The following is a 144,179-nucleotide window of genomic DNA, read 5'->3' on the forward strand; positions in this document are numbered from 1 at the left end:
ATACAGTGCAGAAGGAGGCCATTTGGCCCATCGAGTTTGCACTGACCACAGTCCCACAGGCCCTATCCCCGTAACCCCAAATATTTACCCTGCTAATCCCCTGACACTAGGGTCAATTTAGCATGGCCAATCCACCTAACACGTACATCCTTGGAGTGTCGGAGGAAATCGGGGCACCCGGAGGAAACTCACGCAGACACGGGGAGAATGTGCAAACTCCACACAGACAGTGACCTGAAGCCAGAATTGAACCTGGGTCCCTGTCGCTGTGAGGCAGCAGTGCTAACCATTGTGCTACCGTGCTGCCCTGTAGTTGACTTACTCCTGCTGCTATTTCTTGTATTCTTATGAAATTGTAAATTTTTCATTTGCAGCCACATTTATTCCTTTGTGTCAAAGTGAATATCGAATGGTTTCGGGTGATGTTTTGCATTACTCTGCACTGAATTTATTTTGGAATATCTTAGCCATTAATGACATTAAAAACATCCAGCCTGAGTTGGTAACCTGAGGTTAATATACCCCAGCGTCCACTTCATGGGATACTAAAATTCATCAAAAGAAAATTTTCAGCCTTATAGTAAGTTTATAAATTCAATGATTGAGAAAGTTTCCAACAGTTTCCCCCTCTCTCCTTTAGGGCTCCTCATTTATATAAACAGGACAGTATGTAGATTTGTTGCTTTGAATTCTAGGAGTTTCCTTCTTCACGAGATATTTGTCCATCTCCTGTTAAAATGAAGGTTTCTTATTTGCCCCTTTGGCTACCTTCGTCTGTGTTACTTCCTGTTGGTGTTTGTGTATTGCTAGTCAGTTTTTGCCCAGTACTATTCCCAGGGCGGCCTGCTTCACAGCTGCTGCTTCACTTGCAAAAGGAAGTTGTTCAGTGTGGGAATTCCTTTAGGCATTGATGGAAGAGAATGAAGAAGAAATAATAGAGGGCAACCTGTAGTCAATCATTGATCGACAAGACTGAGGCCTAAGTCTATCGTTTTCATCCATCGCAAGCTCTCCTATGCATATAGCACAATACAATGGAGCTATAAACACCATGTCCCCCATTACAATCTACTGTTCCACTAGACGAGACTTATCCATTACCTGCTATTTTAATGTGAGCCCTTTCAAATGGGAGTTTGGGACTAGACTGAGGTCCAATCATTTTCTGTTTTGTGCTATTTCTTTGTTTCCCGAGTGGTTCTCGTTAACGACAATATGCAATGTGTGCCTTTTGCTCCCCAGTGTTATGCTTTTTCTGGGTATAGTTGCAAAGCTTGCAGATTATGCACGAGTCTTCCATAATGGGTGATTGCTGTCCCAGTGTCGCTTGCAATCCAGGTGATCCTAGTACACGTGGTTTGCAGCTGCACAATACTCTGATTGCTATGGCTTATAGTCAGTCAGCATTCCCTGTTTACTCCTGGCTGCACTTACAGTAATGTTACACTGGTGATGAATGCTCTGCTGTAGAGTCCAGTGTGCAAGAGAAAAGAGGTTGCATCCATAGATTAGTTAAATGAATAAACATTCAATGCACTTGACATCAATTGAATATTGTACAAAGGCAAAGCAGGATCTTTATTAACAGACAACATAAAAACTCAAAATTCGTGAAAATTTAACAAGAAAATAACATTAATGGAGAAATGTAATTTTGTTTGTGAGTTGAGTTATAGTTAAGGAGGTGTAAGTTTCTGGGTCAGGATTTAAACTCAAAACCATGACTGAGCCAAATGACATAAGGAGGGATTGATTATTGTTAAACATGTGGGGAACTCCTGCAGCAATTTTCCGGGACAGAGAAGAATGGTTTCCAACAGTTACAACCCAGCTTCCTCTGGACCAGATACTGGGTGTTGCTTTGTTTGAGTCATGCTCCTTGGTGCCAAGGGCAGTCACTTTGACACCATCTATGGGAGAGGAATTGTTTTGTTTGAATATATGTTAAAAACAGTCCCTGCTTTACTTCAATGTTAATTTTTACCAGTAATACTTGATGTTTTTCCTTCTTTTAATGATCCTGAAAGATGTCTGTGTTTTGCTAATATTTTGGTTCAGGCAAATATGCATGGATCTGAAATATACTGCGGGAGTGACTACATGTCATTCGTCCCAAGATGGCACCAGAGCGAGGCGACTTCTTGCAAGCTGTGCCCAGCACACCTTCTAATTCTATCTTTTACTCTTGTTCTGTGCTTCTAAAACTTCATGTTAACTCTTAATAAACTCTCTAACAATGCTCTACACCCTAGCTATGACTGTAACATTACATTCTGCACTCTCTCCTTCCCTTCTCTATGAATGGTATGCTTTGTCTGTATAGCGCGCAAGAAACAATACTTTTCACTGTATACTAATAAATGTGACAATAATAAATCAAATCAAATCAAATCAAACATGTCTCTATCTATTGGCACTTTATGACCAGATAAGACCATGTTTATGTTGCTAACTTCAAAACCTATGAGCAATAAAAATCAGCAATACAAATCAGATATCTAGCAGAAATCGCAGTTCACTGTTACATGAAAATACTTCATCCAAAAGTCTGGACTGCTATTTGTCTTAAAACAAATGCGAAAGTACAAGTGACTAAAATAGTTGAAGAATGGAACACATATGCAAATTTGCGTTTTACTCTTTTGAACTCAAGGCGTATTTGGAGATTGAAAGGATGTGCAGTGAGCCAAAGATACGCTCCGAAGCTTTCAGATGTTCGTTATTTACTTGTTGAACAAGATTAGGTAAAATATGATTAGCAGACCTGCCGAATATCATAAAGGATGATTTTAGGATCGTGCGTGTTCAGTGGGGAAGACATGCCCAATGGGAAAGTGATAAAGGCCTAGATTTTCCACTCATAGATATGATTTTGATTTTTGATTTTGATTTATTATTGTCACATGTATTAATATACAGTGAAAAGTATTGTTTCTTGTGCGCTATACAGACAAAGCATACTGTTCATAGAGAAGGAAAGAAGAGGGTGCAGAATGTAGTGTTACAGTCATAGCTAGGGTGTAGAGAACATTATTAAAGTTAATTTACTAGTGTCACAAATAGGCTTACATTAGCACTGCAGTTAAGTTACTGTGAAAATCCCCTAGTCGCCACACTCCGGCGCCTGTCCGGGAACATTGAGGGAGAATTTAGCACGGCCAATGCACCTAACTAGCATGTCTTTCAGACTGTGGGAGGAAACTGGAGCATCTGGAGGAAACCCACGCAGACACGGGGAGAACGTGCAGACTCCATACGGACAGTGACTTAAACTGAGAATCGAACCCGGGTCCCTGACGCTTTGAGGCAGCAGTGCTAACCACTGTGCCACCGTGCTGTCCTGGTGAGTTTTAAATGGAGTTTAAAAGAGTTTGAGTAGAGTTTTAAAAGCATAGAATCAGAGTTAAGGATAGAATTAGAGGGTATGCTGGGCACAGCTCACAAGAATCCGTCACACTCCGGCGCCATTTTGTTTTTTTTAGACAAAATCCTGTGAAAGTATAGCAAAGAACATTTATGTCTAATCAGATATTGTTAATCGCCATTGCAGCTTCCAGCCTAATTTAATCAATGATGCTACTCTCCTGTCATATGGGCACCTATGATTAGGACTTTATTATTGGGAACTGGATTGCTGATGCTGGAATTAAAAGTCTGCAATAATGTGGCAATGCCAGTAAAAGTGCTTTTGCAAGTATATTGGAAATTTATTTAACTCTACTGAGGTATTTCAGTTCTGTGGTCAGGTCATAGAATCATAGGATTCCTACAGTACAGAAGGAGGCCGTTCGGCCCATTGAGTCTCTACTGACCACAGCCCACCCAGGCCCTATTCCTGTAGCCCCACACATTTACCCTGCTAATCTCCCTGACACTAAGGGGCAATTTAGCATGGTCAATCCACCTAACCCGCACATCTTTGGACTCTGGGAGGAGACTGGAGCACCCAGAGGAAACCCACGTAGATACGGGGAGAAAGTGCAAACACCACACAGACAGTGACCCGGGGCCGGAATTGAATGTGGACCCCTGGTGCTGTGAGGCAAAATGCTAACCACTGTGCCACCATGCCACCCTGGAGACCCGTAGGTTGATAGGTTCATTGATAGGTATGTTGAAATCCTTTTTCACCAGGCGTGGCAGAAGACGAGGTGTTCCGGTTTCCTCCCACAGTCCAAAGATGTGTGGGTTAGGTTGATTGGCCATGCTAAAAATTGCCTCTTAGTGTCCTGAGATGCGTAGGTTAGAGGGATTAGTGGGTAAAATATGTACGGATATGGGGGTAGGGCCTGGCTGGGATTGTGGTCGGTGTAGACCCGATGGGCCGAATGACCTCTTTCTGTGCTGTAGGGTTTCTATGATTCTATGATTACCTGGCAAAGAATGTGATACAGTAAGAGTTTTAACAACACCAGGTTAAAGTCCAACAGGTTTATTTGGTAGCAAATGCCATTAGCTATCGGAACGCTGCTCCAAAAGCTAATGGCATTTGCTACCAAATAAACCTGCTGGACTTTAACCTGGTGTTGTGAGACTTCTTACTGTGTTTACCCCAGTCCAACGCCGGCAACTCCACATCAAAGAATGTGATCAGCAGTATAGCAGGAGGTGGCGAGGGCACTCATTGCTAATTTGATTATCTCATGCATGGCAACTCAGCGTAACTGACCAGTACCACTGCAAACCAGGTAAAAGAAGTCAGCCATATCTTCAGAGGCTGCACTGTATTACATTGAATTTTACTACAAAGAAACAGGTCTATGCTGAATCGTTTATGTTCTACATGAGCCTCTTCCCATTTTACTTCATCTCACTCCATCAATGTATCTTCTTAATCCTTTCTCCTTCAAGTACTTATCTAGTTTCCTGTTATTAAGCAAGCCTTCCTATGACACTGTATTAATTGCTTATCATCAACACCCAGGGAGGTGCACAGTGCATCATTCACCCTGCCCTTAATCAGGAGTATTCCTTCACTTACAACCCTGCGTACATTTATCTCATCCACTCACATGGTATGTATTTGCTTGCAGTTTATAACAGTCATCAGATCCATATGATCTGCATGCTGTTTCAGGAGCTTTATTGCATCTCTTTGGTGTCTTTATCGCTTCTGCTAAAAAAAAACCAACCCTTGATCCCTCTGTCCCTGCAAACTACTGTCCCATCTCTAACCTCCCTCTCCTTGAATGTGTTACCACCTCCCAAACCCATTCTTGTCTTTCCCACAACTCCTGAATTTAACAGGGAAGTTGCCCACAACCCTGAAGGCTTCCCCGCAGCAGTTTGCCGCTGGGATCAGGCTAACCTGCTTTAAGGCAAGACTTCTGCCCATATCTTGGGAGGGTGTAGAGAGCTGCCGGCCAATTCGATTGGCCTGTTGTCCCAGCAGCATAATCAGGAATGGTCCCAGGACACGAGGAGCCCAGGTAAGTCTGAGTTGGGGGCCTCACAGTGGAGAGGATGGGGGGCAGTATTCAAGAGGCTAGTGGGGAGGGTCAAAGGCAAAGGATGTCCCTTGGGGGGGGCTCTAGTGGGCCCAGAAGGGTCCTAAAGGATGTCAACTGCACCTTGCCTGAGACCAGCCTGTACAACTAAAGCTGCCAAGCTTCCAGTATGGTGTGGACCACCTGCCATTCCTAGCAGCAGCAGGATGAGGCCCTTAAGTGCCCATTAACTTGTCACTTAAGGGCCTCAATAAGCCCAACGGCTGCCCACCAGCTCCCCTGTAATTGGAAATAGTAGAAGCGGGTAGGCACTGGGAAAGCAGTCTGGTGGATTTTACATGCTCCTCCCACCTTGAAACCTGCTGGTGGGAGAGCATAAGATCCAGCCCTCTGGTTGAATCCCTCCAATCAGATTTCCACGCCTGGCAAAGTCCCTAAGCTGCTCTTGTCAAAGTCACAACTGACATTTGATGTAACTATAATAAATGTGGATTGTCCCTCCTGGTCCTTCTCGACCAGTTAGCAGCCATTGACACAGTTGACCCCCCCATCCTTCCCGAATGTCTCTCCACGGTAGCACAGTGGTTAGCACTGCTGCTTCACAGCTCCAGGGTCCCGGGTTCGTTTCCCGGCTCAGGTCACTGTCTGTGTGGAGTTTGCACATTCTCCTCGTGTTTGCGTGGGTTTCCTCCGGGTGCTCCGGTTTCCTCCCACAGTCCAAAGATGTGCGGGTTAGGTTGATTGGCCAGGTTAAAATTGCCCCTGAGATGCGTAGGTTAGAGGGATTAGCGGGTAAATATGTGGGGGTAGGGCCTGGGTGGGATTGTGGTCGGTGCAGACTCGATGGGCCGAATGGCCTCCTTCTGCACTGTAGGGTTTCTATGACTGTGCAGCTGGGTGGCACTTCTCTCATCTGGTTCCTATCTATCTAACATCTATCTAGCTATCCAATCATAGCCAGAGAATCACACGCAGTGGCTTCTCTTCCGATTCCTCTGGTGTCCCCAAAGCTCCATCCTTGACCCCCTTCTATGACTTTGTGATGTGCTGCCTATCGACCATAGCATCCGAAGGCATGCAGTTAGTTTTCATGTGTACTAATGACACTCATCTTTACCTCTCCATTTCTCTCTCTTACTTTCCTCCATTGAAATACTTCTTTAAACCTACCTCTTTTACTGAGCATTTATTCATCTGATTTAACATCTGCTTTGCGTTTGGGTGACATAGCAAATTGGGCAGGGGGAGGGCGTCTGACCCATCAGTTGGAGAACGAGTGGAAACACTGGCCGCGATTCTCCCAAAAGCACTGAATTGGCGGGAAAACTGTTCTAGATCCCGACTGCTTTCTCAGTTCAGCTTCTCAGCCGAATCTCCGCACGCTGTGCACTGCAGAGGTCCCTGTCATGAATATCATTAAAATCCCAGGGGGGCGGGGTCTATTCACGCCTGACAGTTGAACTCTGCACATGCACAGTGGCCCCGATCTGTCGGACTCCCCGTTTGCTGGCCAGTCCGGGACCCCCTCAGTGCTGTCCCTCCAGTCTTCCCCACAGCCCGATCGGGATCGCCACAGCAATTCCCGGGCCAGCCCTGATCCCCCACCTCCCGTCCCAGAGCGCCCCGATGCACAGCCCACCCCCCAGCAATGGCGACCCCCCCCACCCCCCTCAACCTGACAGACCCCCTCCCCCCCACTGACCCCCCTCCACCCCCCCCCCCCCCCCATCCGCCCCCCCCAGCCCGCCTCAATCATTGCCCTCCCTCTATCCCAGACCGATCCTTTCTGCAGAGTGGCAGCGGGACCCCTCCCACTCCCACCGATCACCTCTAGGCCCCACCCACAGTAAGCCCCGTCCCCTCGTCACTGCCCGCCTGATGGGCAGTGCCAAGATGCCCTCTGTGCATGAGTACTTTGCCCCTTGGGCACTGCCAGAGGGCACAGGCTGGCACTGCTGGGGGCACAGGCTGGCACTGCCAGAGTGCCCATGCCAAGGGGGCACCCCCCACCGCCCGACCCCCTGCAGGGCCCCGATTGCACCCCCTTCATTCCGGCAGGGTCTCCTGCTAGTTCCCTGAACGTGGGGAGCTAGTGTAAACCCTGCCGGAATGAAGTACTCCTGGCGGGGTGGGAGATTCAATCAGGACCCGAAAGTTCCCAGTAATCACATTTAAAACATATTTAAAATACATTTTAAAAAGATTTAAATTACTTTCCTGCCTTCCCGCGGGTTTCCAGCGTGGTCTGACCGGCGACTGTTTGCCGGCTCTGGGAGATGTGCACACGTTCCCGGAACAAGGCCGGTGACGCACATCTCCCACCTCAACCCACCAGAAATGCTGCGGGTGGCGATGGGAGAATCGCGGCCACGGTGTCACCCTCGGCAACCAGACACTTACTTGGACTGTGTCGGATCTCCCATGCAAATTCATTTCGGCAGGCAGAATGTGGAGCGTATAAAATAAAGGGAAAATCTCTAAAGGAGATGTAGGAACAATGGGACCTCGATGTATATGTACATCTGGCACAAGAGTAAGGAGGTCATGTTGAACTTGTATAAGACATTAGTTAGGACTCATCTAGAGTACTGTGCCAGTTCTGGGCACCAAACTTAAGGAACGATGTGAAGGCATTGAAGAGAATACAGAGGAGATTCACAGATTGATTCCAGGAATGAAGAACTGTAGTTGTGAGGATAGATTGGAGAGGTTGGGACTGTTTTCCTTGGAGAAAAGAAGGCTGAAAGGAGACTTGACAGTGGTATTCAAGATTCTGTTCAAGAATGAACAGCGTAAATCGTGAGAAAATTTTCCCCCTCAAGAGTACATCAAGAACTAGAGGACACAGATTCAAAATAATGGGTAAAAGGAGTAAAAGGGTGGTCGGAGGCTGGAACGAACTTTCCAAGGGGGTGGTGGCAGCATGGTTCCATTGAGGTATTCAAAAGGGAATTAATTGGATTGCTATCTGAAAGAAAGATGTGCAAGGTTATCGGGATAAGGCAGGTGAGTGGAATTAGGTAGAATGGTCTTTCAGCGAGCCAGTGCAGACTCAATGAGCTGAATGGCCACTTTCTCCATTGTAATAACTCTGTGAATCTGTGAGTTCATTACGTTAAAGGTGCTATATAAATACAAATTGAGGTTTTCTGTACGTAGGATCAATAACCATGTGGAGGCCGTGTTAAGATGGGCATGCTCAATAGCAATCATTGACAGGCCACAGGTATGGCTACGCCACTATTTTAGCAGCCTGCAAGAACTTTTAATGCAAACATCTTGCACACAATAAAGGTATTCTACTCATATTTTTGGGCTTGATAAATATCTGCCACCGTCCAGCTGAAATTCTTTCTCTTTCACCAGAGTTTGAAATTCAGCCATGAATTTATCCAGTTGGGCTTTCTGGGGTTTTTGCCTGGCAGTTATAAATGGTAACTTGTTTCATCTCAATGGATCCTGCCTCCATTACCATGACGTGGGAGCTGTTCATTATTGGTTGGGCTCGTATTCTTCTGCTATTCCAATTGGTCAAACTGACCATGGTGACAGCTCTGTGTAAATGCTGCAGTTGCCATGGTTCTGCCAGTCCGGCACTTCCACCTGTGGTCTGCACCGTTTCAGCAAATAATTAGTAACCAAGCAGGAACCAAGCGAGCAAGGCACACACAATGATTAAAGAAACAGACTGGCAAACGCTGCTTTTCACCCTGCCACCTCGCCAACAAACACTCAAAAAAGTCAAAGTACACATTTTTAAAAGTTTATTTATTAGTGTCAGTAAGTAGGCTTACATTAACACTGCAATGAAGTTACTGTGAAAATCCCTCTAGTCGCCACACTCTGGCGCCTGCTCGGGTACACTGAGGGAGAATTTAGCACGGCCAATGCATCTAACCAGCACATCTTTCATACTGTGGGAGGAAACCGGAGCACCCGGAGGAAAACCACCCAGACTCCACACAGACAGTGACCCAAGCCGGGTCCCTGGCGCTGTGAGGCAACAGTGCTAACCACTGTGCCACTGTGCCACCCCCATGGATTTAGTGGCTGCATATCAGGCAGCTGCACTGCCACCAATGCCCCCCCTCCCCCCACCCCCCTATAGTTTCGGTTGCATTTGGTGAGCATCGATAGAGACTGCAAGAGGTAAGGCTGCTGGTAACCTTCATATTCTTTTTCAGCATTCTTCCAACATGCAGGGCTAGGCTTAGAATGAGGCTCCACACAGAACCATATGAACATACAAATTAGGGGCAGGAGTAGGTCACTTGGCTCCTCGAACCTGCTCCACCATTCAATGAGATTAAGGTTCACCTGACTGTGGCCTCAATTCCAAATTCCCACCTACCTTTGACTCCGTTGTTAATCAAGGATCTATCCGCCTCTGTCTTAAATGTATTTATTGACCCTACCTCCACCACTCTCTCAGGAAGAGAGTTCCAAAGACTCAAAATGCTCTGAGAGAAAAGGTTTCTCCTTATCTCCATCCTAAGTGGGATACTCCTTATTTTTAAACTGTGTCCCCTCGTTAGTCTCTTCTACAGGGGGAAATATCCTTACACCAATCAATCCTGTCAAATCCTTTCAGGGGCTTATGTTTCAGTAAGACCAGCTCCCATTCTTCGAAACTCCAATGGATATAGGCCTTGTCTATGAGGTATATAGCTGAGCGAGCCTTTTCTGAACTCCTTTGAATGCATTTATATCCTTTTTTAAATAAGGAGACCAAAACTGTACACTGTTCTGGAAGTGGTCTTGTACAATCCTTGTACAACCATAGTAAAACATCCCTACTTTTATATTCCACTCCCTTTGCAATAAGCGTCCGCCTTCCCTCAGTAGACTCTGTGGTCGTGTGACCTAACATCATGAATAATGAGGAGTGTCTATTTACATATTTTAACATTAACTCTTTGAATACAGTCCTTGCCGCTCGTTAGGAAGTTCCAGTGTGGCATCCTTTGATATGAAGAATAAAACTATTCATTATCTGCATACTTATCATTGCGTCCTTGGTGCATTGGGAGATGGGACCTGGAAGAGGCCATTCAGCCCCTTGGGGCCATTACACCATTCAAGGTAGATCATGGCTGGTCCATCAACCCATCTTGCTCCTTAATCCTTCATAACTTTACTTAACAAGAATCGCCGTCCTGAAAATTTCAAATGGCTTGCCATCAACAGCCTTTTAAGGGAAGATATTTCCAAATTTCTACGACGCTTGGTGTCAGAAATCCTTCCTAATTTCACTCCGAAATGACCTAGCTCTGCTGTTAAGATTTTACAACATTTTATTTGTTCATCAGATCAGAGCCGAACCAACCAGTAAGGGTTGTGTTTGTCTTCAATGGCATTGGAATAGCATCTTTGCCATTCCTGTGGTAATCATACCAAGCCCTTTCACTGGAATGTACTCAGGCAAATGGGCTGTAACTTCCTATGGAGTGGCAATTGAGTCGGATTGCCAGTCAGCTCGGAAATTCTTCCCCAGAAATCCAGACGATCCTATCGTGCCTAACCTTACGACTCAGGGTCGTGAATCAGCTGGGTTTGAAGGCCCAGCCAGGTTTAAAGGTCCTTAAGGGAGGACGTAAGTAACTAAGGTAAGTAGGTAGGATTAGGGTGGGCAGAGGCGGATGTTGGACTAGGTTGGACCCTGTGGGACCCTGTGTATTTCAAGTTGGGTTCTAATGGGATGGGGTGGTTAAGGGCTGGGTTAAGACTTGTGGGGGGTGTGGGGGGGGGGGCAGTGTCCTTTTGGGGCAGTGGGGATGGGTGTTAAACCTTGGGGGGGGATGTGTGGGGTTGGGTCTTGGGGAGGGATGTCGGGTCAGATCGGGCCTTGGGGGATGATGGGGGGTGAGGGTGAGAGTCTCGCCTGGCAGCAACGGTGATGGTTGGCAGTCAAACTTGGCATGGTGGTTGGTGGTCCCCATGGCAGAGGGGAGGTGGGGGGGGGCGGGTAGTATCCCCTTGGGCGGGGGTTGGTGTCGGACTGTATGATGGTTACCCTGAAGTTAGAATTGGTTTTAATTCTTCTAACATTTTCTGGGTAACTATTCCTGATGTAACACAGTCCAGTCGGAACCATCCAAAGTTGCGATTTAAATCAAATTTTTGAAATGGGCAATTGCTCCTCGTAGATTTGTAATTCTCAGCCAATTGCCATGCAATTGTTACCTGGGAACCGCGGGGGCGAAAGGAGTTCCCGAGTGCCTCTATGGGGTATCCCAATAAATACAATGTCCTGAAGCTTGGCAGATTGAAAAATAAACACATCTATACACAGTAGGTGGAATTTTACTGGCACGTCCGTCCAAAGTTCGTACGATCCTGCCTGAGACTAATGGAGAATGCCGTTCCCCGAGCCTTGCCCGCCCCTGGCATCAGAGCGGGCGGGCGTGCCGGTAAAATTCCGGCCAGTGTCTGTATTGTGGTTTGCCAAAGTTCTTAATTGTCACCATCCCTAAAGCTCTGTGATTCTGTGGTTCTGGATTTGTTTACTATAATTGGTTGTCAGAGAGGCTGTTTCTTCTGGCTGGAGAGTCTAGAACTAGAGGCCATGCAGTCTCAGGGCAAGGGGATCGGCCAATTAGGACTGAGAGGAGGAGAAATATCTTCACTCAGGTGGTTGTGAATCTTTGGAACTCGGTGCTCCAGAGGGCTGTGGCGCTGGGTCATTGAGTACATTCAAGATGGTGAATGGACAATTTGTGGATATTAAGAGAGGGAAGGGATAGAGCATCAGGAAAGGAAGCTGAAGTTGAAGCCAAAGACCAACCATGCTCTTATGAAATGGTGGGTTCAGGCTCGGGGGTGGGGGGTCAAATGGCCTGTACTTCAGCTCCTAATTCTTATCTACTTACCACTTGTACACTGAAAACCAAGTACAATTTTGAATAAGCTATAAAAGCACGAATGCGGCGAGCAAATCCAAAACTGAACTGGTTAAATATGAAACGGTTGCTCAGCCTATAATTTCATGACCATGTGGGTAATACTTAAACTGCTTTTGTTTTCCATTTCTTTATTTGGTTTCGTTTTTCTGTCACACAGCACTGCCATACATTCGGATCCCGCAATTATACAACTTCTTTGCATTTATTTATTGACTTATCAGATTTTGCGATAAGGTGCTTCACTTAGGTACAGTATAGAGCTTCCTGTGGTTGAGTGCAGGAAACGTACACACTGAGACTGTGCAGGCAAGAAGCCTGTCGACTCACATTGAAACATTTTCGCTTATCGAATGATTAACCATACGGTGCAGCAGCTGCCGCTAGGATTCTGGATGACCAAAGAGCTCCAGTTGTACAGTGGGCGCGCCGGTAGCCCTTGTTTGGCGCGATTTTGTGCTCACAACATGCAAAGGGGACTTCCCCTAGGTTTTCTGCCCACATTTCATTTAAATGCAGCTGGTGCGCTTTGAACACATATTGTGTGAGCACCGGGAGTTCGATTTCCTGTGCAGTAACAGAGCCGTGCTCGGGTGGCACCTGCACGTACTATTCAATCATCATAGATCGAAACTGAACATTTTCTGCCTTGTTTTCTGTTGCGATGAGGCAGCTGGCTGCAGATGCGCCAGGGCAGAGGCGTGGAGGAGGGCATTGGGTAGGCAGGGCAACCCATGCCAAAGTCCAGCGGCAAAGTTTAAATCAGACAAAAGGGAAAACTCAAACATCCAAAAGAGAAAATGCTGGAAAATCTCAGCAGGTCTGGCAGCATCTGTAAGGAGAGAAAAGAGCTGACGTTTCGAGTCCAGACGACCCTTTGTCAAAACTGGGCTTTTTTTGCTCTGGCTCAGTGCCAAGGGTGGAAATTGTTAAGCAGCAAGGTCAAATGCCACAGTTCATTGTGTTAGGAAAAAAATACAAACCTCCTGGCTTTCCATCAAAGCCACTTCAGGAAATCTCAGGCGGGATTCTCCGGCCACGCTCGCCTCAAAACCGGAGAATCCCGCCCGAGGTCAATGGAGCTTTGCATGGTCTACCTCCCGCCTGCTACAATTCCCGAGGCGGGCGGGACGGGAGAATTCCGGCTCTAGGGAGCAAGTGTGAATCTGATGCACTGCTTCAGATTATAGTTAACATCTTCTGCTCTGTTCCACAATGGTTGCACATTGATGCTGGAGACAATATTCACATCCCGATATAAGTGAGGGACCTTGAAGTTGACTCCTAAATTTGGGTCACTGAGTTATGGTGAAGAGGTTAGAAAAACATGGCGGTGGATTCCCCTGAGATTAAATGGAAAGAGATTGCAGAATAGAGGGATCTGGGTGGCCTGGTGCATGAGTTACAAGAAGTTAAAATGCAGGTGCAGCAATGGACTAGGAAGGCAAATGGAATGGTAGCTTTTGTTGCAAGGGAAATGGGATATAAAAGTAGCGATATTTTACTGCAGCTGCACAGGGCCTTGGTGAGACCACATCTGGGGCATTGTGCTCAGTTTTGGTCTCCTTATTTGAAAGAGGATCTAACTGATGTTGGAAGCAGTTCAGAGAAGGTTCACCTGACTCATTCTTGGGATGAAGGATTTATCCTGTGAAAGCAAAAGCAGCGCAGCGGGCCGGGAGACTCAAGCGGAGGCCATTTAGCGGGCTCCCCACTGGGCACCACGGCCTCCGCGAGTCTCCGGCAGCCATATTCTGGTGGCGTCAGCTCCATGCTGATTTCTGACGCAGAGCTGTATAAATTATGTAAATTCTCATTTTAATATGTTTAACATATAATTAGTGGGCCCGGGACTGAAATCTCTCCACCCCTGCCTGGAGGGGGTGGGGGGTGGCAACATATTCCTCGCATCCCCCAACTTCAAAAAGTCCGTCAGTGCCTCGCCAACTTTAAAATGGTCTGTTGAGGGCGGCCTTAATGAGGTGAGAGTGGAACTTCCACCCCGAGACATAAGAGGTCCTAGCCCTGTGAGCATCTGGCTAATCTGATTGGCTGGCAATTGAGTAGTCCCAGCAGTGCCAGACCACAGTAATGGTCGATGATAGGTCAATGGATCCGAAGAAGAAGGAAGATGGATACTTGGACTTCCACATAAGTCGGGGATTTTGGTCGGGGACTGTAGGGTGTAGGGTTGGGGGATGGGTTTTAGAGGCTGGCGGGAGACACCAAGGGATGGTGCCATCACGGGGGGTGTCCCCAATGGGCACAGAGGAGCCACAAAGGAGGTACACCCCCCCCATCCATTCCTTCCTTTTAGCCCGAGTTCCTAAAGCAAAGGGCTGGCAACTATCCTTCCAGCTTCCCCTGCCCAACCTTTTATGGTGGCAGAGTGAGAATGAGGTCCTCAGTTGGCCTTTAATCGGCAACTTAAGGGCCTCAATAGATCTAAGGCGGGCGGGTTGCCTAATGCCTGTAATGTGATGGACAGCTTGGGGGTGGGCAGGAAGGTGGTGGGCGGGCCACCTACTTTATTTTACATACCCCCCACCCTCAAATACACCAGAGGGGGACTGTAAAAATCCCCCATTTGAAAGTTTAGGGCCTCCCAGTATACAAAACACAATAACTTTGCGATAAAAGTTTGTGCCAAATGGCATAAAACCTTAAACAGAATTACATCAAGATGTTCTTCGTTTTATAGGTGCTTCATATCTTCAGCAGTCTGAAAGTGCACATTGGAATCTCAAGCGCTGCAGTTTTACAAAGATTAGAATATTAATGAATGTTTTAACTTAAAGTGCAAAACTTGGTAAAATTAAAAAATGGAACCATCACAGCAAAAGAAAAGAGGTGAGAATTTTAAAAATATTACTGTGGTTCTTGTACAGTGAAAATATGGTTCCTGGTCAAACAGCACAGTGGGGGTACCTACATCACATGGACCTGCAACCATTCAGGAAGGTGGCTCACCACTACCTTCTCAAGGGCAGTTAGGGGTGGGTAATAAATGCTGACCTTGCCAGTGAAACCCGCAGCCCATGAAAGAATTTTAAAAGGGCTCTATGGAGAGATATATTAGTCAGAAACATGCCTATCTTGTGGTTTGAAATGTTGAAACATACTTTCACGAGTAGGTCTGGCATGCCAAAAATACTTAAATAGTATTTGGTATGCATTGCAAGTATAGTAACAAATGTTAGAGCGGGCATGTCCAACCTGTTCCCTCAAGGGGCTGATGAACAAATTTCAGAAGTATAAAGTTCAGGACAACATTAAACATTAATTTTTTTTTAAACTAAAGCAGGAAAATAAGCGGCTTGCGAAGGAAAAACGACAGAGTAATAACTGAAGTGGAGTATTGGAGTGTAACAGAGTGAGAGCCTTTCCAGCTCACTCCCAGGCTCAGGATGCTGGTGGATGATGGTGTGTGTGGGTGAGGGTGAGTGAGAACTCTGATACTGGGAGTGGGCCAGATGTATGGACACATTCTGCCCCTGTGTACGCACTCCCCTCATGCGCACTCCCCTCATGCGCACTCCCCTCACGTGCACTGCATTCATGTGCAATCCCCTCACGCGCACTCCCCTCATGCGCACTCCCCTCATGCGCACTCCCCTCACGCGCACTCCCCTCATGCACACTCCCCTCACGTGCACTCTATTCATGTGCAATCCCCTCACGCGCACTCCTCTCGCGCGCACTCCCCTCATGCGCGCTCCCCTCATGCGCGCTCCCCTCATGCGCACTCCCCTCATGCGCACTCCCCTCACGCGTGCTCCCCTCACATGCACTTCCCTCATGCACACTCCCCTCACGTGCGCTCCCCTCATGCGCACTCCCCTCGTGCACACATTCTTCCATTCAAACTTACCTGCTTGACTGGCACTTTGAAAACTGGCTCTGGGGCTGCATAGAGGGGTTTTGAGGGCCTCATCTGGCCCTTGGGCTGCACATTGGATAAGCCTGTTTTAAGAGGCCTAAGCCTGCCTGCACTGCACTATTAGAGCGTCCAAGGTATTTTTCATCTGTTAGCAAGAGTGAACAAAGAACAAAGAACAGTACAGCACAGGAAACAGGCCCTTCGGCCCTCCAAGCCTGTGCCGCTCCTTGGTCCAACTAGACCAATCGTTTGTATCCCTCCATTCCCAGGCTGCTCATGTGATTCTCCAGGTAAGTCTTAAATGATGTCAGCGTGTCTGCCTCCACCACCCTACTTGGCAGCACATTCCAGGCCCCACCACCCTCTGTGTAAAAAACATCCCTCTAATATCTGAGTTATACTTCGCCCCTCTCACCTTGAGCCCGTGACCCCTCGTGATCGTCACTTCTGATCTGGGAACAAGCTTCCCACCGTTCGCCCTATCTATCCCCTTCATAATCTTGTACACCTCTATTAGATCTCCCCTCATTCTCCGTCTTTCCAGGGAGAACAACCCCAGTTTACCCAATCTCTCCTCATAGCTAAGACCCTCCATACCAGGCAACATCCTGGTAAACCTTCTCTGCACTCTCTCTAACGCCTCCACGTCCTTCTGGTAGTGCGGCGACCAGAATTGGACGCAGTACTCCAAATGTGGCCTAACCAGCGTTCTATACAGCTGCATCATCAGACTCCAGCTTTTATACTCTATACCCCATCCTATAAAGGCAAGCATACCATATGCCTTCTTCACCACCTTCTCCACCTGTGTTGCCACCTTCAAGGATTTATGGACTTGCACACCTAGGTCCCTCTGTGTTTCTATACTCCTGATGACTCTGCCATTTATTGTATAACTCCTCCCTACATTATTTCTTCCAAAATGCATCACTTCGCATTTATCCGGATTAAACTCCATCTGCCACCTCTCCGCCCAATTTTCCAGCCTATCTATATCCTGCTGTATTGCCCGACAATGCTCTTCGCTAGTGACCTAGTATTCAGTAGCGCAGCATGACGGCAGTATGGCAGCAGGTGTTTTAGTCACGAAAAGGTATTAGGCATGAGCCTGTAAAGCAAAGAATGCAGGTACCTTTTCTTCTTTGGCAGTCCCTCAGGACTGAGGGTGATTTGTTTTCACTCTAGGGGTGAGGGGTGGGGGGTGCGGGCTGGTTCTGTGGTGGCTGAATAGTCTAAGCCTGGAGCTGCAGACTCTGCCACAGATGGGACAATCACAGGTGGTTGATGAGTTGGGTGGGTGGGACCCTCTGGATTCTGCACGCTCTTTCCACTGTTTGTGCCGGGCTCCACTTGGTGATGCTCGAGGTGATTGGCGCCTTCGTGATTGCTCCTCCTCCAGTTTGTGGGGTCAAGGGCAAGCGATTCCCACCTGTCAGTGGGCACCTACTTAAGGAAGCTTTCAGAGTGTCCTTGGAGCATTTCCTCTGCCCTCCCAGTGATCATTTGCCATTGCAGAGCTTGGAGTAGAGCACTTGTTTCGGGAGTCTTGTGTCAGACATGCGGACAAAGTGGCCCATCCATCTCAGCTGGTCGAGGGTGACTAGTGCCTCAGTATGGGGGATATTGGCCTGGGAGAGGGCACTCACATTGATACATCTATCCTGCCAGTGGATTTGCAGGATTTTGCAGCAGCAATATTGGTGATATTTCTCCAGGTATTTGAGGTATCTGCTGTACATTGTCCATGTTTCTGATGCCTACAGGAGGGAGGGGACCACGGCTGCTCTGTAGACCATGAGTATGGTGTTGGATTTGAGGTCTTGGTCTTTGAACACTCTGTTCCTCAGGGTTCTGAAGACTGCACTGACGCATTGGAGTCGATGCTGGATTTTGTCATCAATGTCTGCTCGCGCCAAGCGGACTGCTGGGATACTGCTGCTAACATAGACAAAGCACACAGCAAAAAACTAGTCCAGACTAGCCCACAGTAGGTGTGAACCCAGTGATTAGAAAAAGCTATATAGTCGAGTGACCCATGACCTCCTGACGAAGGAGCAGCGCTCCGAAAGCTAATGGTATTTGCTACCAAATAAACCTGTTGGACTTTAACCTGGTGTTGTGAGACTTCTTACTCCAGGATTGTTACAGAAGTATTGATATTTTTCGTGAGCATGGATTAAAACTCGAATTGTGGAAGTCAAGTTTAAACCAGGGTGGCACGGTGGCACAGTGGTTAGCACTGCTGCCTCACAGCGCCAGGGACCTGGGTTCGATTCCCAGCTTGGGTCTCTGCCTGTGTGGAGTTTGCATGTTCTCCCCGTGTCTGCGTGGGTTTCCTCCGAGTGCTCCGGTTTCCTCCCACAGTCTGAAAGACGTGCTGGTTAGGTGCATTGACCCGAACAAGTGCCGGAGAGTGGCGACTAGGGAAATTTCACAGTAACTTCATTGTAGTGTTAATGTAAGCCTTACTTGTGACTAATAAATAAACTTTTAAAAAAGCCTAGCTGGACTCTGCAATTTGCAAACTGCAGAGCCGGTACAGACAGTATTCATGTAGCCAGGCCTTGGTCAATCAAATTCCCGTTGAAACCAGACAGGCCTGGAACTGCCTGGCCAGGTGCTAACGACCACATTGTTTCAGAACGAACCCTTATTTACACTTGCAGTGAACCTACTTTGTTAGAAGGATGCTATGCAGACTTGTTGGCACCCGGCTCAGTAGGAGGCCAGAGGCATGGTGTAACAAGGGTAGCACTTGAGAGTTGAAGGTTCCAAATATGGAAAGCAGTCACCTCATTGGATCTTCCTGCCCCGTCCGATGCTAGTGTTGGAAAATGATTGAAAACTGTACCTGAGTCTCCGAGGTGTTTGATTTCACCGCAACAAAAGCAAACTGCTCCAAATATCAAGAGGCTGGCGAGGAATTAAATATGTATAACTATATAGGAAATATACAGCAATATTACACTGGAGTAACACAATGGAAAATACCACTACAAAAGACAATGGCCTTTCATGGTACGGTATAGTAGAACATTTTACCCATACTACATTTGCAGGGCTACACATGCACAATTAGTTTCATTGTGAGGTGGCAAATAATCATACATTTTCCCATACATTGTTATCATGCCCAAGTACTCTTTTACCTTTTTACACAGGCCTTTATGTTACCGAACAGTACTGAATAAAAACTGCTTTGGATTTACAGGACAGTAAGTAAATAATGATGCTATTTTATTGATTGCAGTGCAGGTCAGCATGTCAATCATGGGGCTTATTTTAACTTGGGTAGATTGGGTGTGCGTGCCCCGGCTAATCATGACCACAACCTGCATCCAACCCTTCCACTCCTGGGATTAATGGTGGTGAGTTTGGCTGTAGGCAAGTAACCTTGTGGCCAAAGGTGCATCTTTCTTTCTTCTCCACTCAGTTGTGAGCTGTGAGCATTGCTGGCGAGGCCGGTATTTCTTGTCCATCCCTAACAACCTGTTGGAAGATGGTGGTGAGCCGCTTCTTTGAACTGCCACAGGCCATGCAGTGTAGGTAAACTCCAATAGTGCTGTTGGAGAGGGAGTTCCAGGATTTTGATCCAGCGATAATGAAGGAAAGATGATGACTGAACTTTAGACATTGGCAGGACCGGAAGATCCTGCTGCCAGCAAATGGAGGACGGCATCCGCTGCTGGAAAATACGTCACGGCTGGCCTGGAAAATCCCGCTCGATATATTTTCAAGTCGGGATGGTGTGTTAACTGGGGGAGAACTTGCCGGTGGTGGGGTTCCCATGCGTGTGCTCCCCTTGTTCTTTTATGTGGTAGAGGTCATGGGTTTGGATGGTGCTGTCAAAGGAGGCTTGGCAATTTGCAGTGCTGATGGAAGGAATGAATGCTTAAGCTGGTGAATGAGGTGCCAATCGAGCTGGTCAATCAATAGGACATTACAATGACGAGATTTCCAAATGATTTCAACAAGAATTTTGATTTTGATTTGATTTGATTTGATTTTGATTTGATTTATTATTGTCACATGTATTAGTATACAGTGAAAAGTATTGTTTCTTGTACGCTATACAGACAAAGCATACCGTTCATAGAGAAAGAAACGAGAGAGTGCAGAATGTAGTGTTACAGTCATAGCTAGGGTGTAGAGAAAGATTAACTTAATGCAAGGTAGGTGCATTCAAAAGTCTGACAGCAGCAGGGAAGAAGCTGATCTTGAGTCGGTTGGCATGTGACCACAGACTTCTGTATCTTTTTCCCGACGGAAGAAGGTGGAAGAGAGAATGTCCGGAGTGCGTGGGGTCTTTAATTATGCTGGCTGCTTTGCCGAGGCAGCGGGAAGTGTAGACAGAGTCAATGGATGGGAGGCTGGTTTGCGTGATGGATTGGGCTACATTCACAACCCTTTGTAGTTTCTTGCGGTCTTGGGCAGAGCAGGAGCCATACCAAGCTGTGATACAACCAGAAAGAATGCTTTCTATGGAGCATCTGTAAAAGTTGATGAGAGTAGTCGCTGACATGCCAAATGTCCCTTGTCTTCTGAAAAAGTAGAGGATTTTAAGGACAAGGGTGCATCTTGGTACAGGATGATCCCATTTCTTACTTATTCTTAAAAACTGCTTAGAAAATCTACCAGAAACCTTGTTTTATTAAAATCAAACAATGAATTTATAATGGATTGTAGAAGCTTAGTCATTGAATAGGTTCAAGGCAGAAATTGATAAGATTTTAAGATAATAATGACATCAAGAGGCTTGGGGATAGTGTTAGGAAATAGCATTGAAGTAAAAGATCAACCATGATTTGTTCTTGTTGAATGACAGAGCAGGTTTGAGGGGCTGAATGGCCTACTGCTGCCCTACTTCTGAAGTTTAAGCCTCCAACGCATGTGTTCAGGTAATGCATCAGTAAAATGGTGACGATCTTCATTCAGCAGCACTTTGTGAAGGGGTCATTAAAGTTCAGATTGCCTGGTTTCATTATAGACTCAGTTTTTACAAATGATATGTCAATTTTTTCAGACAAATGTTTTACAGAGACGTCTTCTGGGTTTTTCAGCAGTTTGGGGTCTTTCAAATGGACAACATTAACTTTGTGGGCGACGCTATAGATATTCTCAATAGGACTTTATACAAGGAAGGCAATGCGCTGTCGTGGGAACTCAAGGTTCACAACAGAGAATTGCATGATAGATGTAAGCAAGAAGGGTGCACATGAGAGGGGGGTGCTCTGGAGAGGAGGGCTCTAGAGAGGAGGGCACTAGAGGGGGGTACTAGATGGGGGCATTAGAGGGGGTGCACTAGAGAGAGGGGCACTAGAGAGGAGGGCTCTAGAGAGGAGGGCTCTAGAGAGGAGGGCACGAGAGGGGGGTACTAGAGAGGGGCACTAGAGTGGGGGGGAATAGAGAGGGGGGGAATAGACAGGGGGGCACTAGACAGGGGGGCACTAGAGGGGGGCACGCACTAGAGGGAGGCACTAGAGAGGGGTGCACTAGAGGGGGGTGCACTCGAGGGGGTGCACTAGATAGGGGTGCACTAGATGGGGGTGCACTAAATGGGGGTGCACTAGATGGGGGTGCACTAGAGAGGGGGGCACTAGAGAGTGGGGCACTAGACAGGGGGGCACTACACAGGGGGGCACTAGACAGGGGGCACTAGACAGGGGGGCACTAGAGGGGGGCGCGCACTAGAGGGGGGCACACTAGAGGGAGGTGCACTGGAGGGGGACGCACTAGAGGGGGGCACACTAGAGGGGGGTGCACTACAGGGGGGTGCACTAGAGGGGGCACACTAGAGGGGGGTGCACAAGACGGGTGCACAAGACAGGGGTGCACAAGAGTGAAGTGCACAAGAGAGACATATCAGATACTTTACCAACTACAAGGGATTTCATTCCATTAATGTGCTGCTGGTGGGATTTGAATCCGTGTCCCCAGGAAATTAACCTGGGCCTCTGGATCGCTAGTCCAATGACAATACCACTACACCCCCTCATGCAACCTCTCCTGCTCCCATCCTCTTGCTGATCCTTGTTCTTGTCGATCCTTTTGCTCCCTGACTCTCTTGCTGGCTCCTTCCCTCTCCTGAAGAGGAATGGTGAGAGGTGGGGGAGCAGCTTCAACATGCAGGAGGTAAATTGGGAACTGGGTTAGGGAGTGGGGGAGGCCTCTTCAAAATGGCTCCGATTAGGTCACATGGTCCTATGTCAGACCAGTGTGAAAATGCGTAATATGAAACACCCAACACCAAAATGAGAATACAGGCCCCGTTAACTGACTGACATTACAGCAAAACAATATTAAACCAGGCAACATTAAATGGGGACTTAATATACATTAATACCAGGGCCCTTACATTTGATGCTTTAAGACAAGGCAAATAATAACAATAAAATTGCATGTTATCTGCGGAAAACTGCTGAAACTTAAAAGAAATAATTTTGATGTGCATCTGTTAAAAATTAATTTTGCATTCTCCTCACAAGTTTTTTCTCTGGTTTATAAGCCGAGCTTGGATTCATGCCCAAAAGGGATTAATCCAAAATTGTGCAACCCTTACAAGTTGTATTTTCACAAATTCCAATCCTAACATGTTCATCTTGATTCACGGAGCTTTAGCCAATGGTGGGAGAAAGACAAATAGGACAAAGAAAAGCTTAGAACAGTTCTGACCTGTGGTCAGTCAGCACATGAGTTTCTGAGAGTTATTAAGGGCTGGCCTAACAGCCTAAGTTTCACTGTTCCCCTATAACTCAAAGCCAACATGATTTCCACCACAATATGTTCCAATTAGTAGCTTGAGCAAAATGCTGTAGAAACTTACATCTAGAAGGGATTAGGATTTAAATGGCATTCAAGAATAAGATTTGAATTGGGGCAGTCTGTGTACAAAATAAGTACTGTATTAGCACTGAAAGGAAATAGAGTCAGGAGTGTGATGGAATACTTCCCACTTGCCTGGATGGATGCAGTTCCAACAACACTCAAGAAGCTTGATACCAATCAGGAAAAGCAGTCCACTTGATTGGCACCACATCTACAAACATCCACTCCCGCCACCACCGACGCTCAGTAGCAGCAGTGTGTACTATCTACAAGATGCACTGCAGCAATTCACCAATGATCCTTAGACAGCACCTTCCAAACCCACAACCACTTCCATCTAGAATGATAAGGGCAGCAGATAAATGGGAAGACCACCACCTGCAATTTCCCCTCCAAGCCACTCACCATCCTGACTTGGAAATATATCGTCGTTCCTTCGCAGTCACTGGATCAAAGTCCTGGAATTCCCTCCCTAACGGCATTGTGGGTCAACCCACAGCACGTGGACTGCAGCGATTCAAAAAGGCAGCTCACCACCACCTTCTCAAGGGCAACTAGGGATGGGCAATAAATGCTGGCCAGCCAGCGATGCCCATGCCCCACGAATGAATAAAAAAAGATGCTTACTCCTGTTTACATTTGCTATTTTGCTCTAAACCTTTTCACTCCATCATTCAGCGGATAGAAAAGGCAGGGTAAAAATGTGAATTAAAATCTGACTCATAAACTCTACCCCTTTAAGCTGGTTCTTCCATTGTGCATTTGGTCACCAATATCTATTATGTGGCTTGGTGTCAAACATGGTTTGATGATACTCCAATGTCCACATTGGGACATTTCACCATGTTAAAGATACTATATAAATACAAAAGTGGTTGTTTTCTCAATTTCTGCCTTATCTGTTTTCCCGTAAAGGTGCCAACCATATCACAAACGCTGCTTGGTGGGAAGGTTAAACTCCAAACAAGAAGTCATAAAGATTTTAGCAATTGCCTGAATTCAAGGAAGGGTAAATAAGGGCAATCTTCAGACTTTCAGTTCCTTTGATATCTGTAGTGTCAAAAAATCAAGCCACTGAGTTGAAGGTTAATGATTATAAGTGTGATGCAGTTATACTGTGTCTATTGTGTGATATCAGAAGTAGCTTTTAGAATAATGAAATCGAGCAGTTCAAGCTATACCCTTAGTGTTCTTTGCTCAAGGCCAAAGGTTAGGTGCATTGGAAATACTAAATTGCTCCTTAGTGTCCCAGGATGTGTAGGTTAGAGGGATTAGTGAGGTAAATATGTGGGGTTATGGGCATAGGGCCTGGGTGGGATTGTTGTTGGTGCAGACCTGATGGGCCGAATGGCCTCTTTCTGCACTGTAGGGATTCTATGATTCAAAACATTTTTATTTTAAAAACTGAAATGATCTTTATTCACTCCCTCATCTTTTGTTCTACATTCATTCTCATGTAAGAATATAAGAACAGAGGAACTAACGGCAATTACAATTACAATTATCTCCTTCTCAAATTTGTTTAGTGTTCCGGCATCCACTGCACCCTGTGATAGAGAATTCCACAGATTCGTGCTATAGGTGTCACTGGCAAGACTCATCCCTATTTTTCTGGGAGTCTTTTCTTTAAGCTGCTGCACTCGGTGTGTTGAAACTATTTCCACATTGCTGTTAGTTAGGGAGCCCCGGGGTCTGGAGTCAGAGTCAGGAGATGAGCTAGTCACTGCAGCATATCCTGCCTTTGACCTGCCCTTTTCACAGTTCTCGCTTCAACCCTCCTTTCAAAGAACAAAGAACAAAGAACAAAGAAAATTACAGCACAGGAACAGGCCCTTCGGCCCTCCAAGCCTGCCCCGACCATGCTGCCTGACTTAACTAAAACCCCCTACCCTTCCAGGGACCATATCCCTCCATTCCCATCCTAATTATGTACTTGTCAAGATGCCCCTTAAAAGTCACTACATTTATATATATAGTATCTGCTTCCACTACCTCCCATGGTAACGGGTTCCAGGCACCCACTACTCTCTGTGTAGAAAATCTGCCTCGTCCATCTCCTTTAAACCTTGCCCCTCGCACCTTAAACCTATGCCCCCTAGTAATTGACTCTTCCACCCTGGGAAAAAGCTTTTGACTATCCACTCTGTCCATGCCTCTCATAATCTTGTAGACTTCTATCAGATCGCCCCTCAACCTCCGTCGCTCCAGTGAGAACAAGCCAAGTTTCTCCAACCTCTTCTCATAGCTAATGCCCTCCATACCAGGAAACATCCTGGTAAATGTTTTCTGTACTCTTTCCAAAGCCTCCACATCCTTCTGGTAGTGTGGTGACCAGAATTGAACACTATATTCCAAGTGCGGCCTAACTAAGTTGCAACATGACTTGCCAATTTTTAAACTCAATACTACGGCCGATGAAGGCAAGCATGCCGTATGCCTTCTTGACTACCTTCTCCACCTGCATTGCCGCTTTCAGTGACCTGTGTACCTGTACACCCAGATCCCTTTGCCTATCAATACTCTTAAGGGTTCTGCCATTTACTGTATATTTCCTATCTGTATTAGACCTTCCAAAATACATTACCTCACATTTGTCTGGATTAAACTCCATCTGCCATCTCTCCGCCCAAGTCTCCAACTGATCTATATCCTGCTGTATCTTCTGATGCTCCTCATCGCTATCCGTAAATCCACCAACCTTTGTGTCGTCCGCAAACTTACTAATCAATCCAGTTACATTTTCCTCCAAATCATTTATATATATTACAAACAGCAAAGGTCCCAGTACTGATCCCTGAGGAACACCACTTGTCACAGCCCTCCATTCAGAAACGCACCCTTCCACAGCTACCCTCTGTCTTCTTTGACTGAGTAAGAAGTCTCACAACACCAGGTTAAAGTCCAACAGGTTTATTTGGTAGCAAATACCATAAGCTTTCGGAGCGCTGCTCCTCCGTCAGATGGAGTGAAAAGGAGCAGCGCTCCGAAAGCTTATGGTATTTGCTACCAAATAAACCTGTTGGACTTTAACCTGGTGTTGTGAGGCTTCTTACTGTGTTCACCCCAGTCCAACGCCGGCATCTCCACATCATTACTTCTTTGACCGAGACAGTTTTGTATCCACCTTGCCAGCTCACCTCTGATCCCATGCGCTTTCACCTTCTGCACCAGTCTGCCATGAGGGACCTTGCCAAAGGCCTTACTGAAGTCCATGTAGACAACATCCACTGCCCTACCCTCATCAATCATCTTGGTCACTTCCTCGAAAAACTCGATCAGGTTCGTGAGACACGACCTCCCCTTCACAAAACCATGTTGCCTCTCACTAATACGTCCACTTATTTCCAAGTGGGAATAAATCATTCCTCCTTCTCTTCCCCCTCACATCTACTCTTCCATTCTATCTTCCCTCTCTTCCTAATTTTCTCACTCCACTCTACCCCTACTCCTTACCTCCTCCTTTCCTTTGTGAACTCCCCTTCTCTTTCCCATACCTTCATTTCCATCTGCTCCTGTCTTTTTATCTTCTCCCTTCTCTCTAATGCTCTTCTAGTTTATGGTCACACCTTTTATAGTTCATACACTTTCTGGGTGGCATGGTGGCACAGTGGTTGCACTGCTGCCTCACAGCGCCAGGGACCTGTGTTCGATTCCCAGCTTGGGTCCCTGTCTGTGCGGAGTCTGCATGTTCTTCCTGTGAATACGTGGGTTTCCTCCCAGTGCTCCGGTTTCTTTAAGCTTTAAGTTATTTATTCATGTCATAAGAAGGCTTACATTAACACTGTGATGACGTTACTGTGAAAATCCCCTGGTCGCCACACTTCGCCTGTTCGGGTACACTGAAGGAGAATTTAGCATGGCCAACCAGCAGCTAACCAGTCTTTCGGACTGTGGGAGGAAACTGGAGCACCCGGAGGAAACTCACGCAGCCACGGGGAGAACATGCAAACTCCACACAGACAGTGACCCCCAATCCGGGAATTGAACCTGGGTCCCTGGCACTGTGAGGCAGCAGTGTTAACCACTGTGCCAACGTTCCTCCCATACTCCAAAGATGTGCAGGTTAGATGGAGTGGCCATGCTAAATTGCTCCTTTGGGTGTAAAGATGTGTGGGTTAGGGGAATTAGCGAGGTAATTCCCCTAACCCACTGTACACTGGCTCTGTACTGGGACCTCTGCTATTTGTGATATATATAAATGATTTGGAAGAAGGTGTAACCAGTGTTATCAGCAAGTTTGCGGATGACACGAAGATGGCTGGACTTGCGGATAGCGATGAGCATTGTTGGGCAATACAGCAGGATATAGATAGGCTGGAAAATTGGGCGGAGAGGTGGCAGATGGAATTTAATCTGGAGAAATGTGAAGTGATGCATTTTGGAAGAAATAATGTCGGGAGGAGTTATACAATAAATGGCAGAGTCATCAAGAGTATAGAAACACAGAAGGACCTAGGTGTGCAAGTCCACAAATCCTTGAAGGTGGCAACACAGGTGGAGAAGGTGGTGAAGAAGGCATATCCTTTATAGGATGGGGTATAGAGTATAAAAGCTGGAGTCTGATGATGCAGCTGTATAGAACGCTGGTTAGGCCACATTTGGAGTACTGCGTCCAGTTCTGGTCGCCGCACTACCAGAAGGACGTGGAGGCGTTAGAGAGAGTGCAGAGAAGGTTTACCAGGATGTTGCCTGGTATGGAGGGTCTTAGCTATGAGGAGAGATTGGGTAAACTGGGGTTGTTCTCCCTGGAAAGACGGAGAATGAGGGGAGATCTAATAGAGGTGTACAAGATTATGAAGGGGATAGATAGGGCGAACGGTGGGAAGCTTGTTCCCAGATCAGAAGTGACGATCACGAGGGGTCACGGGCTCAAGGTGAGAGGGGCGAAGTATAACTCAGATATTAGAGGGATGTTTTTTACACAGAGGGTGGTGGGGCCTGGAATGTGCTGCCAAGTAGGGTGGTGGAGGCAGACACGCTGACATCATTTAAGACTTACCTGGAGAATCACATGAGCAGCCTGGGAATGGAGGGATACAAACGATTGGTCTAGTTGGACCAAGGAGCGGCACAAGCTTGGAGGGCCGAAGGGCCTGTTCCTTGTGCTGTACTGTTCTTCGTTCTATGGTTCTATGGTTCTTTGTTCTTTGTAAATATGTGGGGTTATAGGGATGGGTCAGGGGGTGGGCATGGTTAAGATACTCTGTAGGAGAGTCGCTGCAGACTTGATGGACCGAATGGGCTCCTTCTGCACTCTGTAGTGATCCAGTGATCCTTCTTCTCTCCTATTTCACATTCCCTTGCTATCATCCTCTAATTTTTAGCTCACATTCTCTGATCCTCTCATTCTGGTTCCCTCTCGTCTCCATTATTGATTCACCTTCTTTCCCCTGAGCTTGTGCAACCTCTGCATTTTCTCGTTCATATTCCATTTCTTCTCTCTCTTTTTTTCATCTTTTCTTTCTTAACCTCTCTCCAGCTCCTGCTGGCATTCCTGGAACAATATGACCAGGGACCTCTGGAATACTCTACTGCATGGGGGAAACTGTGGAAAAATAGAACATGCAAATTTAGGGAATCCTGAAAAAAATGGGCCAAGAAGTGTGGCAGGATTCCTGTAAAACGTGGACTGGAGAATAACAGGGGTGTAATCCTTGGAAAATTGGAGAGTTGGTCAGTGGGTCAGGATTTTGTCAGATGTAGAGGTTAAACAACTAGGATATCCAGATTTTAAAAAATATTCATTTGCTCGAAGTGGGCATCATTGGTAATTTTTTGCCACCCCTAATTGCCCTTGACATGGGGAATTTAAATACAGTTAATTAAATTAATCTGGAATTTTAAAAATATATTATCAGTAATGGTGGCCACATAACTAGCAGATTATTGTGAAAACGCACTTGGTTCACTAATAGCCTTTAGGAATGGGAATCTGCAGAAAAGAGACTCACCATTGGTGGTGACTCTCTTTTCTGAATATAATTAAGAGGCTTACTGGCATTTCAGAGGGCAGTTAAGGACTAATCAAATGGCCATGTGTCTGGGGTCACATTAGGCCAGCAGATTCTCATTCCTGAAGGCTATTAGTGAACCTGGTGCGTTTCACAATAATCTGCTAGTTACATGGCCACCATTACTGATAATATATTTTAAAATTCGAGATTCATTCAATTAACTGAATTTAAATTCCCCAGCTCATGTCACTGTATCATTAGTCCAGTAACATCACCATTATGTTGTCATTCCCTGTAAAGAAACACTGTTCAGAGCAGAGTGCACGCAAACAGTAAAGGTTGACTCTCCAAGTCCTGGCTGGAAATCTAAAGTATTTCACTCACAGAAATTACACCTCAGAATCAAGACATTCAACCCAAACAAGTTGTTGTACAAGGAATGGTTGAATAGTTTGGGCTTTTACTCGCTGGAATTCAGAAGAATGAGGGAGGGTCTGATTGAGGTATGTAAAATGCTAAAGGGGATTGATAAGAGACATAGAAGATAGGAGAGGTGGGAGGCCATTTGGTCCTTCGAGCCTGCTCCGCCATTCATCACGACCATGGCTGATCATCCAACTCAATAACCTAATCCTGCTGTCTCCCCATAACCCTTTGATCTCATTCACCCCAAGTGCTATATCCAGCCGCCTCTTGAATACGTTCAATGTTTTGGCATCAACTACTTCCTGTGGTAATGAATTCCAGAGGCTCACCACCCTTCGGGTAAAGAAATGTTTCCTCATCTCCGTCCTAAATGGTCAACCCTGAATCCTCAAACTGTGACCCCTGGTTCTGGACGTTTGTGTCCCCTTGTGGGACAGTCTAGAACAAGAGGTCATAGATATAGAGTGAAAGGTGGTAGGTTCAAAACTGAGATGAGAAGAAACTACTTCTCTCAAAGGTTTGCAAATCTGTGGAACTCACTGCCCCAGAGTGCAGTGGAGGCAGAATCAATTAACAGATTCAAGAAAGAAATAGGTATATTACTGATGAAAAGCAGGATCAAGGGCTATGGGGAGCAGACAGGAAAGTGCAGTAGAACCAGGATAAGATCCAGGATCTCTGGGCGACACGGTAGCAGACCGGTTAGCACTGTTGCCTTACAGATCCAGAGCCCTTAGAGCACCTTGGCACTGCGGACCGGGCATCAAGCAGTGCCAAGGGGGCAGGGCCAGAGGGGGTGGGGGGAGATCGGTGGGGGTAGGAGGTTCCGCTGCATAGAGATCAGTGGCAGAAGGAGGGAAGGGGCTGATCGGTTGGGGGGCGGGGGGAAGAACATCGGGAGAAGTCTGGGAAGCCAGTGATCAGGGGGTGGGGATCACACGGCCAGCGATGTGGTGGAGGGGAGGCGGGGCGGGGTGGGGGGGGGGGTGGTAGTTGCGAGGCTAGCCAGTAATTGGGAGGTCGGCAATGCGCATACACCGATCTTGGCACTGACAGATCAGGGCATGTGCAGTGGCCTGCTCAACGCTACACTGCCGGCCTCTCCCGCGGGAATAGGCCTCACCTCCGAATTTTCAATGTGAATCTCGCTAGTGCACTCTGCAGTGCTCAGAGTGTGGGAGATTCATTTTGAAAATCCCCCTAAAGATACCAACGAGATTTACTCCAGTTTTGTTTGGGAGAATCCCGGCCAATACTTTTCACTGTGTACGAAAATATGTGACAATAATAAATCAAATCAGGTGGCCCAGCCATGAGCCTAGGTCGCCCACCACTGTTTTAGATCCCTCGGTTACTGGAAACAGCTTGCTCCTGTGGTAGCCTGGCCCATTCAAGGGGGCATTCCCTGAGGACCATGTGATTGGGTCTGACCCTGTGGAGTGTCGAGGCGGGAGGCTGAGCCAATCGGGTGGAAGGTGCATATCCCGGGTCGGGGAGGATCTGCAGTTAGAGCCAGGGAGGAGTTGTGTCCAGTCACACAGTTTATTCTGTCTGACCCTTCAATGTAAATAATTATTTATTGTTGACAATAAATCCTTAGTTACTCTGAGCCGCATCGAGTCACCTCCGATTTATTACAGCTTCTGACCATTATTTCAAAGTTCCAATCACTTCCTTCGTATCGCCATTGCTCTGTCAAAAAGCCCAATATTTTTTACGTTATTTCTCATGTTTTAGTTTTTCCACACGAAGTGGCATCCTAGTAAATCTGCATTGTACACTCTCTATGGCCTCAATATTCTTCTTTGGAGACATTGAATCCAATTCTGAAGTCTTAGAAGACATTATAGCAACTCACCATTATTTCTTAGTTTATCTATTCTGTACCTCTCCTGCTAAACTTTAGAATTCCATTCAATTTGTAACAGCCTTTGACATTATGGTAATTAAAAATGCTTAGTATCTTTCACTCAGAGACAATCTGCGGAAAGCTGGGATGGGGTAAATAGTGGGCACTGTACACTGTGCTTGGAAAATTACCCTTTTAATCCTGGTAGGTAAAGTGTATTACAAACAAAAAATCAGAGAAGGCAAAAAATAATTTGCATGTTACTAAAAAGTTTTGATGTGATCTGCTTCATTTGATTCAGTTGTTCAATCTAAGTAGCTCATGAATAAGGAGATGTTACCTTTTTTGGTGCCAGTCACTTTGAAAAGCCACATGAAGGTTCTGTAAGATCTCAAGTTAATGAGGCATGAATACCTTGACATGCTTTGTTCCACTTCTCCTCCCCGACCTTCTCAGTTCTTTTCCTTAACAAAGGGTCTTGTCCCAGACCAGATAAGGCACGACACATTTATGTCCCATTAATGAGTTAGCCCTGAGCACCGTACACATTGCTGACCTCCTTATCACTGGTAAGGAATGTTCTTTTTAAATAAACCTGCTTGTTTTAGTTTGTTTAGACTTTGCAGCATTCCGTTTAACTGCTGACTCCATTTTCCTGGCTACCTTTGAGCTGAAACTCCAATTTGAGAATGTAATTTCAGGCAATTTAAAGGGCTCTTTCCACACTGCAATCTTTTTACCTGCATCCCAGCATTTGGGAGGCAATAAATCATCCAGGTCTGCCAGCCTGCACTCAAGAAATGCACCAGCTTTTCTAACTATTGAACCCACTGTCACTGCTGAATGTCTAGCTGTGTTGAGAGCTCCTCCATCCACCCCTTTTAAGCCACTTTTTGATTTCGGACATCACTGATATTTGTTGTTCTGGCCCAGAATGTATCTCACAGGAAGCGAGAACTTTAAGTCTGTTGGAGAGAAAATTGTTCCTCTGCCTGTCTCTGTTCGAAATGTTAATTTCTGCCTCTCCTTACCCTTTGGCTATAGCCAACGCATTTATCCTCCCCCACTGCTTGTTCCCTATTTTTACACCACTGAATGATCCTCTTAAACTCTGTCTGCCAAAACTGCTTTCCCCACCTGACATGTCAAATTGAATCATACAATCCCTACAGTGCAGAAAGAGGCCATTCGGCCTATTGAGTCTGCACCAACAATAATCCCACCTAGGCCCTATCCCTGTAACCCCATATATTTACCCTGCTAATCCCCATGACACTAAGGGGAAATTTACAATGGCCAATCAACCTAACCGGCACATCGGACTGTGGGAGGAAACCCATGCAAACACTGGGAGAATGTGCAAACTCCACACAGACAGTCCCCCAAGGCCGGAATCGAACCCGGGTCACTGGCACTGTGAGGCAGCTGTGCTAACCATCACTTTCTCTGTTTCTGAGGCTGAGATTGAGCAATGTGATTTGGTAAAGCTTCCCACATGCATATCCTCACAATTTCCACCTTTTACAGGATGACATATCACTATCCCTTCCTTTGCTGCCACTTTTAGATTTAGTTTGTTTAAGCTTTAAGATTCCTTTATTTTCATATAACATCAGATAGGCTATTTTGCACTTTCATTTCTGTACCTTTTCCCACTCTCAGCAAATTCCCATTTTAGAACTTTTCCTTACTCTCACTCTGTTATCATTAATTTGAATGTGAATTATCATTCACTCTGTTTACACAGGCAGTCTGTACCCACTCACTCCATTTACACTCACTTTATTTACACTCACTCTATAATGTTTGAGCCTCTCAGTTGCAGTCCAGTAAAGGAAACACAAGTCCTGCTTCTTCATAAATTCCCTTTATTTTCTGATTCAACGCCACATACACATCACCAACACCCAGTGCCACCTGTAAGCTTATATATATTTCAGTGACTTCTATTAAATGACTAACATCCAATTTAATACTTAAGTGGAAGGTAACTATTAACCCATTCCTAACATATAACATTAACTCTATAACACTCACTCTATAACACTCACTCTACTGCACTCACTCTATTACACTCACTCTGTACCAGCCCTGACGCTTGTGTACCTTTAAGATGTATTTTTTTAATCATGTTCTCTGCAGTTGTAAGCAGGCCTTTTGGTTTGATTATTGCTGAGCTGTCTGTTAGAAGTTGCTGCTTCAATTGGGTTTATTTTTATTCTGGGCCTCAGATACTTTCTTGGATTTTTTTTTTATGACCCTGCATTGTGAGGGGAAAGATTGATTGACAAGTCAAAGTCAGGTGGTTTCAGAAGCTGACAGAAGCTGTCCTGGTTGTTAAGTGGCAGGCAGGTTTTCTCTCTCTCTCTCCCTGGTCTTGTACATTCTGCTGGCTAGCTGGAAGCAGGTCTCCTGGTCTTGTTGGAGTGAAAATGCTGCTGTTGGTGGTTTGCTAGCTGGTAACTAGTATCTCTCTCTCTCCCTGGTGTTTTGGGAAGCTGTTCTGTCTTTGAGCTTGTCTGTGGGTGTATCAAGAGAACTGTAGCATCCAACCAAAAGACTAAGTTCCAGCATCATATGAGCATTCGTATTTTCTGTGCTAAACCTGTGGCAAAGGTTGTGTTGTTTCTGAGAGCGGTTTGGTTGAACGGTGTTTAGCTGCTAAGGTTTGTACAATATCATTGTTGTTTTTTTTCTTGTTTGTAATTAGTAAAGATTATTGCTAATTTTCTTTCTATACATGTTAACTGTATTCTTAAATAAACTTTGTTTGATAAAAGCTCCCTAGTGGATCATTTGAATCATACCTGAAGTGAAACATCTCATGCTTACCCTAGCCAAATTCAAATTGCAAAACTTATGATCCAGGTGGACTTCATAAAACACTTTGGAGTTTCTTACCTGAATTATAACACAGCTCACTCTATTATACTCACTCTGTACCAGCTCACTCTATTACACTCACTCTGTACAAGCTCACTCTATACCAACTCACTGTTATCATAGAATCATAGAAACCCTCCAGTGCAGAAAGAGGCCATTTGGCCCATCAAGTCTGCACCGACCACAATCCCACCCAGGCCCTACCCCGCTATCCCTACATATTTACCCACTAATCCCTCTAATCTACGCATCTCAGGATACTAAGGGGCAATTTTAGTATGGCCAATCAACCTAACCCACATATCTTTGGCCTGTGGAAGGAAACCAGAGCAGCCGGAGAAAACCCACGCAGACATGAGGAAAATGTGCAAACTCCACACAGAGACCCAAGCCGGGAATCGAACCCAGGTCCCTGGAGCTGTGAAGCAGCAGTGCTAACCACTGTGCTACCGTGCCACCCACACACTGTGCTCACTTTGAAACTATTATCAGTTGTTGTAAAAATCCAGCTAGTTCACTAATGTCCTTTAGGGTAGGAAATCTGCCATCCTTACCCAATCTGACCTACAATAGCAATTTGTGAAATTGAAATCAGTTTGTTAAATAAGCCTAGAATAAAAAATTAGCATCAGTAATGGGGATCATAATGCTTGTGGATTATCATAAAAACCACTGATGTCTTTTGGGAAAAGGAATCCATTATTCTTACCCACTCTGGTCACAGGTTATAGTCCAATAGGTTTATTTGAAATCACAAGCTTTTGGAGCACTGCTCCTTTGTCAGGTGAAGTGCGCAGGCATAGAATATATAGGCGGAGTGACAATAGCCCGACACAGCTAATCAATTTTCATTAATTCACCATCTTCTTAAGGGAAACTAGGGAGGGGCAATAAACATTGGCCTCGCCAGTGATGCACACATCCTATTGATGAACAAAAGAAAATATCCAGTCAGTAATGCCATTTGGATCATAGTAACATCAGTTTTAATCAAAGGTTAAATGTGGGGAGGCAGTGGCGTAATGGTATTGTCATTGGATTAGTAATCCAAAGAACCAGGGTTACGTTCTGGGAACCCCAGTTCAGATCCATTCATGGCAGATAGCGAAATTTGAATTCAATAAAATCTGGAATTAAAAGTCTAATAATGAAACCATTGTTCTAACAACCAATCTGGTTCACTAATCTCCTTGAGAAAAGGAAATCTGCCATCCTTATCTGGTTGCTGTTTGAAAGGGATAGGCAATAAATGCTGGGCAGCCAGTGACGTCCCCATTTCATGAATTCGTCAGAAAAAAATCAGATTTTGTTCCTTACAGCACTTCAAAGATAAAATGATGTGGGACATCTTGAGTTTGTGAATAACTAATCTTTTTTCTTTATCCAATACCCACCACTGAAATCTGATAGAAGTCCATTCTCACAGCCTCATTATCATCTCACATAGAATCATAGATCAGAAGGAGGCCATTCAGCCCATCGAGCCTGCACAGATGACAATCCCACCCAGGTCCTATCCTGAAATCCCATGTATTTACCCTGTTAATGCCCTGATGCCAAAGGTCAATTTAGCATAGCCAATCAACCTAACATCTTTGGACTGTGGGAGGAAGCCGGAGAACCTGGAGGAAACCTATGAAAAGAAACCTTCATGAAAATAACTTCAGGCGCCCCACATTCCTAAGTGGTTAACCACATTGTGTTAGTTTTAAACATGCTCAAATCTACAACGGCAGACTTTGCACTGGCCTTGTTCAGTACTGTAAAGATTAAATGCTCATAAAACACTGGTTAGGCTTCAGTTGGCATATTGTATTATCATCTTGGGCATTAATTCTTTTTTAAAATTCATTTATGGGACATGGACGTCGCTGGCTGGCCAGCATTTATTGCCCATCCCTAGTTGCCCACGGGCAGTTGAGAGTCAACCACATTGCTGTGGCTCTGGAGTCACATGTAGGCCAGACCAGCTAAGAACAGCAGATTTCCTTCCCTAAAGGACAATAGTGAACCAGATGTTTTTTTCCAACAATCAACAATGGTTTCATGGTCATTGGTAGATTATAATTCCAGATTTTTTTATTGAATTCAAATTCCACCATCTGCCATGGCGGGATTCGAACCCGGGTCCCCAGAACATTAGCTGAATTTCTGGATTAATAGGAGGGAATTCAGTTACATGGAGATTGGAGAAGCTCCCAGAGCAGAGGAGGTTAGCAGGCAGTATGGTAGAGCTGTGAAGGGTTTTGAAAGAGTATGGAAAGAGAATTTGTTTCCAGCATTTCTAATTGGAGGATATAGCTTTAAGGTGATTGACAAAAGAACTAGAGGCCAAATGAGGAAGTGTTCTTTTTAAACAGCAAGCTGATGTGGCCTTTTGGCTAAGATCAAGTGTAGTTATGCGGATGCTGCGCTTGGTTGAGGTCATTAGGTTGCATTGAAGCTTCATATGTTTCATATGAAGCAATTTTTAAAAGTGTTATCTCGGCCTTTTGGCTAAGATGCAAATGAGATCAAGTCTTGGAGGAGGAATTGCTTTCCCTCCTCCAATCAGCTTGGCTCATGTAGATCAGGCCCAGGACAGGGTAAATGGTCGCTTGCCCTGTCTTGCCAGCCTGGATCGGAAATGTCTCAACTTGTTGAGACTCTGAATTGGACTTGATTTGATTGAATTGGAAAAGTATAAAAAAAAGCTGATGTGATTTGAACTGCACTGATGGACAGGAGGTAGAAACCTTCAAAAGGCAATTTGATAAATAATGGGGGTGGGAGGGGAGAACCTGGGTTTAACAGTAAGCACAGTAAGAAGTCTCACAACACCAGGTTAAAGTCCAACAGGTTTATTTGGTAGCAAATAAATGACTACCATTTAACAGTAAGAGCAAGTAAGTGTTATTAATTCCACCAAAGAGCTGGCACAGAATGATGGGCTGAATGGCCTCCTTTGCTGAGTCATTCTGATTCTGTAGATTGTACATTTACCCATTAAGCACTTGGAGGAGTTTCTGAAAGTATGGCAGTAAAATCTTAACCATAAATATTTATGTGTGAACATCAATCTACAATGCCTGCTAGGTGACAGCTTTATCAGTGGGAAGGAGGGACACAAGGAACAGGAGAAACAGGAAAGACATGAAATAACCTAGAGGCTACTGCTCCTCCAGGCAGGTACGATGGGCATGTTTGTGTAGCACAGCAGCAATACAATTCTCCAACTCCTTAGTGTTCCTAAGAGGGATTTCTAAACACAGGGGTGATGCCTTGCCGGAGAGAAACTATGAGGAGGAAGGAGGTGGGGATAAGATCATCAGCAGATCAGAGGTGATTGTAACGTGTAGTAGGCCTTCGGTTAAGATATTCTCACGGTTGGTGCTGAAAGCAGTCTTGGGGGAAATGACAACTGGTGAGAGCTGAGGCTATTTAAAAAAAAATCCTGCTTCTGTAAGTAAAAATCGGTGAGGTAGAAAGTAGGTCAGCATACTTTTTTAACAAGCCGCGGTTAAACTTTCTGCTCCAAACTGGGCTATAAAACCCGTAACAGAGACACGAATAAATGAAGACAAAATAGGCTCTGGTTGTACATTCTCCCAGTGAGTAACGTGGTAAACATCTCATTTATTTGCAACAGTTTCACATCAATATTAAATTTCCATCTTATTCCCATTAATTTTAAACAAGCTTAACACACGTTTCCTTGAGGAGTTAACGCAAAAGTACTTTGCTGAGATGTAAAATAAAAAGGTAGAGATGACATTTTAATGAACTGATTAAAAAGTCACCCCACACACAACCTTTTTGCACGACCCTTTATTTCCAGTAGGCTTTCTTAACAAAATAATTTTAGTAGCAAAACATTAGTCAATATAGTAGCCACGGAACGATACATTCATTTGCAACATTGTGGGTTAACTCCTGAGGTGAATGTTTCACAGTGTGGTGTGGATGGAGCTGCTCGGTCGGAAGGCTGAGGGGAAGCTTTCCAGCACCCCCCGCCGCCTCCGCCTCCTCTCCCGCCCAGGGAAGCCCGATCCCAAACAAGTGACAAGCAGGGAGACTCACTCCCATCCGCTGATCTGACGAACCGGGGAAGTGAAAACTGAAAATGAATTTCCGAGTAAAGGATGGAGAGGGAGGGAGAGAAAGGGAGGCCCGTCAGGCCAATGAAAGTTTGCGCAAGACTTCCGCAGTTGGGCACCCAGTCCCGCCCAGGCGATGTTGTAAATTCTGAGAGACAAACACGAAAACAAATCGCAAAGAAAGAGAGAGGGGGAAATTTCCAGCCTTCCGACGGCTTCTTTTACTTTCGATCTAAATTGTGCAACTGGCAGGACTGGGGTTGCCTTTTGGATTTGTGTGTGTGTCCCCCCCCCCCTCTCTCTCTCATCACCCCCTCACCCTCTGGACGTGACTATCCCACTGTCAAGGCACTGTGGAGAAAAAAAGCGCCCACCAAGGGATCATTTATCTCTGGAAAGTGGGGATTTGGAGGTAAATGAACGGGTTTTGTCAAAAGATTCCGAGTGCATTGAGCTGGAAGCTGTTGATGTATTGCAACATGTTAGCTGCAGGAGAGATATGTCAAGGCGTTTTGTTATTTTGTGTGTGTCTGTGGAGAGAGACTCCTCTCAGAAACAAGCCGCTGGCTGCAAAAGGAAAACGAAAAGTGTTTCCAACTTTTGCGCGGAGGAGCTTTCCTTTTTTTCTCTCCTCTCTGTAGTTTTAGTTTCGTTTTTACCATAAACACCGCCGTCAAACATCGAATGTTAATTTAATTAACGCCGGACTTGGATCTTGGCCGACTGAACGCAATTTATTTCTCTTTCTTTTACTCGCTCTTTGCAGTGTGTGTGTTTATTTTAGAAAAAAAAAGGTTAGAAAGAAAGTGCAATCCGGCTCCTTTCCTGTCAGCAAGTGCACTTTGTTTTTTTTAAAAAAGGAAATCAGGCTTCCTTCTTGCTGATTTTTTGTTTGGTCGGGACAATTTGCAGAATTTGGATTGAAATATGGAGGAACTATCTGCAGTTTCGGTTTGTCCCTTTTTGGACTTGTGGAGACACTTCAACCGAGGTAGAGCCAGGCCGCCCAATAAATAGGGGGGACGTTGTAACTGGAAATGTGTTAAAATGATTTTAGTGTGACAGTTCAGTTTGGAATATTTCAGATAGCTCTCCAGTGGCGTCAAGGCATATTTATAGGACAACACTGTCTTCAACCTGTTTAAAATGTACAAATAATGTTGGCTCTTGCATTGGAGGTGTACCCAGTTGTCACGTCTTCAAGCAAAAACAGAAATTAGAAATGTGGCTCTGCGGTAATGCTGGGCTATTTTATGTTTTTTTTGTAAGCTGCACTTTTATTTTAATGTTTTTTTTTAAGTAAACTCACTTCCGCCTTTCTGCTCAGAGCTGGGGCGCGCCAAAGGCGGGGTCGCGGTTTGATTGACACTTCCCCAAGGCCAACAGGGGGGCAGCATTGTGATTGACAAGCGGGAGAGGCCAATGAGATGCTGCAGAGTAGCCGATTGATGGAGCTGGTGGCCAATGTCCTCTTTGTTCAGTGCAGTCACTCTGAGGTGAATCTTACATAATGCCAGGATTAGAGAGAGAAAAAAAGCACGAGTTGGCCAATGAGAGAGGAAGAAAGGCGTTTTTTTAAAGTGTTTCAGAGACCAGAATTCATAAGCAGTGAAAATTAAATGAGTTAGGCTGGATTTTGAGGGTGCTTGCGCACAAACCTGGTCTCCACATCATAAAACAGAGGCACCATGGAAAAGGTCCATCGAAAGTTTACCAGGGCTGTGAGGGGACACTTCGGGGCGGGCGGGGGTACATCTGAGCAGCCCAGGATACTTCTACTTTTAGGAATGAGGAGACTGAGATGTGGCCCGAGGTTTAACATTATGAAAGCTTTAGAAAAAAATGTAAACGCGGGGATGTTTCCCCTCTCGTGAAGGAGTTCAAACCTAGTACAGGCCTTAAATGTAAGGTGGTCACCTAATAAATCCAGGCAGGAACTCGAGAGAAAACGTCTCTACTCAGAGAATGATTAGACTGTGGAAAAACACCACCATGTGGAATGGCTGAGGAGAATAGCATAGACATGTTTTAAGGTGAAGGTAATTAACAATGCGAGGGTGAATTGTATAGAGAGGTTGGCTGATAGGGTGAAATTAAGTAAGTAGAGTAGGCTTGTGTGAAGCAGAAACATGGGCATGGATCGGGCAAAATGGCCTATTCCTATGTAATTTTAAGTGCATAGTTTAATCTGGTCACAAAATAATGAAAGGGAAAGAGATTTAAGAAAAAAATCTTACAAGAGTTCTTAAAGGGGGATTGGATCCCAGGAGTAGGATCAGATAGTCAGATTCAGCTCAGGAAAATGGAGGTAGAACACTAACTAGTGTTGTATGAAATGTAACCATAGACTTGGAATTACAGGAGAAGCAAAGTTTAAAAAGAGTCCAACAAGGGAAACTGATGGGGTTAAACTGTTTATGCTTGAATGCAAGGAGTATTACAAACAAGGTGGATGAGTTAAGGGCACATGTAGGCACATTACAGCAGGATGTCATTGCTATAATAGAAACCTGGCTAAAGGAGAGGCAAAATTGGCAGCTCAATATCCTTGATTATAAAGTCTTCAGACATGAGAGAATGGGAAATAAAAAAGGAGGGGGGAGTAGCATTAATGGTTAAAGAATCAATTCCAGTTGTGCTATGTTAATGTACCTTTAAGAGTTTTTAAATCATGTCCTCTGTAGCTCTCAGCTCTCATTGGCACTGGGTTGTCTACTAGGAGCCCGTCCATTGTTCCTTAAGTGGTTTTAAATGGGTGGTGTTTATTTTTACGTTGGGAATTAGTTTTATGACCCTGCACTGTCAGGAGGAAGAATGTTTGCAGGTCAGATGACAGGAGCTCTTTTCATTTTCAGTTCTGAGTTGCAGGTTTTGTTTTTTTTAGAAGGGACACCAAGCTGGAAAGAAGTGTCTCTCTTTCTCTCCTTGGTTTGGGGAAATTCTGCTGTTTAGCTGAAAGCCTTCCTGGATATAAATTGGTGGCTTGACCAGTGAGTCTCCCTGGTGTATCAACAGAACTGCAGTATTCATCCAAAGAACTCAGTTCCAATCTTGCGTGAGCATTAGTCTTTGCTGTGTTAAAGCTGTGAAAAGGGTTTCGTCTAAAGGAAGTTTTGGTTTTGATTGAAACATCTTAGATATATTTGTTAAGGGTTATACATTATTGTAGTTGTTTTGTTTTTGTTTGTAATTGATAAAAGTTATTGCTAATTTTCTTTCCATATGTGTTAACTATATTCCTTAAATTCTTTGTTTGATTAAAAACTCCCTAATGGGAGTTCATTTGAATCATACCTGAGGTGAAACATATGCTTATAATCCTAGCCAAATTCAAGGTGAAAAACTTATGATCCAGGTGGGCTTCGTAAAACATTGTGGAGTTTCTGACTTCAACCATAACAGTTGTGAGAAGGAATGATATTTTTAAAGTTTATTTATTGTCACAAGCAGATTTACATTAATACTGCAATGAAGTTACTGTGAAAATCGCCAAGTTGCCACACTCCGGCGCCTGGTCGGGTACACTGAAGGAGAATTTAGCATGGACAATGCACCTAAACAGCACATCTTTCAGACTGTGGAAGGAAAGTTGAGCACCCATGCAGACATGGGAGAACTTGCAGACATTGCACAGATAGTGACCCAAGTCAGGAAACATAGGAACTGAAAGAGTAGGCCTTTCGATCCTTCATTTTGATCATGGCTGTTCATCGAATTCAATATCCTGATCCCGCCCCCCCCCTCCTCCCATATCCCTTTAGCCCCTAGAGCTATATCTAATTTCTTCTTGAAATCAGACAATGTTTTGGCCTCAAGTACATTCTGTCCTAGTGAATTCCTACACATTCACCACCCTCTGGGAAAAGAAATTTCTCCTCCCCTCAGCTTTAAAATGTTTACCCCTTATCCTCAATTAATGACCCCCTAGTTCTGGACTCCCCCACCATTGGGAACATTCTTTCTGAATGCACCTTGTTAGAACTTTATAAGTTTCTATGAGATCCCCTCTCACTCTTCTAAACTCCAGTGAATATAATCCTAACCCACTTAATCTCTGTTCATATGTCAGACTTGCCATCCCAGGAATCAGTCTGGTAAACCTTCGCTATACTCCCTCTAATGCAAGGGCATGCTTCCTTGGATAAGGACACCAAAACTGCACACAATACTCCAGGTGTGGCCTCACCAACGCCCTATACAATTGCAACAAAATATCCCTATGCATATACTCAAATCCTCTTGCTGTGAATTGAACCTGGGTCCTTGGTGCTATGAGGCAGCAATGCAACTGGCAACCATGCTGCCTGGCAACGTGCCACCCTAGATATATTAAACACGTCATCAAACGAGGCTTTATGGGTTGAGATTAGAAATAAAAAATGGCAGTCACGTTACTGGGAGTATACTACAGGCCCCTAAATAGTGAGAGGGAGAAAGAAGCATAAATATGTAGGCAGATTTCTGCCTGTAATAACAAGAGGGCAATAATAGTTGGAGACTTTATCCCAATATCAACTGGGATTAAAACAATATAAGGGGCACTGAGGGAGAAAAATTAATGCAGTGTGTCCAGGAAATTGTTTTCAACCAATTAGTGACAAACCCAATAAGAGTAGATGCAATTCTGGACCTTGTCTTGGTGAACAGAGAAGGACAAGTGGGTGAAGTGACAGTTGACGATCATATCAGGGATAGTTATCACAATTCGGTTAGATTCAGCATTACCATGAAAAGAGGACATAGATAAAGCAGGAGTAAAAGTGTTGAACTGGGGGAAGGCAAATTCTGCGGAAGGTGAGAAGCGACTTGGCTGAGGTGGATTGGACAGCACTGAAGGGATAAATCAATAGAAAACCAGTGGAAAGCACTTAAAAGTGAGACGCTACATGTACAAAGTACACATGTCCCCTCCAAAAATAAGAATGGTACTGTCAAATCTAGACCCCCACCCCCTGGTTGTCTGGATGATTACAAGGGCAGGTCAAACATAAAAAGAAAGTGTACGATGGGCACAAAGAATTATGCGTTGCAAATAGCCCAGATGAATATAGAAAGTGCAGGGTGAAGTAAATAAGGAAATGAAAGGGCATGAAAAAAGATTAGCAAGTAAAAGAAAATCTCAAAGATATTTTACCAGTATATTCATGGTAAAAGGTTAGGGAAAAAGTGGGACATATCAGAGATAAAGAAGGAAACTTATGTGTAAATGCAGAGGCTGTGGGAAAGGTTTTAAATGAATGTTTTGTCTCCATGTTTACTAAGGGAAGGGATGATGCAGATATAGTAGTCCAAGAGGAACACTGAGATATTAGACAGGGTATTCATAAAGAGAGGGGACGTACTCAATGGGTTGGAATCCTTGAAAGTTGATAAGTTGCCAGGGCCAGATGGATTGTTTCCCAGGCTGCTGAAGGAGGTTGGGGGGAGATAGCAGATGCTCTGAGGATGCTTTTCCAATCCACACTAGATACAGGGGAGGTACCAGAGGTTTGGAGAAACGCAAACTTAATTCCATTGTTTAAAAAGGGTTCAAAGGAAATGCTGACCAATTATAGGCCAGTTAGTTTTACATTTGTGGTGGGGCAAATTAGTCAATCAATCATTCAATCCTGAGAGATAGGATTAACTGTTGTGTAGAAAGACATGGACAAAGAAAGTCAGGGATGGTCAGCATGGATTTGTTAAAGGAAGATCTTGCCTCACAAACTTGATTGAATTCTTTGAAGACGTGAAAAGAAGGGTTGATGAAGGTAGAGCACTGGATGTTGTGTACATGGATTTTAGCAAGGCTTTTGACAAGATCCCACATGGCAGATTGCAAAAAAGTAAAAGCCCATGGGATACAGGGTAATGTGGCAAACTGGATCAAAAGTTGGCTTAGTAACAGGAAACAAAGGGTATTGGTCGATGGATGGCCTTGCAAATGGACAGTTGTTTCAAGCAGTGTTGGGCCCCTTGCTGTTTGTGTTACATATTAATGATTTAGATGTGAATGTGGAGGGCACAATTGGGAAATTTGCAGATGACACAAAGATTGGCCAAGTAATGGATAGTGTAGAGGATAGCTATAATCTCCAAAATGATTTAGATGGGTTGGTGGAGTGGGTGGTAAAATGTCAGGTGGATTTTAACATAGAGAAGTGTGAGGTAATGCATTTAGGGAGATCAAACAGTTACAGGGAATACACAATAAATGGGAATATACTAAGGGGTAGATGAAGTGAGAGATCTTGGCTTACAAGCACACAGGTCCCTAAAAGCAGCAGTTCAAGTAGACAAGATTGTAAAGAAGGCATATGGAATGCTTCTCTTCATTGGCAGAGGTATAAAATATAAAAGTAAGGATATAATGTTGGAATTGTATAAAATACTGGTGAGGCCACAACTGGAGTATTGTGTGCAGTTCTGGTCACCAGAGGATGTAATTGCTCTGGAGAGAGTGCAGAGGACGTTTATAAGAATGTTGCCAGGGCTGGAAAAGTTTAATACGAGGAGAGATTGGATAGGTTGGGGTTATTTTCCTTGGAACAAAGAAGGTTGAGAGGTGACTTGATAGAGGTGTACAAAATTATGAGGGGAAGAGATAGAGTGGACAGGATAAAAATGTTTCCTTTGGCGGAGAATTCTGGAACTAGGGAATATAGATTCAAGATAAGTGGCGGAAGGTTTAGAGGGACATGAAGAAGAACTTTTTTCCGCAGAGGGTAGTGGCTGTCTGGAATTTGCTGCCTGAGTTGGTGGTGGAGGCAGAGACCCTAAACTACCTCGATCTGCATCTGAAGTGCTGCAAGTGACCAGAGCTATGGGTTGGGTGCAGGAAGGTGGGATTAGAAAGGGCACCTGGGTGTCTTCAGACTGGTATAGACAAAGATGGGCCAAACGGCCTCCTCCTGTGCTGTAACTTAGCTGTGGTTCTATGATCTTGTACAGGATAGAAACTACTTTGTCAAAAACAGTTATAGAACCCAAGTCCATCAATGTTTTAAAGTGTTTAAAAGGGGAGGAGGAAATAATTGTAGAAAATTACAGGTGCCAAGTGTGATCAGGAGATTAGGCTCATGTGGATAAAAACATGATTGCAAGACTGTCACGGAAAACCCCCGACCTCATCCGCAGCTGGGATTCTCCATTGCTGCTGCAATAAATGGAGTTTTCATTGAGCACCAAATTCTCCGTTCCCACTGGCAGCGGTGGCGGGAATGGACAAGATCGGAGAATCCCACTCTTGGTGTGTGAAATAGCCTGTCTCTGTGGTGTACCATCGGGGTGAATTTAATTCAGGAGTTGGCATCTCACGTGCCAGCTTGAGAGCTCACGAGAACCTCACATGTCACCACCTTTGGGGAAAGCCTGCTATGTTAAATCATTTCCCCCTCCCCCGTAAACTCAGCACGAATGCTTTTTGAGTTTCTGCCTGGTGATTTCCCCGTATGCCACCGACTGAATATCAGAATGCTTCAATTGGCGTTGGGGCGGGAAGGCTGTCCATGAGCCTACCTGCCCAGAGTTAATCGGGATAGGCAGGAAGGTGGCAGATTCCCCACCTGGCACTCTCCCACCCAATTAAGTGCCCACCCTGCCTCCAAATTCACCTCAGGAGAGGGCATTAAGTTCCACCCATTATGTGAGACTTGGGTAAGATTTCTATACGGCAGTGGGTACATCTGTCAATCTCCCAGTAGAATTTTCAGTGGAAGATCTGTACAAAAACAATGAACCTATTTATGTAGTGGCTTTAATGTGTTGAAATGTCCCAAGGCGCTTAAACAAGGAATGACACCAAGCCCCATAGGGGGATGTTAGGACCAATCAACAAAAATTTGATCATAGAGATAGGCTTTAAAGGAGTGCCTTAAAGAATGAAAGTGAGGCAGAGAGATGTATGGAGGGAAGTCCAGAGCTTGGGACCTAGTCAACTGAATGCACAGTCACCAATAATGGAACAATTCTATTGGGAATGCACAAGAGCCCAGAATTAGAGGAGTGCAGGTATCTTGGAGGGTTGTGGGTTTGGAGGACATTATGGAGATAAGGAGGGGCATGGCTATGGAAGAATTTGAAAACCAGGATGAGAAGCCTTGGAGAAATGGTGGAAGCAGCCAGTTAAAAGAGGGCATTTTGTTCTGTGCGCTTAATTGAAAAGGTACCCTCAAAATATGACACGTTTGTGTGCCTATTCTGCCCATGACAATTTACACTCCAATTTCCTGACACTTTCATTGCTGTAATATTACATAAACAAGTGGAAAGCAACATAGTGTCCTGAGGATGGACCCCAAGTATTCCTTGTTTAAGCTTGAAAATTACGTTTTCAAGTCCATATCGCACTTCCGTACACATTGGGTAAAGAATGTTTAAGAAGATGTGATCATAGAAGATGTTCACTCAGTGCAATGACTCAAACTGGTGTCATAAAGATACATTAAAAAAAGATACAGTGCAGTTCTCTAATCGGGGTTAGAAACAAAATTGCTCCAACAACTGCAATAAAACATTTGCTGCACTAAGATTTGTGGGTTTAATTTTACACATGTTTTGAACCAATATAATTGCAAAACATTTTATGCATTCAGTTCTTGCTTGGGAACAGAGCCGTTACAATGAGCCGAGATCTATTTGCGGCAGGGATTAATAGATGGGTGTAGAAGATCAAGGAAATTTGGGTAATGCAGAATGATGTGTGTAATACACACGTTCCCCTGGATTCCTCCATTTATTTAGTGCTGGGTGTTTAGTTTTCTCATGTCTGTGGGTCCAATTATGCAGAACAATACACTTCATCCTATTTCTCCAAGGTTTCTCCTGATTCTTGGCTCAAACTTTGGTGGGAAAACTCTGACATTATCAGCTTGCCTGCATCATTATTTCTAAACTTGAAATTTTTAATAAAATGAACATACTTGAAAGTATTTCAGGGAATAACTGTGAGGGAAAACGATATTTAAGAATTTAAGGTCTTTGGAGTGGGTTTTATTTGCTTAAAAGCACAATGGACTGAATTTTCCAGGAGAAGGAAGGACTGGTAATATGGTTGGCAAAGGGCTTGAGAGGGGAAGCTAGGGTCTTGGCCCATTGCCAGTGCCAGGCACCTCAGTGGGAGGGCAGCCTATTGAGTGGCCAGCTGAGCTAATTAAGGATCCAGTTAAGGGCCACTTTCAGTTGTCTGCCTTGATAAGGCCAACATGTGTGTAACTTGCCGCTGGTGCACCATGACCTGCTCACCAGTCACCAAATAATGTTCATGCCGCACAAGTGCCAGGCAATGACCATCTCCAAGAAGACAGAATCTTAACCATTTCCCCTGACATTCAATGGTGTTACCATTACTGAATTACCCACTATCAAGAATCTCGGGCTGACTAGGAACCAACTGGACTCGCCATTTAAAATACCGTGTCTACAAGAGCAGGTCAGAGGCTGGGAATTCTGAGACGAGAAACTCACCTCCTGAGTCCCCAAGGTATGCCTACCACCCACAAGCACGTGTCAGGAGTATGATGCAACATTGTCCACTTGACTGTTTGAATGCAGCTCCAAGAACATTCAAGGAGAGTGACACCATCTAGGACAAAGTAGTCCCTTTGATCAGCACCCCGTCCACATTTTAAACATTCACTCCCTCCACCATCATTGCGCGTGCAGCAGTGTGTCTCATCTACACTACTGTAGCAGCCCTCCAAGGCTCCTTAGGCAGCACCTTCCAAACCCGTGACAGTTCCCACCTAGAAAGAAAAGGGCAGCATCGGAACACCACCAGCAGCGAGTTCCCCTCCAAGTCACTCACCATTCCGACTTGGAACAATATCATTGTTCCTTCACTGTCGCTGTTCCGAAATCCTGAAGTCCCTCCCTAACTGTGGGTGTACTTACACCATATGGACTGCAGTGGTTGAAGAAGGCAACTTACCAACAACTTCCCTGGGGACCTGGGTTTGAATCCTACCATGGCAAATGGTGAAATTTGAATTCAATATTAAAAGAATCTGGAATTAAAGCAAAAGCCTACTGATGACCATGAAAACTTTGTCGAATGTTGTAAAAACCCATCTGGTTCACTCATGTCCTTTAGGGAAGGACATCTGCCATCCTTATCTGTTCTGGCCTACATGTGACCTCAGACCCACAGCAATGTGGTTGACTCTTAAATCCCTCTGAAATGGCCTAGTAAGCAAAGCAGTTAAAGGGAAATTAGGGATGAGCAATAAATGCTGGCACAGCCAGCAACACGCACATTCCATGAAAATCTTTTTAAAAAATTAGGGTTGGGCCACAAATGCTGATCTAGCCTGTGATGCCCACATCCCATGAAAAAATGTAAAACAAACACCCTGATTTACAGGGCCTTCCTGATGGGTCCCCGCTACCCCAGTCAAACCCCTCAGTATTTGAGGGTATTTTGGTAGTCAGCACCACTTGCAATGACATGGCTGATGTTGCTGCCCCTTTGTGCCAGCTGTTCTAGGGGTGAGCTGCCATCCTCAGCTGGCAAAATGCTGCTCCAGGGTCCTGCTGCCCGCTGGAATGGTGTTGCTACTTGTACATCTCTCTCTCTTTCACTCCACCATTGGCAGTTGTATCCTCAGCTGGCTGGACTTGAAAATCCTTTCCCTTATCTCCTTGATTTGCCTCCTCTCCCTCTTCCTTTAAGAAAGACACTGTTAAAAACTTAATTGACTGAGTATTTGATCAACTGTCCTAACATCTACTTCTTTGGCACATTGTCAATTTTCATTTGATTATGCCCCTGTGAAACACCTTGGGGCATATTATTATGTTAAAGAGACTATAAATGCAAGTTGTTATCTTTTGAATTCTAAAATACCTCTCTACATCTCTTCACCTCTGTTCCTTATTTTCTTCCTTTAAGACACTACATAAAACCTACCTATTTGACCAAGATTTTGGCCATCTGAGCTAATATCTCCTTATGTGGCTCGGTGTCATACTTTGGGTGGGATTCTCCAATCCCATCCATTCCCACCCTGATACCAGTGAGAGTGGAGAATTTGACGCTCCATTCACTGCAGCGGCACCAAAGAATGCCAACCACGGACAAGTTTGGAGGTTTTCGGTGTTTGCTGTATAATGCTATGAAGCACCTGGGCTGTTTCTAAGTGAGTGGGCGAGGGTCTGGCAGATGGAGTACAATGTTGGTAAATGTGAGATCATCCATTTTGGTAGGAATAACAGCAAAATAGACTATTATTTAAATGGTAAAAAATTGCAGCATGCTGCTGTGCAGAGGAACCTGGGTGTCCTTGTGCAAGAATCTCAAGGAGTTGGTTTGCAGGTGCAGCAGGTAATTAAGAAGGCAAATGGAATTTTGTCCTTTATTGCTAGAGGGATGGAGTTTAAAAACAGCAAGGTTATGTTGCAGCTGTATAAGGTGCTGGTGAGGCCTCACCTGGAGTACTGTGTACAGTTTTGAGAAAGGATATACTGGCACTGGAGGGGGTGCAGAGGAAATTCACTAGGTTGATTCCGGAGTTGAGAGGGTTGGCTTATGAGGAGAGACTGAGTAGACTGGGGCTATACTCATTGGAATTCAGAAGAATGAGGGGAGATCTTATAGAAACATATAAGATTATGAAGGGAATAGATAAGATAGAAGCAGGGAAGTTGTTTCCACTGGCGGGTGAAACTAGAACTAGGGGGCATAGCCTCAAATTAAGGGGGAGCAGATTTAGGACTGAGTTGAGGAACTTCTTCACACAAAGGGTTGTGAATCTGTGGAATTCCCTGCCCAGTGCAGCAGTTGAGGCTATCTCATTGAGTGTTTTTAAGGCAAGGAAAGATAAATTTTTGAACAGTAAAAGAATTAAGGGTTATGATGAGCGGGCGAGTAAGTGGAGCTGAGTCCACAAAAAGATCAGCCATGGTCTTATTGAATGGCCGAGCAGGCTCGAGTGGCCAGATGGCCTACGCCTGATCCTAATTCTTATGTTCTTATGTTTCATGATGTTAAGGGTGCTATGCAGATATACATTTTTGTTGTTGTTTGGGAATAAAGCAGTAAGGTCCCCACAGCTAATAGTTGGTACAAGGCGGTCAATGTAAACTTTGAACTGAGGTCATAGAGGCGGCAGGCAATACAATAAGATATCTGTAACAATAATGAAAAATTGTAGATTTTGGGGAGGATCTTAAACAGACATTAGGCGGTGATTTTATACCATAAAACTTTATTTCGCTATAACTGGTGTTTCGTACTTAAAAGAGCAACTGTTATTTTGAACACTGTTTACACAATTTCTCTTTTATTTCTCAGCATGAAACAGCTAATTACTTTATTCAATTACACAGATCAGTCACAAGAAAATCATAAGTTCATAGCAATAACAATGTGGAAATTTCCAATATCACCCTGTGCTATGAAGGTGATCATGATGTGGAGATGCCGGCGTTGGACTGGGGTAAACACAGTAAGAAGTTTAACAACACCAGGTTAAAGTCCAACAGGTTTATTTGGTAGCAAAAGCCACACAAGCTTTTGAAGCTCTAAGCCCCTTCTTCAGGTGAGTGGGAATTCTGTTCACAAACAGAGCATATAAAGACACAGATTCAATTTACATGAATAATGGTTGGAATGCGAATACTTACAACTAATCAAGTCTTTAAGAAACAAAACAATGGGAGTGGAGAGAGCATCAAGACAGGCTAAAAAGATGTGTATTGTTTCCAGACAAGACAGCCAGTGAAACTCTGCAGGTCCACGCAACTGTGGGAGTTACAAATAGTGTGACATGAACCCAATATCCCGGTTGAGGCCGTCCTCGTGTGTGCGGAACTTGGCTATCAGTTTCTGCTCAGCGACTCTGCACTGTCGTGTGTCGCGAAGGCCACCTTGGAGAACGCTTACCCGAATATCAGAGGCCGAATGCCCGTGACCGCTGAAGTGCTCCCCAACAGGAAGAGAACAGTCTTGCCTGGTGATTGTCGAGCGGTGTTCATTCATCCGTTGTCGCAGCGTCTATGCAGACGCTGTATGCAGACGCTGCGACAACGGATGAATGAACACCGCTCGACAATCACCAGGCAAGACTGTTCTCTTCCTGTTGGGGAGCACTTCAGCGGTCACGGGCATTCGGCCTCTGATATTCGGGTAAGCGTTCTCCAAGGTGGCCTTCGCGACACACGACAGCGCAGAGTCGCTGAGCAGAAACTGATAGCCAAGTTCCGCACACACGAGGACGGCCTCAACCGGGATATTGGGTTCATGTCACACTATTTGTAACTCCCACAGTTGCGTGGACCTGCAGAGTTTCACTGGCTGTCTTGTCTGGAGACAATACACATCTTTTTAGCCTGTCTTGATGCTCTCTCCACTCCCATTGTTTTGTTTCTTAAAGACTTGATTAGTTGTAAGTATTTGCATTCCAACCATTATTCATGTAAATTGAGTCTGTGTCTTTATAAGCTCTGTTTGTGAACAGAATTCCCACTCACCTGAAGAAGGGGCTTAGAGCTTCGAAAGCTTGTGTGGCTTTTGCTACCAAATAAACCTGTTGGACTTTAACCTGGTGTTGTTAAACTTCTTACTATGAAGGTAATGACATAGACCGATGTTTACAATAGGAACTTGGAAGTTTGAAATTTCACAACTTAATGACCCCTGTTCAAATACTTACTTGAGATTTGTTGTTATTGATTCAGGCAACAAAAACATTTATAGTGTAGGAAGGACCAAATTTAAACCTGATTGTTTAAAAAAAAAAGTCTGAGATTTGTGATGGGAAATAAGGAATAACTGGGATGGTAAAGAAAGAAGTGGTTTGAACAGCCTGAAATAAGCAACATACCCAATACAGTTGAAGTGACATCTTTGTAATCAACACCCTCGGTAATGACAAACGGTTAGCACCATTTACCTGAAAAAGGATACTGTGTCAGATGAACAGCAATTGTTGAAGTGGTGGGGATTTTATAAGAAATGTGAGCATATTTCAAGTTCTTTTTATAGCAATGCTTTCAAAGATGTGATTGCATTAAAGAAAAAAACATGTAAAAGCAAGAGTACACCTTTCATTCTGGAAAAAGGGGCATTTTTTTTGTGTTGGGGAATGTGTGTTGTAAAGAGCGATGTAGTGTGTGCCTGAGTCTTTTTAAAGATATTAAATTGTACTAATATTTATGAATGACTTGTAACAATATCTATACTTGTAAACTAGAGTAATGGTGGCACTTAGTGAGTGACACCTTGACAGGTTTCCTCCAGACAGTTTTGCACGGAAACTACTTCACACAATAAAAGTGTTATGCAATTGAAAATATACTTGCTTTTACATTTTTCCGATTAATATGATGACATCTTTGAACCATTGGAAAAAACCTGGAAATGGCTTACATTTCTGATAAAGTGCCCACCACTTATGCCATTGCTGCATATCCCAGACAGTCCCCACTATCAAAGAAATGGGCAAATCTTATTCTATAAAGTTTACTCCAAATAGCAAGGAACGAGTATAAGCCTGTTCCTGCCTTTGGACAGTTTCACAATACAGATTCCTGGAAAAAAAGACTTAAACAAAGGTTGCACCTTGGAAACTCTTCCAAAATATGTTCACTATAAAAGCAACACGACTGTTGTGCTACTTATGAAGTAGATTTGGCCTTGGAACTTTTAAGTTACATATTGATGGTAATGTGGACTCTGACTGAGGTTTAAGAAGGTGCGATGCATGTGCATCATTTTTTTATTGCAATACATGTTATTATAGAATTAGCTAATACATTTGTGCAATGGGAATTGTGCATATTATTTGTGAGACAATTATCCAGCAGATTTCCATTACGTCTGGTGTTTTGGTTTTTTTTCTCTTGCTAGGTCGTAAATTACTTTTGGTTTCACATGTCTAGATCCTTCTTTCCTGACTGTAACTTCCGTCTTTCTCAGGAAATTGTGTGACTATTAATACATTACAATTTTGCCTTAGTTTCCATTGTACGTTACTTCTCTAGTTTTACAACTGACAAAATCATGCAATTATTTATTTTAGAATGATAAACATTATATCCCCTCTTCCGCCTTTGTCGAGTTTGTCTTGCCACCAAATGTCCTGAGGTTGAAAAGACAGTATTTTTGATCCATCGGTGGGAAGCTTAGTTTATTGAACGCACTGTGTAAAAAAAAAACAGTAAACTGAAATAGCACCGAGGTGGTTATTACAACCTTCAGTACTAGTTTGCAGCTCCTAAAAACAACTGTTTTGTAATGGAAGTAACATAGCATTTGTTTTTTTTTAAATCCATTCCTCCGGCCTCAATTCCTTATTTCCATCCAGTGGGATGGTTGCTAATCAGTTGAACATACTTGTCCGCACTGTTTGTAGCTTAAACAACTGTGGAGTTGGGCCCATGAATTGGCTGGAAGTCAAGCATTTGCAACACTGAAGCTACAAGTTTCTCATACTCACTCTAATTGTAACTTCATTTTTGCTGCGCAGCGTATTATATGCTCTCTGTAGAGTTAGATGCTAATTAAAATGTTGCATTATTCTTCAACAATTACATTGTTATCATTCTATTCTCTGTGGAACTCCTGTTTTGCAACACTTACACTTCACAGTGCAGGTAACATGTTGTAACAACAGCTATAGTTTATTGATATGCTTTGGTAAGTTTTGAGATTATAGTAAGAGCTCCTTTCCCCCCTCACTGCAGCAACATCATTCTTACCACATGCCTATCATCATTTTAGCTTCAGTTAAAGCCTGCTGCATGTTTGAAATCACAACATTTTTGCCCCGATGGCAGTGGTTGAGGGGGACACCAGATAAATCAAGAGATTGGATCATGTGTTCTCATATTTTTGGCCAGGAGGATGATGTAATGGAGCCAACAATATGGAAAATAAAGCAAACTTAAACAATGGAAACAGAATGAGGCATTTTAAAAAATCACTAAATTGTGTACCTGGTATACCTTGTGTCAGGTAAAGTTTTCATGTATAAATTATACAATAAACTTATTGTCGTGACGAACAAAGCCTGGCATCGAATACCTTAAATTGCTCAAGTCCTTAAGTAGTAACTTTCCATGGAGTTTAATTTCCATTAAAACTGTTAACAAATGTTGGTATTTTGACTTCACAGAGGCCTGAAGGGATCACAACTTCTGTGGTGTTTGTGCATTGACAACAGATGTCAATAACAGTTGCTGTGGCTGAAATTCAGAAAAATGTTTTTTAAAAAACACAAAAAGTACTGAGGATGGCATTCTATAATTTATATTTCAGCCCACTTTGATGTCACACATGTATAAGAAGAAAGGTAGTTAACAGGCACAACTGAAACACAGGCCCAGCCTCCCCTCACGCAACCCTTATTCCTCAACTGCCAACTACCAAAGCACTTACTTGCGTTTTGAGATGTCCAGGTGGCTGAAACTACATGTCGAATGCTGCTCTATAGTTTGAATGAACATTTTTGAGACGTAACTTTCAACATTCAGTACGAATATGATAAACTGAGGAATAAAGTTCCTATACTTGTTAGTAATTTGGGATAAGTGTGTTCTCATGTGTAACTCTTAAGATCAGGTTGACAGCTAGAACTGGGTGGCATGGTGGCACAGTGGTTAGCACTGCTGACTCACAGCGCCAGGGACCCGTGTTCTATTCCGGCCTCGGGTGACTGTCCGTATGGAGTTTGCACGTTCTCCCCGTGTCCGTGTGGGTTTCCTCCAGGTGCTGTGGTTTCCTCCCACAGTCCAAAGATGTGCAGATTAGGTGGATCGGTCTTGCTAAATGGCCCCTTAGCATCAGGGTGATTAGTGGGGTCAATACCTGGGGTTACAGGGCTATGGCCTGAGTGGGAATGTTGTCGGTGCAGGCTCAATGGGCGGAATGGCCTCCTTGTGCGCTGTAGGGATTCTGTGATTCTATGCACCACTACAAAGTTCTGCGGTGTACTTAATTAAAAGCAAAATACCGCGGATGCTGAGTCAGTCCAAAGATATGTGGGTTGGGTTGATTGGCCATGATAAATTGCCTCTTAGTGTCAGGGGATTAGGAAGGTAAATATGTGGGGTTGTGGGGATAGGACAGGACCCGTGTGGGATTGTTATCAGTGCAGGGCCGATGGGACAAATTGCCTCCTTTTGCACTGTAGGTTCTCTGAAATCTGAAATAAAAACAGAAAGTGATGTAAATAGTTCAGGCAGCATCCATGGAGAGAGAGTCAGAGTTAATGTTTCGAGCCAAATATGGGTTTTCTTTGTGAAGAAGTCCTATTCGACTGAATGTGTTAACTCTGTTTTTCTCTCCGCAGATGCTGAGTATTTACAACAATTTCTGTTCTTATTTTCTATAGTGTACCTGTTCCATCACTCACCTGTTTCTAGTGAAAAATGTTTTTTTGTAAATCAGATTTTCCTTCCTTACAGAAGAAAATTGCTGATTTTTATTTGTACACAGTACAGCATTAAGTAAATGACCTTTTCCATCTCTCTCTTTTTTTAGTCAGTGAATGCACCAGGCTGCTGTCCCACCCCATATCTGACAGAGGTATCGCCCTTTTCCCATATGCCACTCTCTCCAAATCAAAAACTGTTCTGACTCCACAGGAGCATTCAGCTTGCAGGTAAGGAAACAATCAGGAAGTTTTACATTTGTTTTAACTCTAACTGAATCTTTACTCATACTTGGGCGGCACGGTGGCACAGTGGTTAGCACTGCTGTCTCACAGCGCCAGGGACCCGGGTTCAATTCTGGCCTCGGGTCACTGTCTGTGCGGAGTCTGCACGTTCTCCCCGTGTCTGCATGGTCGGGTGCTCCAGTTACCTCCCACTCTCCAAAGATGTGCGGGTTAGGTTGATTGGCCATGCTAAATTACCCCTTAATGTCAGGGGGACTGGCTAGGGAAAGGCATGGGGTTATGGTGCTGGGGTCTGGTTGGGGTTGTGGTTGGTGTAGACTCGATGGGCCTAATGGCCTCCTTCTGCAGTGTTGGGATTCTGTGATTCTCTGATACTTGTACTAGCTTTATTGCACTCACCATGGTGAGCCCTTAACAAAACCCTGAAGTAAAATAAAACAATAGAGAAGGGAGGGCCAGCTATCAATCGTGATAAGGGTAGGGAAACTGGAACACTAAGGAATTGTTTTTCATTCATAAAATTATTTTGATGCTTGTTAGAGCGGATACAAATATTGAAAAATTAATGAAATGGAGGCAGAAAATGTTGGAAAAACTCAGTAGGTCTGGCAGCATCTGTGAAGAGAGAACAGAGTTCACGTTTTGTGTCTGTCTGAGTCTTCACAGCCATAGTGAGGGAGGAATGAAATAGATTATATACTGTATAAGAGGGGGTGGAGTAAGTGGAGCAAGGTAAATGGTCAGATTGCAACAAAAATGTGTAGGGCACAAGACTGAGAAAGTGCTAATGGCGATGTGAAGAACTGTCCTGTGAAGTCCTGCACTCGGCCATTAACACTTCCTCAGTCTTGTGCTCTACACACCTTTGTTGCAATCTGACCATCTACATTGCTCCACGAGCGCCACCCCTTATACAGCATATGATCCATCACGTTTCTCCCTCTCTTTAACTCTAAGGAAGAGTCACACACACTCAAAATGTTAACTCCCATTTCTCTCTCCAGAGATGCTGCCAGACCTGCTGAGTCTTTCCAGCATTTTTTGTTTTCCTTTCAAATTTCCAGCGTCAGCAGTATTTTGCTATATTTGTGGAAGTTAATGGTTTGTTTTCAACATGTTGGCAGCGGTGTCCAAGAGCACTGAGGATGAAATTAATCTTCGCCAGCAGTGTAATGTGAGCAGTAAGGGTTTGGCAGTCTGTTTGGCACAGTGTTTGAATTTCTTCTCTCTTAAAGTCAATGGAAAAGAGAATCAGGCACAGTGTAAAACAGACTGCTGATTCACCACCACTACTGGCAAAGACTGATTTCATCCTGGTTAACTTTCCTTAAATCCTCAGTTGAACAAACTGAAAAGTTTTGTCTTATTGGCAGTCAACATTTTTTTTGTAGGATTTTAAAAACATTTATAGAGATGATCAAAATCATGAGGGGGTTGGACAGAGTAGATAGGGGGAAGCTGTTCCCACCCATAAAAGGATTAAGAGTGAGAGGGCACAGATTTCAAATGATTTGCAAAAGAAGCAAACCTGATGTGAGCAAAAAGCTTTTTCACACGAGTGGTTTGGGTCTGGAAGTGTGATGGAGGCAAGTTCAGCCGAGGCATTCAAAACGGCATTAGATGGTTATTTGAATAGAAACAATATGGAGTGGTACAGGGAAAAGCCAGGGTAATGGCACTAAACCATAGTGCTTGTTTGGAGAGCCAGTGCAGACATGAAGGGCCAAATGGCCTCCTCTACACCGTAACAATTCTGTGATTTTTTTTTAAAACAAGTTTTGCTAGCAGAAGTTGATGCAGCATCAAGAGTTCTAAGAGTTATTTTTGTGAGGTTTGAATTCATCAAGATGAAGAAAATCAGTGTTAGGATGAGACCCAGGTTCTGGGGACCCAGGATCGAATCCTGCCACGGCAGTTGGTGGAATTTGAATTCAATAGAAAATATCTGGAATTAAGAAATGGTTCATGAAACTATTGTCGATTGTTGGAAAAACCCATCTGGTTCACTAATGTCCTTTAGGGAAGGAAATCTGCCATCCTTACCTCGTCTGGCCTAGATGTGACTCCAGAGCCACAGTAATGTGGTTGATTCTCAACTGCCCTTTGGCAACTAGGGATGGGCAATAAATGCTGGCCAGCCAGCGATGCCCATGTCCCACAAATGAATAAAAAAAACAATGGACCAATGTCTCCTCTTCTCTCCACAGATGCTGTCTTACTTGCTGAGTATTTACAATATTTTCTGGTTTGATTTCCAATTTCCAGCATCCACAGTATTACTTTTGTAGGAGTTTCGCCTCTTTTATTGCCACCTCTGGATCAGGTTCTTGCAAATTAGTTGTAACAGGGGTTAGATGTAGGGTAAAGCTGCAACATAGGTGTATTGATCCCAGCTTCAGAACAAAATTGCCTTGCTGTGATTTTTCCATTTCCTCCACTAGCTATCTGTAAAGCCTCTCTCAGTGGGACTGCGAGTTTAATCCCTAATTATTTTATTCCAAATACCTCTGCTAATTTTCCAAAGTAAAAATCGTTCAGGTTCTCAACCTACCATCGAGCAGCACTGCATAACACATATATTGTCCATCGTTTGGTGTTTATTGAGAGAGGGTAACAGGATGAGTAGTGTTTGCAATATATTTGAAGTACTCTTTTTGGAGCTGAAATTGGCAAATATTATTGTGGGAGAGGAGTGAGTTACTTACTTTCTTATACCCAGTAAGTTAATCCATTTAATGGCACAGTGGTTAGCACTTCTGCCTCACAGCTCCAGGGACTCGGGTTCGATTCCCAGCTTGGGTCACTGTCTGTGTGGAATTTGTACGTTCTCCCGTGTCTGTGTGGGTTTCCTCCAGGTGCTCCGGTTTCCTCCCACAGTCTGAAAGACGTGCTGGTTAGGTGCATTGACCCGAACAGGTGCCGGAGTGTGGCGACTAGGGGAATTTCACAGTAACTTCATTGCAGTGTTAATGTAAGCCTTACTTGTGACTAATAAATGAACTTTATAAAACGGTTGCTAATCCCTTTATAAAACTTTTTTAAAATGACAGTGAGCCTGTTCATTCATCAGTATTGTGTTCCCTTGTAGAAGATGGACAGTGACTTGGGGATCCTTCATACAAACTGAAGGCGAAAAAGGCGGTTAGTTTAGCTCAGTTGGATGGCTAGCTTGCGATGCGGAGCGACACCAGCAGTGTGGGTTCAATTCCCGTACTGGCTGAGGTCATTCATGAAAGCTCCGCCTTCTCAACCTTGCCCCTCGTCCGAGGTGTGGTGACCCTTGGATTAAATCACCATCAGTTAGCTCTCCCCCTCAAAGGGGAGAGCAGCCTATGGTCATCTGGGGCTATGGTGAATTTACCTTTAGGCAAAATGATGTAATCTTACTATTTTCAACCCCTTGATATAATTCTTCTTCTGGAGCACAAAATACTCTATTCCCTAAAGAACATATAGGAGGGATGCTGTCAATTTATGTCATTTCTGCTTTAAAATTCTGTTTTTACTTTTGCTGTTTTTTTTAGTCTATGGTTGTTGAGTACTTGAGCTTTTCCTGTTTAGATGCACGTGGATCATGGCCTCTCCCATGTAGGGTATGGGGCAATGGCACAATTTAAGGGCGGCGCGGTGGTTAGCACCGCTGCCTCACAGCGCCAGGGACCCAGGTTCGATTCCGGCCTCGGATCACTGTCTGTGTGGAGTTTGCACGTTCTCCCCGTGTCTGCGTGGGTTTCCTCCGGGTGCTCCGGTTTCCTCCCACAGTCCAAAGATATGCAGGTTAGGTTGATTGGCCATGCTAAATTGTCCCTTGGTGTCAGGGGAACGAGAAGGAGTTATGGGTATTGGGTGGGATTCTTGTCGGTGCAGGCTCGATGGGCCAAATGGCCTCCTTCTGCACTGTAGGGATTCTATTCTATGAACAGGTAGTGAAATATTAATAAATAAATGACTGTCCAGCTGAGATTGTGTTGCTTCACGGTTGCTCAGTGACAAGTGTTGTGGATCATACACCAGTCAACCATTACACAATTCCAATCTTAAAGCTGTTTCTTATGGCTATATGAACACCTGCCAACATTGATTTCATCACCATACCTTTCATCCTTTGTTGACTGCACTATTTACTCATGGAGCAACAATAGCTGCATGTCTAAAACAGTTATTTGCAACCTGAGTATTTTATTTGACCCTGGGCTGAACTTCCGAAGGATATCGACTCCATCAGCAAAACTGCCTAATTCCACCTCTGTAATATTGTCTTGGCTCCTGTCTCAGTTCACCACCAACCTTCTGGAGTAGGGAATTTAAAGTGCAATTTCAAAATGAGCGAATGATACCAAATTGGGAGATTCATTAATAAGGGGGGGGGGGCGGGTAGGGGGGTGACAAAATACAGGAAAATAATAAACTTTCAGAATGGATTTGTAGTTGACTAATTAATGTCGATATCAATAAGTGTGAGTTTAAAGTTTATTTATTAGTCACGAGTAGGCTTACATTCACTAGAGGTTACTGTGAAAATCCCCTACTTGCCACACTGCGGCGCCTGTTCGAGTACACTGAGGGAGAATTTAGCATGGCCAATTCACCCAAACTGCACATCTTTGGATTGTGGGAGGAAACTGGAGCACCTGGAAGAAACCCACGCAGACACGGGGAGAACATGCAAACTCCACACAGACAGTGACCCAAGCCGGGAATCGAACCCAGGTCCCTGGCGCTTGAGGCACTGTGCCACCGGGCTACCCCAAGTTTGGATGTATTGGTAGGAAGCAGATGGTCACATACTCAGTGAAAAGTAAATGACTAAATGGGGGGACAGGAACAATGGGTTCTGGGGATACAGATACACAAATCACTAAAGGTAGTGACACAAATTTATAAGGCCATAAAAATGTAGGCAAAGCACAAGGATTAATTTCTAAAGGAAAAGGATTGAAAAGCAGCAAAGTTATGTTAAACTTGGACAGCGCTGTAATGTCCTAACCATGTTAGGGGTGATGGATTTTAAACATAAATAAAAAGAGGTGGTTTGTACACATCGATTCAAAATAACAACAGATTTATTGCAGGAGCTGTTGTCTGTACAGAGTGGAAAAGCAGCAGCCTGTGAAGCACCCCAATGACATCACCATCAAATCATGTGACCGGTTCTTAAAGCAACCGTGCAGCTACTTAAATATAGCGCAGTTGCCTCACAGCGCCAGGGACCTGGGTTTGATTCCGGCTTTGGGTCACTATCTGTGTGGAGTTTGCATGTTCTTTCCGTATCTGTGTGGGTTTCCTTAGGATGCTCTGGCTTCCTCCCACAGTTCAAAGATGTGCCGATTAGGTGGTTTGGCCGTGCAGAAGTGCCCCTTAGTGTGGAAAGATGTGTAGATTAGGTGGATTAACCATGATAAATGCGTGGGGTTATGGGGATAGGGTGGAGGGGAAGGCATGGCTGGGATGCCCTTTCAGAGAGTCAGTGCGGACTCGACAGGCTCTCTCTGCACTGTAAGGATTCTATGGTATGGTTCTATCGTTCTATATAACAAGAGCTTTGTTTTATTATTCATTGGATGTGGGCATCGTTGGCCGGGCCAGCATTTGTACCCCATCGCTAATTGCCCTTGTACTGAGTGGCTTGTTCGGCCGTTGCTTGCTGTCAAATTTCCCTTCATAAAGCTCCCGTGAGGCTGTTTAGTGGTGTTTTATTATGCTAAAGGCACCATATAAATACAGTTATCATTGTTGTGTATTGACAGGTAAAATGTACCAAATTGGACACTTTATTGGTTTTATTTTTATTTTTTGATGGGAAGCGAATATCTCTGGCAAGACCGGCATTAATTGTCCTTGAACAGAGTGGCTTGTTAAGCCATTCCAGAGGGTAGTTAAGAGTCATTCATATTGTTGAAGGTGTGGAGATCATGTAGGCCAGGTCGGATAAGGATGCCGGTCGGATTCCCTTCCCTACAGGACATTAGTGAACCAGATGGGATTTTACAACATTCCATGATGGGCACCGTTACTGAGACTAACCTTATATTGCAGATTTATTAACTGAATTTAAATTCCACAAGCTGCCATGGTGGGATTTTTTATCTCCAGAACGTTAGCTTAGACCTCTGGATTACTAGTCCGGTGACATTATGGCCATGCTAACATCTCCCTCAGGGCAGTCGTGTAGTGATAGAGTTGGAGAATTCTGTCCTAATGCAAAGCTGTTTCTAATTATTTGGCTGCGAACTGAAGGCACTTTTGCCAGATCCATAGAGGAACCATCAGGGCTGGTCTGGTCCGACTATTTAATCCTGAACCTGGGCTGGCTCATCTTTTTAGTTGGCTATTCCACCAAGGTATTAACGACCGAGATAAAGTTGAAAAGTGCAATACAGCTTCTAGCACTAAATTCATTTCTCAAAAGAGTATAAAGGTAGACTACGTCCAGTACAGGGAGGGAGGAGGACGCCCCCATAAGCCTGGTCCTGGGCCTGGACAACAGGTCTAGGTGGTGGGTGGCTGAAGGTGAGTCATCCAAGCGGACTGTCTGCCCCTCTACCATGGCTTTGTATGGGCCGGGTGGCCCTGGGAGAGGGAGGACACACAATACACTTGAGGCCCTCTGGGACCAGTGGGCACTTTTGGAGTCTGGGGTGCAACAGCAACCCCCTCACCCTGCAATTAGTTTAATTTCTTGATTTTTGTTTTCTTAAAAGGGAATATAAGGAGGGACTACTGGGACACTAGATTGGTTGTAGTTAGGAGACAGGGATATGTAATGCTGCATTTTGTAAATAAATTTACCATAGAGTAAAGGATTTGTGTCTGAATTCATACTTTACTACCTGTCTTGGGAACCATTTCACACAGCACTGAGAAAGAGGTTTGATCTGAAAGGAGGCATTGCAACTCTGAAGAGGGGATGACAGAATAGGCCTCTGACATTACCATACCACTTTGCTAATGTACCCCAGAGGCCTGATTCAAACTCTGTAGTGGCAGACAGCAAAGAATGTGGTATCACTTCATAGGCTGGAACTTGGCATCATTGCGTTCAGAGAGAGACGTTCTACAATTTAGAGTTTTCCAGCTGCCAAAACTATCCTCATTTACCAAGATATAATTCTAATCTTGATAATAATAGGCTAGGTGTTTCTCAGTTCATTAATGGAAACAAAGTTCTGTTTGCAAAGAGATATTTGAAACTATTAGTTACAAACTTCAGTGAAAATTGGCTTTGATTCCCTTAGGTTCTAGTGCTGTAGTAAATAGCACAGGGATTGGGATATTTTATTTGGCGGTGCAGAACAAAGCATGTAATAATAGACCGAATCAAAGTTTGAGTGTACCTCATTGTTAAGGCACAGAGTTAAACACAGAGTTGTGCCAATGAAAAATGAAATACAGATAAGGTGTTGGGAGTTTAAAGTACATTAACATTTTAAAACATCAAGATTTACACAATGTAATGAGCTGATCTAAAGCAAAGTTGTTTAATCAGAATGTTTCAATGTTGTCAACTTGACAATGTTGTCTTGGGTGAGGTCAGGAAGTAAGTGTTTTCACAGCTTGATCTTGATTCCATTTAATTTCCAAAAGAGCAACAAATGGTAACTTATATTTTGTTCAGGAAAATTTGGCAGATAGTAAAGGTACCTGAGAGCATTATCCCAGGACGTGGAGGAAAAACTGTAAATATGTGTTTCATCACACACACAAGAAACGTTCTCTCATATTTTGGTACACTTGAATTTTTTAAAGAAGTTAACTTTTGTGCTTATTGAGGTGAGGAGAGGCAATGGCCTAGTGGTATTATCGCTAGACTATTAATCCAGAAAATCAGCTAATTTTCTGGGTACGCGGGTTCGAATCCAGTCATGGCAGACGATAGTATTTGAATTCAATAAAAAAATCTGGAATTAAGAATCTACTGATGCCTTGAAACCATTGTCGTAAAAACCCATCTGGTTCACTAATGTTCTTTAGGGAAGGAAATCTGCCGTCCTTACCTGGTCTGACCTGCATGTGACTCCAGAGCCACAGCAATGTGGTTGACTCTCAACTGCCCTCGTCAGGTAACTAGGGATGGGCAATAAATGCGACGCCCATGTCCCACGAATTAATAATGCTAAGCTGTGAAACACTATAAAAATGAACAGAGTAGCTCACAAAACAGGGGGCGGCACGGTGGCACAGTGGTTAGCACTGCTGCCTCACCGTGCCAGGGACACAGGTTCAATTCTGGCCTCAGGTCATTGTCTGTGTGGAGTTTGCACGTTCTCCCCATGTCTGCGTGGGTTTCCTCTGGGTGCTCCGGTTTCCTCCCAAGTCCAAAGATGGGCAGGTTAGGTGGATTGATCATGCTAAATTGACCCTAGTGTCAGGGGGATTAGCAGGGTAAATGTGTGGGGTTATGGGAATAAGGCGTGGGAGGGATTGTGGTCGGTGCAGAGTTGATGGGCTGAATGGCCTCCTTCTGTACTGTAGGCATTCTATGATTTTATGAAAATATTGGTTCTTTAGAGGGCGAGACAGGAGAATTAGTAATGGGAAGAAGGTAATAATAGAGACTTTGGACAATTATTTCCTATCTGGCTTCACATTGTAATAGAGGGAGGAACATAAAACAATCATGAATACTGGAGAAAAAGTACAAGGAAAACTACTGGGTTGACAAGTCCTCTGGACCTGCTGGCCTGCATCCTAGCATCGTAAAGGAAATGGCTACATACATAGTGAATGCATTGGTTATTATACTGTAAAGGGTTAACAGATTGGATATGCTGATATACAATGATGTACTATTGACATTAATCAGTCATTTGTTTGACTGTCTCAAGAGAGATTGGAGCACCATGCTTAGGAGCAACATGCCTACTCTAACCTGTTTAGAAGTAGTATTAACAAAAGTGTTAAATAGATACTAGAGTATGTCTACAGTCTGTCTGCTAATGTCCCACACTTAAAGTCCACAGATAGAGGAAAGGTTGTAACCATCCAAAGATTCCTAGATTCTGGATGCATTATTAATGGGGTAGTGCCGGGACATTTACAAAATCATAATAACATCAGGGCAGAGTCAACATAGTTTTGTGAAAGGGAAATCGTATTTGACAAATTTAATAGAATTCTTTGAGGATATAACAAGCAAGCTGGATAAAGGGATACCAGTAAATTGTAGTGTATTTGGATTTCCAAAAGGCATTTGATAAAATGTTACTGCATAAAGTAAGATCTCAGGGTGTTGGAGTTAGCATGGCTAGAGGATTGGCTAATTAACTGGAAACAAGAGAGTTGGGATAAATGAGTCACCTTCCGGTTGGCAAACTGTAGTGGAATGACGCAGGATCCGTGCTAGGGCTTCAACTATTTGTGAGTTACATTAATGATGGGACAGTGTATTGTTGCCAAATTTGCAGTTGACACAAAGATGGGTAGGAAATCAAGTTATGAATAGGATACCGGAGTCTGCAAAGGGATATAGATAGGTTAAGTGAGTCGACAAATTATTGTCAGATGGAGTATAATGTGAGAAAATGTGAGGTTGTTCACTTCAGCAGGGAGAACAGAAAAGCAAAATTTTTTTTTAAATGATTTAAGCGATGTGGGCATCTCTGGCTAGGCCGGCATTTATTGCCCATCCCTAGTTGCCCTTGAGAAGGTGATGGTGAGCTGCCTTCTTGAATCGCTGTAGTCCCAGAGATGTAGGTACACCTACAGTGCTGTTAGGAAGGAAGTTCCAGGATTTTGATGCAGTGACAGTTACGGAATGGCAATATATTTCCAATTCAGGATGGTGAGTGAGTAATGGTGTTCCCAAGTATCTGCTGTCCTCAAGTATCTGCTGTCCTTGTCCTTCTAGATGGTAAAGGAAGCCTTGGTGAATTCCTGCAGTGCATCTTGTAGATGGTACACACTGCTACTACTGTTTGTCGGGGGAGGGATTGAATGTTTGTGGAAGGGGTACCAATCAAGCAGGCTGCTTTGTCCTGAATGGTGTTCATCCTCTTTAGACTTGTTCTAGCTGCACCCATCCAGGTAAAGGGAGAATATTCCATTAGACTCCTGACTTGTGCCTTATTGATGGTGGCAGGTTTGGCGTTTAGGAGGTGGGTTATGCGCTGCAGGATTTCTAACCTCTTACCTGCTGTTCTGGCCACAGTATTTATATGGCTAGTTCAGTTTGGTTTCTGGTCAATGGTAACCCCCAGAATGTTGGTGGTGGGAGATTCAGTGATGGTAGTGTCTTTGAATGACAAGGGGCAATTGTTAGATCCTCTCTTGTTGGAGATGGCCATTGCCCCGGCACTTGTGTGGCATGAATGTTACTTGCCACTTGTCAGCCCAAGCCTGGATATTGTCTAAGTCTTGCTGCATTTGGACACGGACTGCTTCACTCTGGGAACCGACATGTCCCAACTGACGTTAATACTGGACATTAATTTCAGAGGGTCATTAATCTTTGGAATTCCCTTCCCCAGTGGAGGGTTGGGTCATTGAATATATTCAAGGTTGAGTTAGACAGGTTTTTGATCTACAAGTGAGAGGAAGGCAAACTTGAGGTCATAGTCAAATCAGCCATGATCTTATCGAATGGCAGAGTATGTCGATGGGACAAATGGCCTCCTCCTGTTCTAATTTCTTATGATCTAATTATGATCACTGCCCCGTTCGATTCCTAACTTAAACCCTTCAAGGGTCCATTCTATTTCCTTTTGAAATTACTGAAATTATTCCACCACCCTGATGGACAGTGAATTTCAGTGAAACACTGTCCAAAATAATCTGTTTTGATGGCATTGGTTGAGCACCAAATATTAGCCAGGAGAACTTTTCACTGCCCGTCCTTGATATCGTTTGAATCAATCTGAGATGGCAGATAGAGCCTTGTTTAACATCCCAGCCGAATGCCAGTGTATTTAACAGTGCAGCTTTCCTTCAATATTGCACTAAAGCAACAGCTTATACCTTGTGTTCAATCTCTGGAGCAGAGCATGACTCTACAACCTTTGGATTCAGAGACAAAAGTGCTATCCGCTGAACCAAAGCTGACACCTGACAACATGTGACACCTGACAGGGCGCTTGGAGGCAATGAGGTGTTTTATTGCATGAGGCCGAGGGCTGGGGTTGAATTCTCCCAGAGATGAAAGTACGGTATTCTAAACCATTGAACCAAGCACTCTCACCCCAATTAAATTTTATTTTGAGCTTTTGAAATAATCATTGTAAAGACAAATAAGTTTTCACTGTAATTATCATTGAAAAATATATTTTAGGAACATGAGAATAGGATGTGGGAGCAGGAGTAGGCCATTTGGCCCATTGAGCATGCTCCACTATTCAATTAGATCATGGCTGGTGATCTACCTCAATACCACTCTCCCGCAATCTCTCCATATTACTTGATGTCATTAGTAGCCAGAAATCTATCAATTTCCATCTTCAACATGCTCAATGATTGAGCTTCCATATCCCTCTGGGGTAGCGAATTCCAGAGATTCACCACCCTCTGAGTGAAGAAATTCCTCCCCACCTCAGCCCTAAATGGCCTGCCCTTTATTCTGAGACTGTGCTCTCTGATCCTAGGCTCATCGGACAGGGGAAACATCCTCTCTACATCTACCCTGGAAGAATTTTGTATGTCCCAATGAGATCACCTCTCATTCTTCGAAACTCCAGAGAATAGAGGCTCAATCTCTGCTCATAAACCAGTCCTGCCATCCCTGGGATTAGTCTGGTGAACCTCTGTTGTACTCCTTCCATTGTAAGTATATCCTTCCTTGGAAAAGGAGAGCAGAACTGTACACAATACTCCAGATGCGATGTCATTACTTCTGTACTCAAATCCCCTTACAATAAAGGACACCATACTACTTGCTTTCCAAATTGCTTGCTGCACCTACATGCCAGCTTTCAGTGACTCATAAATAAGGACACCTTTGGACATCGACACTTCCCAATCTCTCACCATTTAAGTAATATTCTGTCTTTCTGTTTTTTTTCTACCAAAGTGGATAACTACACATTATATTCCTTCTGCAATGTTCTTGCTCACTCACATAGCCTGTCCAAGTCCCCTGGAACCTTCCTTGCATCCTTCTCAAAACTTACATTCCCACCGAATTTTGTGTCATCAGCAAATTTTGAAATATTACATTTGGTTCCCACATCCAAATATTTTATATAGATTGTCAACAGTTGTAGCCCCAGCATTGATCCTTATGTAACTAGTAACTGCCTGCCATCCTGAGAATGACCCATTTATTCCTACTCTCTGTTTTCTGTCTGTTAAGCAATTCTCAATCCATACCTGTATATTACCCCCATTCATTTGATAACATAAACAGTGTTATCACTGCAAGTAAAAACAGTGCATTCTTGCAATGTTTAGATAATAGGGTAAATCTCTAGAGGTTGGACATCATTGTGGACCTGTTGATTGGTTGTGCTGTATGATTTTGGCCTTGAGCGACATCGCTTTTACACTAGAGCTTTTTCTTTCAATCTCTGATCTAATTAGTTTCAGTGCTCTCTCAAGTCGTTGTGACTTTACAAGCACAAATAAGCTTTAATTGCTGCCTTCAATTAGCTTACGATTATGCACCTGTACATCCTTCTGACAGCTCAGATGGGATTATTGACTATTGTAAAATGACAGGTTAATTTCCATTGTAGTCAGGAAGATGTTGATTTTGAGGCTTAGTTTAATCTACCAGTTGCACGAGTTTATACGTAGGCACAATTCCTCATATTAGTCTCTGTCTTTGGTCATTGTAATCTTTGGTTTGATTTGATTTATTATTGTCACATGTATTAGTATACAGTGAAAAGTATTGTTTCTTGCATGCTATACAGACACAGCATATCGTTCACAGAGAGGGAAAGGAGAGAGTACAGAATGTAGTGTTACAGTCATAGCTAGGGTGTAGAGAAAGGTCAACTTAGTGTGAGGCAGGTCCATTTAAAAGTCTGATGGCAGCAGGGAAAAAGCTGTTCTTCAGTTGGTTGGTACGTGATCTCAGACTTTTGTATCTTTTTCCCAACGGAAGAAGGTGGAAGAATGTGCGGGGTGTGTGGGGTCCTTAATTATGCTGGCTGCTTTTGCAAGGCAGCAGGAAGTGAAGACAGAGTCAATGGATGGGAGGCTGGTTTGCGTGATGGATTGGGCAACATTCACGACCTTTGTAGTTTCTTGCTGTCTTGGGCAGAACAGGAACCATACCAAGCTTAAGTGATAAAAGGCAGAAAAGGTTTGAAATTAAATGGAAATTCTTGATTCCGATTACTGTTTAGCCTATCTTGGATCTTGTCACTTGATCTTAATGCAATGCATCAGCTTGGCAACTCAGTATTAATGAAAATCAATCTTTATTATTGCAAACAGGCACAATGGTTTATATCACTGGATGAGCAACCTTGAGGCCAAGACTAATGCTCTGGCGATATGGGTTCAAATTCCACCATTTTAACTGGTGGAATTCAAGTTGAGATTATAAAAATCAACAATATAAATCTGGTGATAATGGTAACCATGAACTATCATTGATTGTCGTTAAAAACCCATCTAGTTCAGCAGTGCCCTTTCGGGAAGGAAATCTGCCATCTGTACCTGGTCTGGCTTACATATGACTGCAGACCCACAGCAGTTTGGTCAACTATTAACTTCCTTCAGTTCAAGGACAACCAGGGATAGGCATCCCATGAAGAAGTAAAGAAAAGCAAAACATCATCCAAACACACCTCAGCATATTGTGCTCCTGATTGTAGATTTCACCCGATTCTCTCCCCCCAACCCTCCATCTCCCCTGATTCATCCCAACCCTACCTACCTGTTGAGTATAGGGCTAACGGGAGGACTTTGAATAGTGTGGAGGAGCAGAGGGATCTAGGTGTATGTGTGCATAGATCCCTGAAAGTTGGGAATCAAGTAGATAAGGTTGTTAAGAAGGCATATGGTGTCTTGGCGTTTATTGGTAGGGGGATTGAATTTAGGAGTCGTAGCGTTATGTTGCAACTGTACACAACTCTGGTGCGGCCGCACTTGGAGTACTGTGTGCAGTTCTGGTCCCCACATTACAGGAAGGATGTGGAGGCTTTGGAGAGGGTGCAGAGGAGGTTTACCAGGATGTTGCCTGGTATGGAGGGGAGATCCTATGAGGAGAGGCTGAGGGATTTGGGATTGTTTTCGCTGGAAAGGCGGCGGCTAAGAGGGGATCTTATTGAAACATATAAGATGATTAGAGGTTTAGATAGGGTGGATAGTGATAGCCTTTTTCCTCTGATGGAGAAATCCAGCACGAGGGGGCATGGCTTTAAATTGAGGGGGGGTAGTTATAGAACCGATGTCAGGGGTAGGTTCTTTACCCAGAGGGTGGTGAGGGATTGGAATGCCCTGCCAGCATCAGTAGTAAATGCGCCTAGTTTGGGGGCGTTTAAGAGATCCGTAGATAGGTTCATGGACGAAAAGAAATTGGTTTAGGTTGGAGGGTCACAGTTTTTTTTTTTAACTGGTCGGTGCAACATCGTGGGCCGAAGGGCCTGTTCTGCGCTGTAATGTTCTATGTTCTATGTTCTATGTTCTATGTTCTACCTGGTCCGACCTTGCCACCCCCACCCATTTCCATCTACTCAGCTGACACTCTACACCGTCACTCACTTACCCCACCCACCCTACCCCTTACACACTTGCACATTCACCCATTCCATCATCCATTCGCTCGTACACTCACTCACAAACACTAACTTTCTCTCTAATTTACAACTTGCAAGCAAAATCTCTGAAATCTTCCATTTTGAAGCCATATTTTCCTGCATTTAATTAAAAGACAAAATTCATACCCCATAAATATCTTGTAGATAGCTCCTCCAGTGGCATGGATAATAAATGCTGTATTTAGTTCGGTACAAAATATACGCTAATAGACCCCAGGTAGTGATTGTGCAGTCAACTGGCAAAACCAGATCTATGCCGAGAAACTTAAAAATACTTTTTCTTTTGTGTTGAATAATGTGCGCAAGAGTTAGTGTCTAGTTTTAATTTGTGCCAAAGAAAATTGTAACTCTTTAATAGGAGGCAAAGTGCTAAAATGTGTTGCAAAAGTGTAAAAACTAAAAGCAAATTACTGCAGATGCTGGAATCTGAAACCAAAAGAGAAAATGCTGGAAATTCTCAGCAGGTCTGGCAGCATCTGTAACGAGAGAAAAGAGCTGACATTTCAAGTCCAGACGACCCTTTGTCAAAAGTGCATACGTCCTCTGTGGCATAACTTTTCGACGTCACTTTTCAAAGAAGCTGTGGGACATTTAACCTCTTCCTTACCAGAATATGTTAAGTAAAGTTAAAGTTTATTTATTAGTCACAAGTAAGGCTTACATTAACACTGCAATGAAGTTATTGTGAAATTCCCCTAGTTGCCACAATCCAGCGCCTGTTTGGGTCAATACACCTAACCAGCACGTCTTTCAGAATGTGGGAGGAAACAGGAGCACCCAGAGGAAACCCACACAGACATGGGGAGAACGTGCAAACTCCACACAGACAGTGACCCAAGCCAGGAATCGAACCCGGGTCCCTGGCGCTGTGAAGCAGCAGTGCTAACCCCTATGCTATTGTGCCGCCCGATATGGGAACTAGTGCCGTAAAAAGGGGGCTTGTTCTCTGTGTGGATTCTCTTCACCGAAGTCTCCAAGGTTTCCCTGCGCTGAGAGAGTTTTGCAGGGTCATGCGTCGGATGTTAAGCCAAGAATATCATAGGAAGGTTGAGGGGTTGGGGGATCTTTTGTCGAATAGCGGTCAGAAGATTTGGGCCCTATATTATCTCTATCTTAAAGTTAAAGTTTATTTATTAGTCACAAGTAGGCTTACATTCACACTGCAATGAAGTTACTGTGAAAATCCACTAGTCACCGCACTCCGGCGCCTGTTCGGGTACACTGAGGGAGAATTTAGCATGGCCAATGCACCTAACCAGCACATCTTTCGGACTGTGGGAGAAAACCGGAGCACCTGGAGGAAACCCATGCAGACACGGGGAGAATGTGCAGACTCCGCACAGACAGTGACCCAAGCCAGGAATTGAATTGGGCCCCTGACACTGCGAGGCAGCAGTGTTAATCACTTTAAATGTTTCAAATTTAAAGCCAAACTGATTTATTTTCTACCAAGTAAAGCACATATGGAAGTGGAGATTTTTACAAACCGACACAGTGGGTTAGCACTGCTGCCTCAGGGCGCCAGGGACCCGGGTTCAATTCTGGCCTTGGGTGATTGACTGTGTGGAGTTTGCACATTCTCTCCATGTCTGCTCAGCACCAGGGACTCGGGTTCAATTCCAGCCTTGGGTAGCTGTCTACATGGAGTTTGCATGTTCTCCCCATGTCTGCGTGGGTTTCCTCTGGGTGCTCCGGTTTCCTCCCACAGTCCAAAGATGTGCGGGTTAGGTGGATTGGCCATGCTAAATTTCCCCATAGTGTCTCAAGATGTGTAGGTTAGGGGGGTCAGTAGGGTAAATATGTGGGGTTATGGGCTTAGGGCGTGGGGTGGGATTGTTGTCGGTGCAGGCTCGATGGGCTGAATGGCATCCTTCTGCATTGCAGGGATTCTATGGATATCAGTGCGATTTGCCTGGAGCTCCTAAAACTGGTGTTGTGTGAACGGCCAGAATAGTCCTTAAAACCAAATTGTTATCCAACTGGAAATATATCTTTTGTGGGCAGGATTCAAGTTCTATATCTCAGATTTCTTTTGAAAATGCCACTGAATGGACAGCACTCTTCTGCTGGCTTGAATACTCCTTCCCTTCCATCTGATGGTAGTGTTTAATTTGTGTACTAAAGCACTTGGAAAGGTCCCAAGGAGGGAATTTTGAAATGTTTACATTTCACTCTGCTGACAGAGTAGAGCTTTCAGTGTCCATGCACGATTTTAGAACTGTCTCTTCTAGAGTTTTGGTTTCAGTTTAAGGGGAATTGGGGTACTGTTTACTTGATTTGGTTTAGCATGCCTATGCGTGCTTCCAAACCATGCTTGAACTTTTGACTCTGCTGAGAGGCTTTTAGAAACAAGAAAGTCCATAGAATCCCTACAAGTGCAGAAAGAGGCCATTTAGCTCATCAAGCCTACACCGACAACAATCCCACCCGGGCCCTATCCCCATAACCCCACGTATTTACCCTGCTAATCCCCTTGACACTAAGGGTATTTAGCATGGCCAATCCACCTAACCCGCACATCTTTGGAGTGTGGGAGGAAATCGGAGCACCGGGAGGAAATCGGAGCACCAGGAGGAAACCCACGCAGATACGGGGAGAATGTGCAAAACTCCACATAGACAGCCACCCGAAGCTAGAATTGAACCTGGGTCCCTGGTGCTGTCAAGCAGGAGTGCTAACCGCTGTGCCACCGTGCCACCCTGAGGTTGCTATGGAGAATATTGCTGAGGATGAGCTATGCTGTAAAAAGGAAAAGTTTGGCTTTTGTTTAAGGGAGAAAGTAAGTGTATGAGAAGCTGATGAGGAGTCTGCAGACATCTAATCTGTTGTGTTTAACCAGAGAACTCAGTTCTTTATGTTTAAAGAAGCAGAGAGAATTTGGAGAATTGGGCATAGGACCAAGTAGCCCAGTAAGGAGAGGTGCCAAGGGAGTGTCTATATGTGTCTGGTAGGCTATGACATGTGACTGTCAGTGCCACTTATACTTGGACCAGAAGGTTGGGTTGACAGGAATATACCGTAGACCTGAGCTTTGACCCATGCAGCCAGACCCAGAGATAAAGGAACTGCCTCCCAGAGCAGTGAGTTTATGTTTAAAAGCCTAGTCGAGTGAAAGCCAGAATAAAAATGTTCAACTGGACGAAGTCTATCAGATTGAGTTTATGGTAGAAGATCATATTGCTTAGAATCATTATCTTATTTGCTCAGTGCAGCTATTTCGTCATTATTGCTTGTGTTTGTTTTGTTTAAGTTTGCAAAGATTCTTTTGCCGTTTCAATTTAACCTTGGAGTCCTGCTGCGCATTTCCCTACCCTTCCTACACATTACGAGGGCGATTCTCCCAAAAGTGCTGAATTAGTGGGAAAACTGTTCTAGATCACGACTGTTTTTTCAGTGCAGCTTCAGACTTGAATCTCCGCACTCTGTACAATGCAGAGGTCACAATCATGAATATCATTAAAAACCCAGGGGAACGGGGCCTATTCGTGCAGGAGGCTGATAGGTCCAGAACTCTGCGCATGCGCAGTGGTCCTGATCTGGCAGTCTCCCCGTTTGCTGGCCAGTCCGGGACCCCCGCAATGCTGCCCCCCCCCCCCCCCCCACGGCAATTCCAGGGCCAGCCCCAACCCTCCTTCCGTCCCAGAGCGCCCCGATGTCCAGCACCCCCCCCAGCAGTGGCGATCCCCCCTCACCTCAGCAGAACCCCCCCCCACAGTCCGCCCCAATCGCTGCCCTCCTTCCAGCCCAGACTGATCCCAATGCAGAATGGCAAAGGGAACCCCACTCCCACTGACCCCCCCCAGGCCCCGCCCACAGTAGGCCCCGCTCCCTTGGCACTGCTCGATGCCCGGTGGGCAGTGCCAAGGTGGGGCATGGGCACTTTGCTCCTTGGGCAGTGCCGGGGGCACAGGATGGCACTGCCAGGGTGCTCATGCCCAGGGTGCACCACTCCCCTGCCACCCGAGCCCTGGGAGGTCCCAATTGCCACCCCCTTCATTCCGGTGGGGTCTCCTGCTAGTTCCCCGAACGTGGGGGAGGTACTCTAAATCTCACCGGAATGAAGTACTCCTGGCAGGGTGGGAGATGCTATCGGGCCCGGCAAGTTCCGTTATGGGCCCGATAATCACATGCAAAATGTATTTAAGTGACATTAAAAAAAAGATTCAAACCCACCGGTTTCCAGCGCGGTTTCGACTGCGACTATTCTCCGGCTCTGGGAGACGTGCATGCGCGAATCCCACGAAATGGCCGACACGCGATTCTTCCGACCGGACCCGCCAGAAAAGGTACGGGTCACAATGGGAGAATCGGGCCGTAAATTATTAAAAAGATTATAGCCTATCAAGCCAGACTACCTAGTTTGGGTAGCCTTCTCATAAATTAAAGGTAAATTTCATTTTAAGTAGTCATTAGAACAGAGATACATCGCACAAAGCTACAGGCTCTCTCAGCATACATGGCATGAAACTCTGCTACTGAGTATCACAGCGCTCTGTATTTCCCCGCTGGAGATTTGGTTCCTTTACTCCGATGGGAGGAAGACCCAAAGCCCCTTGAGACTGCAATCTCACTGCACCCAATATCCACAGGCCTGTCCTCCCCAACCAACACTGCCCGACTCCCACAACATGTTCTTTGGGTCCTGCTTCCTGCCACAGTTTCACAATTCCTATCCTATTCTCAGACAACTCTATGTTCCTCTTCCCCAAGAGATCTGTGTCTGTCTAGATGTCTTTGTTTTCTGCAACTGCTCAGACCAGCTGTACTCAAAGCCCAATTAGCTTTAATGAATCATTTTTCTTTAGCTTTTATCCCTATAGTAACTTCAGCCACAGATTAATTTCTCAAAACTCTATTGGCCTCACAACCAAAAATTCAATTAACCCTTCCGGAATTAATTCTTTCCGGAATTCTCTCTTAAGCTTTACTTTGCATTTAAAGGGACCTCCACAAAAAGGAAACACTGGCATTTTCTAAAGTGCAAGATTCATCACACTTGATTTCAAACTTCTCATCTTTTAAAAAAATCTTTCCATGGTCTTGTCCCTCCCAACCTCCTCCAGCCCTCCAACATCTCTCTATTTCTCCCATTCTGTCCATCCTTCATTTTCATTGCTCCATCATTGGTGGCTATGCCTTCAGCTGCCTAGGCCCTACACTCTGTATTTCCTCCACTAAACCCCGTCATCTATCTACCTACCCCATCTCCTTTAAGATGCTCCTTAATAACTTCACACTTTGACTGAGCTGATGTACATTAATCTTTGCTGTGTTAAACCTGTGGAAGGGTTTTTGTTTATGGGATTGGTTTGATTGGAACACATTAGATATATTTGCTCAGGGTTATACATTATCGTGGTTGTTTTGTTTTTGTTTGTAATTGATAAAAGTCATTGCTAATTTTCTTTCCATACATCATAGAATCCCCACAGTGCGGAAGGAGGCCATTCAGCCTATCAACTTCCACCCAGGCGCTACTCCCGTAACTCCACATATCTAACCTGCTAATCCCCTTGACACTAGGATCAATTTAGCATAGCCAATCAACCCAACCTGCACATCTTTGGACTGTGGGAGGAAACCGGAGCACCCGGAGGAAACCCACGCAGACACAAGAGAGAATGTGCAAGCTCTACACAGACAGTGATCCCCAAGGCCGGAATTGAACTTGGGACCCTGGCGCTGTGAGGCAGCAGTGCTAACCACTGTGCCACCGTGCCACCATGTTAACTGTATTCTTAAATAAACATTTGTTTGATAACAGCTCCCTAGTGGGTCATTTGAATCATACCTGAGGTGAAACAGAATCATAGAATCCTACAGTGCAGAAGGAGGTCATTTGGCCCATTGAGTCTTCACCGACCACAATCCCACCCAGGCCCTATCCCCATAACCCCATGCATTTACCCTAGCTAGTCCCCCTGACACTGAGGGGGAATTTAGCATGGCCAATCCACTTAACAAGCACATCTTTCGAATGTGGGAGGAAACTGAAGCACTCTGAGGAAACCCACACAGACGGGGGGAGAATATGCAAATTCCACACAGTGACCCAGGCTGGGAATCGAAACCGGGTCCCTAGCGCTGTGAGGCAGCAGTGTTCACCACTGTGCCACGTGCCGCACACAAAGTTTATCATGCTTACTCTAGCCAAATTCAAGGTGCAAAACTTATGATCCAGGCGGGCTCCATAAAACACTTTCTGACCTGAACCATAACACTTTTGAGTCTGATCTTATCTGAAAGGCAAATGGAAACTTCAGGTTTCTAGAGAAACCAGAACTGAAATGTCAAGGGTGGGACTTTCCAGCCCCACCTGCCGCCAGGATCTTCAGGTTCCACTGAAAGTCAGTGGTCTTTTAGCTGGCCCACTACATCCCCCTCGCAGGTCCTACCATGGCAGGGCTGGAAAATTACAGCCCACCTTTCTAGGGAAACTGAAGCTGAATCGTCAGACAAAGACATCCAGACTTAGATTGCCCAGTAATGCAGAGCAGGTAGACTGAGGAGGAAAGGTTGTAACATGGTTAAACAAGGTGAACACCAAAGGCTGGATCTGAGAATTGCTGTCACTGTTTCAGTTATATTAAAGGATTAACCAGAAGCTGCCATTCAGTGTGCAGGATTTTGGAAAATGTAGCATTGGTGGATCTATGTAATCAAGAACAGCATGAGCAAGAATGAGGAGGTTCCAGAGAAGGGAATCTTTTTGATGAAGATTGTACCTGTGGAACTCAGGTTGAAGAGGAGCTACTGTCTGATATGAATCAGTGACTAAATCCTTGAAGGAAAGGAGCTGGAATTATGCCTGAGGAAGATCAGTGGTTAGTAAGGAAATGGGAGCCGATTGGGAAAAGCTCTCGGTGTTCTCAAAGATCAGACTTCAGCAGGAATTGGAAGCAGGGAACCTGTGTCAGACAGCAAAAAAATAATAAAACTGGCTGATGGGGTTCAGCAGCAGGGAGTGTGAAATCAAGTTATTGCTGCTACTTCAGTTATTTGTCAGAGCTGAGATATTATTGAGTGGTCAGGTGAAATTAACTCTGGGGAAATCCACACTATTAAGACTATTGTGAGCTGAGCTAAGCACATTCTGCAGAAGTGCACTCTTTTGCTGATGACTGCATGCATGGAACTCTGAGGGAGTAAACTTGCTGTAAAAGGCGACTCAAATGTCCAAATTCTGCGGGAAGAAAAGGGATTGAATTCTGCCTGAGGAAAACAGAGCTGTGAAGGACTTTGTGGCCATAGGTAGTGACCTGAGTGCTAATGAGACTGCCAGTAAATCTGAGAGATGTATCTTCATTGAGTTGACTACAGTGTAATTTATAGTATCTGTTGAATACAGTTTGCCTGTTAATTCACATTTATGTTGATTTTGGTTTGATTGTTAAAGTAAAAGTTGGAGAAAGTGATTTCTTGTCCATCAGTTTTTCTGTGGGAGGGAGTTGTTTAGTAAGTTTAATTCTTTTAGGCTATAGGTCTCCATGGGGATCATAACAATATACAAATGTCAGTTGGCAGTGAAAAGTGAGGTTGACCTAGAACAAACTCCTCATAGCTTTGATTTGGCAAACAATATTTGTTTGCTACCTAAATTTAGTGAGGAGGGATTAGAAACGTACTTTGTGCCATTGAGAAAATTGTCACTAATGTGATTTGGCCTAAATCACCCAGGACTAAATTCTTACAGAGTGTTTTTGTAGGGAAACCTTTGGAGGTGTAACTCATCTCTTTCAAAAGAGCACTTGGGTGACTATGACCAAGTGAAGACTGCTGTTTTCATGAGTTGGTTAGCAGAGGACTGAAATTCAGCAATCTGGGAAGGCAATAGGGCCAGAACTATGTGCCTCGTAGAGAAGGAAATAGTGCTTGATGGGTTGTGTCGATCAACGATGGCTGAACAAAACTTTGAGGACCTTGAAGAAGTGATTGTGATGGAAGACTTCACAAATAATATGCCTTTGGGAATAAGGCCTCACTTGGAAGAACATAATGATCATAAAATAAAGGAAGCTGCAGTACTGGCAATGATACTGAATTGATTCATAAGCATATTATTAACAGGCCCCAATTTGGAAATCTCCAGAGAAATTGGAGAGATAGGGGGCAGTGGAGGCGACCCGCCATTGACTGATAGCGAGATCTTCTGGTCCCTTTGTTGTCAACGGGGCTTCCCATTGAATGCGTCGCTTGCTGCTGGGAAACCCGTGGAGGTGCACCATTGTTGGGAACAGAAGGTGCCGCCAATATGAATGACTGGAAAATTCCAGTCAGCAAATTGATAATGAAAAGAAATCTGGTAAAAGTCGCATACATAAAGACATCAATATTCCATAGGTTAGTAAAAAAATGTTTGGAGAACAAGTTAGTTCAAGGGGGCTGACATGCTTTGTTTTTTTTCATAGAAATGGGCATGTGAAGGCTGAGTGTTGGATGTGAGAAACCAAACCTGTTGCATTAGTACAGTCTAATGGTGTCCCCCAAAAGTGCCTGTACCTTTAAGACTTGATTGCTTGTAAAGACTCGCATTCCAACCATTATTTTATAAATTGAGTTTGTGTCTTTATATGCCCTGTTTGTGAACACAACTCCCACTCACCTGAAGAAGGAGCAGCGCTCTGAGATCTTGTGGCTTGTGCTACCAAATAAACCTGTTGGACTTTAACCTGGTGTTGTGAGACTTCTTACTGTGCGTCCCCCAAAAGTACAGTCCTAGTAAATAAAGTTCACAACAAGCAGATAGCTTCTCATGTATTTGCTGATAGAATCAATCAGGTTGCAGAAAGCTATACAACCCTTCTGTTTGAAGATAAAATGTCCCCATGTTTGCTTAATGAGGCAGGCAAGTCAATTGTTAACCGTATAGATACAGGAGCAACACAGTCCCTGACTTTGGCAGGTGATATGAATTTAACTCCGAGGTAGTTCGCTGAATGTAGAGCTGTTGATTCAAGATATTGATGGGAATTATTTGTCTGTTCCTTTGAATAGGGTTGATTTAAAATAAGTTTAAGTTTATTTATTAGTGTCACAAGTAGGCTTACATTCACACTGCAATGAAGTTACTGTGAAAATCCCCGAGTCGCCACACTCCGGCACCTGTTTGAGTACACCGAGGGAAAATTTAGCATGGCCAATGCATCTAACCAGCACATCTTTCAGACTGTGGGAGGTAACCGGAGCACCCAGAGGAAACCCATGCAGGAAGAATGTGCAAACTCCGCACAGACGGTGACCCAAGCTGGGAATCGAACCCTAAAATGTGGGTTAGTCACTGATCCTGTTACCATTTCTGTTCCTAGTTTGTCTATTGAAGATGTGGGTTTCTTTTGCTAGGAAATGACTTGATTGGGCATAAGTTATCGAAGTCCAGCGGTTTTGGGAGAACTAGCTGAAACTAACGTTTTATAGGAAGAATTTCCCAAATATTCCAAGAGTGTGTTGTGACTAGGTCCCAGGCTCATTGGGCTAAACAAAATGAGTCGTTGTAGAGGACAAGTCAGATGTTTGGTTGGCTGAACTCTTTTTCAAGGACTTGGATGGGGACAGTGGTGAATTGTTAGATTTTCCTTGGTTGAGGCATAACAGACACACTGGTTTGAAGTGTTCCTCTCAGCCAGTGTGTTCTGAGACAGAGGCTGAGAAGGTCTCTGAGTATTATTATGTCAAGAATGAAATTTTGATGAGGAAGTGGAGACCTCCTCAATTGGTGCCATATATACTGAGTGGATTGCTGTTTAATATAATTTATAATGATTAGGATTTTTCTGTAAATTTTTGCTTTATGTAAATTTTGGTTGGTTATTCGATAAAAGTTTTGAAAAGTGAAATTTTGTCCATTGTTTTTCTTTTGTTGGGGGTCATTCGGTAATTTGGGTTCAGTTGGAATGTTTGTTGTCTCGTGGATTTTAACAATGGTCAGAAAATGGGTCTTCTGAAATTAAACTAACCATTCTGTTATATAAATAAAACAACATTAACTTCTGGTAAGGGAAGAAAAGGGTGAAAATGTATTAATGAACTCAACACCTGGATTTCACAGCACAATGGGAAAGGAAAATCCCTCATCTATTGTTTTGATTTCCTCTTTCATGAGTGTTATGGTTCAGGTTAGGAACTCCAAAATGTTCTATGGATCATAAGTTTTGCATCTTGAATTTGGCTAGGATAAGCATGAGAGGTTTCACTTCAGCTAAGATTCAAGTGACCCACTAGGGAGCTTTTGTAATACTACATTCTGCACTCGTTCCCTTCTCTATGAGCGGTATGCTTTGTCTGTATAGCACGCAAGAAACAATGCTTTTCATTGTATACATGTGACAATAATAAATCAAATCAAAAGTTTATTTAAGGATATAGTTAACATGTATCATAAGAAAATTAGCAAGAACTTTTATCAATTACAAACAAGAAACAAACAATCATGATAATGTATAATCCTTAACAAAGATATCCACAATGCTCCAATGAACTCAATCTCACAGACAAAAAACTCTTTTCACGGGTTTAACACAGCACAGACTAATGCCCTCGTGATACTGGAAATTGAGTCCTTTGTTTGGAGAATTGAAAACTCTCAGCTTGATTCACTCAGAACAGGTTGAAGTCAGAACAGCTTCCCAGAACATCAGGGATTTTAGGCAAACTACTGACAGCAGATTCTTTCCTTCAGGAAGGCAAAACCTTGCTTTAAGATCACCAGCAGCATTTCCAAATAAAACAGGGAGAGAGAGACTTCTGTTCAGCTTGCTATCCCTGTTAAAACCCAACTGCAGCCAAAGACAAAATGACACCTTAAACTCACTGAATAAAAACTGTCCAAAAACACATGACCATCCTCCTAACAATGCAGGATCATACAACTAATCTCAGAGTAAACACAAACAACTCCATTTAACCCACTTAAGTAGCAATAATAGGACTCATCATAGTCAGCCCGGCAACATAATGACATCAGCTAAGGCTGTGAGCTGAGAAACACCGACTGTGAGAGCTGCAGAGATCATGATTTTAAAAAAAAATCTCTTAAAGATACACTAACGTCACATTAGGGAGAGTAATGTGTTGCAGAAGGTAACTTTATCACTGTTTAATACTGAATACGTCTCCTGCTTTCTGTTTTATTTTAGGTGGCAATGCCAGTGGAGAGAATGCGTATGCGCCCATGGCTAGAAGAACAAATAAATTCAAATAAAATACCCGGTTTGAAATGGCTGAACAAGGTAAGGGCTCCGGTATTTTCAGAAAATGCTGCACGATTTAATGCTTCGGATCAGCTTCTTTAGTTTATCGGGTCAATATGAGTCTGAAGCTGCAGCAGGGACTCACTGTTTTATTGTGAAATTAAAGTGTATCTGTTGACATAGAGAGTGGGTGGGCTCCAGTCCTGTGTGCCAGGATGAGGGATTATGCCAGTTGTCCTGTCTTTCCTGTTATCTTGATCCCTGGAATCTGCATTCCCATTATTGCTCCCATTCCAATGCACTATTCCACTGATCCAGCCTTCTGAGCATCTCCCTTCCCCTCTTACCTCGCCATTGGTGACCATGTTTCCAACGTTTTGTTCTGATGCTCGGGAACTCTCTCTTGAATGCCGTCACCGCATCACATCCCTAATCTTCTTTCACACCCTCTTTCAAGTTTTTTATTTTCACCTCACCCTCATCTGCCCATCTTTGGCTTGATTTTTGTTTCCTTCAAATTGCCTTCAGCCATTTCTCCGCATTGAGTGCATGGTCATTGCCCTGTGTTCATTATAGTGACAGATGAGGAATTGTCAGCAGTGCAAATGGAATTGTAGGTAATATACTGGCATGGAGTATGCCAGAAATGCACGGCTCACTTTGCTCAATGTTGCCACTCAGGGGGGTCCATCTCTGCGACTTGCAAGATTTGGACTTCCTGCAGAAATACTAAGGCGTCACCCAAGGCTTTTATACCATCCACTCTTGTCTCATGGGTGTGGATGTTTAGTCTTTGAGCATGTTCAAGGCAGAGTTTGATGGATTTCCCGATATTAAAAATATCAAAGAATATGGACATGAGTGAGGATTTCATAGCAAGTGGGAATGAAGACTGCAAAGTCGACTTATGGATTCTAGAGAATTAGTTAATGGGCAGAGAGAGTCGGAATAAATGGGTCATTCTCAGGTTGGCAGGCTGTGACTAGTGGGGTATTGCAAGTGCTTGGGCTCCAACTATTCACAATCGGTATCAATAATTTGGATGTGGGGACCAAATGTAATATTTCCAGGTTTGCTGATGACACAAAACTAGGTGGGAATGTGTGTTGTGAGGAGGGTGCAAAGAGGCTTCAAGGGGATTTAGATAGGGCAAAGTGAATGGGAAAGAACGTGGCAGATGGAATATAATGTGGAAAAAATGTGAAGTTATCCACAGTGGCAGGAAATCAGAAATGCCGAGTTTAAATAATGAGAGATTGGGAAATGTTGGCTGGGATTCTCCCAAAACAGAATGAAGTGCCCAATGGGCAGGAAAACGGGAGTATTTCTCGCCCGTTTTTTGGGCACACTTACTAAATGAATCTCCGACAATCTGAGCATTGCAGCATGCCATAGCGTGATTCACTTTGAAAAATGGAGCCTTATCCTGCCTGAGAGGTCGGCAGCATAGTGCTGAGCGGGCCACTGCGCCCAACCGTCAGTGTGGAGATCGCGCATGCGCAGTGGCCCTCCCTCCGATCGCTGGCCTCCCTGGAACTCCCCTCGATCACTGGCCTCCCTGGAACTCCCCCTGATCGCTGGCCTTCCTGCCTTCCCCCACCCTGATGACCAGGCCTGAACCCTCCCCCCCCCCCCCCCCTTTCTATGACTAGCTTCGATCACCCTCCTCCCTGCCTCTCCCACTGATCCCACCTTCAGAGTGGCAGTGGGTCCCACCCCACACCAGTTGACCTGGCCCCGCCCCATTGGCACTGCCTGGTCATGGTGTCTGGTGGACAGTGCCAGTTTGCCCCCTGGGTAGTGCCAGCCTGGCACTGCCAGGCTGGCACTGCCCAAGGGGCAGCCCCATTATCCCCGACCTCCCAGGGGTGCCTGAATGGCCTCTGTCCCCACCAGTGGGGTGAGGATGCCTATTGCCCGTTAGTGGGGAGCAATTGTAAAACCTGCAGCTGGGCACCAATCCCAGCAGGGAAGGGGGGCTGGAGACACTTGCGGGCCTGGAGAATTTCCGGCGCAAAGCTGATTGTATTAAAAAAAAGTGCTTGGGAGACACCAATCGAGAACCTTGCGAAAGGTCCCTTGTGAAGGATCCTCTTGGGATGAGTGATCATAATATGGTGGAATTTCTGATACAGATGGAGGGTGAGAAAGTAGGGTCCCAAACCAGTGTCCTCTGCTTGAACAGAGGGGAGTACGATAGGATGAGGGTGGAATTGGCTAATGTAGACTGGGCGAGCAGACTGGTAGGTAGGACAGCTGAGGAACAGTGGAGGATTTTTAAGGAGATTTTTTTAAGTACTCAGCAAAAATATATTCCGGTGATAAAGAAGGGCTGTAAGAAAAAGGATAACCGGACGTGGATAACGAAGGAAATAAAGGAGAGTATTAAAATAAAATCAGATGGGTACAGAGTGGCCAAAAATAGTGGAGAATTAGTGGATTGGGAAAGCTTTAAAGAAAAACAAAGAACGACTAAGAAAGCGATTAAGAAAGGAAAGATAGATTATAAAACTAAACTAGCTCAAAATATGAAAAATGATAGTAAAAGTTTTTACAAGTATATAAAAAGGAATAGAGTGGCTAGAGTGAATGTTGGACCCTTGGAAGATGAGAGGGGGGATTTAATAGTGGAAAACGAGGAAATGGCTGAGACTTTAAATAAGTTCTTTGTGTCGGTCTTCACGGTGGAAGACACAAATAGTTTGCCGAATATTAGAGATCGAGAGTTGGTGGGAGGGGAGGTCCTTAATACAATTACTGTTACTAAGGAGGTGGTGCTTGGTAGACTAATAGGACTGAAGGTAGACAAGTCCCCGGGCCCGGATGGAATGCATCCCAGGGTACTGAAAGAAATGGCTGAGGTAATAGCAGATGCGTTAGTAGTAATTTATCAAAATTCGCTGGACTCTGGGGTAGTGCCGGCTGACTGGAAAACAGCTACTGTTACGCCGCTGTTTAAAAAAGGAAGTAGACAAAAGGCGGGTAACTACAGGCCGGTTAGCTTAACGTCCGTAGTTGGGAAGATGCTAGAGTCCATTATTAAAGAGGAAATAACAGAGCACCTGAATAAGAATGGTTCGATCAAGCAGACGCAGCATGGATTCATGAAGGGAAAGTCGTGTTTGACGAATCTACTGGACTTTTATGAAGATGTCACTAGTGCGGTTGACAGAGGGGAACCGGTGGATGTGGTGTTTTTAGATTTCCAGAAGGCGTTTGATAAGGTGCCTCACAAAAGGTTGCTGCAGAAGATTGGGGTACACGGAGTTCGGGGTAAGGTGTTGGCGTGGATTGGGGATTGGCTATCTAACAGGAAGCAGAGAGTTGGGATAAATGGGTGCTTTTCTGGTTGTCAGTTGGTGACCAGTGGCGTGCCGCAGGGATCGGTGCTGGGGCCTCAATTGTTTACCATTTACATAGATGATCTGGAGGAGGGGACTGAATGTAGGGTATTCAAGTTTGCTGATGACACGAAGGTGAGTGGGAAAGCGAATTGCATGGAGGACGCGGAAAGTCTGCAGAGAGATTTGGATAGGCTGAGCGAGTGGGCAAGGATCTGGCAGATGGAATATAACGTTAGCAAATGTGAGGTTATCCACTTTGGAAGAAATAATAGTAAATTGGAATATTATTTAAATGGAGAAAAATTACATCGTGCGACTGTGCAGAGGGACCTGGGGGTCCTTGTGCATGAATCGCAAAATCTCAGTCTGCAGGTGCAGCAGGTGATCAAGAAGGCGAATGGAATGTTGGCCTTTATCGCGAGGGGGATAGAATATAAAAACAGGGAGGTCTTGCTGCAACTGTACAAGGCACTGGTGAGGCCGCAACTGGAGTACTGTGTGCAGTTTTGGTCCCCTTATTTGCGAAAGGATATATTGGCCTTGGAGGGAGTGCAGAGAAGGTTCACCAGGTTGATACCGGAGATGAGGGGTGTAGCTTATGAGGAGAGATTAAACAGATTGGGTCTGTACTCGTTGGAGTTTAGAAGGATGATCTTATAGAGACATATAAGATAATGAAGGGGTTGGATAGGGTAGAGGTGGAGAGATTCTTTCCACTTAGAAGGGAAACCAGAACTAGAGGGCACAGCCTCAAAATAAGGGGGGGCCGGTTCAGAACAGAGTTGAGGGGGAACTTCTTCTCTCAGAGGGTAGTGAATCTCTGGAATTCTCTGCCCATTGAAGTGGTGGAGGCTTCCTCGTTGAATATGTTTAAATCACGGGTAGATAGTTTTCTGATCGATAAGGGAATTAGGGCATATGGGGAGCAGGCTGGTAAGTGGAACTGATTCGCTTCAGATCAGCCATGATCTTGTTGAATGGCGGGGCAGGCTCGAAGGGTCAGATGGCCTACTCCTGCTCCTATTTCTTATGTTCTTATGTTCTTATATCCCCTGCTGATGTATCCCAGCTGTTGATGCCCAAGGGACCTCTGGGTGCCCTTGTTCATGATTCACTGAAAGCTAACATGCTGATGCTGTTTCAACAAACAATTAGAAAGTGCAAATGGTATGCTGGCCTTATTGCAAGAGACTTTGAGTATAGGAATAAGGAAGTCTTGTTGCAATTGTATAAAGTCTTGGCCAGACTGCACCTGAAGTAGTGTGTACAGTTTTGGTGCCCTTACCCAAAGAAGGTTATATTTGTAATAGAGAGAATGCAATAAAGCTTCACCAGATTGATTCCTGGGATGGTTGGATTGTCTGATGAGGAGAGACTAAGGAGACTGGGCCTGTATTCTCCAGAGTTCAGAACAATGAGAAATGATTTCATTGAAGGATATAGAATTCTTGTAGTGCTTGACAGAGTAAACGCAGGAAGGATGTTTCCCATGGCTGGGGCCAGAACCAGGGACACACTCTCAGAAGAAGAAGTAGGCCATTTAGGACTGAGATGAAGAGAAATGTCTTCACTGAGAGGGTGGTGAATCTTTGGAATGTTCTACCACGGGGAGGTGTGTTGTTTGATCATTGAGTATGTTCAAGGCAGAGTTTGATAGATTTCTGGATGCTAAAAATATTTCCCAGGGATATTAAAGAAGGGATAGTGTGGGAAAATTGTGTTGAGGTGGAAGATCAGCCATGATCTAGATTAATGCTTGAGAGGTCGAATGACCTTCTGCTCTTATTTCCTAAATTCCTGTGTTAAGAAAACAGATTATCTGTTTGTCATCACATTCTTGTTGTGAGTGTTTGCTGAATGCATTTTCTACATTACAACAGCGACTCCACCCCAATAAGTTCTTCATTCATTGTGAAGCACTTTGAGATACCCAGTGGTTGTGAAAGGTACTATAGAAATGCAAGTCTTTCTGACCATGTAGCATGTATTGTCTTTCTTCATTCTTCCTATTCTTTTGAGTTGAATGATATCTGCCATGTGACTGCCCATTCCTCCTGCCTGCCTCTTGAAGTCCATCACAATCTTCTTTACTGTCGAATGCACTTCCAAGTTGGTTATTTATTCTTTCGTGGGACATGGGCATTGCTGGCTGGCCAACATTTATTGCCCATCCTTAGTTGCCCTTGAGTGGTTTGCTAGACCATTTCAGAGGGCAGTTGAGAGTCAACCACATTGCTGTGGCTCTTGAGTCACATGTAGGCCAGAATAGATAAGGACGGCAGATTTCCTTCCCTAAAGGACATTATGAACCAGATGGGTTTTTCCGACAATCGACAATGGTTTCATGGTCATCAGTAGATTCTCAATTCCAGATTTAAAAAAAATTGAATTCATATTCTACCATCTGCCGGATTCCACCATGGTGGGATTCGAACCCGGCTCCCCAGAACATTAGCTGACTTTCTGGATGAATTGTCTAGCGATAATACCACTAGGCTATAGTCTCCCCACTGAGTTTTGTACCATCTGCAGGTTTTGAGATTGTGGCCTGTACCCCTCAGCTCAAGTCAGCAATGTAGATGAAAAACAGCAGTGATTCCTTGGGGAACTCGACTGTATCCCTCCCTCTGGACTGAAAAACAATTCTCTGTTTCCTATCCCTCAGCCTTCTTTGCATCCATGCTGCTGTTGCCCTGTTTATCGCATAGGCTTTAATTTTGCTAGCATTTGATTTTTATTATTGTCACATGTATTAGCATACAGTGAAGCCTCATGTGACTCGTTATGAAATGTCATTTGAAATGCACAAAATCAACTGCACTGCCCTCATCACCTCTCGGTGATTTCTTCAAAAAGCAATTCACTGAGCATGATTTGCTTGTAATAAGTCCATGCTGGCTCTCCTTTATTAGCACATTATTTACAGACTGCCCTATAATAGTTAGGTTTCTCCTTCTCTCCTTTTTCAGACAAGGCTGTAACATTTGCAACATTTGTTTCTTAAAGACTTGATTAGAACATAGAACATAGAACATAGAACATTACAGCGCAGAACAGGCCCTTCGGCCCACGATGTTGCACCGACCAGTTAAAAAAAAACTGTGACCCTCCAACCTAAACCAATTTCTTTTCGTCCATGAACCTATCTACGGATCTCTTAAACGCCCCCAAACTAGGCGCATTTACTACTGATGCTGGCAGGGCATTCCAATCCCTCACCACCCTCTGGGTAAAGAACCTACCCCTGACATTGGTTCTATAACTACCCCCCCTCAATTTAAAGCCATGCCCCCTCGTGCTGGATTTCTCCATCAGAGGAAAAAGGCTATCACTATCCACCCTATCTAAACCTCTAATCATCTTATATGTTTCAATAAGATCCCCTCTTAGCCGCCGCCTTTCCAGCGAAAACAATCCCAAATCCCTCAGCCTCTCCTCATAGGATCTCCCCTCCATACCAGGCAACATCCTGGTAAACCTCCTCTGCACCCTCTCCAAAGCCTCCACATCCTTCCTGTAATGTGGGGACCAGAACTGCACACAGTACTCCAAGTGCGGCCGCACCAGAGTTGTGTACAGTTGCAACATAACGCTACGACTCCTAAATTCAATCCCCCTACCAATAAACGCCAAGACACCATATGCCTTCTTAACAACCTTATCTACTTGATTCCCAACTTTCAGGGATCTATGCACACATACACCTAGATCCCTCTGCTCCTCCACACTATTCAAAGTCCTCCCGTTAGCCCTATACTCAACACATCTGTTATTCCTACCAAAGTGAATTACCTCACACTTCTCCGCATTAAACTCCATCCGCCACCTCTCGGCCCAACTTTGCAACCTGTCTAAGTCTTCCTGCAAACTACGACACCCTTCCTCACTGTCTACCACACCACCGACTTTGGTGTCATCAGCAAATTTGCTAATCCACCCAACTATACCCTCATCCAGATCATTAATAAATATTACAAACAGTTGTATTAGTTGTAAGTATTCGCATTCCAACCATTATTCATGTAAATTGAGTTTGTGTCTTTATATGCTCTGTTTGTGAACAGAATTCCCACTCACCTGAAGAAGGGGCTTAGAGCTCCGAAAGCTTGTGTGGCTTTTGCTACCAAATAAACCTGTTGGACTTAAACCTGGTGTTGTTAAACTTCTTACATTTGCAATTCCCCAGTCCCCTGGCACCTCTCTTTTTTAAGGAAGATTGGAAGATTGTGGTCACCAACTCTGCAGCTTCCTCCCTTACTTCTATCAGCAGCCAAGGATGCAACCCCATCTGGATTAGTACTGCCAGCCTCTCCGAAGCCTCTTTCTCTTTATTTTGATGTCATTCAGTACCCCATGAACCTCCCAATTTTACCGTATCTTTGACAGAGTCAGCGACAAAAGATGTGCGGGTTAGGTGGATTGGCCATGCTAAATTGACCTTTAGTGTCAGGGGGATTAGCAGGGTAAATACGTGGTGTTGCAAGGATAGGGCCTGGGTGGGATTGTTGTCGGTGTAGGCTCGATGGGCCGAATGGCCTCCTTCTGCACTGTAGGGATTCTATCATTTTAAAAAGAAGACAGCAAAAGGGACACAGCAGAAATTTGAATTCAATGAAAAAAATCTGGAATTAAAAGTCTTAATGATGACCATGAAACCATTGTCGATTGTCGGAAAAACCGATCTGGTTCTCTAATGTCTCTTTAGGGAAGGAAATCTGCCATCCTTTCGTGGGCTGGCCTACATTTGACACCAGATCCACAGTAATGTGGTTGACTCTCAAATGCCCTCTGGAATGGAGGGCAGTTAGGGATGGTCATAGAGTCATAGAGGTTTACAGCTTGGAAACAGGCCCTTTGGCCCAACGTTTCCATGCCGCCCTTTTTTTTAAGACCTCTAAGTTAATCCCAACTGCCCGCATTTGGCCCATATCCCTCTATACCCATCGTACCCATGTAACTATCTAAATGCTTTTTAAAAGACAAACTTGTACCCGCCTCTACTACTACCTCTGGCAGCTATTCCAGATACTCACCACCCTCTGTGTGAAAAAATTGCCCCTCTGGACACTTTTTTATCTCTCCCCTATCACCTTAAACCTATGCCCTCTAGTTTTAGATTCCCCTACCTTTGGGAAAAGATATTGACTATCTAGCTGATCTATGCCCCTCATTATTTTATAGACCTCTATAAGATCACCCCATAGCCTCCTACGCTCCAGAGAAAAAAGTCCCAGTCTATCCAGCCTCTCCTTATAACTCAATCTACCAAGTCCCGGTAGCATCCTAGTAAATCTTTTCTGCACTCTTTCTAGTTTAATAATATCCTTTCTATAATAGGGTTACCAGAATTGCACACAGTATTCCAAATGTGGCCGTACCAATGTCTTGTACAACTTCAACAAGACATTCCAACTCCTGTATTCAATGTTCTGACCGATGAAACCAAGCATGCCGAATGCCTTCTTCACCACTCTGTCCACCTGTGACTCCACTTTCAAGAAGCTATGAACATGTACCCCTAGATCTCTTTGTTCTGTAACTCTCCCCTACCATTAACTGAGTAAGCCCTGCCCTGGTTCAATCTACCAAAATGCATCACCTCGCATTTATCTAAATTAAACTCCATCTGCCATTCATCAGCCCACTGGCCCAATTGATCAAGATCCCATTGCAATTGGAGATAACTTTCTTCACTGTCCACTATGCCACCAATCTTAGTGTCACCTGCAAACTTACTAACCAGGCCTCCTATATTCTCATCCAAATCATTAATATAAATGACAAATAACAGTGGGTCCAGCACTGATCCCTGAGGCACACCGCTGGTCACAGGCCTCCAGTGTGAAAAACAACTTTCTGCAACCACACTCTGGCTTCTGTCAAGAAGCCAATTTTGTATCCATTTAGATACCTCACCCTGGATCCCGTGAGATTTAACTTTATGCAACAACCTACCATGCGGTACCTTGTCAAAGGCCTTGCTAAAGTCCATGTAGACAACCTCAACTTCACTGCCCTCATCTATCTTCTTGGCCACCCCTTCGAAAAACTCAATCAAATTTGTGAGACATGATTTTCCACTCACAAAGCCATGCTGACTGTCCCTAATCAGTACTTGCATCTCTAAATGCCTGTAGATCCTGTCTCTCAAAATACCGTCCAACAATTTACCCACCACAGATGTGAGGCTCACCGGCCTGTAGTTTCCAGGCTTTTCCCTGCAGCCCTTTTTAAACAAAGGCACAACATTTGCCACTCTCCAATCTTCAGGCACCTCACCCGTGACTATCGATGATTCAAATATCTCAGCTAGGGGACCCACAATTTCCTCCCTAGGCTCCCACAAGGTACTGGGATACACTTCATCGGGTCCCAGGGATTTATCTACCTTGATGCGCTTTAAGACTTCCAGCACTTCCTTCTCTGTAATATGTACACTCCTCAAGACATCACTATTTATTTCCCCAAGTTCCCTAACATCCATGCTTTTCTCAACAGTAAACACTGATGAGAAATATTCATTTAGGATCTCACCCATCTCTTGTGGGTCTGCACATAGATGACCTTACTCTCTCCCTTGACCCAACATTCATTGGGTCAGTAAATGTTGTCCCAGCCAAAGACACTCATGTCGTGTAAATTAATTAAAAAGAAAGGCAAAGCAGTTGGGAATGAGACCAGTATGGAAGCAGAAGATTTGTCCAAAGGAGGTGGAGATGGTTGTGGAAGAAAGGCTGACAGGGAAGGAAATCTTGATAAAGAGAGGGGTGCTTTTTGGCCTGGGAGTGTGATGGAGGGAAGGCAGGTAGACATGTGGACACCCAGTGGCCAAGCTCCATGACCCCCAGCTGCTACTGCTGAGGAAAGGCGGTGAAGATGTAAAGTTGTTTAATTCAATGTTAAGAGGCTGGAAGGATCCTGGCCGCCTTCCGACCTGTCAGCTGCACTTCCTCTGCAGTTTTGGCAGGCGTCTGTTGAGAGAGCTGTGGAATTTTGGCCATGGAAAGTTTAAGAAGAATTTGAAACAAATATTGACTGTAAAGCTAAGTCAAAGAGCAATTAAAGCATATTTCCTTTCTCAGTCAGGCAGTAGTGACCGAGCTGTTAACTTCAGCTGAGTTCTGTGCTCCTGCTGGCGTACAGATATTCCCTATAGGAGGAAAGCAATGATGTAAGAGAGACCAGCTTCATTAATCCAAACTAATTATTATTTTCTTCACCCTCCACCTCTCAGGGGAAAGGGTGGATTCATTGATGAGTTGGGGGAGTGGTTGGAGGGGAGGGTGGATGTTGGACTGGGAAGAGGGCTCTGAAAGAATGTTCAATTAAGTACCTAATTTGTTAAAGTTTAAGGTTCATTTATTAGTGTCACAAGTAGGCTTACATTAACACTGCAATGAAGTTGCTGTGAAAATCCCCTAGTCGCCATACTGCGGCGCCTGTTCGGGTACACCAAGGGAGAATTTAGCACGGCCAATGTGCCTAACCAGGACGTCTTTCAGACTGTGGGAGTGTTATGTTTGTTTTCGAGACTCTTCCGTCCTTGATACAAAGGCAAAACACCAACCGCTGTCCGATTCGAAAGTTCTTTATTCTTCTTACATATGCAAGCTGGCAAGCCTTTGCTACGTAACCTCCATTCAGTGCTGGGAGTCAGGTAGCAAAGGCGCGCTGAATAATGGGATAGTCCCCCTTTATGTATTTTTACAATTCTCATAATCACATGCGGTTTGATAACAATATAGCTGATAAGACACCCTTTGCTCTAGTCAGGTTAACTACATCTAAGGTCGTAAAATGGTTATGTTGAAAGAAAGAGAACTATTAATGGGTAATCTCGTTAATCACAGATGTCTTAAGCTTGTCATTTTGAATTCAATTTACAGTAGCATGCGATATTTAACCCCATAATATCTCAGGAGGAAACCAGAGCACCCGGAGGAAACCCACGCAGACATGGGTAGAACGTGCAGATTCCGCACAGACACTGATGTTGAGAATACCTGGTCATAAGCACCAATAGCATGTTGAAGTGCATGAGGACGACAAAGCACTATCCACTGTCTGGGTCTAGCAGGAAGAACATTGGAGACACACTGCCTCAGTTGGCACTCTTCCAATACATTGTGTTATTGCGCACAGGATTACCAGCTGATCAATACCTCAACTGACAACACTTTAAACAGATTGGGAGGGAGAGGCGTAAACTGGAAAAGGCTTGCCAACTACAGTTGGCAAGTACAGTAGGAATAAGCTATAAGTATCAGGAATCATGAACTTGCTGGGTTATAAATAGGTGAGTGAAGACCCATTAGAGAGTCTCTACTTCTCTAATAATTAATGGCATTGCATGCTGTTTGCAATATTTCCGAAGGGAGACTTATCAGTTATGCTTTTGCTGCCACTCCCTGTTTAGTTGCTCCAAGGAGAGTTTTAACACATCTTTTCACTGTTTCTAAGTGGCAGGTTTCTCAGCTTCATGCATTTTACCATGTGGAAGACATTTAGCAAGTGCAACTTGCTGTTAAGTGCTTGTTATAGCAGGTGCAGCATGATTAGTCGACTTCCTGTTGTCCGTCCAAAGGAATGAATTTGTTGTGTGATTATTTCTGTGTCAGACAAAAGCAGCTCACATCCACATGTTGTCGCAATGAGTCACTCCTAAGTTGCAGACATACAGGATAGCTGTTTAAATTATTTGGAACAGATCCTGGCCAATGAGTACACCTCAGCCATCAAGGTCAGGCTTTGAGCTAACAAAGCAATTTCTCATTGAGAAATATAACCAGGTTACGATAACTTAGTTTTATTCATATCACAGGCGATTTCTCCCAGGGATAACCCTTTTTATGCTATTCAAAGTACTCAAGTATTTATGTCTGCTTGGACTACTTACCCCAACAATTCACCTTTACAGTGAAACTATACCAAGATCCTTTCTGCACTCAAGAGGCTCCTTCTACCATCAGTGTACCATGACTGCAGTGTAAACTACTGAGGGAATGCAACTCGTCAAGACTTCTTGAGCAGCATCTCCCGAAGTCTGACTTCCAGCACCTAGAAGGACAAGGGCAATGGGTTCAAGGCACACCTACATATCTATCCCCATTCAGTCATTGTCACAGGATCAGCATCTTGATTTGATTTGATTTATTATTGTCACATATATTAACAGACAGTGAAAAGTATTGTTTCTTGCGCACTATACAGACAAAACATACCGTTCATAGAGAAGGAAACGAGAGAGTGCAGAATGTAGTGTTACAGTCATAGCTAGGGTGTAGAGAAAGATCAATTTAATGCAAGGTAAGTCCATTCAAAAGCCTGACAAGCAGCAGGGAAGAAGCTGTTCTTGAGTCAGTTGGTACGTGACCTCAGACTTTTGTATCTTTTTCCCGAAGGAATAAGGTGGAAGAGAGAATGTCTGGGGTGCGTGGGGTCCTTAATTATGCTGGCTGCTTTGCTGAGGCAGCGGGAAGTGTAGACAGAGTCAATGGATGGGAGGCTGGTTTAGACTGCATTCATGATCTTTTGTAGTTCCTTGCGGTCTTGGGCAGAGCAGGAGTCATACCAAGCTGTGATACAACCAGAAAGAATGCTTTCTATGGTGCATCTGTAAAAGTTGGAAAGAGTCGTAGCTGACGTGCCAAATTTCCTTAGTCTTCTGAGAAAGTAGAGGCGTTGGTGGGTTTTCTTAACTATAGTGTCGGTATGGAGAGACCAGGACAGGTTGTTGGTGATCTGGACACCTAAAAGCTTGAAGCTCCCGACCCTTTCTACTTCATCCCCATTGATGTAGACAGGGGCATGTTCTCCTTTACGCTTCCTGAAGTCGATGACAATCTCCTTCATTTTGTTGACATTGAGGGAGAGATTATTGTTGCCGCACCAGTGCACCAGATTCTCTATCTCATTCCTGTACTCTGTCTCGTCATTGTTTGAGATCCGACCCACTACGGTGGTGTCGTCAGCAAACTTGAAAATCGAATTGGAGGGGATTTTGGCTGCACAATCATAGGTGTATAAGGAGTATGGTAGGGGGCTGAGAACACAGCCTTGTGGAGCACCGGTGTTGAGCATGATCATGGAGGAGGTGCTGTTGCCGATCCAGCCTGCGACTCCCTAGCGAACAAAATTGTGAGATTACCTTCACTACAAAGACTGCAGCACTGTTGAAGGAGGTGACCCCACACCACTTTCTCGAGAGTAGCTAGGAATGAGTAATAAATGCCAACCTTGCCAACGAAGCCCGTGTCCTGACAATATAGACTTTTAAAAATAAATAGTGAGGGTGTGGCCTGTCATATAATGTAATTTACTTGTCTTTAAATTAATTATGATATTTTTCTAGGAAAAGAAGATCTTTCAGATTCCGTGGATGCATGCCGCTCGACATGGCTGGGATGTAGAGAAGGACGCACCTTTATTTAAAAACTGGGCAGTTCATACAGGTAGATAAATAATGGGCCTCTGAATTCAAAAACATGAAGATATTTTAATATTTGTTGAATGTCATTGAGAGAATTTTTATTCTGATAGTTTGAAAATGGCCTCCCATGTCACCAGCCACCCTTCTCCAGTCAGGACGATGGAAACACTTAAACCATTGTTCCTTCCAAGTCTGTCCTGAACTACTTGGTGGGCAGCATGAACTCAAATATACTGAGCTGTCTGTATAACTCTTCCTCCTTCTCCCTTTGCCCAAGCTGTCTTGTATCCACTTCTCTTTGTGTGGCAAGTCTGGCTAAGGATTGTACATACTCACGCAACCATAGCATCACAGAATGATTACAGCAGCAAAGGAGGCCATTTTGCCCATTGTGTTCATGTCGGCTCTCTGCTAAAGTAGCCATGATGTGGAGATGCCGGCATTGGATTGGAGTGGGCACAGTAAGAAGTCTCACAGCATCAGGTTAAAGTCCAACAGGTATATTTGATATCACGAGCTTTCGGAGCGCTGCTCCTTCGTCAGGTGAGACCTGTTGGAGTTTAACCTGATGTTGTGAGATTTCTTACTGCAAAAGTAAATCAGCTAGTCCCACACCCCTGCCCTTTCCCCGTAATCCCACAAATTTCTTCTCTGCAGATGCTTTTCCAATTCCGGTTTGAAAGCCATGATTGAATCTGCCTCCCCCACCACACCCTCGGGCAGTGCACCCCAGATGCTAACCCCACGCATTGGAAAAGAGTTTTTCCTGTCACTGTTGCTTCTTTTGCCACTCATATTTGAGTGGAACCCTCTGGTTGCTAACCCTTCCACTATTAGGAATAGTTTCTCCCTGTCTACTCTATTTACACCTCTCATGACTTTGCATCCTTACGTTGAAAATAGGAGCAGGAGTTGGCCACTCAAAACTTCGAGCATGCTCCAGAATTCAGCATGATCATGGCTGATCCTCGGTCCCAACATTATGCTCCCACACTCTCATCACCCCCCTTGACACTTTCAGAGAAATCTATTTGTTTCCTTCTTAAAAATATTCAGTGATTTGGCCTCTACAGCCTTCTATGGTAGAGAATTCCACGGGTTCACCGCCCTCGCTGAGTGAAGAAGTTCCTCCTCATCTCAGTCCTAAATGGCTTATCCTGTATCCTGAAACTGTGACTGCTTATTCCAGATCCTCCAACCAGAGGAAATAACATCTCTTCTGTAAAAGCTTCTCTCAGCCTCTCCACTTGAAGATCATCAGCTTCTTCAGCTCCTTGTATTTGTCTATGTAACTCAAATCTCCTACCTCGGAAACATTCTTGTATATCTTTTCTGCACCCTTGTTAAAGCCTACATATCCCTCCTAGTGTGTGGTGCCTACAATTGGACACAATATTCCAGCTGAGGCCAAACCAGTGCTTAGTAAAGATTCATTATAACTTCCTTGCTTTTATTCTCTGTGTCTCTACTAACAAAGTTTAAGTTTATTTATGAGTCACAAGTAGGCTTACATTAACGCTGCAATGAAGTTACTGTGAAAATCTCCTAGTTGCCACACTGCAGCGCCTGTTTGGGTACACTGAGGGAGCATTTAGCACAGCCAATGCACCTAACCAGCACGCCTTTCAGATTGTGGGAGGAAACCGGAGCACCCGGAGGAAACCCACGCAGACACGGGGAGAACGTGCAGACTCCGCACAGACAGTGACCCAAACCGGGAATCGAACCCGGGTCCTTGGTGTTGTGAGGCAGCCGTGCTAACCACTGTGGACCCCATGTATTTGTTTTATAAACGAAGAACATTTAAATGACAAGCAGTCCGGCTGTCTGAATGATCGATGATTTAAGGCTCGGAGCTGTCGCTGTTTTGGGTTGTAACTCTATTAGCAGCTTTTGTGAAAATCAAATTGAAATAAGAGCATATAGTTGAATTGTCACAAGACATCAGCTCAGACAAAGGGTCATCCTGACTCGAAATGTTGGCTCTATTTTCTCCACAGAGGCTGCCAGACCAGCTGAGATTTTCCAGCATTTTCTGTTTTTGAATTCATTGCTGGTATTGTTGTTTTTTGTATGTAACATGCTTGTTTTAAATGCCACTATGTTAGAAGTAGTAACCATTAAATTTGTTGACAGCTTCATTAATTAGCAATAAGAAGAATTTGTTGCAAGTGTCTTAAACATTTGTTCAATACACTGTGTAGTTGCCCTTGCCATGAGATGGCTGCTCAGATACAGCCTGTACAATAGCATTGTGCACAGTACCCTCCAGGCCTATATATATCGCAAAAGACCATTTAATATTTGCTAGATTTAATCAACAGGGCTTGAATGAACGTGTCTGCAATAAATCTTCAGCTACCACTTTGTAATCCCTTGTTTGTTTTTTCCTCCTGGCTGACAGGAAAGTACCATCATGGTGTAGATAGGCCTGATCCTAAGACATGGAAGGCCAATTTCCGCTGCGCCATGAACTCATTGCCTGACATAGAAGAAGTGAAGGACAAGAGTATCAAAAAGGGGAGTAATGCATACAGGGTGTACAGAATGCTACCAGCCACTGAAAAGCCAAATAAAAAAGGTACTTGGTGAATGCTAAGTTTTCAAACCAAATATGTAGAATGTATAACAGAGGGCTGGAGTAGTGGTAAAACTGTGATTTAATGGAGAGATTCAGCTGACGTTATAAACCAGGAGTCTGACATTTTGATGGTATATATTTGTTATCTGAACTCTGACATTGACTCCTGCCTTAAAAATCAATCCACATTTCATGACATAAATGGAAAAATGTTCAATAATATGAAGAAGTGAGGCGACTTCTTGCAAGCTGTCCCCAACATACCCTCTAATTCTATCTTTTGCTCTCGTTCTGTGCTTTTAAAATTGTACTCTAACTATTTCAATCTCTCTAATAATGTTCTGTTTACACTATACTCTGCACTCTCTCCTTTCCTTCTCCTCTATGCACGGTATGTTTTGTCTGTATATTGTGCAAGGAACAATACTTTTCACTGTATCCCAATACATGTGACAATAATAAATCAAATCAAAGTTACTAGGTGAACAAAAAAAATCCAAAAGGGCACGATTACTTAAAATGGAAGGAAATTGATATGTATGGAAAATGAAAGCGATTTTGGGATCCTCATTGATAATAAATTGAACCTATAATTGGTGGCAGTGAGTAAATCAAATCAAACGTTGGGATGTATTAACAGATCAATACTGAACTGAAATAATGCCACTTAAAATATCCATAGATTGCTCCAGTTTCCGTCCACAGTTCAAAGATGCGGCACGGTAGCACAGTGGTTAGCACTGCTGCTTCACAGCTCCAGGGACCTGGGTTTGATTCCCGGCTTGGGTCACTGTCTGTGTGGAGTTTGCACATTCTCCTCGTGTCTGCGTGGGTTTCCTCCGGGTGCTCCGGTTTCCTCCCACAGTCCAAAGATGTGCGGGTTAGGTTGATTGGCCATGCTAAAATTGCCCTTAGTGTCCTGAGATGTGTAGATTAGAGGGATTAGTTGGGTAAATATGTAGGGATATGGGGGGAGGGCCTGGGTGGGATTGCGTTCGGTGCAGACTCGATGGGCCGAATGGCCTCTTTCTGTGCTGTAGGGTTTCTATGATTTCTATGAGATGTGTGGGTTAGGTGGATTGGCCATGCTAAATTGCCCCTAGTGTCAGGGGGATTAGCAGGTAGATCTGAGGGGTTACAGGAAAGGGCCTGGATGGGATTGTGGTCGGTGCAGACTCCATGGGCCTAATGGCCTCCTCCTGCACTGTAGGGATTCTATGATTATTGTGCACAGTTGTGATCTCTGCAGTACGGGAAAGTTATTGCAGCCATTAATGGGAAGGCAGCGACTGGATGATTGAGGGAATGGAGGGATTGGATTGGATTGTGATGAATGATTGTGGAAATTAGACACGTCCTCACCTGGAAAAGAAACGTTGAGAGATGAAACCAGTGCAGTTTTTTGGAAGAACACGTTTCCCAAAACTCCTGCAGCTTTTAACTACAGGGTGGTTGTGAGGATTTGGGGGGATGACAGTGTGGGGGATTCGATGGTGGTCAGGGATACAGATGTTGGGGTGGGGCAACATCCAAATTGCTTTGACAAAGGGTTGTCTGGACTCGAAATGTCAGCTCTTTTCTCTCCTTACAGATACTGCCAGACTTGCTGAGATTTTTCAGCATTTTCTCTTTTGGATCCAAATTGCAGAGGTGGGGAGGGGGTGGTTTGCTGGATAGCTTGTCAGGGCTGGAAGAAGCACTACTCAACTGGCCCATTAGCAATGTTGTAAAGGCGCTTACCTCACAGATTCAGCCCACCTCGCCTGCTGGCTTTCCCGAGATCTGGGAAAACTGTCCAACATTGGGTTGCAAATAAAATGACTTTTCAGACGGAGGCTGCATTTATTCGGCTGCCCCATGTCTCACCTCTGTTAGCGAATCGAGTTCCTGTCTCAGAATTTCAGAAGTTTAAACTTGGACCTGATGCCAACTCACCCATTTTTTGGAAGTTAAGATTCAATCCATTATTTCAGTAGGTGAGGGGTAACTCTATGGAACAAGCTAGCTGGGGAAATGATGGGAAGAGCACTAATTTGTTTAAATATAGATGAGATAGATTTATTTAATAAAGCAACATTTTGGAATACAGTAGGTGAGTAAATTGTGGCATGATATATGGTAAGTATAACATGCTCTGGAGAAGCACATGACTTTGTACCTATGATGTCCAGGGTTGTTCACCAGTGGGGGCTTTTTTCACCTCATGCCTCAGTCTGTTATAGACCAAGTGATGGAGATTGATTAAGTCAGCAGTTCCGTTATCATTGCGACATGTGAATACCAGGTTGGAAGAAGGCAAACTAGGATAGACCTTGGCCTATTTGTTTCTCTAACTATTTGTGTGTTCCTGCGTTACGTAGCAGGGTGAAATTTCTCCATAACTAATCTCTGGTATCAGTCTATAACACAGGCTCCATTGTTCAACCCAGACCAATTACATTCCATTGAATGGACCCAGGAACACGGCAACTATCACATTCCATTGATTGGGTTGACATTATAAAATGTTCATAAAGTTTTCTTTTCAACAGGGTTAATGATTACATCAACAGCTTTTAATGGCAGCCTGTTCCTGTGTGGGGAAACTCTCTTAATTTCCAGTCTCTGGGCTGAATTTTCCAGCCTTTCCCACTGGCGTGATCTTCCGGTCCTATCGAAGGTGAAGCCTCCCCAGCCCCTCCCCCACCTCCCCCCTCCCCAGGTTCCCCGGTGGTGAAGCCGGCAAACAACGCAAAAAGTCATAGGCATCAGTGGGACCAAATGGCTCCCACCCCCCCCTGCCCCCGCCAATGACAAGCTACCACTGCTGCCAGAAAAGACACTGCGGGGAGAGGGGGTGATGGATGGGGTGGAAAATTCCACCCTCTGTAGCCATGGAGTTTAGTTGTACTCAGGCATTTGATTGAATCCAAGCATTTTAATCATACAAATTCTATTTAGATGGGTTGAATGGCTTCCTTCAGTGCCCTGATGACTCTATGGCCGGAATCTTACCCCCTTCCCGCCACGGGAATCAGAGCAGGCGAGGGGCAGACCATGGGAAGGTCCGTTGACCTCGGGCAGGATTTAGTTTTGGGATGAGTGACGCTGTAAAATCCCACCCTATGGTTATACTCATGTGCTTTGATTGTCACCCATATTCTTTACCTTTAGCCATGCGTTTAATTGTACCCATTTTCTTTAGCCCTGACTGTGGATTTTTCTTTCACTATTGACCATCCATGATCGTTCAGTCTGTAATCACAGCTCCAGGGTGGTCAGTTTATATCTGTAACTTGTGTCCTTTCCTGCATTTAAAAATATGGGTCAATGCCTCTCTGAGCGGAAATAGGTTCCATTCCGTAAGAAGGGACAGAATTGTAAGTTGCAGCGTTACCTTTGTGTTTAAGCTTTGACCGTTCCCAGTGATTAAACTAAACACAACCATTGACGTAAACCTCTTCAAATTGTATTTTACATCTGGGCAAAACCAAGGTGGTATTGTGTGGATTTTGTTTCAGAACCTTTTTAAAGAAAAATCTATGAAAGATGAGTGTGAGTGCGTGCGAGAGGTGGGCGTGCGTGCGAGAGGTGGGCGTGCGTGCGAGAGGTGAGCGTGTGTGTGAGAGGTGGGAGTTTATGCGATGAAGTTTCTAATTCTTGTGCTGTACAGTATATGAAAGGGCTACCTATAATCTTCATCTGTGGGCATATATTTAAGCTGAATACTTCCCCATTGCCAAAAGCTTTGAGCCCCGGGGTCAGTTTGCATTCAGAGCTGCCAGCATCCGTACACTGATCACTTTTGTTCTGAAGTGTGAAATCTTTCTTCACAGGAAAGAAATCAAAAGTGGAAAAGGAAGAAACAAGCAAACCAGCCAAGGTGAACCGATGCACAGTTACTGTGTTTTACCAATGAGCAGCATTAGTAGTTTGAATCTGTGCAGGGAGATTGGGAATCCAATCCAAAACCACCACACCTATTTGTAGTACACATGAATTAGGAGCAGGCCTTTCGAGCCTGTTCCACTATTCAATAAAATCAAGGGGCTGATCTGATTGTAACATCAACTCCACATTCCCACCCACTCCTGACAACGTTTCATCCTCTTGTTTATCAATAATCAACCTAGCTGTGCTTTCAAAATGTTCCAACACTCCGCTCCCACCGTCTTCTGAGGGGGGAATGATCCAGCTATTTATGTAGGATGCACAGTATTCCTTCCTCACCTTGTTGGCAATGCTGAACCGTTATATTTTATTGAACATAAAATATATTGAAGTCACGTTTATCTTCTACAGCATTGGCATTGCCAGTCACACTGCAGCTTGCAATGAGGGTGTTCCAAGAAATTTTGGGGCCTATTAATATTCCAAATGTAGCAAAGTAAATACATTCACTGTAAGAAATAAATCCCCAGGGCACAGAGCTAGAGCTGGATTATAGACCGCAAACTGTCCTTTAAAATTAAAATGGGCATATCAGCAAAAGACTTGAGTCTCACGGAGAGAACGAGAGTCCAACAAGTATCGGATTTATAATATTCATCTCCCCAACGGTGAAATTAAAATGGTTGCCTAAGCGCGTCACCTTGTTTTTTTAATTTATTTGTGGGACATGGGCATCGCTGGCTGGCCTGTCCCTAGTTGCCCGTATTCAGAGGGCAGTTGAGAGTCAACCACATTGCTGTTACACATAGGCCAGACCAGGTAAGGACAGCAGATTTCCTTCCCTAAAGGACATTAGTGAACCAGATGGGTTTTTTCTGATAATCGACAATGGTTTCATGGTCATCAGCAGATTCTTAATTCCAGATTTTTAAAAATTGAATTCAAATTCCACCATCTGCTGTGGTGGGATTCAAACCCAAGTCCCCAGAACATTAGCTGAGTTTCTGGATTAATAGACTAGTGATAATACCACTGGGCTATCCCTTCCATTAAGTCAGTGTAGAAAATCCCAGAAGTGGTGGCAAGCCGGAGAAGAGTTCACTGGTCAACTTTCCTGCCCTTGTCCACCTAGGTGCTGCCCAGAATTGGAGAATGCAAGGTTGGAAAATCTAGACCGTAATCTGTCATCTTATTTCACTTCTGTGCCAGCCACAGTTACAATTTTAGCAGGCGCCTGTTTTTGCTCTAGCATCATGAGGTTTGAACATTGAAAGTAGCAAAGTGGTAAAAAATAGTTGACAGGAAGTTCATTGCGAGATAACAGATTTATATAAATAGTCCTGTATGGAGGTGATTCATAAGCTGCTTATAAAGAAATTTCACTAAAATAACATGAATGGGATATAGCTCCTTGATGGGGAATTCTGCAGTTTTTACTATCGGACTGATTTTTAAAATTAACTTTATTTTGGTAGTGGAAAGCACCAAATTTTCCTTTTGAAGAAAATCACATACTGATAAACAGTGATGGTCTCTACTCAAGCTCCAATACTGTGGTCAAGGAGGATGTAGAAGTTCACAGCACTGTGGACAGCCATATAGGTGAGTCTTATACGACCGAGCTCACTAGAAAAATCCTTTGTTTAAATGCCTAGATTATCTCCTATTAAATTACACGTTTCCACGGCCTTTGGAAAATATGTGGCACAAAACATTAAGAGAGGACGTGTTGGTACATGGGAGGTAGCAGGTTAATTGTACCACACCTCAGTGGAATTAGCACTCTCTTGACTCATCGGGTTTCAATATTTCTGGGCAACCAGTATTGTCTTCATTGGTGGCAACAGACATGGTGTAGACCCATGAGTGAAAACCTGTTAACTACAGAACAGCGTAAACACTTGAGAGTACGAAACTGAAAGAGAAAATGCTGGAAAATTTGAGTGTGAAGCTGTACAAGTGGGTTTTCTCACACCACGCTGTGCTTCTTTGTAGTGCAGAGAAGATAGGTTTACGCCTGTGTCATACCACACAGCAGTGAAACTATTTACTCGGGTATGCCATTGATGTGAGGATCAGAATCTTTGAAAGGTCAGAGCCACCCTTACCGAGGTAACAGGATGCCATTCGAAACTCACCATTTAATAAGAGATACAAGTAATGCTGTGAGGGCTGTAGGTGCCTCCAACCTTAAACCCGTGAGAAGTTCATGAGTGCCACCCATAGAATCATTGAATCCTACAGTGCAGAAGGAGGCCATTTGACCCATTGAGTCTGCACCAACCACAACCCCATCCAGGCCCTATCCCCATAACCCCATGCTTTTAACCTAGCTAGACCCCTGGCACAAAGGGTCAATTTATCATGGCCAACCCACCTAACCGGCACATCTTTTGGACTGTGGGAGGAAACCGGAGCATCCAGAGGAAACCCACGCAGGTACGAGGAGAATGTGCAAACTCCACACAAACAGTGACCCGAGGCGGGAATCGAACCCAGGTCCCTGGTGTGAGGCACCAGTGCTAACTACTGTGCCACCATGCCACCCCAAAACACTCACCTGTAACTTGCTAATCTTTGTTATGTATGTGCCAGTGAGAAAATGTAATGATAGGGTTTTGAGGAAGTTATTTGGATGTGGAGTCGGATAGTACATCCTGCAGCAACTCTGTTCCAGTCTGATTCTGACTAATGCGACGCTAGTCCTGATTAGCATGAATAAACTCATTATGTGTTTTCAGCATGATTCACACAAATGATGAAATACCACAGGACTCTCTTACAATTTAACACTGGGGTAACCATAGTTGCTTTGTGACTGCTACCAATTGTAAAATGAGAGGTTTCTCAGAACATAGGAAGTTAGATGTGCGACACCACCTGAATTCAGATTTCACATCTTGAAATGTACCCGTTGTATAATTTTTATTGGTGTTTTTATGAATGCTGCAGTTTTCATTTGGGGAATACTCTTCCTCATGAATCGAGAGTGAAAATAGTAAGGTTCAAGAATCAAAGAATCCCTACAGTGCAGGAGGAGGCCATTTGGCCCACCGAGTCTGCACCGACCACAATCCCACCCAGCCCCTATCCCCGTAACCCCATGCATTTACTCTGTTATTTTCCCTGACATTAAGTGGCAATTTAGCATGGTCAGTCAGCCTAACCCGCACATCTTTGGACTGTGGGAAGAAACCGCAGCACCCGGAGGAAACCCACGCAGGCACGGGGAGAACGTGCAAACTCCACACAGACAGTGACCCAAGCCTGGAATCGAACCCAGGTCCCTGGCGCTGAGAGGCAGCCATGCTAACCACTGTGCCACCTGCCACCGTGCCGCCCAGCGAGACCACACTGTGGGATCAGATGGTGGTGGTTAAGGGTGCGGGGCAGTAAAGGGAGTGGGAGGTCAGTTTGTGGTGCTCCAAACTCTGCTTACTCGCTTGCAGACCTGGAGCATCGTGTATCAGTGACAGTGACGTTCAGCCTGATTCCCCAATTCACACTCTCGCTTGAGCAGACAGGGGCTGAATGAATTTACTGTAAATTGCAGACGCCTACATTACCTCGTCCCACTGCTGCACAGCTCATGAAACAACTGTCATTGCACGAGAAGTGTGCCAGTAAACTAGTTCAGATGATTGGGAGCATAAGTATTCCTTAGTTTATTTTCGGAAGTCACATCCTGAGGTTTTTGTGTACTGCGGGGGCTGCCTTGTAGATGGATTCATGGCCTTGATGCGAAATGGGAGTGTGAAGTTGGTGATATTCTTTGCCAAGCATATCAACATGTCCTTTTATGTTGCACGAGACCTCTCTCTGTGTTGATATACAGCCTGATACAATGTGATTCCTTTTTAAGAACTCAAGTATTCTCCAAGTCACAGTGCGTTGGAAGAACCCATGATTGTCAGCAACCCTCCAGATGTCTGCCAAGTGATAGAAGTGACCACAGAATGTGATGACCAGCCCATCAGCACAAGCCAGCTGTACCCATTACAGATCTCCCCGGTCTCCTCCTATGCAGGTTCGTGCTACATTTATAACCCATCCAATACTGTTACTTCTTAATCCAGATGTTTTACAAGAAACGTTCACGCTTAAAAAAAAAATGCTGTAACGTTTTTTTCAGCCTAGCAAAGGCTCAAGGTTGCACCGGCAGTCCAGATGAAATCATACTTGCAAAAAAAGCATGGCCGCAACTCCAAAGAAGAAGTGGCAGATTGTTAGTGGGTCTCAAATGGCTTCCCTGTTGGCATGGTGTGCAAGTGCACTGAGCCTCCCAGGTTCAATCACCAGCCCTACTGGCTTCATCCTTCTCAGTCCAGGCAGCTGTGTAAAAGGTGTTACTGTTTTCTCTGGTGCCGCTGGGCTAGGGAAGGAAAATGATCGCTCCGATTGCTAACCAGTGACCTGGTCCCCTCCCGTCCCATCCCCTCCCCACTGGAGAGTGCACCTTTGTGGATGTTCAGGTGCGAACCGGACAAGATTGTCACTGTGACGCACTCTACAAACTCCTGGCACTCCCTCCGAAGAGCGACCCCTGAGTAGGTTATTGAAAGGCTGTCCGTGAAGACATGGGAAGAAGGCTGAGGAGGAAGTGGTAGCAATGTTTTAAAGGCAAGAGAGGGAATATTCATGTTAAAATACAATTGCAGGATCTTGCAACCCTGAAGAAGGCCATTAAGCTCACTGCGCTGGTGCCATCTCTTTGAAGTAACTGCCCGGATATTCCTACTCCCCATCACATTGAACTGCCAATGGGCTGTTACCAAATAAAAAGCCTCAGGCTGCAATTTAACAACACAATACACCCTCAGCGAATGCAGCAATAATCTAAACACAGCATAATCCCTACTTCAACATGAATATGGGCGTTGCCCCAAAACAAAGGAACTAAGATGTTTCTGAGTGGATCCTGTGGCTGTGTGTAATCAAAGGGAGGATCTCTCCAGCCCTTCTGGGTTGTTGGTTCCCTGGGGGTATCTACCCCTGGTGTAGGGGGGGAGGTTCTGTGGTGGGATTGGAGGGTGGGGTGGCGAGGAGTTCAATGGTAAGGGTAGGGGGTTGTTCCATGGTTGAGGTGGGTGATTTCTATTTTCATATCCACCCTCCTTTTATGACCAGGATGCTCACAGTGTGACAGAGGAATCCACTTTTGGGGCTCACAGCTTCCATCCCTTTCGTGTGTGTGATTGTGGGGGAGGGGTGGGGAGTATGTGTGATAGTGTGGGGGGGTGTGTGTGTAGTGGGTGTGTGCTGGGGGAAAGAGAGATGGGCTGATTACAATGTGGGGGTTTGGTGGGTGAGAAGGGTTTCACTGAGATGGGATGTGTGGAGAGTTTGGCTGAAATGAGTTGATATTCTTACAAAGTATTTTAATGACACAGATTTTCATACTCACATGATTACTATATGTTGACATGTAATGTGTGAACTTTAATAATTATGTGATGAATGTTACTATGCAGCTTTGTTGATGATTTGTTCTGGTTGGTGTTTGGGATCTGTAAGCCTGTCAGTTGCAGATCAGTAATAATTGATGCAAGTCCAGCTTCTTCACAAACTCACTTTATTCTCTTTATCACTCCACATACGCACACCCAACACCTAGTGCCGCCTGCACCCCCTTTATATATCCCGCTGAGTACTATTAAACAATTAACATACAAATTAAGTCGAGAGTGGAAGATTGCAGTTAACCCATTCCTAACAGACTCCCCTTCCTTAAAGAAAAAAAAGTTTTGATAAATTTGTCTCTCCAGAAAACACACTGTCCTAGCCCTTCCCCATTTTGTTATACATCTCTGAAGAAAAAACATATATATTTATAGAAAGATACAACCTTCTTTGACAATGTCCAAAAGTTTCTTTGAACTAGCGCCTCTTTTTGTGAAGCAATTGGACAATTGATAAGTACTATCATCCCATTTTATTTATTTTCAATATTTCATCATTGTCCAATATTTACCTTAAGTTGGCTATGTCGATTCGTAACCTTTTCTCGTTTACACTCTTTGTGGAGTGCACATTTTCCCAAAATGACTTATTGTCAATGCGACACTCAGTGGGTATTTTACCCAAATCCCCTAACCTCAAAATTTCTGTCAGCATCTGGGATATGAAGAAATCCATGTCCACTGCCTCTACAAGGCTTAGTGTCTCAGCGGCCAGTGTGCTTCTTACCACTCTCCTTATTTTCTTTGTTTCCCATACAAGAGGGCAACATTTACCATTTTCCCCCATAAGAAAGATTATAAGGTCGCCTGCGCTTGAAAACCCATCACACAAATTGGCATAGGATGCATCACTATAAATTGAGTTTGAGGTGCCCAAGATCACCCTCCATAGTGCCAGTAAAACATCGCTCGATCTGCTTTCAACTAGCAACAGCCTAACTTTAACAAAACCGACCTTACCGAAAGGTGTCAAACTTAGCCCAAATACGCATTTATTTAACTTCCAGTGTACCCCGTGTTAGCTGCCTCTTTAGGAGGACGGAGAAAAATGTCTCTGAAGCTGATCCCCTGCAAAAAGGCAGCTTTAATATCTATAGATTTGCATTCCCAGGCATTTGTAGCTAACAGAGCCAAGAAGATCTTTAAAAGAACCTTTCCTGCTGTGGGTGAATCCACCCTTACCTCCTGGTCTCCTAAATTTTCTTCAAATCCCCTTGCCACAAGCCTTTACCTTATAACTTCCATCAGGAAGCATCTTTTCCATTCAAATCCAGATGTAAGATAGAACTCTTTGTACCCTATCTGGTACCTCCGTGTACACCTCAAATTCACTCCAGCACTTCCTGCTGCTTAGCATCTTGTATAACTTTTTCATCTAATTTATTGGAAGCCACCAAAACCTCATGGGCTTCTACTCCGAGTAGCATTCGTAATCTTACCCATATTCCAAGAGCTTGTCAAACTACGCCCCCTATCCTGCCTGATATCTCGTTCTGAACCACCACTGCTTGATCTTTCCCCCCTGTTGTGGGATGTTCTTTCAATAATTCTCGGATCTCTTCCTGCGATCATGTTCACAATTGGACTTACTGTCTGAACTGGTACTATGTTTCTGTGCCCTCCATTTTTGAACTTTGTGTTCCCAATCTATGGTCCTGACGGCCTCCCCTGTATTCTGTACATACTGTACACCTGACTGCACCTCTCCCCGCCTCCTGCCCCTCTCCTGGGACCTATCTGCAGCACCACTGCAGCAGCCTGAAAATAATGTCCGTTTGCTGATCTCAATTTAAATGTGGTCCAAGGCTCAATATCAATTGAGTCTTGGGCTTACCTGATCTGGCGCAAGGATCATTCTCTGCATCCCGATCACACTGGCCTGCCAGTGGATTCTAACCCATGGATTCCAATAGTATTGATGTACTGGTACAAAACATCAGACTGATTTTGGACAACTGGCTAAAATAAAATGGGAGACTGCTGGACATTGTGTATCAGTATGTGTTCGAATACACAAAGCAAGAACTTCAACACTATTATACAAACCAATGCCTAGTGTTTGATTTGATTTATTATTGTCACATGTATTAACATACAGTGAAAAGTATTGTTTCTTGCACGCTATACAAACAAAGCTTACCATTCATAGAGAAGGAAACGAGAATGTAGTATTACAGTCATAGCTAGGGTGTAGAGAAAGATCAACTTAATGCAAGCTAAGTCCATTCAAAAGTCTGACAGCAGCAGGGAAGAAGCTGTCCTTGAGTCGATTGGTACGCAACCTCAGACTTTTGTATCTTTTTCCCGAAGGAAGAAGGTGGAAGAGAGAATGTCCGGGGTGCGTGGGGTCCTTCATTATGCTGGCTGCTTTGCCAAGGCAGCGGGCAGTGTAGGCAGAGTCAGTGGATGGGAGGCTGGTTTGGATTGGGCTACATTCACAACCTTTTGTAGTTTCTTGCGGTTTTGGGCAGAGCAGGAGCCATATCAAGCTGTGATACAACCAGAAAGAATGCTTTCGATGGTACATCTGTAAAAGTTGGTGAGAGTTGTAGCTGACATGCCAAATTTCCTTAGTCTTCTGAGAAAGGGCGGCATGGTAGCACAGTGGTTAGCGCTGCTGCTTCACAGCTCCAGGGACCTGGGTTCGATTCCCGGCTTGGGTCACTGTCTGTGTGGAGTGTGCACATTCTCCTCGTGTCTGCGTGGGTTTCCTCTGGGTGCTCCGGTTTCCTCCCACAGTCCAAAGATGTGCGGGTTAGGTTGATTGGCCATGCTAAAATTGCCCCTTAGTGTCCTGGGATGCGTAGATTAGAGGGATTAGCGGGTAAAATATGTAGGGATATGGGGGTAGGGCCTGGGTGGGATTGTGGTTGGTGCAGACTCGATGGGCCGAATGGCCTCTTTCTGTACTATAGGGTTTCTATGGTTTCTTTCTAAAGTAGAGGTGTTGGTGGGCTTTAATCGGCTGTTGTATACAGTCTAAGGCCTACAGCTCTACTGTGCTATTCGTAGCCTGATTGAGCTGTGGAAGCAAATGGCTGTGCAAAGGCAAAGTTAAGATTCAAGGACTTGGGATCATATCATTTCATTAAATGAGGATGTGAACTCTTTTTTAATTGCCAAATGACAGCCAGTCAGATGTGACCTTCCAATACAACTTTTGACATTTGAACAGCGTTTGTTCCTCCTCCTGCAATCTACATTTGGCAAGCTCCACTGAGTACATTTGGCAAAAAAATTCCTCAGCCAAATCTGTTGCTCAATGAACTGTTCCAGTAGGAAATGGTTCAAAACTCATGTGGTGCCGTTTAACTTGCACTGTGAGGAGCGTTGCTATGTTTGGCCATTCTGTTACCCGCCCTCAGAACAATAGCTCGAAGTTTAGCTTTTAAACCGGGTCTGATGGAAGTGCCGCTTGTTTTATACAGGCCATTGTTCGTAACAGGCAAGGTACAACTATGAATAAACATCACAATGGAGCAAATGCACTGTTGGATAAAGAGATGAGTGTTATTTTGATGAAAGTGAAATGGGTTTGCAAAATGAGGCTGAAAGGCTCTTGGGTTAAACAAGTTTTCACTTTTGTTTATCCAGTAGAAAGTGAAACGGATAGCGTCGGAACTGATGAAGAACCTGATGAGGTCAGTAAAGAACATGCTGTTTTGAAGCCAAAACAAAGAACAGGGAGAAAGTTTATTTGGAAGTATTGATTGAAATCACGTCATACCTGTACTTTTCCACCTCAGCAATACTTACGCTCATCCTGTCCCCTCTCCACTGCTGAAACCTGTACCCACCGCATCTTTACCTCAAGCAGTGACTTTCCTAAAACTGTCATCAGCCTCTCCACCCCCATCCAGTGCAAATCGCAATTAATGCAGGACTCAATGGCTCACACAAGAATGATCAATTTTACCAAAAAAATTAAGTTCCTGCAGCATTCCTGTCAGAATAGAATAGAATCCCATTTGGCCCATCAAACCTGCACCAACAATAATCCCACCCAGGCCCTATCCCCATATTTACCTTGCTGGTCTCCCTGACACTAATGGCTAATTTAGCATGGCCAATCAACCTAACCCGCACATCTTTGGACCGTGGGAGGAAACCGGAGCACCCGGAGGAAACCCACGCAGACATGGGGAGAATGTGCAAACTCCAAACAGACAGTGACCCGAGGCTGGAATCGGAACTTGGGTCTCTGGCGCTGTGAGGCAGCAGTGCTAACCACTGTGCCACCGTGCCGCCCTGTTGATTTTTTTCCCCTCACAAATTTATCAGTGGGAGGATGTGGCGGGGGGACCAGAGATGGTGGTGTTGTTGTAATGTCACTGGACTCGCAATCCAGAGGCCCAGGCTAATGCTCTGGAAATGAGGGTTCAAATTCTGCCACGGAAATTGGCTTCATAAATGTGGGCTGGAATTCTCCAGCTGCTCATGTTGGCGGGATTTTCTCGGAATATGCCCTTTCATTTACACCAGCTGTGGTCAAACTGATTGCACTACATAAAATTTGAGGAGAGCTTTTCTTATTTTGCTCAGGATCACTGGATGCACTAGTGCGGCATGGTGGCACAGTGGTTAGCACTGCTGCCTCACAGTGCCAGGGACCGGGGTTCGATGCCAGCCTCAGGTCACTGTCTGTGTGGAGTTTGCACATTCTCCCCGTGTCTGCGTGGGTTTCCTCCGGGCGCTCCGGTTTCCTCCCACAGTCCGAAAGTCGTGCTGGTTCGGTGCATTGGCCGTGCTAAATTCTCCCTCAGTGGACCCGAACAGGCAGCGGACTGTGGCAACAAGGGGATTTTCACAGTAACTTCATTGCAGTGTTAATGTAAGCCTACTCGTGACATTAATAAATAAATAAAATGGATTGCAGAAAAGTGGCCGGGTTGTGGAACACAGTCTAAAAACGAACCTGGCCGACTTCCCTGAAATTATGGGAATTCTGGCAGGTTCCCATACAGGCCTGCATCGTGGATGCAGCTGATCGCCTGACGTTTACTGTGAGCCTGACCAGAGACTTTGACAATTCTACCTTGTAAAGCGAATTTGTATGAAATTCTATTGAAGTTAGTAGGACAGAAACAGTCCATTTGGCTCCGCTGTTTGTGTTCCGCACGAACCTCCTTCCACTCTGTTCCATCTCATCCTCACACCATATGCTTCTATTCCTTTTTCCCTGGTGTCCGTATCTAGTTTTCTCTTAAATACATCTACGATATTCCCCATATCCATGTTGTTGCATTCTAACAACTGAAGAAATTTCCCCTGACTTCCTTTCTGCATTTATTGAATCATAGAATCACCACAGTGCAGAAAAAGATCATTCGGCCCATTGAGTCTGTCCTAACTCTCCAACAGAGCATCTCACCCAGGCCCTATCCCCGTAACCCCATGTAATTACCCCACTAATACCGCTAACCTACCTACCTTGAGACACTAAGGGGCAATTTAGCACCACCAATCCACCTAACCCTTTGGACTGTGGGAAGAAATCGAAGCATCCAGAGGAAACCCACGCAGACACGGGGAGAACATGCAGACTCCACCCAGACAGACAGTCACCCAAGCCGGGAATTGAACCCGGGTCCCTGGTGCTGCGAGGCAGCAATGCTAACCACTGTGCCACCGGGACCAGCTTACGACTCTTTTTTGGCCAATTACCCCCCCCCCCCCCCCCTCCCCCCCCCCCCCCCCCCCCCCTCCCCTCTCCACCCCCACTCTCCCGTCTTCCGTCAATCTTATCACACCCGTTCTTCATTTTGAAGACCCCATATCAGGTCACTCATCAGCCTTCCCTTTTGCAGAGAAAAGCACCCCTAACATATTCCATCTGCCTTGAGAGTTTGACCCTCTGGTTTAGAAAGTCTGTCGTAAGAACAGTGACCGTTTGTGGGCAGGCAGCTCATTGTGTTCTCTGTTTATTTGTATTAAGGCGAGTGAAAGCACAAACCAAGACCAGTCACAGTGGCAGCAGAGCAACATCGAAGGGAAGGAGTTTCTGAGTAACGTGGGAATGAACACTGTGTTTTCTCCACCTATTGTGTCTGTTGCGACATCCAGCAACTTCAAGCCTCTAACCAATGGATGTGAGCCAGCGCTCGCTTACACCACTGCCACGTGCACCAGCCTCTCTGTCAGCATCTCCAAGTCGCCCGAACCATCGCAGCAAGCTTCTTTAAAACACCGTGCGGCGGAAAACCGTGCAAGCGTCATCATGAAGACATCAGACTTAACCAGAGGCAATAACTGATGAATATTTTCTCTTTTGGAACGACGTCTCCTTGTTCTGGTGAAGTCTTTTACTGGGCTCGGCTGCACTGTAACATAGATGGACTTTATTTGACTAAATATATATCTATATAACTTAAAAGAAAAATGTGCTGCGGAACTGGAAATTACCTGGTTCCTTTTGCCTCAACTGCCATCTCCAGTTCATGAATTATAACTCAGGACATTGTTATTGACGATTTTTATGTTTTCGGTTTTCCTGTTGCACTTAACTGTCGCTCTGACGACAGCAAAAGGGCCGGGCTTTTAAGGCCTGGGTCAGGAATGCGCGTCTCGGCACTCAGTGCAGGACCAATACGATACAACTACAAACTCTTAATGTGCCTATCAAACCCGGCGGCAGCGGGCGGAGGGGGGGGGGGGGGGAGAAAAAAATGTGACTGCTTTTGACAATTGTGTAAATTTTTTATATTCTTTTGAATGTGCATATGTATATAACGCAGGAAGAATTGAATTTTACCGCTTTTTGCACCTTAAATCTAGTCTAGCACTTAACTTCTGTCACACGGTTGGCAAATACATGCATTTAGAACTGAAAAAATTCCTGTGGTTTGGAGTTTGTGGCCTGCTTTCACTGGTCTCTTTTGTTCAGGCACAAAATTACAACAAGCAGTGTGCAAAAAAAAAACACGAAATGGCCTTGATAAAAAGGACGGGCTTTAATCTCTTTTCTAAAGCAAGCTTTTTTTATCGTATGTAAAGGGATTATTTTATTCAGGGTAATTGAATTCTGAAGTGAACATAGATCTTAAAACTTTTTTTTTACCAAAATAAACGTTGTTGTTGTTTTTCTTTGTTCATCAATCTACACATCTGTGGTAAATCGATCATTTTTTTTTACAAAATTTGTAGCAGTTATAAACTATCCAATAAAATGTAGCCTCTACGTCAGTGACTAGAAATAATGACTCTTGTCATTATTCTTCCTTCTGTATAACGCACAAATTTCTCAACAAACTTGTCACTTCATTCAAAAGCTCATTCCCACCCAGGGGCCACTTGTAATTATCAACAAATTTTAAGTTTTAAAGTTTATTTATTAGTGTCACAAGTAGGCTTACATTAACACTGCAATGATGTTACTGTGAAAGAATTTCGACAGTGCAGAAGGAGGCCATTCGACCCACCGAGTCTGCACCGACCACCATTCCACCAAGGCCCTATCCTCGTAACCCCACATATTTACTGTTTTTATCCCCTGACACCAGGGTCAATTTAGCATGGCCAATCCACCTAACCTGCACATCTTCCAGGCTGTGGGAGCAAACCGGAGCACCCGGAGGAAACCCACGCAGACACGGGGAGAATGTGCTAACTCCACACACACACCCGAAGCCGGAATTGAACCCAGGTCCCTGGCGCTGGGAGGCAGCAGTGCTAGTCACTGTGCCGCCCTCCCCTAGTCGCCACACTCCGGCGTCTGTTTGGGTACACTGAGGGAGAATTTAGCATGGCCAATTTGCACTCTTTCGGACTGTGGGAGGAAATCGTAGCACCTGGAGGGAACCCATGCAGAGAACGTGCAGACTCTGCACAGACACTGACCCAAGCCGGGAATTGAGCCCGGGTCCCTGGCACTGTGAGGCAGCAGTGCTAATCACTGTGCCACCATGCTGCCATTTGGAGACCTCCTGAAAGTATACACAGATGACCAGAGACCTCCTGCGCAAGTTGTGATTTTACCAAGGACATCCTGCTGGTATTGACACAAGTATATATCAATGGCTCTTGTGCAAATATCTACGCTGGGAGTCCCACCTGCAGCAATCCTATGTATCTCACACAGTGTCCTGTCCATTCATTTTAATGAATGGAAAATTGTTCGTGAACTCTTGGCCGGAGCTCTCTGGAGTACGTACTGTGTTCAATTTTGAACACCGCGCCCTCAGATAAAATGTAATGAACTTGGAGGGGTGCAATGTAGATTACAGCAGGGGCGCAGAGGATTAAATGACAAGTTTGGGGTGCATAAATGTGGATTGTATTCCCTTGAGTCCAGACGATTGACGGGTGATTTGATCAAGTTGTTGAAGGTGCTAAAAGTAGTCAGTAGGATACAATCAGAGAAGCTATTTCCTCTGGTGCAGGCGTCAAGATCAAGGAACGTTTTAGAGCCTAAAGCATTAAGCAGTGAAATCACTGTCAAAGTCAAGATCAATAGATATTTTGTCAGGTAAGCATATTGAGGGATATGGAGCTGTCTGTCATTTATCTGTCCTCGCCCCGAGGGTTAGCTGCTGCACTGTGAATCTTTCTCCACTGATTTCTATCCTTCGCTGTCTGTACTGCTGTCCCATTGAGAGGCCAGTCCACATTCTGATATTATCATCCCTTGGGTCTTCCTTCTGTATGTTTTCCAGTTGTTTTGCCTTGTGTTACCACTTGTTCAAAGTATTCCCCTTCCTGTTCGCATCACATGTTCAGGGGAGGTAGTGGTGTAGTGGTATTGTCACTGGACTAGTAATCCAGAGATCTAGGTCAAGATCCAGGACCCCGGGCTCAATATCTGAATTCCAAAAGAAATCTGGGATTTAAAAAAATCTGCTGATGACCATGAAATTATTGTTGATTGTTGTAAGAACCCATCTGGTTCAGTAATGTTCTTTAGGGAAGGAAATCAGGACGTTACCTGGTCTGGCTTTTAAAAAATTTTTGTAACTGAGTTAGGTACAGCCTGGCAGCCTTCCGTGTACATAGTCCTTACCATGTTGAATTCAAGATTTATCAATATGAAAACAAATTACTGCGGATGCTGGAATCTGAAACCAAAAGAGAAAATACTGGAAAATCTCAGCCGATCTGGCAGCATCTGTAAGGAGAGAAAAGAGCTGACGTTTCGAGTCCAGATGACCCTTCTATCTTTGTCCCTCACAATTTTGTGCACCTCAATCCGGTCCCTCTCAGCCTTTTCTGCTCCAAGGAAAACAACTGCAGCCTAACCAGCCTCTCTTCATAGCTGAAACGCTCCAGCCCAGGCAACATTCTGATCAATCTTCTCTGCTTGGAAGGTCATGGGGAATTCTGGGAGGGAGGAAACGTGATGTGAATAGAGAGGATGGACACATCGAGGTTCCTGTCAAAAATCAACTGTTGGAAGAAAAAAGAAGGCACATCAGTCAGAAGCACTTGCGTGGAAGGTGAACAGATGTGATGGAAATTGAGAAACTGGGAGAATTTAATGAAGCCCCTACACGAAGCAAGTGTCCTCGATCTTTTCAGTTGGTCCATCAAGCCCTCCAGAAAAAAAGCCATACCGCTCGACTCTTCCAGTGATGTAAGAGAACCCATGACCCACACCTAGGATTCAGTGTAGTGTTGGTCAGAGCTCTGAATAGAAGCAAGCATGGAGACAACTCCTAGCTTGGACCTATATATGTTGTTTCTAGACGTTAATACTTACTGCTGAGCTACCTAAGGTTACCAATGTGTTACCTAAGGTTACCAATGTGCTAATAAAACCTACCAAACTACGCCCTACATCTTAGAACATTATGGTAGAAAATAGAGCAACTCAAAACATCGGAAGATAATTAAAACCTTGAAAAACGGGAGGAAAAATCAGAAGTGTTCTGAAGTAAATAAAAGCCCAAGAGGCAAAGGCGTAGAAAGAAATCGCCAGAAGAAATCTTCAGGGAAAGGCTTGGAAGCTGAAGGCAGAAATTAAATTCCTCACCAGAGCAGAAGACTCCATTGAATCCCGTGGAAGTGCAGCATCAATACCCAGAATATGCATAATCAGCAGGCAGAGCTAAAGATTTAAAATTCCTGGAAAAAAAAACAAAATTTTGCAATGGTCAATAATTGTCATTTAAATCACAGTCCAATAATGCGATTCCTGAGCCAGCACCTGGTGGCTGATCTTACTTCGAAAAAAAATTATTAAAATATAATTGAGTAGGAAGCTTTGAAAAACCAGCAAAGGATTTGATGCTTCCAAATGCCGAGAACAACCAACTGGCAAAGACTTGAACCAGTCAATCCAGACAACCATTGAGAGTACACTTGACCTGCACTTGGGAATTAGCCTTGGACAGTGCTGTGTGTAGAAGCAAGCATGGAGACAACTCCAAGCATGGACGTTTACTGTACCTGCACATATAGTTTCTAATTGTTAAAGTGGAACCACCTTACAACAAATAATACTTTCATCAGTGCTGTTCATTCTGCTTTCAAGCAATTGTTCTGATGCATCAGAAACTTTTTCTCATGTTTAAGTTTTCTTTTGTAGTCTGGCAAAAAATAGAGAGAGATTGAATAGGTTGGGACTTCATTCCCTGGAGCGTAGAAGATTGAGGGGAGATTTGATAGAGGTGTATAAGATTTTGATGGGTATAGATAGAGTGAATGCAAGCAGGCTTTTTCCGCTGAGGCTAGGGGAGGACAAAACCAGAGGGCATGGGTTAAGGGTGAAAGGAGAAAAGTTTAAAGGGAATATTAGGGGGGGTTTCTTCACGCAGAGAGTGGTGGGAGTGTGGAATGAGCTGCCGGATAAAGTGGTAAATGCGGGGTCACTTTTAACATTTAAGAAAAACTTGGACGGGTTCATGGATGAGAGGGGTGTGGAGGGATATGGTCCAAGTGCAGGTCAGTGGAACTAGGCAAAAAATGGTTCGGCACAGACAAGAAGGGCCAAAAGGCCTGTTTCTGAGCTGTAATTTTCTATGGTTCTATAAACTCCAAGCCAAATAATTAAAATCAATAACTAAGCATAAAATGGCAACTAGTTAGTGAATGAATTTCCTGTAACTCGAAATTTAAAGGAATCGGGATACTAGTATATAACATCAACACAACTTCAATTCCTGTCCTCAAAATACCCTCAATTCTTTGATTGCTAAAACAAGTTCAGAGAAATTATATTTTGACCTGTGCTGTTTAACCCCAGCTCACACGCAGTGATGTTAAAAATGCACCAAGCTGTAGCAATACAACTACTCACACATAAATAGCTGGATTTTCCAGATCAGGTTGGGAACCTGACACCTGAATGGACTCCAGATCCAGAATCTGCAACTTTGAAAAATTACAAGGGGGCACAAGTTCAAGGTAAGGGGGAAAGGTTCAGTAGAGATGTGCAGGGGAAGTTTTTTTACACAGAGGGTGGTGGGGGCCTGGAATGCGCTGCAAAGTGAGGTGGTTAAGGCAGATACGTTAGCCACATTTAAGACTTATCTGGAGAGACACATGAACAGGCGGGGAATAGAGGGATATGGGCGGTTGGTCTAGGTAGGACAACGTGATCGGCACAGGCTTGGTGGGCCGAAGGGCCTGTTCCTGTGCTGTACTGTTCTTTGTTCCTTGTTTGTTGAACTGCAGTGTTCTTGCAATGCTATTTTTAAAAGTAATCTGATTGGCCAGGAGGTGAGCTGGCTGTCCAATGAGAGGCACTGGATGTCTCCAGGAGGTGGGAGCTGGCTGTCACCAGCAGCTGAGGTCGGCAGCAGCCATATTGGGGGCTGCTGCTGCTGCCTTGCTGAAGAGAGCTTGTAAAAGAGCCAGGAGGATAAGGATGGTGCAAAACGGCCATGAACAGGTAGAGCGTTTGATCCCGATGCTGGTTGATTCCTCCAATTTTGCAAAAGAACACGTGATGGTAACAAACTTCCTTTGCCCGAGAATGCCCCATATGACCTAATGTGCACCAAACTCTTCAGCTTCTTCTGGGAAACAGATTGGAAATCACTTCATGTTCCGGATGGGCCCCTTAACAAACTCCTTAAGGAGATGTTAATTGCTGACAAATGAGTTTGCCACCCCCTTTGCCCTGAGGCTACTTTGTCTACACTTCCTGCTGCCTTGGAAAAACAACCAGCATAATCCCACGCACCTCGGACGTTCTCTCTTCCGCCTTCTTCCCATCAGGGAAAGGATACAAAAGTCTGATATCATGCACTAACCGACTCAAGAACAGTTTCTTCCCTGCTGCCATCAGACTTCTGAATGGGCCTACCTTATATTAAAGTGATCTTTCTCTACACCCTAGCTCTGACTTTAACGCTACATTCTGCACCCTTTCCTTCTCCCCTATGTACTCTATGAACGGTATACTTTGTCTATATTACACACAAGAAACAGTTTTTCACTGCATACTAATACATGTGACAATAACAAATCAAATCAAATCAGACTCTTTGGAACTTGCAAACTGTCATGAAAGCTGAGTGCTACTCTCCAGGACCGCAATTTTCAAACTGTGCCCACACTCATTCCTGTTCCTTCTGGCAAATTGAAAATCCAGCCCTAAGAGTAATATAGTTCATTATCCCCTTTCGTTCTCATGTTTTTACTCCTCTTACTTTAATTTTTATTTGTTTCTAGATAATCCAATCCATCTTGGTTAACTTCTTCTACTTTGCTTTCTGTTTCCCTCTGACTCCTGCTTTCTGTTTTGCAGACAGGGGGGCCAGTGTTTGGAAACTGGGCTAACTGCCAAGGCGGCGTTGGGAACCTGAGTGGTCCTGACCCTTGATTAATTTGGAAGAAGCACAAGATTTCACCGTAGAGTGCAACTTCTTAAAATTATCTCACTCGATCCCCCCCCCCCCCGCCAATCCTTTTGGCTCCTTAACAACTTCATGCTTGATGGTTAACGGACTGCAAGAACGTTTAGCAACAGCAACACGTCCCTCCTATTTATGCCGGTGGTTTCAATGATTAAACCTTGGTGAACAACAGGAAGACAAAATGAAACTGTTGTGAGGGGTTTCCCCTTTGCTGTAGAACAGGGCTGGTCAACCTTTTCAAAACCCATGAGCCAGAGAAAGAAATACTAAATCGACAAAAAGTCACAGCTTTTAAATATGGTCCACTGGTAAACACATTAATATTTTCATTGCAACTACAAGCATGCTATGCAAGAAATGTTGGAAACTTGCCTAGCAGCGTGACGTTTTTGCATGTGCTTTGCAGCCGTCACTTCAGATCTGCTCTGAACTTTCTTTTTCTTTCTCTCTCTCCCGCACTCCCTTCTGCCTTCCAATTCTTCTTTCCCACGTCTCGGGTGGAATTTTATAGTCGCTCCCATCGGTGGGATTTTCTGTTCCTAGAATCACTGTGGAGTTTTGAATGGCATTTTATGCACCCCCCCCAACCCCACCCAAAACCACAACACGGCCATCAAATTCTGCCTCCCCATCCCCCCCATTCCTCCTCCAAACCGCTCAGTCTCTCATCATCTCTTTCATATCTGCTGGCACTCCCCAATCGCTGCTATCAATCTCTGTGGCCTTCTTTCTTTCATTCCCTTAGTCCTAGTCTCTCTTGTTTCCTCTTCCCTTCAGTCTCATTCACTCCATCGTCTCTGTCATTGTCTCTTGACTTACCTCATCCTCTTTCCTTATTTCCTTCCTCCCCTCATTTGTTGCCTCCTGATTTTTCTCAGCTTTTTTCCTGTGAAGTGGAGATGCCGGCGTTGGACTGGGGTGGGCTGAAGTGTTCCCCGATTGGAAGGGGACACTCCTGCCGGGGTAGATTCCAGCAGTCAAGGGCATTCAGCCTCCGATCTTTGGGTAAGTGTTCTCCAAGGCGGCCTTCAAGACACACGACAACGCAGAGTCGCCCAGCAGAGACTGATAGCCAAGTTCTGCACTCATGAGGGCAGCCTCAACCGGGATCTTGGGTTCATGTCACACTACGAGTCATAGAGGTTTACAGCATGGAAACAGGCCCTCCGGCCCAACTTGTCCATGCCGCCCTTTTTTAAAAAAAACCCCTAAGCTAATCCCAATTGCCCTCATTTGGCCCATATCCCTCTATACCCATCGTACCCATGTAACTATCTAAATGCTTTTTAAAAGACAAAATTGTACCCGCCTCTACTACCACCACCATCTGCCCTGGGCTTGCAAAATCCTACTAACTGTCCTGGCTTGAGACAATTCACATTTCTTTAACCTGTGATTATCCCTCTCTCCACTCGCACTGTCTGTACCTGTAAAGACTTGATTACTTGTAAAGCCTCACATTCTAACCATTATCTTTGTCTATATATGCCCTGTTTGTGAAACCTATTTCTCCACTCACCTGATGAAGGAGCAGCCCTCTGAAAGCTCGTGATTCATGATTCCAAATAAACGTGTTGGACTTTAACCTGTTGTTGTGAGACTCTTACTGTGTCTTTTTTCTATCATTCTGCATCTCTCCTTTTCCTCCTATCTTAGCCTCTGGGTGGGATTTTCCAGCTGCAATCACCCCAAAACCGTAAAATCCCACCTGAGGCCGTCCCCCGCCCGCTACGATTCCTATGGCGGGCGAGATGGGAAAATTCCCCCCTCTATCTTACATTTTTCATTCTTCGTTCTCTTATTCCTTTTATTTTCATTTCTGTGCTCTCTTCTCCCCACTCCCTCATTCCAATCCTCTCACAAAGTGGCTAGCGGCTGCTTTTTGTCTCCAGACTGACTGATATCTCCATTCCAGGAAACACTATCAAATTCCTTTTCAGTAGCAGGTGCCATCAGTTCCAAGATATCCTCACTTGACATCAGCAGCAATGGTTCTCTCCACGTTCTCCTTGCCCAGGCCCCAAGAAGATCGAGTCAAAGGGCTCAATTCATCCAGGGGGTGCACCAGGTGCTGGCGATCAGATGGCAACCCCTCCCACCCCCACTGCCAGAAACATGGATTGTGTGGAGCCAACCCACTCCATGCCAGCCCACCCCCGCAGCCAGATGTGCTGTGTGTGGGTTAAATAAGGGGCAGTGTGGGACTTCTGCTACTCACCGGGGTCAATCAAAGCCCTGTCCTCGGGAACTGTCAACTGATCAGATTGTACAGCAACTCCCATCAGTCCCAGCAGTGCCAAGAGTGTATTAGAGGGCACTGACAGGACTGCAAGATGATGAGGAAGGATGGCTGTGAGGCTAGGCAGGAGAGGGGTTATGCTGTGAATAAGAAGTTGGTGGAATCACTAAGTTAATGGGGAAGCAATGGCCTAGTGGTATTATCACTAAACTATTAATCCAGAATCTCAACTAATGTTCTGAGGACCTGGGTTCGAATCCCGCCATGGCAGATGGTGGAATTTGAATTCAATAAAAAATATCTGGAATTAAGAAATTAGAGATGACCATGAAACCATTGTCGATTGTCAAAAAAATTCATCTGGTTCACTAATATCCTTTAGGGAAGGAAATCTGCCATCCTTACCTGGTCTGGCCTATGTGTGACTCCAGAGCCACAGCAATGTGGTTGACTCTCAACTGCTCTCAGGCAACTAGAGATGGGCAACAAATGGTTCATGTCACACTATTTGTAACGCCCACAGTTGCGTGGACCTGCAGAGTTTCACTGGCTGTCTTGTCTGGAGACAATACACATCTTTTTAGCCTGTCTTGATGCTCTCTCCACTCACATTGTTTTGTTTCTTAAAGACTTGATTAGTTGTAAGTATTCGCATTCCAACCATTATTCATGTAAATTGAGTCTGTGTCTTTATAAACTCTGTTTGTGAACAGAATTCCCACTCACCTGAAGAAGGGGCTTAGAGCTTCGAAAGCTTGTGTGGCTTTTGCTACCAAATAAACCTGTTGGACTTTAACCTGGTGTTGTTAAACTTCTTACAACAAATGCTGGCCAGCCAGTGACGCCCATGTCCCACGAATGAATAAAAAAGGCTGCCATGCCTTCTCCTTATCGGTTATGAACAAAGATTCTAATAACATCCAAAAGCAGGCCACTTTCATCAGGAACCTCGACTGCTTTATGCAGTGGTCGTTCTGTTTTCTTCTCCTCTGTCATGTACCACCTCCTCCTATCTGGTGTAAATTTGTGGTCTTATATTTCAGCCATTGGGATCATATCCAGGGCAGCACGGTGGCACAGCGGTTAGCACTGGTGCCTCACAGCACCGGGGACCCAGGTTCGATTCCCGGCTTGAGTCACTGTCTGTGTGGAGTTTGCACATTCTCCCTGTGTCTGCGTGGTTTTCCTCCGGGTGCTCCGGTTTCCTCCCATAGTCCAAAGATGTGCGGGTTAGGTGGATTGGCCATGCTAAATTGTCCCTTCGTGTCAGGGGACTAGCTAGGGTAAATGGGGTTGTGGGGATAAGGCCTGGGTGGGATTGTGGTGGGTGATCTCTATGATTTCAATGATAAGCTTGTAGCACAGAAAGAGATGATTTATTTATTTAAATTAATTTTTACTCCATTCTTAACGTTACAAAGCCTGCGCACAGTTTGGACCGGGCAGACCCAAATCCAACTCCTTTCTCGCCCTGAAAATCAAATTCAAATTGAATCCAATTCACGGTCCCCACAAGAGAGACAAACAAGATTTAAGCTGACGAGAAAAGGCGTTGATTTTGGGCTGGACCTGACGCTTGAGCTTAGCCAAAAGGAGGTCATTCAGCCCATCATGTCAATGCTGTCCAAAACAGAAGCCAATCTCCCTCCTTTCCAGTTTCTGTAGGTCACAGCATTCAATTGTTTCAGAACTGGAACCTGAGAACACACATCTTGAAAAGAAAATAAATTCTGGCATTTAGATTGCATTTTTCTTGCTATTGGATGTTTCAAAGTGCTTTACAGGCAATAAAGTATGTTTCTCTTTGAAGTGTGGCCACTGTTGTAATGCAGCAGTAAGAAAGAATTTCACACAGGAAACTGCCACATACAGCAATGTGATAATGGCCGGATAATCAGTTTTTCGTCATGTTGATTAAGTGTTAAATACTGGCCAGGACTCTGGGGAGAACTCCCCTCCTCTCCTTAGAAATAATGCCAGTGAGGTATTAAACATAGAACATTACAACGCAGTACAGGCCCTTCGGCCCTCGATGTTGCGCCGACCAGTGAAACCAATCTTAAGCCCATCTAACCTACACTATTCCAATTTGATCCATATGTTTATCCAATGACCATTTAAATGCCCTTAATGTTGGCGAGTCCACTACTGCTGCAGGCAGGGCATTCCACGCCCTTACTACTCTCTGAGTGAAGAACCTACCTCTGACATCTGTCCTATATCTATCACCCCTCAATTTAAAGCTATGTCCCCTCGTGCTAGCTGTCACAATCCGAGGAAAAAGGCTCTCACTATCCACCCTATCTAATCCTCTGATCATCTTGTATGCCTCTATTAAGTCACCTCTTAACCTTCTTCTCTCTAACGAAAACAACCTCAAGTCCCTCAGCCTTTCCTCATAAGACCTTCCCACCATACCAGGCAACATCCTAGTAAATCTCCTCTGCACCCTTTCCAATGCTTCCACATCCTTCCTACAATGCGGTAACCAGAACTGTACGCAATACTCCAAGTGCGGCCGCACCAGAGTTTTGTACAGCTGCAACATGACCTCCTGGCTCCGAAACTCAATCCCTCTACCAATAAAAGCTAACACTCCGTACGCCTTCTTAACAACCCTATCAACCTGGGTGCCAACGTTTAGGGATCTATGCACATGGAATTCAGGGGTCTATGCACATGCACTGAACCAAGCATGCAGATAGTAAACTGCTTCATCTGAAAGCCAGCATCTCCGACAGTGCGGTGTTACACTTAGGGGAGGCAATGGACTGATGGCGTTATTGCTGGACTAGAAATTCAGCTAATGTTCTGGGGACCCGGATTCGAATCCTGTCACGGCAGATGGTGGAATTCAAATTCAATAAAAAATATCTGGAATTAAGAATCTACTGATGACCGTGAAACCATTGTCGATTGTCAGAAAAACCCATTTGGTTTACTAATGTCCTTTAGGAAAGCAAATCTACTGTCCTTACCTGGTCTGGCCTACATGTGACTCCAGAGCCACAGCAATGTGGTTGACTCTCAACTGCCCTCGGGCAACTTGGGATGGGCAATCAATGCCGGCCAACCAGTGACGCCCATGTCCCATAAATGAATTTTTAAAATTCCTCATATCTTCATTGGTCCGGCATTAGTTCTTGTCTAATTACAGCTCTCTGAAGCACCCTGTGACTATTCACTTTTTTTCAGGTGCTACATAAATGCAAGTTGTTACATAGGAACATAGGAATTCGGAGTAGAAGTAGGCAAATTCAGCTGTTCAAGCCCGCTCTGCCATTCAATCAGATCATGGCTGATCTCTCCCTGGTCTCAAATCCACCTCCCCGCCTCCCCATATCCCTTTAACCCGTTTTTTAAATTAGAAATATGTCTATTTCCTTCTTGAAACCATTCAATGATTCAGACTCCACCGTGCTATGGGACAGCGAGTTCCACAAACTCACCACCCTGTGGGGGAAGTACTTCCTCCTCATCCCAAATTTAAATCTACCACTTCTCAACCTATACCTGTTGTTGTACTGCTTGTTCTGGATTGTCCCACAAGTGGAAACATTTGGTCTACATTTACTTTATCAATCCCTTTTAAAGTTTTACATTAAATATTTTATATAGATTTTTGTTGTTGCCCATTGGAAGCAATGATTGTTGATTGTTACAAGGGTCCGTTTAGCTTAGTTGGAAGCTCTCTAATACTGGGAGGAGAACCTTGATTCCGGCAAGGGTTTCTCTGTTGACACCGTTGAAGAAAGCTCTAACCTGCAGCGCTGCTGGTCCCCAGAACGTTAAGATAGTTTGCGTAGCCCCACTAGAAATAGAGCTTTGCAAACATATTTCCCTCTCTTTGACTGTGAGTTCAGGTTAACATGAAATGAACTTGGTAGAACATAATGCACCATCTTTTTGCACATAACACAATACTGTTTTTGGTAGTTTAAGCAAGCTGTATTATCTGCATTGCGTAATTGCAGAATTGTAATGTGTCAGTCCACATTATTGGTGCAGAAAAGGACTAATTATTTATACATTAACATATAATAGAGCATTGTGCAGTGCAGTATTGATGCTAGCAGATTATTTATTGATAGAACCCACTGAGTTCCAAACCCTTAAAAAAATACATTTTAACTGACTCATTAACACATTGAAGACCGTGCATGGATTTGAGCTGTTAAGCTTCAGCTACATTTTTCATTGCACTGCGTGAGCTTAAAACATTTTCAATTTTCCATTATTTGTGTTAAGTAACTCACCAAGGCATCTTCAACAGCACTTTCCAAATCTGTATTCTCTACCACCCAGGACAAGGGCAGCAGACGAATGGGAACACCATCATCTGCAAATTCCCCTCCAAGTCGCGCACCGTCCTGACTTGGAAATATATCGCCGTCCCTTCTCTGTCGCTGGGTCAAAGTCCTGGAACTCCTTTCCTAACAGCAAACTGAGCGACAGGTTCTGGTCACGCTGGTGAAGCTGGCATTCCAGAATAACATAAAAAAAAGTAAAAGGATTGTTCCCCCCAGAAACCTGAGTCTGTTCAAAACAGAGTGAACACAGTAAGAGTTTGAACAACACCAGGTTAAAGTCCAACAGGTTTATTTGGTAGCAAATACCATAAGCTTTCGGAGCGCTGCTCCTTCATCAGATGGAGTGGAAATGTGCTCTCAAACAGGGCACAGAGACACAAAATCAAGTTACAGAATACTGATTCGAATGCGAATCCCTACAGCCAGCCAGGTCTTAAAGATACAGACAATGTGGGTGGAGGGAGCATTAAGCACAGGTTAAAGAGATGTGTATTGTCTCCAGACAGGACAGCCTGCAAATCCAGGAAGCAAGCTGTGGGGGTTACTGATAATGTGACATAAATCCAACATCCCGGTTTAGGCCGTCCTCATGTGTGCGGAACTTGGCTATCAGTTTCTGCTCAGCGACTCTGCGCTGTCGTGTGTCGTGAAGGCTGCCCTGGAGAACACACATTTCCATTCCATCTGACGAAGGAGCAGCGCTCCGAAAGCTTATAGTATTTGCTACCAAATAAACCTGTTGGACTTTAACCTGGTGTTGTTAAAACTCTTACTGTGTTCACCCCAGTCCAACGCCGGCATCTCCACATCAAAACAGAGTGGACAGGAGCACAGTGAGCAGCCCCTGTTCCTAAATGGAGAGGGTTGAGGTACGCGTAATATTGGAATTCGGCCTTATTATCATCAAGCTGAAGGGTGGCAGTTGCCTAAAAACCTTCCTATGTCAGCCCTCAGGACAAAGGGCATGAAGATTGGACCTCTGTGATGTTAGCAATGGTCCTCGGGTGATTCCTTAACTCCACTGGGAGTGTCATTGAAAGCAGTTGATAAGAGTTATTAGGGCAGACAACAGAGTGCTGCCAGTGGTTGGCAATGCCAATGTCAGGGTGGGGGTTCTGGGCAGAGTGGAGGTAGGTGGAGGGGCAATGGGGGTAGGTGGTGGCAATGGTAGTGGATGTTCGCCAGCAGAAATGGAGGGCTGGTCAGACTCGAGAAACACAGCGAGGAGTTGACATCATATGCTCTTCCTCACCTAGTCAGTTACATTAGCAACACCAGGGGTGAGATCAAGTAAAACTTGACTCTGGGCCATATAAGAAAATATCCGGACAGAAGACAGGAAGCATGGAGAATATGGCAGGTTTTAAGGAGCATCTTAAATGAGAGAGAACTGCAGAGGTTTCGGGAGGAAAGTCCAGAGCTTGGGCTTTGGCAGCTGATGGCACAGGCACTGCTAGTGAGGCAAATAAAATCACCATTGCACAAGAGGTAGAATTGAACGTTGTCCCGGAGGATCGTAGGGCTGGGAGAGGCTGCAGACTTTGGTAGACAAACAAGGGTCGCAGTTTAAAAATGGGGGCATTTCTGGACCAGGAATCAATGTGGGTCAGTAAGCCTGGGGGAGTGGGGGGGACGAATAGTTCGGATATGGGCGGCAGAGTCTTGGATGATCCAAGTTTACATAGTGTCAAAGCCTAGAAAAGACCAAATCAGTAAAGTTTATAAAGGTAACGAAAGAGTGGGTGACAGTTGGAGCAGCAGGTGAGATGAAGAGGGGCTATCTTATAGAAGGGCAGCAGGCAAACTTGGTGAGGGTGTGGATAGCTAATTGGTCAGCTCACCTTGATGTCAAAGGTGACAGCAAGGCTGCAGCTATTCTGGGATTGGTTTAGCCTCAGACAGATGCCAGGGAAAGGGATGGAGTGGTGGCTGTCAGGGCAGAATGCTGCCACATCACCACCTCACTGGGAGCTTCAGCTGGAACCATTTCTGCCCAGAGAAGTCAACAGGAAATTCACCCGTGATAGAAACAACATGGTGAAAATGTCCTCTTTCGGCTAAAAAGCTGTCTCCCATTTACTGAAGTCTCGCTGCTGTCCGTGGAGAAAAGGAACTTTGATCACAAGCCTTGAAACATTTTGTTTTGTCGAAGTCTGCTTCGGGGCATGTCTTCTCAGAAGTACAGAAATGATATAAATATTTGGGATGCTTTTAGGGACCTCGGACCAATTAGTAGTCGTAAGAGATCTGAAAAACTTGCCTAAGGGGAAAAGTATTAAGGAATAAAGACATCATATGAAACTCAATCCCATTTGCGACATAGCAAGGCAAAAGATGTGTAGCTTAGGGGGATTAGTGGAGTAAATATGTGGAGTTATGGGATAGGGCCTGGGTGGGATGCTCTGTCAGGGAGCCAGTGTAGACGCAATGGGCAGAATGGCCTCTTTCTGCACTAATTCTATGATTCTATGTTATATTTTAGAACATTGTCCAATGTGAATGCAAGTAAAGGCTCCAATATTTACTGGAGTGGGTATGGGAGGAGTTCTGGTCAGGGAACACATGTGGGGTTTTTTTTCTAACAGGATCCCAGTCTGGGAGCCAACATGATTGACAGACTTGGCTCCATGTTGGCTGCATGGGGCCGACTGTAGCAGGGACCACGTACAGGCCAGGGGCAGGTAGATTCCTTGCTACGAGGGTAGCCAGGATGATATTGGGAGATCACAAAGGTGGGGGTAGATGCAGAATGGTGAGGAATCATAGAATTCCTACAGTGCAGAAGGAGGCCATCTGGTCCACCGAGACTGCACCAACCATAATCCCACCCAGGCCCTATTCCCGTAATTCCAATATATACCCTGCTAATCCCTCTGACACTAAGGGGCAATTTAGCATGGCCATTCAACCTAAGCTGCACGTCTTTGGGTGTGGGGTGAACGTGCAAACTCCACACAGACAGTGACCCAAGGACGGAATTGAACCCAGGTCTCTGGTGCTGTGAGGCAGCAGTGCTAACCACTGTGCCACCGTGCCTCCACTGTTAGTGGAGAGTCGGGGGGGAGGGGTGTTAATCATGAAGTGGAGGGGTGTGATCTTGGGGGCAGGAAAGGGCAATTGTGGTGACAGTGTGGGGGTGTACACAATCATTGGTTTGAGTTTGATCCTGGCAGGAACAGTTCAGTGTGGGGCCAGGGATGAATGACCCCAGATGCTCCTGGCCCTTAAGAGGTGAGACACTTACCTCTGCCAAACAGTTCTTCTTGCTTCCCTGAACCTGCCAGGTCTCTCAAGGCCTGAGAAATCCAGGGGTCAAAGTTAAAATGGAGCTAAAACCTGAGGCCCACAGTCTCATTCAAATTGTTAAATGACCACCTGTCTTGCAAGAGTGGCTTCTTTCCCTATCTGTTAAAACCTCAAGTGCATGTGTTCGAAGATGATTGGCTTTGATCATTTTTAAAAAACCTTTGCATTCCACAAAACCCGAAACCTCCAACATTTTGGGGTTAAATTTCCCCTCACTGTGGTGGGTGAGGGTGGTGGGGTGGCGGTGAGGGAGGGGGGTGGGGGGTGGGGCGGCGGTGAGGGGGGGTGGGGGGGATATGTCCGGTCTTTTTTCATTCCCCCGATTCTTCATTTTGTTTATTTCAAAAATATACTTTATTCATAAATAATCTGAAAAAAACTTTGCAGAAAAGACATTTCCAACCATCACAAACTGAAAAACAGTCATATTTACAACTTCCTTAACTTCAAATTTTACAGTGCTCAGTCCCATTTGCTCCAGTGACAGTCAGCAAAATGGAGAATATAAAGACATACCTTGCTAACGGGGATGGGGTGTGAGGCTTATCAAACAACCACTTTTCAATGTGTCTTCCTCCCCTTCTATTCGTGACTCTCCTTGCGTAATGCACTGTTCTTCGGGCTGCCAGCTTTAGTTGAATGCGTTGCTGGAGACCACATTGTACCACCAGCAGCCTCACCAGGTATAGCAGCTTTTTAAAATATCTAATAAACAAAAATGTTGATAGAAAACTAACACAATGCACCATGTTTACTGATTCTTCCTCTAGGGTGTTTGCAGTCGTGTTCAGGAGATGAATAGTTAATTCCGGGAGATCTTAGAAATCTTAGAAACCCTACAGCACAGAAAGAGGCCATTTGGCCCATCGAGTCTGCACCGACCACAATCCCACCCAGGCCCTGCCCCCATATCCCTACATATTTACCCACTGATCTCTCTAACTTACGCATCTCAGGACACTAAGGGCAATTTTAGCATGGCCAATCAATTTAACCCGCACATCTTTGGACTGTGGGAGGAAACCGGAGCACCCGGAGGAAACCCACGCAGACACAGGGAGAATGTGCAAACTCCACACAGACAGTGACCCAAGCCGGGAATCGAACCCAGGTCCCTGGAGCTGTGAAGCAGCAGTGCTAACCACTGTGCTACCGTGCCGCCCATTTCCATAGCAATCATAACAATTCTTTCCAGAGGTTGAGTAGGCCCAACCCCAGTCCTCAATCTGCAGGAACTACTACCATAAAGTGTAAATCACTAATCATAGAACCTCTACAGTGCAGAAGGAGGCCATTTGGCCCATCGAGTCTACACCGACCACAATCCCACCCAGGCTATAACCCCACATTTTAATTCCCCTGACACTAAGGGGCAATTTAGCACGGGCCAATCCACCTAACCTGTACCTCTTTGGATGTGCTCGCTAATGACTCACTAATAAATTCTGTCCTCTTGTGGGAAAATGTATGCCCACCACCTGGCCCCATGTATGCCCACCACCTAGCCCCTGCCGCTTCATCTGACGAAGGAGCATTGCTCCGAAAGCTTATGGTATTTGCTACCAAATAAACCTGTTGGACTTTAACCTGGTGTTGTGAGACTTCTTACTGTGCATTGTAAAGTCACCATAGTCCCAATTAACCATAGACTGATCCCCTGTGGTGATTTAACCTGAGGATCACCACATCTCAGGTAAGGGGAAAGGTTGAGAAGGCAGGATCTTTGAGAATAACCTTAGCCGGTACAGGAACCTGCGCTGTTAGCATCAGTCTGCATCACTAAACAGCTGTCCAGCCAACTGAAATAAACCAACTCCTGCAAGTAGCAGCACAATAACAGGCCTGTGGGAGTGGGCTTGTATTCCACTGTAGACCAGGAGAGATTATTATTCACCTTCAGGTGCTGTGCCTCATGCACCCGCTGTGCAATACAGTACTCCACTCCTTTGTGACATATTGGGAGCACATGCACAACAAAGAGGTTTATTTGTGAACGATAAAAGAAAATTTAATTGCACTTCAAAAGCACTCGTTTTTTTAACAAAAGAAAGCTGTTAGCATCTGTCTAGCATCTGGTTAGACAACTGCACACCCAGCAACATGAGCGGTTCAGCTTTTACTATGAGTGTAAAGAGAGACATTTGGGATTTTGCTGTGGTAGTTAACACACGTATTATCGTTGAGAAAGATGGGAGGCAGGTGTAACACATTTCTTATTCTTGGGACATTCCATTGTGCTTTTCAGGCTAATTAGAAAGAAAGAACAAAGCTCATGTTTATAGAGAACCATTCATGATCCCAAAACTGTTCACACTGAATGAAGTACAAAGTCTAATCACTGTTTAAGTTTATTTCTTAGTATCCCAAGTAGGCTTGCATTAACACTGCAGTGAAGTTACTGTGAAAATCCCCTAGTCGTCACACTCCGGCACCTGTTCGGGTACACTGAGGGAGAATTTAGCATGGCCAATGCACCTAACCAGCACGCCTTTCGGATTGTGGGAGGAAACCAGAGCACCCGGAAGAAACCCTCGCAGACGCAGGGAGAACGTGCAGATTTGGCGCAGATGGTGACCCAAGCCGGGAATCGAACTTGGGTCCCTGATGCTGTGAGGCAGACGCGCTAACCACTGTGCCATTGTAATGTCAGAAATATAGCAGCCAATTTTCACAGAGAATCACACTTTCCTTTCCACTGACTTCAATGATAATAAGAAAGTGAGAAATTGATCGAAACATGGACCCAAAGTCAAAGTAGCTCCCAAAATATTTTAGGGGCATTGAAAATGCCGTTTGATGCTAGTTTGCAGATTTAGCACACTGGAAGGATGGGCTGAATGGCCCTTACTCGTCCTTGATTGTTCTGGCTTTATTCCTTTATCAAAGGTAAATATTAACACATTTCGTGAATTAAGTGTAATTCAGATTCATAGAATCCCTACAGTACAGAAAGAGGCCATTTGGCCCATCGAGTATGCACTGACTCTTCGGTAAAGTAAAGTTTATTTATTATTGTTACAAGTAGGCTTACATTTAACACTGCAATGAAGTTACTGTGAAAATCCCCCAGTTGGCAAACTCCGGTGCCTGTTTGGGTTCACTGAGGAAGAATTTATCATGGCCAATGCATCTAACCAGCACGTCTTTCGGACTGTGGGAGGAAACTGGTGTACCCGGAGGAAACCCATGCAGACACGGCGAGAATGTGCAAACTCCACACAGACAGTGACTCGAGACCAGGTCCCTGGTGCTGTGAGGCAGCAGTGCTAACCACTGTGCCACGCAGGTATAACTCAATTTAAAACAACTGACCATCAAAAAGATTAAATCATAACTTCATTGGGGGGAAGAAGGGGGGAGGGGGAGCGGGGGGAGGGGAGAGGGGGAAGGGAAGGGGGAGGGGGTGGGAGGAGGGGGTAGGGAGAGATTGGGGAGGGGGAGAAGTGGAGGGGAATGGGAGGGAGAAGGGGGAAGGGAGAAGGTGAGGGGGAAGGGAGAAGGTGAGGGGGAAGGGAGAAGGAGAGGGAGGAGAGGGGGAAGGGGGGAAGGGGAAAGGGAGGGAGGGGAGGGGGTAAGGGGAGGGAGGGAAGGAGAGGGAGGGAGGGGAGGGGGTAAGGGGAGGGAGGGAAGGGGAGGAGGGTTGCCCCATTGTGTTCCGGTGACAGCCTCTGGGTTGCCAGCAAGAGGGGTAGTGGGTGATCTGTCCAAGCGTGACTTTAAGATAGATGGCTGGGAGTGAATGTAAAAATAACAAGACTGTACAGATTGGAGTTTGAAAGGTTTACACTGAAAGATTACCAGCTTTAAAACGAATGGACTATGGACCTCAAGTGTAACTAAGTGCTTTAAATAATCATTATAGTACGAGTCTCGAGTGGAACAAAGGGCTGTAAAAATGCACCCATTCACTACACATACTGTACCATGACAAAATATCTGTTTACTTTGTACAAAGTTGAACTTTGGACTTCAGCAGTTTGTGTATTTACCCAAAGTTTAGACATTGCTGTACCACAAATTCTGAAATTTCACCAATTCATACTGTTATTAAATATGGCGGCCGGAATTCTCTGGCCGTTCGCGCCTTGTCACCATACCCAGTGAGAACGGAGGATTTGGCGCCCCGCCAAATCTCCTTTCATCAGCAATGGGACTGGAGAATCCCAGCTGCGGGCAAGGTCAGAGAAGCCGGCTCATTGCTTCTTGAAGAAGAAGACTTTGCAGGTCTACGAGGAAGAACAGGGGAATGGCAGTAACTAGATTGCACTTTCAAACAGTCAGCGCCAATGTGATTGGCTGAATGGCCTCCCTTCTATGCTGTAAGATCCTATGATTCTATGATAAATAAGCAATGTGTTTCTTTTTTAAATTGAATTAGAGTTGAAGCATGTGTCTAACTTAAGTAATGATAGGGTGGATTGCGGCCGGAATTCTCCCATCTCACCCGCCACTGGGATTTTAGCAGGCGGGTTCTGGAGAAAGTGAAATGCCATTGATGGTCGGGCGGGAATTTTCGACTTTTAGACCAGCGCAGCTGGAGAATTCTGCCCTACATTTCTCGCACTTTGACAAGTAGAAATGGTAAAACTGTGAATTTTGTAGGTTGGATAATCCTTGCTAAATGACTCCTCAAACCATTAGCTTGTTCTTCTGAAAAACTATTGTCAGCTATTTGGTGGTACAGAACTTGAGCATTGCTGATAAAAGAGAAATGCCATCAAAGTTTTCTGTCTTGCACTCATCAGGACAGATTTGCAAGAATACCCATTGTAAAGTGAACAACAATTTATACTGCATGGGAAGAGAGTGCTGATTGGTTACAAGTGGACTTTGATCGGTAGAGACATTGCCTTGGAGAATGCACCAGCAAACAGTTAACTGCCACGTTGTTGATGTGATTCTGTGATTGGCCAACTCTTGTTAAACAATCCTGATTGTGCCAAGAATTATACTGAAAACCAATTGAAGATTATCAGTCGGTTTGCAGTGTGGCTTACTTATGTGTGCTAGAAGCTACAAACATTTACACACAGTCTCCTGTCCTTTGCATACAGAAGGAACATGTGCACTCATTGCACTTTTTTTCAATTAAACAGAAGCTTAGGGAGCAGTCATTCCTCGGTTGACCTGCCTGGTTTGAGTTTAAACAAAAGCTTGGCAGTTAACTGTTCCCTATTGCATTCTTCATGGCAATGCCTCCACCAATCAGAGTCAACTTACCAACTAATCATGCTATTCTTATGCAGTACAAGTTGGCATTCCCGTTATAATCTGTCCTCATTGGTGCAAGGCAAAAATCTTTGACAGCATCTCTCTTTATTCAGCAGAAACCATTGTCTTCCGAGGCTTGGTGCAGCACTGCCTGAACAGAAGATTGAGACTGAATGTATTTTTTTTGCATTAAAATATTTATTGAAGTACTTACTCATAATGTTTGGGCCAGAATTTTACACTCCCCTCCCCTGACAGGTTCAGAGATGGTGAGGAATGTGTAGAATAGCATGGATGAAATTCCATTCAGGATCCTGCCTGCCCCGACCGGAGCACGGTTTTACAGTGGGGCAGACAGAAAGCCCACCCATGCCCATATTAAAGCCCTTACTGGCCACGTAAAGGCCTTTTCCTGCCCAGGCTCATTTTCCAGGTGTGGAAAAGAGAAAAGGTTCTCCCCCTCAATCTCGGGTGGGAAGGTGGGGGAGGTGCCTCCATCAGAAGGTCCCTTCAGACTGGGATTATGGGGACGTCCAGTCTTCCCTCCCCCTGCACCCCAGCCTATCCCCAACAGAGATCAATTCCCTTGCAAACTCCCAGGAATTCCCTACCCTCCTCTCCCTGGGACCCCTATTACTTAACATTTCCATTCCATCTGATGAAGGAGCAGCGCTCCGAAAGCTTATGGTATTTGCTACCAAATAAACCTGTTGGACTTTAACCTGGTGTTGTGAGACTTCTTACTGTGTTCACCCCTATTACTTGCCATCACTGCGGTTCCTGGGTCTGAGTCTCTGGCACAGCGCTGCACTACCTCTTCTGACCACTGCAGCGCTGTGTCTGGCTGCCCAGGAGAGCTGTCGGCCAATCTGATTTTTAATTCATTATCTGGAAACATGAAATGGATTTTTACAAAGGCAGATTTATTTTTGAAACGAGCTGAAGTGATTTCAACCGACATCAAGTTGGTTGACACTAACCTATATTACTGCATAATGTAGTAATGTGCTACATACATTTGTCATGGATTTGCCTGGTAACAAGGAAACCTAGAATCAATAAAGGGAATGATGGGATGTAATCTACCTAGTAATAGGGGAGAATCCACCTGACGACAGCAGTATCCCACACTCAAAGGTGCTGATGAGATGTGTCCTTTTCCCAGTAAGGAGATTAGCAGACATCTAGATAAGATCAGGTGTAAAGCGCCCTGTCTTCAGAAAGTAGTTTACCGAGATGTCTATGAAATCAGGGGAGGCATACAGATGCTAATTTTAGTGAGTCCAGGAATGCCGGAGAGACAGATAGCCCAATATATGGAGAGCAGAATCAAGGAGAGCCGGGGTATGAATATCAACTCCTGCAGAAGCAGACAGGCCAGTTTCACATCTCACAGGAAAGCCAGGGTAACCTCTAACAGCAACCAACTAACAGCAGAGGTACTTAAGTTTTTAAGTTTACTGATTAATGTCACAAGTAAGGCTTACATTAACACTGCAATGAAGTTACTGTGAAAAGCCTTAAAGTCTTAAAGTTAATGCAGAAACTTTTGTAAAGGTAGTTTAGCTTTCATCACTGACCCAGGCAAAGATGCTTCCCAGACTGGATCATCCTCCTGGTATTGTGTTGTAACTATAGACTGGATTTGACTTATTTGTTTAAGGTGGATGTTGTTGAGGAAATGGGGAATCTTACTGAGTTCAGGTATCAGGGATATCATTTGGAACAAGGAGTAATTTTTGATAAAACTGTGTGTATATATATTATTCTGGGATTTATGTGTCATATAGAATTATAGTCCTGTACATGTGTATTTGTCTTTTCTTTCATTTAATAAATAATCTTTAGTGATTGACACACTACGACTGGGCTGCATATTCTCATGGGTGGTTTCACGTGACTACTCACGCCATTTCAAAAAAACAATAATATACACCGTCACAAACTGGTGTCTCACAGTGAGGTACCCTCCTAGACAGCATCAACGTGGTTCATGACACCTTCCAGATTCCAACCTATGGAGAGGAAATGGCAGGTCTACAAAACCCAACAAGGACAATGACAATCTCCCTACTCCCCGATGACTGCAAAAGACTTTCCTTCCTGCCTTGTTGACAAGATATCTATGGAAATTACATACATTATTCAACAGCTTAGGACAAACCATTCAAATGTTAATTGTTGGACAAAAGATCTTGATATTCAGGATATTTCTCCAGGCAAGCTAACTGAGTTATAATCAGAATATACAATTATTGTTTACATTAATTGCGGCACAGTAGCACAGTGGTTAGCACTGCTGTTTCACAGCTCCAGGGTCCTGGGTTCGATTCCCGGCTCGGGTCACTGTCTGTGTGGAGTTTGCACATTCTCCTCGTGTCTGCGTGGGTTTCCTCCGGGTGCTCCGGTTTCCTCCCACAGTCCAAAGATGTGCAGGTTAGGTTGATTGGCCAGGTTAAAAATTGCCCCTTAGAGTCCTGAGATGCGTAGGTTAGAGGGATTAGCGGGTAAATATGTGGGGGTAGGGCCTGGGTGGGATTGTGGTCAGTGCAGACTCGATGGGCCGAATGGCCTCCTTCTGCACTGTAGGGTTTCTATGTTTTCTATGTTTCTATTACTGACAGTTAGAGATAGAACAAAAGCAGGTAATGCTGGAAAATCTCAGCAGGTCTGACAGTATTTGTGGGGAGAGAATGGAGCCAACGTTTTGAGTCCAGATAATCCTTCGTCAGGGCTGAGAGCAAAGAGAAAGAGCAGCGCTCCGAAAGCTTATGGTATTTGCTACCAAATAAACCTGTTGGACTTTAACCTGGTGTTGTGAGACTTCTTGCAAAGAGAATCAGCAGAGATTTATACCATGGGGTGGGGGGCGGGTGTGGTGGTGGGGGGAGGCGGGCGGTGTTGGGTGGAATGGGACAAAGGGAATCCAGCATCCACAGTATTTTGCTTTTAAGTTAGAGAGAGAACTCTGGTGACAAGCCAAACACTTTGTATGTGTTTAAATATACCTGTTTTTCAGCAGAACAGAATCAACAGTTGAGGAGCTCCTGCCTCTCTCTCTCTCTCTCTATACCTCCACCTGACAAGCCTGGACCCTAATTTGGCTGTGTCTTTATTTGCATTAGGCAGAGATATTTTTAAAGAAAGACTGAATTCCACGGCAGCATCCCCAGAGAGGCAGAAATATCAACTACAGCTTTGGAAGCAAGACCATCAGATTCCACCTGCAGTCAGAGGAAGCAGCAAGCTACGAAATGTGAACTTATTTTATTTCTTATGGACTTTAACTTTGTCAATCTATCCTCCCTTACTTTGTAATCTATATTTGTGTGTGAACTTTGCATGTGTGCATGTGTGCATATCAGAGCTTATTTTTAGTACCTAGTTCGTTTACATATAAATAAACTAACCTCTTTCTTTGTTAAACTCAAGAAAGTCTGTCTGACTAGTTCTTTATATTCACCACATAAACAGTTAAGTACACACTAAACATTGGCAATAGAAATCCTTATCGAAAATTAAAAACCTGTTGTGCCACTGAGCAAAGGGGAAAGATGAGAAGCCTTTGATCCCTCCTCACCTGGTTGCAACAAAGAACAAAGAACAGTACAGCACAGGAAACAGGCCCTTTGGCCCTCCAAGCCTGTGCCTCTCCTTGGTCCAACTAGACCAATCGTTTGTATCCCTCCATTCCCAGGCTGCTCATGTGACTATCCAGGTAAGTCTTAAACGATGTCAGCGTGCCTGCCTCCACCACCCTACTTGGCAGCGCTTTCCAGCCCCCACCACCCTCTGTGTAAAAAACGTCCCTCTGATATCTGAGTTATACTTCGCCCCTCTCACCTTGAGCCCGTGACCCCTCGTGATCATCACCTCCGACCTGGGAAAAAGCTTCCCACTGTTCACCCTATCTATACCCTTCATAATCTTGTACACCTCTATTAGATCTCCCCTCATTCTCCGTCTTTCCAGGGAGAACAACCCCAGTTTACCCAATCTCTCCTCATAGCTAAGACCCTCCATACCAGGCAACATCCTGGTAAACCTTCTCTGCACTCTCTCTAACGCCTCCACGTCCTTCTGGTAGTGCGGCGACCAGAACTGGACGCAGTACTCCAAATGTGGCCTAACCAGCGTTCTATACAGCTGCATCATCAGACTCCAGCTTTTATACTCGAGACCCCGTCCTATAAAGGCAAGCATACCATATGCCTTCTTCACCACCTTCTCCACCTGTGTTGCCACCTTCAAGGATTTGTGGACTTGCACACCTAGGTCCCTCTGTGTTTCTATACTCCTGATGACTCTGCCATTTATTGTATAACTCCTCCCTACATTATTTCTTCCAAAATGCATCACTTCGCATTTATCCGGATTAAACTCCATCTGCCACCTCTCCGCCCGACAATGCTCTTCGCTATCCGCAAGTCCAGCCAAGGTACAGAAGCTTTTTCCAAATTTCCAATTTCTTGGGGACTATCTTATGTTGGTGGCCTCTGGATTTGTTCTTCTCAGTAAGAGTTTTAACAACACCAGGTTAAAGGTTTGTTCTTCTCCACAAGGGGTGGCACGGGTGGCACAGTGGTTAGCACTGCTGCCTCATAATGCCAGGGATCCAGGTTTGATTCCTATCTTGGGTTGCTGTCTGTGCAGAGTGTGCATGTTCTCCCTCTGTCTGTGTGGGTCTCCTCCGGGTGCTCCAGTTTCCTCCCACAGTCTGAAAGGTGTGCTGGTTAGGTGCGTTGGCCATGCTAAATTCTCCTTCAGTGTACCTGAACAGGTGCCAGAGTGTGGCGACTAGGGGATTTGCACAATAACTTCATTGCAGTGTTAATGTAAGCTTACTTGTAACACTAATAAATAAACTTCAAAGTGGAAATGATCTCTCTGTGTCTCTCAGAAATTCCATCATTTTAAAGAACCTCAATTAGACAACCTCACAGCCTTCCCTTTCCAGGAGAATGGAAACCAAGGCCTGGATGTTCACAGCGACGGAGAGCCTCTCCACTATTGTGGAAATTTTGTAGGAGGTGGGAATCTGGAAGTCTGGTATCATTTTCGCAGGGACGGGAATGGACCCGATTCAGGTTCATTCAAATGCATTTCACAGAGCACCCATAAGATCAACTATGCTGCTATTCATGTGATTTTGGTGTGAGAGGTGTCTAAACCTGATATATGCAGATTATGATGTGCAAATGCTGTCTTTGGACTGGGGTGGGCAGAGTAAGAAGTCGCATAACACCAGGTTAAAGTCCAACAGGTTTATTTGGAATCACGAGCTTCCGGAGTGCTGGGCACTCACCTGATGAAGGAGTGGCGCTCCAAAAGCTCGTGATTTTAAATAAACCTGTTGAACTTCAACCTGGTGTTGTGAGACTTCTTACTGTATGCAGATTAGACCTGGTGACCCAAGCCAGGAATTGAACCCGGATCCCTAGCACTGTGAGACAGTAGTGCTAACCACTTGGCCACCGTGCCATCAGTTAGGTGGATAAACTGTTCTTGTGTTGGCGAAACTTTCAATTCAGGTTGTTGCTTTTTTCTGTTGCATTAACCGATGTTAGATTTCTTTCCATAAAATAGAGTGATGGATTTTTTTTTGCTTGTAGCTGTGAGATCTGATTGATAAAGATGCCTTAGGAGTGCATTGCGATAAAAATACGAATTTTGCCTTGCAATAAACTGACGCATGTGGTCTTATCAATGTCTTTAAAATTGTGAATGTATGCTTTGTTACAGTTGGTGAATAGGTGCGCAATACTGCGCAATAACCTGACCTTTGTTATTGTAGCGTTTTGCAACCTAACGATCAATGAAGTACTGTAATCTGCCAGTTTAATCATTAAACATTAACATTCTTTACAAAGACCTTTCATTAAGAGCTGTGCTATGGGATACTGTAAAGTTGGATAATCTTATGCCAACAGTGATTTTCTCCTCCACTATTTGTCCCTCTGCCACAATATTTTGTTCACTCATGTGCCATGTACTTTTTCATAACAGTCCATATGTAACTTGCCCTGGTGAACTTTAAACATTCTATGTATATCAAGATACCAGAGGTGTTGGTTTTGTAAATTATTTATATTGTAAAAAGGTTCATTTCACAACACTGATGACTATTATCATAGAATCATAGAATCCCTATGTGTGCAGAAGGAGGCCATTCAGCCCATCAAGCCTGCACCAAGGAACAGATCTTCACACTTCCCAACTCCATACTTTACTTGGGATATTGTCCTTTTAAAAAATTTATTCTTTTATGGAATGTGGGTTTCACTGGCATTGCCAGCATATGTTGTCGATACCTAATTATACTTTGAGGGCAGCTAAGAATCAACCACATTGCTGTGGGTCTGAAGTCACATGTAGACCAGACCAGGTAAGGACGGCAGACAGGACATTCGTGAACCAGGTGGGTTTTTATATTAAAGTCAATGATAAGTTCACAGTCACCAGTTTTCTTTCATTGCACCTTATAATTTAGTTTAGATTGAATTTGATGGCCACCAGCTCTTATGGTGGGTTTGAACCCCCGTGCTGCCAGAACATCAGTCTGGGCTGCTGAATTACTAGGTCACCATCTCTCCACATGTCCTGCCCACTCTTAAATGTCAGCCAAGTATCCTATATGTCTCCCATCCATCACTGTCCACAGACCCCCTTCACTCACAAGTACTTTACTGAGGAAATACACATGGGGGGAACATTGCTGCCAGGTTTGCCCCATCTGCTATTATAACTGCAGCCAACCCCCCTTGAGTAATGGTAGAGAAACAGCTTCCCCTGTTCCCTTGGGAAGGTTCTACTGATCTTATGCTGAAGATTTGGCAGTAGATCGGGTGAAACCATCCATGCTCCTGATTTATGCTATTGGTATCACTTAGGGTTTGCTTGTTTCTCACAATTTCTTTACGCTGCAAGGTCTGATATGAAATATAGGTCTTTTTTAATTGATTTGTTCTCATTGTAGGGGTAGCACTAGGGGTGCCTGTCGATAGCTGTGCTGAGAACGTGGCGGTGAACCTTGATTTTGAGGAACAATTGTTGATGGAGCTCGGTAATTGCTCGTCCATTTTGGGGGTGGTAGGTTTGGCGTGGGAAGCACATTAAGGATGGGATTTTCTGACCACACTTGCCCCAAGACCGGGAAATCTCGTCTGAGGTCAACGGATCTTTGCATGTTCGCCCCCCCTCCCCGCCCCCCTTCCCCGCACCCCGCTACGATTCCCGTAGCGGGCAGGGTGGGAAAATTCCCCCCTAAGAGTCAGTCATTGGCCAGGTTCCCATAGCCTTGCAAATGTTTTCGCTTCAAGTATTTATTCAATTTCCCTTTTGAAAGTTACTATTAAATCTGCTTCCCCCACCAGTGCATTCCAGATCATCGCAACTCACTATATGTGTAAAACAATTTGTCCTCTCTGCCCTCTGGTTATTTTGCCAATCTTGCGCACACTGGCTATTGACCTTCTTTCCAATGGAAAAAAAAAGTTTCTTATTTACTCAGCTTTAGTGATTAGTTCATCTTTTGGCCTCAGCCTCAACAAATTCCCAGATTTATTGAACTCAACTTCAGAATCTACCATGGTGTGATTTGAGTCCTTAACCCCTGGGTTACCAGTCCAGTACTATAATCCTTGCAGCCTCATATTCATTGTCTGCTGACTTGATTGTCCATTTCCAACACTTCTGTCTTCATTTCTATAACTCATTTGACTTTTTTTATGGAATCACTTTCAAACTCCAGTTCACTAGTCACATGGAATTCTTTTATGTACCTTTTTAAGCCCATTGTTAACCCACTTAAAATAATTAAACTGAAGACTGTGTTGAAATAGAGGACAAAATAATTTTACATAATGACTTAATGTTTTGTAATTTTCGATAATTAACACACCATCAAAGGAAATTATATCCTTCAGCGACAGAAGCCTACTTCCTGCCCACCCGGAATATCCCAATTGTGACTGGAATTTGGCCAGTCAGTAGGAACTATCCGATCAAAAACGGATAGACCTCATATTCAAACCCAGTCCAGAATGTGGTGTGCCCATGCCCTGAAGTATTTAGCAGCTGAAGAAGTCCATCTACTAAATTGGGTGATTTTGATTTGATTTGATTTATAATTGTCACATATATTGGGATACAGTGAAAAGTATTGTTTCTTGCGTGCTGCACAGACAGAGCATACCGTTCACAGAGTACATAGGGGAGAAGGAAAGGAGAGAGTGCAGAATGTAGTGTTACAGTCATAGCTAGGGTGCAGAGAAAGATCAGCTTAATATATAATAGATCCATTCAAAAGTCTGACGGCAGCAGGGAAGAAGCTGTTTTTGAGTGGGTTGGTATGTGATCTCAGACTTTTGTATCTTTTTCCCGATAGGTGAAGGTGGAAGAGAGAATGTCCGGGGTGCGTGGGGTCCTTGATTATGCTGGCTTCTTTTCCGAGTCAGCAGCCAGTGGGAAGTTTTTGGAGATGCAGTAGACTGAACATTCAAATCTTGGCAGTCCCACATAGATAACCTGAAAATCCTGCTCTGAGGAATGACTGGAATTTTACAGGTTGGAGGAGGATCTTTCTTTCATTGTCTGTAGAAGCCAACAGGAGATGGTACTAATATCATTATTGTCTGACTCCTCCACATTACACAGCAAGATATCTCTGCAGCTCAGAGACAGGGCCAAACAGCTCACAATGCTTTGTACCAATCACACGCTTAACTCCATTTTCAACCATGGCGTCTAACCAATTATTTCCTGCAAGAAGCAAGTACGGAGTCTTGTCATTGTTTCTGAAAGGTATATTTAAATTCATTGATAAATATAGTGAGGTCTCATCTGGTGTACTGTGTCCAGTTCTGCATGCCATTCTTGAGGAAGGAAATTGAGGCATTAGAATACAGAAGAGATTCGCA

The 144,179-nt window shown here is 44.5% G+C and overlaps 1 protein-coding gene across 4 annotated transcripts; it reads left to right on the forward strand.

Moving 5' to 3' along the window:
* Nucleotides 1-38,055: 38,055 nt before the first annotated feature.
* Nucleotides 38,056-114,055, forward strand: irf2b (interferon regulatory factor 2b). 4 transcript variants are annotated; one of them, XM_078215074.1, is made up of 10 exons: nucleotides 38,056-38,651; nucleotides 55,698-55,818; nucleotides 81,665-81,757; nucleotides 95,414-95,513; nucleotides 97,896-98,072; nucleotides 101,888-101,934; nucleotides 103,418-103,544; nucleotides 105,805-105,969; nucleotides 110,996-111,042; nucleotides 113,337-114,055. In XM_078215074.1, exons 3-10 carry the CDS (start codon nucleotides 81,671-81,673, stop codon nucleotides 113,652-113,654), a joined length of 1,068 nt encoding a protein of 355 aa, XP_078071200.1. In that variant the 5' UTR covers nucleotides 38,056-38,651; nucleotides 55,698-55,818; nucleotides 81,665-81,670; the 3' UTR covers nucleotides 113,655-114,055. The 4 variants fall into 4 exon arrangements, with proteins under 4 accessions (XP_078071200.1, XP_078071201.1, XP_078071202.1 ...); XM_078215075.1 differs by having other exon boundaries at nucleotides 110,999-111,042; XM_078215076.1 differs by lacking the exons at nucleotides 101,888-101,934; nucleotides 103,418-103,544.
* Nucleotides 114,056-144,179: the final 30,124 nt, after the last annotated feature.

The sequence above is a fragment of the Mustelus asterias genome, chromosome 6 (assembly GCF_964213995.1).
Source record: "Mustelus asterias chromosome 6, sMusAst1.hap1.1, whole genome shotgun sequence".
Taxonomy (NCBI): Eukaryota; Metazoa; Chordata; class Chondrichthyes; order Carcharhiniformes; family Triakidae; genus Mustelus; species Mustelus asterias.

What these genes read in the sequence shown, in the direction of transcription:
- irf2b (XM_078215074.1), top strand. Translation starts at nt 81,671, where the DNA reads ATGCCAGTGGAGAGAATGCGTATGCGCCCATGGCTAGAAGAACAAATA. An exon ending in GTTTGAAATGGCTGAACAAG is followed by an intron (nt 81,758 to 95,413) that starts GTAAGGGCTCCG and finishes ATATTTTTCTAG; the next exon opens with GAAAAGAAGATCTTTCAGAT. An exon ending in CCCGGTCTCCTCCTATGCAG is followed by an intron (nt 105,970 to 110,995) that starts GTTCGTGCTACA and finishes TTGTTTATCCAG; the next exon opens with TAGAAAGTGAAACGGATAGC.